Source organism: Lygodium microphyllum, chromosome 9, assembly GCF_053477565.2.
Source record: "Lygodium microphyllum isolate KBCC chromosome 9, Lygodium_microphyllum_v1.1.10, whole genome shotgun sequence".
Taxonomy (NCBI): Eukaryota; Viridiplantae; Streptophyta; class Polypodiopsida; order Schizaeales; family Lygodiaceae; genus Lygodium; species Lygodium microphyllum.
Window position 1 is genome coordinate 123856614 of NC_141143.1, and position 144179 is coordinate 124000792.

At 41.6% G+C, this 144179-nt stretch overlaps 1 protein-coding gene across 2 annotated transcripts; it reads right to left on the minus strand.

Moving 5' to 3' along the window:
* Positions 1-37018: 37018 nt before the first annotated feature.
* On the minus strand, positions 37019-104982 carry LOC148031537 (uncharacterized). Of its 2 annotated transcripts, none has more exons than XM_087685074.1 (9): positions 104715-104982; positions 66236-66348; positions 66059-66130; positions 65766-65801; positions 56102-56147; positions 37768-37855; positions 37594-37651; positions 37400-37472; positions 37019-37306 (listed from the first exon to the last, which is right to left on the minus strand). In XM_087685074.1, exons 1-8 carry the CDS (start codon positions 104806-104808, stop codon positions 37422-37424), a joined length of 558 nt encoding a protein of 185 aa, XP_087541200.1. In that variant the 5' UTR covers positions 104809-104982; the 3' UTR covers positions 37019-37306; positions 37400-37421. The 2 variants fall into 2 exon arrangements, with proteins under 2 accessions (XP_087541200.1, XP_087541201.1); XM_087685075.1 differs by having other exon boundaries at positions 37019-37312.
* Between the last annotated feature and the right edge of the window lie 39197 nt (positions 104983-144179).

A 144179-nucleotide genomic window follows, 5' to 3' on the forward strand; every position in this document is an offset into this window, starting at 1 on the left:
GTAACAGTTGGAGTTGCGACGGGAGTCACTAACGGAGTCATGGGCACGAATAGCAACCCTTTACCAATTTTGATACCACATGTTTTTCTAAAAAATTCTATCTGAATTCAATAGAAATAAGATAAGTCTCTTAAGAAATACTATGATCTTAGAGTATTCACTTGGTAAATTATTAAAACATCTTATAGGCTAGAAACTGTTAGGAAAACTACGAAATTCTAGAACTCAAGAGAAATCATGAGGAATTTTTTCAAGATGAATTTATTAAGAATGAAACCCTGAAGAAATTAGTCAAGGATATAGTTTTAATATAGAAGTTTTGATAGAAGATTTTAAAGACCGGAAATATCTCCAAGTTGAAGAAACTAACTTAAGGCTAAGGAACTTGGATTACAAGAATGTCATCATAAACCTTAAACTGAGAAGTTAGAGGCCCCAAATCTAGATGCCCTAGTTAAATTCCAAGGGAAAGGGCTCACTGCATGAATTTCAAGGGTTAATTGCTATGAGGTTAATTATCATTGAAAGTTGCATGATTGTTTGAAGTCATAATAGCTTGAAGACATCAATCTTCTTTATGATTTTCTAGATTAGATCCTAATTGAATTAAGTATTGGAACATATAACAATTGAGAAGCCCTGTACCTCCCCCAAGGATAGGTGTTGAATCCCCATACCAAGAGGGGATGTTTTTTTTACCTCTGCGAAAGCATGGACCGACTCCGATGGTGAGAGGTCTCCCAGCAGGGATCACATTAAGTAGGAGGTGGTTAGGGCGCCAAGGGGGCTCTAGCTAGTAAATCCTTTCTGCACCTACTAGGAACTACTTGGACCCTTGTATGGCCCAAGTTCTACTTGGGACACCTAAAAACCCTAGCTATAGGTGGATTTGATCTTGGTGATGTGCAGATGCACCGGATGAGACAACACGTGAAATTGTATTTTTTCTCCTATATGGACAGGAGAACACACATTATGGAACATAATCAATGAATTTATTTTATTATGATTGTATGTCTGTGAGTAAATTACGCAACGAACAACTCTGCATAAAAGGATTACTTAATTAATGAAGTTGTTTTTATATGTTTTCTTTCACATAATGTGGTAGGTAATTAGATAACTAAGAACTTCCATAGAGGGAAGTAGGTGGATGGATTCCCAAAAAATCCAATCATATGGCAAGGTGGTCTCGGTTAGTTGAGAGGTTTCCCAAAAAACAAATGCTAGGAAGAAACTCTAAGAAGGGCCGATTCGCTGACTTACCTAGGGTTTGGTCTTAGAATCGAACTATAAATTATCTTAGGGGAAAGGTACGGCGTGTGCTAGAGCACTGTGAGGGATTTCATAAATCCTTAGTCTGCTACTGGAAAGAAGCATAGTACTCCATGAGCCAAGGGTAATGGCAGTCGCTCCTTTTGGATAAGAAGCCTCTCGAAGGACACCTCTAAATGTGAGCTAGTTGTTGACAGATGACTGTTAGGTCAATTAGGAACCTTCGGGTCGGTCCTTCGTGGGTAATGGTAGGGTGCTTCCCCTGCGAGGTAGACCTAGGGTTAACTAGCTGGACAAAATTCGGACAAAATTCGATCATTCTGGTCAGAGTACGGATGGACATGGTTGGAAGGTAAACTCTGGGCAACTACTAAAATGTTATTCATCACGTAATCAAGGCGGGTATGTTACAGTGCACCACTTGTATTTAGCTCCAAAAAAATTTTAAAAATGGATTTAGGGATAGAATTTTTATAGTTGCATTTATATGTGTGGTTAAACTATAGAAAGTCAAGGATCTTATAGACAAATCTATAGATATGATATATGTGAAGATAAATGAACTCATAAATGCATACAATAATTTTTTTTAAATGAATCACAATATGCATCTATTATTTCACCTATATCCTTGTTTCCTTATAGTGCACACTTATATACTATCTCCCACCTAGGTTTCTCAATATCCAAACTCTTCAATCCCTCTTATCCTAATTCACTCCTATCCCAAGAATGTAGTCTATAGCAAACTGTAAACTGTCGAGCTAAAGAGCTCTCACTAAAACTTTGATTCCACTATCGTAATTTAGATGGTTATGGAATGAAGCTCTCATAGCCTCTCATAACTCAAACTTCCACTATTGTGATTAAATAACTATTAATTTGAATATTGAAGCAATATCATCTAGTCCTTCAACTCAAACAATTCCATAGCTTTGAATGCAAAGCTAGCAAAGCAAGGACAGTACCCCAAAACCTAATGTATATGAAAGCTATGAGGCATGAGTTAGATAAGATCTTGAAAGCATGGTCTATTAATGAGATGGAGCACATTGATTGGGTATTATGCATACTTTGCTCTATTGACTAGATAGATCACAAGTATTAGAACCTTGATTGAGGTGTACATTGATACATCAAAGGTAGCAATAAAGAAAATTTTTGTAGCCTTTTGTAATATGTGAAGTTAAACGAAAATAAGCCATTAATATATATAAGCTATCAAACGGAAATTACAAAAGAAATCTCTCAAGTAGCTTAGCTATTGTTTGTGCTAGAGCTAGAGTACATAAACTTTAGCATGACCAATGACCAATTTCCTCCATGCGGCCAAGGAATCCATTGGGAAATATTTATTTTGTGCATCTACCAAGTTCTAAAACTAGTGAAAAGAAGAACATCTAAATTCTTGCCTACTCTTGAGTTTGACCAATGGCTTCCCTATGAGAAAATTTGAGCTAATGAAGGGGTTATTAGCATTAATAGTGCAGGATGTGGGCCATACCTTCCTCAACTTTCTTGACACATAATTAATCCAATTAGCTTTGTTGCTAGATAACCAAATTGCTTGCTAATTTTTATAGATTTTGTAAAGGTGAGTCCTAGGTTTCATCCCATCTTTGGAGCCATTTTCTCCAACAAGCCATAGAGAATGCTAGGTTCTCAACATGTGGTGAAAACCCCTCTTTGAAAGCATCCCTTTTGATAGCCAAATGGTGAACTATAGGGAGTTGTCACCTTTCAAGCCAAGGTTACCTAACCCACAAGCACTCCTTAAGAATGGATCTCCAATTTTGAAGTAGTCCTTAGGCTCTTTAAATCAAAGATCTTTAACTAGCCTTGGCCAACAAAACATCTTCACTATGGGTAAGGGTTGCATAGCTAATAGCCCAAAGTAGATACCTCATTGATCTAATGCAACATTAAAATAGCCCAAGGCTACCCATCAAACAAACATAACAGTAAGGAGGAATCCAATTGACGTGCTCTAGCACGTGTTTCCTCCAACCCCAAATTGCCATCTAATTTGGTAGAGGTTGTTTTTCCCCATGCTACTACATGCCACTACTGATTACCCCCAAAAAATACCATAAGAAGAAATGAATCATTTTATCAATTTAATTCCATGAAGACACTAAGAAGGGGACCACAACTTCTACATATAGGGCATAGCTTGATATCACTACCTAGCCACCACCAATCTTTCAGCCAACTCATAAGCAAAGGAGACCCATTTCAATGTCCTAGCCTCAACTTTTTATAGCAGCTGCTCAAAGTTTTGCTTCGATGAGACCGTGAATCCTAAGGGGCAACCCAAATAGTGAAAGACCTAGCCAAACCTATTTATTCTAAATCTATAATCTAGTAGCCATTGAGGCGGATCTCCCCAACTCAAGTAGAGTAGTTTCATATTTTCCTTGCTAACCATTGAGCATAGCACAAAGGCAGACTCATCATAAGTTGACATGAGGGAGTCTATTGAATTTTTTTCCACCATAAAAGATCATAGTTATCTGTGAAAAATTTTGCGAAGAAAGCTTGGCCATTAGGCAACTTGATAGCTCTAATGGCTTGTTGCCTTATCAACTTATCAAAACTCCATAGTGAAGGTTTTATTACCAATGAGAATAACAAGGGAGTAATTAGGCGCCCTTGTCTAAAGATGTAAAGACTTTGAAGCCCTCAAAAAGGACACCATGCGAGGTGCACAGAACACTCTAGCAAGGAAAGCGCAAGGAGTAATGTAATTCATTTTACAAAAGAGCACAAGGATCCCTCTTGTGTAAATTGTAAATGTAGAAGTGCAAGAGCAAAAGAACCGTGAAAAGAAGGAAGACATGAGGAAAAAAGACTTTGGCTAAAATGGCTGGTTATGTAAAAAAGGGGATGGGTGCCCAAAGGGATGAGGGCATGTATAAAAGTCTAAAAGTGAATGGAGAAGCTCATTTTTTGTGTGTGGCTAAAGTGGCTATCTTCTTCTCTTCTCCATATTTGTGCTTGTGCTTGTGTTTGAGAGAGGGAGTGTGAGAGTATGAGAGAGTGAGTGAGTGAGGGTGAGGGACCACGGAGGAGAAGCTCTCTATCTTCTCCTCTCTTCTTCTCATCTCTTCTCTTTTCTTATCTTGCGTGTGCGGCTATGGAGGATGGAGCTTGGAGGTGGAGGATTGAGCTTGCTTGAGCTTGCATCTCGCATTGTGGAGCTACCGAGTACTTGAGGGAGGAGGCTACTCAATCAGGCATCAAGGTAAGCTCACTACACTCGTAGGATCGAGAGTGCGTACGATTATGTGAGAGGTAGCCATAGCATTCGACTTGAAACTCTTGAAGCAATAAACAGTCCATGGGCCATGGCGGTCGAGCAAAGGCTCCCACATTTTGGTTCCCTTGCCAAGACCAATGGATTCAAGCTTTGAGTGCTTGCATGCTTCGAATCGAGCATTGAAGTAGGGTTTTTCCTGAATCGGTGGTGCTTCCAATAGGTAGGAAGAGAGGGAGTTGAAGAGGTGCTCGATCTCCTTTGCAAGTAAGTTTTTCTAGTTTTTTGGATTTAGGGAATTATATTGGAGTAGTGTGAGTTGTTACTTGCAATTTGAATGCATTTAGGTAAGAAAAAATTAGAAAAACAAAGAAATACACAATAGGGTATTTACTGTAATAGCAGGCCCAAAACAGGGAAAAAATAGGGAAAAGAGAGCTTCAATGCATAAGAGAGAAGAAGGGGGAGTGGAAGACTAAATAAGCAAGGGTTTGAAAGGCCAAGAGGGCAAAGAGAGACCTCATTTGTGTGCATTCAATTGAGAGCTTGAGAGAGAGAGAGCGCGCTATAGAGAGCTTGAGAGAGAGAGAGTGCGCGCTATAGGGAAGGAGCACAAATTCATGTATCAATCCACATTCTCGCATTCCTGAGTCCTCCAGGTATGTTTTGTATGTTGTTTGAGGCTTGTTAATCAGTGTCAATACTCTAGTTGTAATCATTCGTAGGGTGCGAGTTGGGTTTTTTAGGACTTTTCATCATTCAACAACTCGCCATCACACTCGAATGGTGACCTCAGACTTCAGACGGCCAGGAGCCTTAAGTAGACTCAGACGTTTGAGTCACTAGTGTCCACTCGGACAATGCGGCCTTGAATGGCCACATTTTGACAAGACCACTTAGCCTTGGATGGTCAATTATGGGCCTCAAACAACCACCCTTTGGACACTCAAACACTCGGTCACTCAAGCCCACATGGCCACGTGTCATTTGAACAATAGGACTTGGCCATTTGGCCCACTCGGCCTCAAATAGTCCAAGTCTGGGACTCAGACCTCTAGAACTCGAACCTTTGTAATTTGGACCACTTGGGCCGAATGTAAAATTAGGCAAAATTGACATCCACAGACCCTAACAAACCTAGGCCCAATCTCGACAAACCTCCAAAAGCCTTATAGACAAGTTGAACGGCTTCCAAATGTGAGAAATAGAAGAAACAATGACCTAACAACCCATAAGCAATTGCTAGCTAACCGGTTAGCTTTTCGCCCCCGCTTAGTGTCCCAAATTGACCCACATACCCTTAACCAAAATGGGAGATGTAGTAGAGACCCTAATTAGCCCTTAAGAGCAACCAACAATTGCGCTTAGAGCCATGTTTGGTTGAATTCACACCTCACACTATTTTAACACTGGAAGTGCATTTGAAAGCTAAAAGCTTAATTTTGCACAGCGCACAAAAAAGAGCACCATGCACACATAAGCTAAGGGCTGTTTGCAATAAGAAGGAACACACCAAGACGTAATAAACGAATCGAACCCACTAATAGGGGATGACCCTCAGACTTAGATAGATGACTAAGAACCCCGACTAGTAGGACCAAAGAGAGAGTCAAGACATTGAAAGCTCAAGAGCATAGACTAACCGACATCATTGTAGACAAATTGTTGCTAGACTTAATCAGCCTAATTGACAACCTAGTTGAGCAAGAAGCCGTTGACATGTCAATATCAAGCTCCAATTGTTACTTGATTGGGGAGATTTTCTAGTCAATATCCAATAGATGGTCAATAATTACAACTTGCAAACTAGAATGGAGCATCATGGTAGGTCAGCTCGGCAAGACCTACAGTGCATGGCAGCATACAACCATGAGCAGTGGGCTAAGAAGTTGCAGCAAGACTATGTGGGAAGTCCAACGCATGCTAGCTTTGGTCAATAGTAATAGGACAGGACCTAACACAGAGAGGGAGAGAGCACTAGAAGCAGACTTGATGCTGAGCGAGCTTCTCATGAAGTGGCTCATAGACAATACGACCTCAGAGCAAAGCGCAGGAGCCCTAGCAACTTTGCAAGGTTAGGAATCAACCAGAACTCCAAGGGAGATGTGGAAGAATGTAATAACTTCAATGATCTCAAGGATCTCTTCATCAAGAGGTTCTCTGAAGGTGGGTATTCCAACAACCTCATAGTACAATTGATGAACATTAAGGAAAAGGACAAGGAGGACATTAGGGATTATGTTACCCACATGCAAAGTCTCTTTAAGAGAATCCCATCTAACAAATGACCCAACAAAAGAGCAGTCTAAACAGTGTTTTATAAACGAAACTTACAACGAGAAACTCTAGAAGGCCTTAGCAAGCAACTCGAGCTTGCAGAGAGATATACTAGCTAGAGTCTTTGAAGAGGCCATATGAGTGGATGACCAACTCAAGGAGAGAATTTCCAGGAGCTCAATGCTAATTTTGGACCCTCAGAGAAGGCCATGACACCTAGTGAATGGGCAGTCCCAAGAGCCCAAGACAAAGGAAAAAGTGTTGACTAGAGCTAAGAGCTAGCAAAGATGAAGTTGGAGCTAGCTAGGCTACAAGAGATGGTGAGGAGACCTACGCCTCCATATGTCCAATGCATACATTGCGGCAAAAGCCACCTTCTAGCAGAATGTTAAGACCCTCGGTTTTGACCTTGCACCAATTGTGGTAGTTTCGGCCATGATGTTATGCAGTGCTGCAAACTACAAGGAAATTTCCATACAACCAGCCATACTTAGGAAATAGGCCACCAAAATTCTTTGGAAGGGGAGCCCTGTTGGCTCTCCCAACACCTAACAATACGAAACGAGTCATCCCTACAATGGAGATTAATCCCAAAGGCATACCCAAGATACCTAGACCTTTCATAACCCACCCATCGAGTGATACCCCCAGTCCACTACGTGGAGGAGCCGAATGATGAGGAAGCATACGTAAAGCCTTACATCTCTTATGATGAAGAGGGTAGTCCTATTCTCATGGACTATCGACTTGTGCCGATGATGGCGTTAGGCAGAGGTAGGGGTAGAGGCTTAGGAGGGCAGACCCAAGAGCCGATTGCATGTTGGACTTGTGGTCACCCGCATATTTCTTTGTGATATCTCAAGAGGAAGTAAGCCAATCAAGAGAAGGCCGATCTTAGATGCCCAGAGAGTGGAATCACCCACCTATTTGCTGATTGCTCTAGATGGAAACCACACTCTAGTTTGGCAATTGTGCTATTAGTACCATAGGGGTTGTTCAAAGTTGAAACACTTGATGGAGAGGCTATGTCTATCTCGTTGCATGTTATGACCCGAGCACAAAGCAGGCCAGCATATCACTGCATGGGCCCAGTAACCTTGATGTAGCCTCAATTGGAAAAAGAAGCCATAGACAAAGGAGGAAGAAAACTAAAGCAAAGGTCATGCTTAAGACAAGACAATGGCACGACTCTAATCGCTAGGAAAGAGGTCACAGATGCAGAAGCAGAAATATAAGCTCCAAAGATTATGAAAAAGGGGAGTGTCAAGGTCCCCAACCCAAAGCGCCAACTTGAAGCCATAGATAAGGTTAAGCAATGGGTGAGAAAAGCCCAAGAGCACTAGAAGGATGCTGATCCCATCCTAGAAGATGAAATTGATGAGCTCTCTAGTGTGAGCACGCCGGTTTCACCTAGGCAACTGAAGTCAAGAGATGCATCTGCACCTTAAGTAGTACCACATAGACAACACTTGAGTCCCATGGGCTAGCAAACTAGCCAAGGCCATTGGCCAAGAAACACAGAATTAGGAGGGAAGCAAGCTACTGACAACCGTCTTATGAAACTAGTGACAACCCCTGTGACTTTATGCGTAGGAGACCTACTTAGGTAGCTCCCAACGTTGTGGCAAAAGTTGAAGCAATGGATGGAAGGATCAATAGAGCAAGAGGCAGCTAACCTACATGACCATGACGCAATGACTCAGATACCTAGGTTGATGCTACACTCAATGACCAAGACCTTACACATTAATGCCTTCTAGGAGGGCATAGAAATGCACGCAGTCTTGCCAATCTTAGCAGGCTTGGGGTAACCCGCCTGTCTAGGTTCAATGTCACAATGGCCAATGGGACAAAAGTTAGGCCATTCGGAGTGTTGAAGAAATGACTGTTGAAGATTGCAAGGGTCCAATTCTCAGTTAACTTCATCATCATGAAGAAAGTCGACTATGACATCTTGATGGACTGACCCTGGATGCGGAATGCATGAGTTATAGAAGACTGGGGCAACAATCTAATATTTTTGAGCAACCAAATGAAAGTAGTGAGAGTAGAGATGGACACCTAGAAGACAATGCCAATCAACCTAAATGTCATCTCCATTATGTTGAAGGGTGATGCTCAAGCTAGGAAGTCTTATGGGCTGCTAATGAAATATATCCCTAGCCCTGAGGATGAGTGAGATTGGATGCATGTGCTAGCCACCATTGATTTGCCATTCTTAGACAAGGAGGAGGAATACGAGCAAGCTATCAACTTAGCTGGTGAGCCCATGAAGGAGCCCTCAATACCATTATGCATGATGACCAGAAGCTCTTATAGATGGCCCACCCCTGCCATGTTCCATGTCTTAATAAACAAGCCAGAGCTCCACGTGACCTTGGAGACCTTGATGAACAAGCTAGTTGACAACCCATCAGTTAACCTTAAACCCCTCAAAGATCTCATGGAAAAACCTAAGTGGAAGTGGACCAACGTACACGATCTAAACCTGATGTACAATTGGGCCTTATTCGCAAACGAGAAAGAAGGAAGGCATGGAAACCTAGGAGATGACGAGCAATCTGAGGAGGACAATTCGAATGAAGAGTATGAAGACTGTTATTCCCTTAGTGAAGAGAGCAAATGAGAAATTGACACAATAGAGTATGACACTGTTGACAGATATATGATCGCAAATACAAGCAATGCCGCGGAAGGGAGATACCTTTAAAATCGAGAGAGGAATCATGTGAATGGAATGCGATCACACGTGGTTGAAACACTTAGGGGAAATTGATCATGAATGAGCAGGGCTCACCCAACTAAGTGCCACACCAATTTTTAGAACAGAATTGCCTTTAGAGCTATGACAACCAGGAGAAACTCCCTCTTCTAGCAAAGACAACAAGTTCAATTCTGAGTCAAAAGTAAGCTCAAATAGTATTCTTGAAATAATCCAACCACCTGAGACCAAATGCACTAAGGGGGACCTGCCAATCCACCTAAGATGCAGAAGTCTTAGGGAGGAGAGAAAGAGGCAACCTAAGGATTCAAAAGTTGAAGAGCAGAAAAAACCACAAGATCTATCAAAGCGATTCACGAAGTTCAAGAAGGGCGATAGGGTAGTGATCTTGCTGGGTGCCAAGAGGCAAGGACAAGCGAACAAACCCGTAGAAGGGCCTACCAAAGTCAAGGAGGTAGATTTGGCGGCTAGGGAAGGGGAGAAGCCCTGACCTGTCTTCATAGCTGACGACTTGATCAAGCAAGAAGAAATAAATCTCATTGCACCCCTACAAGAGTACATAGATATATTCACTTGGACCCTTGATGAGCTGAAGGGAGTAGATCAGAGTGTGGTGACTCATAATATCCCCATGACACCAAATGAATGCTGATTAAGCAACGGCCCTATTTGATGACTCCTAAGCATGTTCACACAATCAAGAAGGAGATATACAAGCTAGGGATTGGGTTTCGCCCATCGTAATCATCCTGAAGAAGAACGGGAAAATCAGAGTGTGTAGCAATTATAAGAAAGTCAATGCTGCTACGAAGAGAGACAACTATCCACCACTACCATACACGAAGCATATGCTAGAGAGACTGGCTGGCAAAGAAGCCTACAGTTTCCTAGACAGCTTCTCAGGTTACAATCAGGTGCAAGTGCATCCAGATGACAAGCATAAGACCACATTTGCTATCAAGTGGGGCGTCTTTGCCTACATAGTCATGCCCTTTGGGCTGACAAATGTACCAACCACATTTCAATGGCTCATTTTCTATCTTCAAGGACATGCTTAGGTGAGAGCTAGAAGTATTCATTGGTGATACGTGCATTCACTCAAGTTGGAGGGAACACTTAGAAAAAATCTGTATAGTCTTTGAATGATGTAGATTGTATCGTCTCTCATTGAATCCCCTTAAGTGCTAGTTTTGGGTAAAACATGGATGCATCTTGGGGCACGTGGTGTCCAAGAATGGCAGTCTTCGACTTCTTAAAAGTCAACATTTTTGTTGACCTTCTACCACCAACCAATTACAAGGGAGGTTAGTGCTTCCTAGGACATACATGGTACTATCGGAAATTTTTGTTGAACTATGCACTAATTGCTAGACCACTCTACAAACTGCTAATAGTATTCGAATGGACCGAGGAATGCCAACACGCATATGAAGAGTTGAAGAAGGCTCTGGCACCTATGCCAATCCTAAGAGCCCCAGACTAGACCATAATCTTCCACATACATATTGATGCCTCGAAGTTTGCCATGGGAGCTGTTTTGTGCCAACTTGGTAAACACAACCTAGACCATCTAGTGAGCTTTGCTAGTAGACAACTCACGGACACTGAGATGAACTATTCCACCACTAAGAGGGAAGGTCTGGCCATGGTGTTTGTTGTGAAGAAATTCTGGCATTATCTTTTAGCTATGCCTTCACTTTCTTCGTAGACCATTAGGATCTACTGTGTCTTGTAAAAAAACCTTATGCTACTATGGACGCATAGCCAAATGGCTGCTACTTTTGCTAGAATTCAACTTCTCGGTGGTTGTACGTAAAGGGAAGCAACACTACATGGCCAATCAATCAAAGTGACTTTGATACTTTAGAGCTTATTTTGATCATATACCATGAAAAGTAAGTAGTTTTGGTATTTTGTCTAATTTCAATAGAGTTTATTTTCCTACATCATTGGCCAATGATTTTTTTTTTGTTCTCATTGAAGCTTGATTGCAATAGACCACATTGTTGATGAGCAGTGTTTTTAAATCAATACTTTGAAAAAAATCCATGAAATGGTTAAGATTAAAGTTAAATAATATAAGGTCCCTTGATCATTTGAATTTTTATTTGTTGTGAGTACTCTAAATTGTGTTACTTTTAATATAGAGGTGCAAAAAGGTTTATTGGAGTGCTATAAAAATGCCACATATGCCTTCTGATCTACTTGCACTACAAGTTATGGTAAGGTTTTAATTAAAATATTTCAAGATAGTTTATCCCATAAGCTATCATAAACAGGTTGTATAATTTTACTTTGTGTTGTTGGTTGTAGATCCCTCATCAAGATGATAGTTGTTCTTGTGGGGCTAGAGGGTATTTTTAAATGTTAGAAGATTGATCATATTTTTTATTTATCTTAGTGATAATAAAATTATAAAGGCAATGTGAAATATGCTTAACTTTAAGATATAATTTTACTTAAAAGATATTCCATTGTAAAATAGTAGTGAATTAATACTCTTAATTTTCAAATATATGGCAGTTTTCCAAGGATTGTTACAATAGTGAGCATATTTGGTATGTATGAGCAAAGCTTTTCAAGTACATAATTATCAAATGCATGCAAGAAGACCAAGGAAACAAAGACAATATAGAGAGTGTTAAAGTAAAGAACAAAGCAAGATGTCCACAATTGCATACTCTTCATACCCAAGGCAACCAAAGTATCAAAGAAAGAAAAAGGAGAGTGTTAAAGCAAAGAACAAAGCAAGATGTCCACAATTGCATACTCTTCATACCCAAGGCAACCAAAGTATCAAAGAAAGAAAAAGGAACTCTTAAAAAGAATGTTCCTCCTAAGAAAAGTCCTCACAAAAAGAAAGAGCTTTGGTATATCACCTTATAAGGCCTCATGTACGTAAATCATGAAGAAAGCAAATATAAATTTATTGCAATAGCCAAACTTGTATTAATATTCAAAGTAAAGAGATATTTTCTTTAATATCCTTGAATTGTATACTTTTTTCTCTCCTCTTTGATATATGGAAAAAAGTTAACATAGAAAGTTGAACTGAAAAAGTGAAACCTAATATATATCTAGTATGTATAATTTAATGTAAAAACTTATCCATTTGCTATTAAGTTAGAATACAAATGAATATGACAATTCAACATTTTCATTTCGTAAATTCATCCTCACTCAATGTAGTGTATATGATGATCTAATCTTTAGGATCATTATAATGTCCTCATTGAACTAAACATCAAGACCCACTATAGGATCTTTGTTAAAATCCTCAAGATTCTAGTCCAAAGCAACAGCCTCCTACTCTTCTCTTGTACTCTCTCACGCCTTATCCATGCTTTTCTCTTGCATGACAAATATCGTAGAGGGTGTGGGAGCCTACAGAGTGTGCCTTGGATCGTGGGATGCATGAGATTATTCTTCATGTATGGAGATTTGACTTGCATGTTCACTACAATCAAATGTGGATTGAAGTGCAAGAGACTATGTGAGAGGTAGCCATCAATGTATTAACATTGAACACATAGTGCCCAATATTTTGGTACCATTGCCAAGATCAAGAACACATGACTGCGATGTCACTTTCATGATTCATGGTTGTGGAATAGGAGAGGATACTCATGTTAACTCTAAAATGCGTCCAATTAGTTAGACTTATATTCTCACTCTCAAATACATATTTAGGTTTCAAGATTGAGATTGTGGATTCATGGGTTATGATTTGAATTTTAATAGTAGGATGGTAGTTTGACAATTTTTCTATTTTGAGTTTGTAAGGGATCACCGTAGTTCATAAATGATCACCTTAGACTTAGATGGATGTAAGAAACCACCCCACATATGTTAAGCCTTAAGAGTCTTAGGTTGCTCTTTTATTTGTTGTTGCTTTTTTAGTTGTTGTGGGTATTTTATTAATAAGAAAGAAAATAATCAAGAAAAGTAGCATGTTGCTTTTACCAACCCTTCTTCCTAAGGTTTTCTTTTCCTAACGATTGTGTCTGCTACTTGTGATGAATTTCATCATCATCATTACACCATGAAAAACAAAAGAAGGCCGCTTACTACCTATTTTAAGAAACCATCATCATTGTTACTATCTCCTATCAATGAAAGCAAGTTGTTTGCTGCTTGCTTAAGGTGGCATCATCTTCATCAGTATCTCGTCAATGCAAAATGACCTGTAGAGCAGAGTAGCATGGCAACCTATCTTGGTCATTGCCCATCATCACAATTGATTAATGTGGCAATGCCCTTATCTTAAACACTTTGGTCTCAATTAAATCCTAGGCTTGTGCAATCTGTCTTGGGACCCTCCTCGACCCCCACAATGACTCTCATGCTACTTGGAAGGGAGGGAGTGCACTAAAGGGTGAGAGGTAGAGGAAATGTTGTCTGCACATGGTACATTTTAATGTTTGCACATGGATTAATTCTCTTGGAAAGCCTTCTGTCTCTATGTGCACCGCCATGTTGAAGATAGATGCATGTACCTTCATCCCGCCTTGTGCAACGCATTAAATGATTATGCATTGATAGGAATGAATTTCTGACTAATCTCTTTTTTTCTTTAAGGTATTTTGTGTTTTGAAAAAAAGAAAAAGGATCTCTATCTATCTCTATGTACACCCCTTCTCATTATGTGTGCACTAGTGTGTATCATGTGTGCCTACTGCAACTTTATGAGCATTCATTAGCTTCACCCTCTTGCACACTCAATCAACCAATCTAGAAAGGAAGGATCCATAGGATGGCAAAATAGGGAGGAGGGCTTGATGCACCACTGCCACACTTTGGTGCACACGAGTACACATACACCACATTGACACACATTGATGCACATTGTGACACTCATACCACATCCTTGTGTATGCTCACTCTAAAAGCACCATTGGACCACATGTACCCATGATTGCACCACATGCACTCATGATATCATCACACCACCTTGTTGCACACATACAAGCAGATCAATACACATAGATACATATACAGTCACACATATAGATGCACATGTAGGCACATCATCACATGTACATACCAAGATCTCCTACTCCCTCGCACAATCGACACCCTACCTACTAGGAAGGGGGGATCACAAGGTAGTAAGAGAGATAGGAGATTCTTGGGTCACACCTATGGGACACACACATACACCTATGTGACACACTTACTCACACTGTGCATTCATTAACACATGCACCGTGCATCGATAACCACACAGTGCTTCTATAGACACATACCACACAACCATCCCCTCATGAATGCATGCTCTATGCATGTGTAGACAACCACACATACTTTCAACCACACACATGCACACAAAGAGTCCTTGTCCATCTCCATAATCAACATCTTCCTACTGGGAAGGGGGGATTAGAGGGAAGTGTGAGAAGTAGAAGGTGACTTGGTGAAGCATGCACATGCATCCACCTACACACAATGTATATCTACTTATATGCACTCGGTACACCCACAATGCACACCCACACACCAACATAACACATGTGCATAAGCACACAAATGATAATCCCTTTGCACACTCAATCCACTTATGCACAAACCATGGGTCCACAAATAACACATGGTGCACTCATCCACATACACATCGTGCATCTAAAATACATTCATTGAACATTCAATGGCATACACTCAATGTGCACCCACCTAGACACAATCCTTCCAGTATGCATAGTACATCCACCTCACATACTTACTCATCTTACATAGTAAAGAACTATATACATGCATGCTCACATTCCACCTTCAAACACATACAAGGAGTGTGTAAAGACATAGTGCACATGAGTGGGGTGCAACCTCTTACACACAGTCTTTCCTTCTCGAGCTCATGGCTCCCATCCTGGGGGAAGGAGTGAAAACAAACAAGAGGGGAGAGAGGTGAAGATACAAAGGGCACACACATATACAAAAGCAATAGAGACTTAAGCACACAGATAGAGTTGAAATCTTCTTCTTCTTCTTTCTTCTTCTTCCACACAAAAGAACTAAGTATATAGCATAATAAAATACTAATATGAATGTACCACAACATATGTACATGATTACTAAGAATGAACGTGCTAAGAAAGAAGAGGTGGCACAATAAGCATGCCATAACCAAGGATGAACTACATGGGTGTAGTCCATCTGTAAAATCACTAGCATATCCTCATGTTGGTCACCTAACACACTAGTTAATAATATCATGCCACATTACCAAGGCATGTAGTGGATGCTAGCTCATGTAGATCTTGGCATCTCAATACTCCCCCTCGATCTCAACATGAGCTCATAAACTCCAAGCATAGTCATGAAGCATTGACGTTTTCCAATTCCCAAGGCCTTGGAGAAAGTGTCCATGGCTTGATCCTCTGTGATGGCATTAACCAAGTCAATATGACCTACTAGAACTCACTCTCGAGTGAAATGGTAATGGGCCTCTATCTATTTGGCTCACATATGATACACTAGATTCCTAGCCAATTGAATGCTATTAAGGTTATCACAGTAGATGAAAACCTTATTATCCACCTATATTCCCAAATCATCAAGTAGCTTGCACAACCAAAGCTACTTCATATGCTACAATTGCAGCACCTCTATACTCTACCTCTATATTAGACAAGAAAACTATTGGTTATTTCTTGCTGCTCTAAGTAATAGTAGCACTCCCAATGAAAAACATAAAATCATTGGTAGACCTCCTATCTAAAATACTACTAGCCCAATTTGCATCTATTTAATCATAAAACTCCATTGGTACACCTACACTATAGAATAAGGCATAGTCTAATGTAGACTTAACGTAGTGTAATGTGCGCCACATTGCATTCAAATGTGGATTTTGTGGAAGCTACATAAACTAACTCTCTAAACCAACCATGTAGCTTAGGTCTAGCCTAATGATCGTCAAATAGATAAGGCTACCCACAATCTTTCGATACATAGTGATATCCTCAATCAAGCCACCCTCATGTGCATTAAGCTTAGCATTAACATCCAAAGGTATAGAAATGGCTTGCAATCAATCATACTATATTTCTTCAGCATATCCAGCACATACTATCTTTGTGATAACCATATACCCTCTAGAGTCTTAATTATCTCTATCTCGAGGAAGTAGTGCAACTCTCCAAAATCTTTCATCTCAAATTTAGCCTTGAGAAGACCCTTCACATTGTCAATCTTTGTCTCAATATTATTGGTAATAATCAAATCTTTGTCTCAATATCACCCACAATAATCAAATCATCAATATATATATTAATTACCATAATAACAACATCACTCTCATATATATAGAGTGAGTGATCAGCCTGTGCTCTAAAAAACCAATGCTAACAAGGAATTCTACAATCCTATCATGCCATGGCCTAGGTGCTTGCTTCAACCCATACAAGGCTTTACTAAGCCTGCATATATAATATGGATGATTCGCATTCACATAACCAAGTGGTTATTGCACTTAAACTTTCTCTTGCAACTCCTCCTACAAGAAGGCATTCTTAATATTCATTTGATGCATGATCTAATCTTTTGATACAACCACTACTATGAAAACCCTTATAGTGGCCATTTTAGCCACTAGAGCAAAGGTCTTCTCATAATCAATACCATGAGTTTGCTCATAACCTTTGGCAACCAACCATGCCTTATAGTTCTCTAGCTACAAGTAAGGGCACTAACTTCCATGTGTTATTATCCATAAGTGCAGCCATTTCTTCATCCATAGTACAATCCTAATACTTATTACCCACCACAACATCCTCAAAATAGGTGGGTTCCACAACCTATACAACCTTAGCCATGTATGCATAATGATGAGCTACATAGTTATCATATATCAATCACTGCATTGGCTTTCTCACTCTACTAGACCTACATGGACCTTGAAAACTACCAAGTGCTTTAGCATTCTCCTATGCCTTTAGCACACCAAGTGTTTTAATTTTTGGAATCCCAAACTTCTCATCCAAGCTTTGCTCATAGCCATTTGAATCAACATCAACATCTTTTAACATTTTCTTGACATATGTGATGTACTTGGTGGAGTAACCTATGACCTCAATGTGCCACTCCAAGGTCTATCAACAGAACCATGTGTAGAAGACTCTTATAGCCCACTCAATGTCTGTGACTGCTGCTGACTTGTTTTTTGTATAGTCACACTCTCACTCATGCTCATCAATGCCAACTATATTCGGCACATTATAAAAGTGGATTTTAAAGCCAGGAAGGGAAAAACTCAAAATTTGAAAAACCATGGGGGGCGGGGGAGCGCTTTTTTTAATGCCTCCTCCATCTCCCCAAAAATGATAGATTCAAACCTATCATGATTCTCTTCTCCCTTTTGGACATTGGCTATATCAGTTTTTCACTTTTCAATGCTCCAATCTGCACAAGAAATGATGTAATATTCAGCAAGATAAAAAAGTTATATTTCTCTCTCCTCCTCTCTTACAACAAATGTGGTTTATATGGTATAAGAGAATAAGGGGGAATGGGTGTTGGTTCATGACGGAATGTAAGGGATAGATCAAGAAAGCGCCAACGAAGCATCAATGGCTGTAAATGAGCATCAGGGGGCTTCTCATTCTCAAAATACGATGAATGCATATGCAATTTTATGAGTAAGTGGGCTTTCTCTTAGTTTTATGATGTATACTACTTTTCTATGGTTAAAATTGGTTTTTAGTATTTGTAAATGATTCATTCTATCAGAAATATCAACATGAACACCAAGTCTTAATGTTTATACACTTTATTCAAAACATGCAAAGTGCAATTTTATGCTAAATCATCGATTTTATGAGAGGGCTGCAATGCAGTATCACGGCTTAGAAGCCGGTACCATAACCATAATTGATTTATTTTATGCAACCTTTCGAAAGGAATTTGCCCCCTTGAGAGAGGTGGACAATATTGGCTACGTGTGCTAAATGTGACATATCAAGAGCCCCATGAAAATGTCCGAGCACATGCTAAGAACATGAAAGAGGTATTTCACAAATTGCAACCCTCTATCTCTATCCTACTTGTTGCCCAACTATAATATTTCTTGCATGGATTGGACTTCAATATCCAAGTGTAGTTAAGTAGTGTCCCTCTAACAGGTATAGATATTGTTCACACTACGTTCCAAAAACGAAGCCCCTCTTTGACATCATTGATGATGTCATTGAAAACACTAAAAGAAAGTGTTCTCTCATTAAACCCCCCCCCCTCGCCCAACATCATCAAAAACAGTAAAAGCAAGCGTTCTCTCTTTACCCCTCCCAATTACTATATAAACAGGGATAGAGTGTCATGTCAAAATAACAACCCATGCAAAAGTCTCTTTGTTGTTGACGCAACGAAGCTCTGCTGCAATCAGTCGAGCCTCTCTCTATCCACACCTACGTGGAAGCGCTACTCAAATCCATCAAGCTTCTTCCATGGCTCCCAAGAGACGTCGAGATGATGAGGGAGTTCATGCTCAGAGAGCTCCCCAACTCGAGGAAGTAGTTGCCGCCATTGAGGGAACTCAACACAAAGCTAAAGCACAAGTGGAAGTCACCCATGAATCCATTCGACCCAAAGGACCGATTATTCCACAACAAATCGAGGTTGCAATCATACCCCGTAATCATGATGGACGGCCGAAAGGAGATAATCAGGTTTAGTACATAAGAAAAGGATTACTTTTAAGCCATTAACTCTACAGCTTCCTAATTTTTCTATTTTATGTTATTGCTTTTTTGCATCTTACGATAAAATGAGGGATAATTTAGTAATGTTAGAAAAGCCCATAGGATAAGTCTGTTACATAGATTACGATTAGTTAGAACGTACTTAAACTTACAAAAACATGTTAGTATTATCGATTGCTTTTTGGGAAAGAACACAAGAATTAATGAGAGGGATAGATTCTATGCATCGCATACATTGACAAGTGTGTTAAAAATGTTTTATGGTTATGTTTACTTTTGGATTGTGAATGATGAATAATACAATGCTCCCTAACACTCTGCGGACTGTTGAAAAACTCACCTCTGCGGGGTGGGGGTCCAATGCTCTAGGGAGTTAGGTATTTTTGGTTTTTGATCACTCGACCACCTGAGAGGGCAAAGGGCCGAGTGATAAGTGCCCCTGCTATGTAGGACGACCTCGAAGAAGGTGATAATGTGTCTACATACACTGAAAGATTTTGGCAAAGACTTTTGGTATTGTGCATCCTTGAGGAAGTTCCCGAGAGCACGTTGCAATGAAAATACAAAATAAAAGATTCGTCAAGGGTAACAAACATTTAGTCAATGCATTAATGAATCGACGATAGTACCCCACATATGAAACAAAATAGTGAACTTTCCCAGGGTAAGTGGGTGGGCTTAGGGCCATAATAACAACCACCTTTTTGGGGTTGATGGCAATACTAGCTGCACTCACAATATGGCCCAATAGCAAACTATAAGGCATCCTAAATACACACTTCCAAGGATTCAATGCTATGCAATACTCACGACATCGCTCAAAGTATGCACATAGAACAATCAACTGTCTATGACACGTCATGGTAGCTATCCCCAAATCATCTATGAAAATATTTAGCTCTTCAAGGAGGTACCCTTTATTTTAGAGGAATGTCATGATTCAACATGTGGAGGCCATTTTGTTAGATGGCTCACCACCCAAAAAGCTTTACATACTGGTTATTGATGGCCGACGGTTTTCCAATATGCTTTTTCATATGCTAGGTTTTGTGATGTCTATTAGAGACATGATGTTAGGGAAAATCATAAGCAGTCACTTAATCCTATTGTTGCGACTTTGCCCTTTGAGAAGTGGGGCATCGATTTTGTTGAACTTGTGCATCCTTCGTCTACTACATGGAAGTGTTATATCATTGTGGTGACAAACTACTTTACAAAATGGTCTGAAGCTCAAGCTACAATGAAGAACAACGCCAAGGAAACAACTAGTTTTATTATGGAACAAATAGTCTACCATTTTGGTCCACCTAAAGAACTGGTGTCCAACAGTGGGATACACTTTCTAAATAAGGTCATAGAATCCTTGATTGAATCTCTGAAAATTAAACATAATAAAACCACTCCATATAATCTCCAAGCAAATGGACAAGTGGAGAGTACCAACAAGCATCTTGTTGGGATTTTATCCAAGACTGTATCTAAGGGTAAGTGCAAATTGGACAAGAAACTTCATGTGGCTATCTAGGCTTATAATACTACATTCAAGACAGTAACAAGAAATACCCCATTTAAGTTGGTATATGGGGAAGAGTGTGTGTTGTCCTTGGAAATTGAGTTATCCACTGTGATGTTTGTGTTGAACCATTCTTTGGGTGAAGAGGAAGCATTGCAAGAAAGGTCAACCTCCCTAGCACATCTTGATGAGATTCAATTGTAATCTTTGTTACAAAAAGAGGTAGGAAAGAAGAGGATGAAACCACTTGATGACCTTTGTGCTAAAAGATATAAATTTGTGAAGGGTCAGTTGATCCTATATTATGATGCACGTCATGAGTTATTTTCTGGCAAGTTAGAGCCCAAATCAAATGACCCTTATAAGATCATAGGGGATAGATTTTAAAATTAAAGTAAACTTTAATAAGTTGAAGCCCCATTATGTGTAGGGAGGGCTAACATTGGACTTGGTACCTTTGCAAGTTTTCCAAGATCCAACTTAAACTTACAATAGATACCAAAGCAATTGGATGGGCAAAATCATTCCTTATCTTGAACATCCGTATTTAGAGCAGTGTTACCACCAAAGTCGAGTGATCTGATGAACTAAGGGTTATCATATTATTGAGTGGCAAGATGGATCTTTCATGTGGGATATTAAGGTCTACTACCATCATTGTCATAGGGTTATTATTAGCATCCCTATTGAGTTTAGTGAGAAAGGAGAGATTGTACCTATCATAATCCTCTCTCTCGACTCAACTTTGACTACCATATGTACAAGTAGACTGATCGGTATGGCATGGCCTGTCAATGAAGAATATGTCTATACTTTGTATTTTAACAGAGCTTCATGATGGCCCACTAAAGCATGCGAGTGTCAATATGGTTATTAAGACCCCTGACGTAGAGTCTTTATGAAAATGGGAATTTATTTAGACATTGCTTTTGCTATTAACATGGCAGAATACAAGGCCTTAATCATGGGGTTGAATATAGCCCCATGTGGTGGTATGCACTGTTTATTTTGGTGAAAGGCGACCCGGAGCTAGTGATCAACCAATTGAATGAACCTATAGTGTGATTGATCCCATTTTGTGGATGTATCATCGTGCAACCCCTTGGATATACTTCAGATTTTTGAGATAGTGACTTGTCAGCTAATTCATTGGCAGAAGATTATGCCTCTGATCTTATTAGCCCAAGACTACTGTGGGGACTGCTTTTTGTTGACATGTCTTGTTATGGGGCGGCCACCAATGGTTAGTATGGGTGATGAGCTAGGTAGCGATTGACCATCTACCTATTCATTCATGAGCGCATAGGATTGTTCAATGGCATACTCACCATACACTCCTTGCTATTTATGTAGGGGTCTAGCTAATAATTTAATGCATTTAGTGTAGGGTCTAAGCAGGTCATCCCTTATTTGTGCTTCAATAGAGTTTATGTGGGGACCAAGGGTTTTCTTTCAAGAGTAGGTTACTAAATGGGGTGCTATACAGTTATGTTTCATAAGGCAAGAGTGCCATTTCTTTTGGCATGAAATGCTTTATTTCTTTAGGCCAAGAGACCCACTCTTTTAATAGTGAAATGCTATATTTCATTAAGCAAAGAGGGCCATGTGTCTATTTGGTGTGGGTGCGTTTGATGGTTTTTTGTTTTAATGTTGCACCAGACATGTCTAAAGAAGTGTGCAGAAGCTTCTTGTGGCCAAGTCAAGGTATTATTCTTCCTTTTTAAACTTTTTACCCCTTAATTTGAATGTATATGTATTTGTAGGGAATTTTCTTCTTTTGGGAACCGGCAAGTCAAGGCATGAAGTCCCAGTGTTTGGTTTGGTATATTTGGGGGAGGTCTGAGTAGTTGTCTACCTCCTGCAAAGGCATTGTCAAGCATTTAAAGATCTAGTCTGAGGCAACCTTTAGTGACCATGTCTTCCTAGCCCACTAGACAGCTATTTTATGAATCCCTATTAGTTGTTGTGAGGAAACTACAGAAGCCTGACAAATAATCGAAAGAGAAGAAACAATTAATGTATCTGAAAAAACCTATAAAATAAGAGAGTGTGTAAAAAGGGTTCCAACCCCTAAAATAAACAAATTAGGAAAGAAAAATTCTAAAAGTAGATGATCATTTCCTTGTGTGGTAGGCTCCTGGGGATGAGTCAAACCTGATGCGGTATCCTCCTAGGGGTGACATTTAGCTGAAAAAAAATAAGGGAGGTTGGACCGATGTGATGTTCTCCTTGGGTAGACCAATGTGATGTTCTCCTTAGATCACAATATGCTCATCTCCCTCCTTTTTACACACTCGAGTATTAAGTCCTGAAGTATTAAAAAGTGAAATATAAAAAATATCTAAAAATAAAAGTCCAGAACTATAGGACTCCTCGCCTAGTAGAAGTTCCTAGTCCAGTTGTCCTAGGTTAGGTAGGCAATTCAAACCATCACTTAGGATGACTCCTTTGATAGTTCCTTTTAGTTGACCTATGTTAGAGCAGTTGGTTAGCGACTAGCTCTGGATCTCTATCAGATTATGATTGGCCTATCCCCCTTGTGGATCTTCATATCTTGATTTTGTCAGGGGATAGGGTGTAAGCCATGTTTGTGTTTTGATGTGAATGTTTATTTGTAGCATCTTGATGCTCTTTTTTGTTTCTATTTGTGCAAATTAGTTTGTGGATTTGACAGGGTTGAGTCACTCTATCATGTGGTCGCAATGAGAGCAGATTTTTAAGCCAAGATTTAAGTGCAAAAAGACCCTAAGACCCATAAAAATACATTTTTAGTGCAAAATGAAACGGCTGCAGATTAAGCAGTTGGAGTTTCTCTAGATGCATTTCGACACCACACATCAGGAATCCAATGCACACGTTCATCAATCGGAGTTTGTTTGACCCTCCATTTAATAACTGCAATGTTTGGCCTTATGAAGTATCTATCGGATCCTGAAGCCAGAAAGCATGTGATGGAAGCTAGGGTGATAGATTTTGATGCCAGAAAATTGTTCATCTAGTGACCACAATTTTGAGATCGTTTATCCCTCCAACCAAACCAAAACCACTTATGCATAAGTGTGAATAGTCAAATTTGAATTGGATAAGTTATAGGTTAGTGGTTAAGCTTGAATTAGAAGGGAAAAACTCAAGAATTGAAATGCCAATGGGGGGGGAGAGGGGGCGTATGTTTTTCGATACCTCCTCTATTCCCCCCAAAAATGGAAAATTCGAACCTATCATGATTCTCTTCTCCCTCTTAGGCATTGGTTGCATCAAATTTTCACTCTTCAATGCTCCAATCTGCACGAAAAATGATGTAGTATTCAGTAAGATTAAAAATTAGTATTTTTCTCTCCTCTTTCTCTCTTGCCACAAATGTGGTTCATATGGGCTGAGAGAATGAGGGAATTTGGGTTCCACTTCATGATGGACTGCGAGGGATAGATCGAGGAAGTGGCAAGGAAGTGTCAACGGCTATAAATGAGCATTAGCAGGCTTCTTGTTCTCAAAATATGATGAATGTATATGCAGTTTTATAAGTAAGTGGGCTTTCTCTTGGTTTTATGATGCATATTGGTTTCCTATGGTCGAAATTGGTTTTTAGTGTTTGTAAATGGTTCATTCTATCAGAAATATCAACATAAACAACAAGTCTTAATCATTTATATACTTTATTCAAAACACATAAAATTTCATGTGTTCTCATTGATTGTAAGTTTGAATTTCTCAATTTTTCTATCTTGGAGCTACCATACCTTGTGTTTTTCTCTCCCAACCCTTTATCTACATCAAGGTACCATGTCTTCAACTCGCCAACTTGATTTGTAGATTGCAAGATTGATGTTGTACCATGAATTTGGTGCCTTCCCCTACCTCTTGGGCTACTACCTCCTTGTATGCTTTGGATTTGTTATGACCTACTGGTTTTCCATCTCCTCAACCTTGTCTTTTGGGATGGACTAATCCTTTGAATTTGGAACTTTTTTTTCCTAATACTTAACACACGTGTCTTTGTGATCGCTTTACAAAGGTTCTCATTTATTGGTTTTCATGCTACATAAGTAGCCCTATTTAATCATTGTTTCATTACATATCTTTGTTGTCTACTTGTGTGTTCTTGAACTATGTGAGAATTATTGAAATCTTGTCATTTTTGGCTATCTAATCTCAAGTGCCTCAAGTATATCTATATCTATTTCTCCATCTTTTTCTTGCATATCATCATTTCTATTATGGCATCTCTATTTTATGGCCTTGTGATTCTCTCATCATGACCTAACATTGTTTCTTTGAGGCTTGCTCTTTGAGCTGAGAGTATGCTTATGTGGTGCTCCTTATCTCTACATTCTTCATCTTAGATAACATTTCAAATTTCATGGATCTGATCCATCTCTCTAGTATCTCTAGAGGCTTCCTCAAAGGATGGTGGTTTCTATCATCCTTGGTCATTAAGATTCCATGGTGTCTTTGGTGACATTGGTGACAAATCTCCCTATGCTCCATAAATAAGTTGGTGTCATGTTTTCTAAGTATCCAAGGGTAGTTCTATTTGAAGGGTGGAAGAATGGTTTTTATGTCAAACATTGACTCCTTGGTTTGAGTTGGATGTGGATTCCTTGTTAATATTTTCTATCATGGAATTCCCATGGCACACGATGATACCTACATCTCTTGCATCATATGCCTAGGCAATCCAACTATTGTGCCTTTCGGTGCCATTACGAGTGGTAAACTTCCATGGTCCCCCTATGTCAACACTTGTGCTCTAACGAGCATCCTAGCTTATGGGGATATTTTTGTCCTATAGTAGGAAATTGGTACTCCACATAAGTTATTTGGCCACAAAGGGAATGTGAGAGTAAAGGTCGAGCATGCTTATGCCCTAACATATATCTATGACAAACTCGACATTGCAAGTGGTGTTCTAGAGGCATCACTTTTTCCTCATAGCTAACAAATCATGAAGTTGGTGTGCTTTTAGGTCTATGATGGGAGATATGACAACAAGTTGGCTTTCCTCTAGAGTTGGTTGTCACGTGGGGGACCCCTTTGATAGGATGGTTGAAGACTAGGCATCCATGGTTGGGATGTGCTTTGCTACACTACATGGTTGAAAATGGTCTTAACCAACCCAAATTTCATGTCCCTACCAAAAAGGATCTATTCGTTGTCAAATAGATGGACCTATGCATAACTACTCTAGTAATTTCCTAGATCTTTGAAAACTCTTCATTTAAATTTTCTCTATCACCCAAAGTGACCCTATTCCAAAACTAACATTGCTATGGAAATCAATCGACTTCCAACATTTCTGACTCTTTCTAGAATCTAAAAAGATACTTTGTGGACTCTTTAGCTTTGCGGTAGAGTGGACATAGTGGCAAGATACCCATATTTGTTGTACTTCTCCATAGTGTCAAGTTGAGTCTAAAGGAAAGGGTGGATCTCTAGAATTCCTTTAGCCTCTTCTTCTAGGTTTTGAGTATGCTTCTCCGATTCCTTTCGCTAGCTCTTCTGCACATTCATAATCCATGTGTTGCCATAGTTGTAAAAATCGTTTCTTTTTTTTAGGGTATTAGCAAGTTCTCATTTATTTGAAATCCATCATTCGAATGCATCCTTATGATCCTTATGGTGGGATATATTGGGCCACCACTATAGCCTAAAGACGCTATGCTTCATATTCTATTAAGTCATGTCAATTCTTTAAATATTCTTAGTTTTGTAGTGTCATGCCTCTTGGGCACCAAACGTCCTCTCACTTTTGGATGCCTTTCATCGCCATAGATTTTGACAAGCTAGGTTTTATAATGGTCAAGCATATATTTTCTTGGCTAGCAACAGATTGCCACCAAAGCTACTAACCCAAGGACCCATCTACCCTCCCCCTTTTGTCTCTAGCCCACTCAAATGTCAATGTGATAGTCTCCTATGATTGAATAATCCTTTGAGAAATTGCAATTTGATTTTAATCCTAACATCTCTTTAAAAAATAACATCAATACTTGGTCAGTCCCCTCCAGGAAGCTTAGCCACCATGATTCAGCTTTGCATCCTCACAAACCGTGGTTGATTAGATAACAATATTTTAAACAATTGAAACAAGAGGGCAACTACCTTCACCTTTAGTGACTCCACCCTAGCACCACCTCTCTTCTAAGGATGAGTTAGTTGGTCCCAAGATATAGCAATCCACCCTTTAACTACCTTGAAGGACCAGTAAAAGTTCTTAAATAAATCCTCTTATTTACCCCAAAACAATTTGGAAAAGGGCATAATCATGGCATTGAAGGTGATCAAAGGTGTTAGAATGCGTTTGATTACTATAATCCTACTTGCCAAACCTAGTGCTAGATCACTCTTCTCACGAATCTTCTTGCTAATCTGCACCATGAACTAGTTAAATAATTGTGATAGAGTATTTCCCATGCCAATTGAGCAACCAAGTATCTCAATACTTGTCCTTGCTTAGCTACTTTGAAACCCCATCCCTATAGAGACCTTAAGTCATCCTCCCAATCTAGTAGCAAAATCTCCATTTTGTCCTTACTAATGACCAAACCAAACAATGTAGCAAATTCATCCTAGATAGACAGCAATTTTTCTTCCAACTTGATGATATTTGAATTATAGTTTGTAAATGTTTGGGTGGTAAAGACATTGTCATCTAGTAAGGAGATACCTTTGATGACTCCATTTTGAACATTGAATTCAATATGGTCCAATAATGGTTGTGTGACTAGAGCAAAATAGCAAAGGAGACAATAGGCAACCTTGTCTTATTGATCTTGTAAGCTCAATGCTTCAAAGAAATAGACATTGAACATACAATAGAAAAAGTATCGGAAAACAAAGAGGACACCATATTGCGAAATACACCCCCGATTTGCACCATTGCATTAATTGAATGATGAATTGCCAGCTTATGTGATTGTATGCTTTATTTAAGTCCATATTGATCAGGAAGTAGGCTCCTCCTGAATCCATGGCATGATTAATAACTATGAGGATGTTTAGGATAGTGTCATATGTTTCCCTTGATTGAACAAAGCCATACCAGTGTTCACCTAAGATATAGGGAATGAATTGATATGCAACCATGTGGACTTCAACACTATTTTATAAAGAACATTCATCATAGTTAATGGCATGTAGTGCCCCCATTCTACTCCTCTACTCACACTTAGGAATAATCTTGATCAAACCTTGATGCTGACTTTGGGGCATAGTACTTGACATGTGAATCAAGCTAGCCATGGCATATATTTGAGCCATAGACATCTTATAATTTTAACATGACCTTGGATTGAATGCCATCAGATCTAGTTCTTTGCCTTTATTCAATACAACTAGTGCATATTTGACTTCATCTTTGCTAAAAGGTTTGTTCAATAATAATGCTACTTCCTTAGTCTTTTTTGGACCCAAAATTTTATAATAATCTCTTGTCATTTCCTTCAACTAGAACTAGTTTTGTACCTATTATGGACGACAAGTGGTCCACAAAGACTTTGGATATTTCATCCTCTTCTCTTCCTCTACTTTGTCTTCGGACATGTGAAGAAACCTTGATGAGAAGATTCTCCTAGTACTACATCCCTAGCCCTCAATTGTACCTTAATAGTTGAAACTCAATCAACTTGTTGCATTCTAATGTAACCTTCTGCATCTTATAGGAAACGATGAAGATAAGGGTCTCTAATATTTCAAGTAATACACTCGGTCACATATTCCCTAAAACTAAGAACGGTGTCGAGGTTTGTTCTAGCCACAACAACTAGCCTCTAACCATGCTCTTTGCAAACGTTGGTGATTGTTGCAATGTAGCAAGTTCACCTTTCAGTAGGCTCACTAGAGATCTTTGCAGTTTCTTTCTAGATAGACTTCTTGTGTTTCACAAAACTTTGGTCATACAAAAATGAAGCTTTAAACATAAAGCGAGGAGGGCCTTTGAAATTCCTCCTCACATATTTAGTATTGCATGTCAATTGATTTACTTATCTAAATTAGTGTACTAAGGGTCTACCTGTAAAATCATGTCATAAGGTGAAAAACATAAAAGAGAACTCGCAAAGATAAAAGAGAGAACTTCAATGTTGCAACATGTGCCAACCATGACACAAGCATAGACATTGACAACTTACAACTATGAATTTTTGTAGATATGCATTTGTACATCACAAAACGCTTTTGATATTTGGCTCACACATAAGTTTAAGTTAATGGAAATTTGACCAAAAATGTACTTTCTTGATCATTTTACTAGTTTGACCTCTTGAATTAAGATTATATGTTGGGCAACACATGCTCAACATATTTGTGACGTTTGGATACACTCCTATTATTTCATGAACTTCAACCATGTTATCGATGACTATCTCTCACATTGTCTCTTGCACACCAATGCAATTATTCATTTGTAGTGAGTGGCATGGCCTTCCTTCTATTCTATTCATTCTCGTCCTTTTTATACACTTTTTTAGAGTTAGGGTTTCTCCATTCCTCTTGGGCATCCAGCATATCTTTTGGACCAAAAGTCTGATCATCTCTCATTGTATGCTTTTTCTATGGTAAGAATAGAATAGAACTTTTGTAGTCTTACCATGGGAGCCCATTCCAACATTTCAAATTTCACGGGATCAAACCAAACCCAATCTACATGGCAAAGTAATACAATTGACCTAACCTCTTGGCAATTTAAATTTGCAACTACTTCATGCATATTGTGTTGTGGATAATTATTCAAAAACTAGGCTCCTTCTTCGTGCTTTGCTTGCACATTGCACATTGCTTCTTGCAAAAAACATTACCCCCTTCCTAGATGAGTGCGAGTCCCATGGCACTCACCATCATATGTAGCATGCTCTTTCTTGCACCAAAGACATGGATGTTAGGGACAACTTTGTGTCACCTTGGAGGAATCCTTGTGGAGTTGCTAATGAAGAATACCTTCAGTGCTAGGTCAGTTGTGGTTTGTGTGATGGTAGTTGACATGGCTACTAAAGTTGTCGATATTCTTGGGATTCTCCTAGTGAATTTCGATGGTGATCATTCTCCTGGTAAGCTTCAATGGTGAGACAAATGACAAAAGTATTAGGCTAAAGGTCAGTGAAGAGCTGATGGTGCACTAATCTTCAATACCTAAATTTGGAAAACATCTCATGTGGTCTCTCCCTAAAAACAATGCTAGTCTTCTTATTGTGCACAAGACATTTTTTGTTGGTTTGGGAGACAAGTCGAACTCCAAGCAAGCTTAGTGTTGTCTTACACTTGAGGACCCAACCGTGTATAGGTTGTGGTGTTGTAGATGTTACGTGAGTGGATGTGCATACGTAGATATTACTTAGTTAGAAGATAGCCATCCTGGTTCCTCATAGCAATGTAGACAATGAAGCATGGAGTGCAATTAGATGGGGAAAATTTTCGATGCTAGGAAAAAGTGCACTTGAAAGGATTCTTGAGATACCTTCATTGTCTTGGACAAGGCATTGTATCATAACTGAGTAACTTGATATTTCAATCTTTCAATAAGCTGCTATAGCTACTTGTAGTGGTTGAAGAGAGTTGTGTCCTTTCCCAATGGCTTTCTAGCTTACTTTGTTGTTGATTATGATGGCACTCAGATGGAATATGGAAAGAAATGTGCAAGAGGCTCTGGGTGACAAGTCTAACAACAAGTGAGATGGACTGCCTAGGTGTGCCTTGCCCTTGATGTTCCCTAAGCAATTTGTGGGGGAATGTACAAGGGACTAGGGGATTAGGGATGCAACCAGCCAATCAAGGTCGCTAGATGTACCTAATTCGAGACCCCCTAGATGTAGTGCTATGATTATGTGTGGATTTTTGTTTCTTCTTTTTTTCCTCTCTTTTTTCCTTTTCTTTCTCTCTTTTTTTAAAAAACACATAATAATGACATACAATGAGGCTTTTAACCTTTCAAAAGAGATATGACAATATTAGAATTTGGGAGCTTAGAATGCTCAATATTGTAGGGATGATCATTCCATAAGCCTCAATGCTAAAAGACTTGGTGTTGATGAAGAGGTACACTTGAATTTGATGGCCTTCTCGCATACCCGTGGAGTGTGTTAAGAGTTCTTCATATCCTTGTCTTCATCCTTCTTGTGTTCTCAAGTGCTTATGTTGTGGACAAGCTGCTTCTCCATTGTTGTTGCCTTGAGCATCACCTTTGTCACGCACTTGATAAAAATTGAGAAGAGTACATGCAGTAGAATTCAACGAAATTGTCTTTTTGAAAAATTATCTAATTATTCGGACGTGTTTTGGAGCTAGCACGAGTGTCCCCTTCTATTTCACATCCATGAAGAATGCAAGCGACTTTGCAGTCAATGCGTCCTATTATTTCATGAGCTTCAACCATGTTTTCTATGACTACCTCTCATATAGTCTCTCGTACACCAATACAACTATTCATTTGTAGTAAGTGGCATAGCCTTCCTTCAATCTCATGTAGGATGTGCTTTGTACACTCCACGACCCAAGTGAGTACTCCTTCGTCCCTTAACCCTCTATGGCCTCCACATGCAAAAGAGAAAGCATGGGTATGGCAAGAGAGAGTGTTTGGAGAGAATAATAGAAAAGCTTCACTCTCTTGGTCCCTTACCATCACTCTCTTGCTCTCAATCTCTCACTCTCAATGTTACACTCACACACACACACACACAAAATGCACGTACATGAATAGCTTGTTCTATTTATTCTCATCCTTTTTATACATTGGCCATAAAAACTTTTTATGGCCAATGCACTTATCATGCCAAAATGTGGAATAGAGCACAAAGAAGCACAATCCATTTTCTTAACACTACTCTTTGCATGGTCTAGGTGCGATATGTCTAGATAAAATTATTGTTCATGATCATGTATGTGAAACAAAAGTGTAATGATTTTTCGAAGGATCACATGTGAATTAAGAATAAGTAAATTATAAAAACATATTCACGTTACATTAACAATTATGGAATTGGAAATGGAAGTACATAATATTAATGTATAATCATTAGTTGGATCAACCTTTAATTAATGATATCCTTAATATGTATTATTCTCTTTTAGAAAGCTTGTGCTCTAGCCATTTGTTTGCCCTTATAGAAACTACTTACAAAATACCTAAATTGAGCTAATCGCCAAAGTATTGATTTCACTTGATTTCACTTCTATACTACATATATAAAAGTCCATTGTTTGGAAGTGAGACTTCGATCTCCATAAGCATTTGGATCCACCAACGACAGCTTTCTTGAAACTCTACAAAGTGGAGATAGTTTCTCTAAAAATGAACAACTGCGACTACTTTCCCTATTGTTGCAAACGTGGCAACAAATGACAGGAGGAGCTCGCAAACAACACCTTCCTTTCTCCTCATGAAATAGACCCTTTCCTCCTCTCTCCTTGCTATCACTGATGTCACATCATTATTGGTGCTTTCGAGTGACCTTATAGCTAAGCTAAACCTGTCACTTATGCACAGGTCAATCAACTTATGTGTGGCATAGCTCTTATGAGTTTTGGGAATGCAATTTATGGTGCAAATTAAATGAGCTTTATCAAATTAAGTCATGTGTGCCAATGGGGTTGTGGCGTAGTGGTTTGGGTGTGGGTAAAGTTATGGGGGGGTGTGATTCAAACCCTGTGCACCACATCCCAAAGGCACAATAAAGTTATGGGGGTGTGTGGCTAAAGTTATGGGGGTGTGTGAGTTCAAACCCTGCGCACCACATCCCAAAGGCACAATAAAAAATATCTATTCGCTTCAAAATTAAGGCACATCTATACTATTAGTTAAGGAGAGATGGGGTATTAGTTAAGGAGAGATGGGGGGCGGGTGCCATGTGGCAGCCCCCCACCTCCCCCACAAAAAAGAAAGAGAACGCAGGGGCGGGTGCCACGCGTCCAGCCCCCCCCCCCCCAAAAAATCGCGCCCGCCTAGACTCCGCGCCTAGTGTGAACTGATGCGGCTTTTAGTAATCATCGGTAATTAAGCATCTTAACATGGATTTACTGCCACTAATCGGGACACCACGTGGAAGAGCCTCGCCAACTCCCCTGTGGCGGTAGGCAGAGGGCAGCTATGGAGGTGTGCAGAGGGTTCTGAGACGAACTGCGGATGGAATGGATGTGGTGCGGGTGAAGAATCCAATGTGCGACAAAAGGAAGGGGAGAACTCTTCAAAGAATCAAGTTCAACCCAGTACCACGAACGCCGCAGGTGCTCAGAAGTAGAAAGTTGACAGTGGTCCCTCTGTTCAAGCGGCTAAAGCAGCCCCGGCATCCACCTCTCAGGGTAAGCAGACAGGTAAAGCTATGTCTAAATCTCTTGCTAGTAACACTGACACGAGCTGTGACAAGAAAAATATTAAATATTAAGACGCGGCAAGGCGACGTCCAGAAGCAGGGTGAGTAAGAAGCTTGCCATGAAAGTCCCTCTGTTCAAGCGGCTAAAGCAACCCCGGCATCCACCTCTCAGGGTAAGCAGACAGGTTAAGCTATGTCTAAATCTCTTGCTAGTAACACTGACACGAGCTGTGACAAGAAAAATATTAAGACGCGGCAAGGCAACGTCCAGAAGCAGGGTGAGTAAGAAGCTTGCCATGAAGCCATAACTGGAGAAGAATGCGTATGCATGTCTGGTGGGAGGTTAGCGACATTGAGCTCTATGAATCAGAGATTTATCTAGGAAGCTGTACAAAGGCTTTTGTAGTGATGAGCGCAGGGTGCAACGCGCTAGGTTGGTGAGGGGATTCAGGCCTACTGCCTTAGGCCCAGGAGAGACTAGTCCAGGGTGCAATGAACAGGTAGCTCTATTGGGATATGATTGTCTTATTGAAGCGCATGTGCATAGCAAAGGGGGCACCATAACACAGGCGACACAAGATTGGGCGGATGGAAGCGGCCATGCCACTGTTGTAAATTTGAAATGGGATGGCGAGGAAATCACAGTAGCCTCCATATATGCCCCAAACACATCCGGCGATAGCGCAGGATTGTGGCATTCTCTTGGTCAGAAGATTAAAAGGTATCCTACCATTTTGGCTGCTGGGTATTGGAATATAACCCTGAAGCCTGGTGACATATCTTATGCGAGCGATCATATGATGCACTCGAGCAGGAGGCATGGGTTGCACTTGCTCTACATTTCCTACTTAAAGGATGTTGTTTACTTGGTGGATCACAACTATGCCCCGTATACATGGCACTAAAGGCATATGCCAGAGCCACATGGCGCACAGTAAAGCTAAAGGCAATCGATTGTGAGCGGGGCATGGTAACAGCATCTACACCATTGCTGATGTTAATTCTGAGCACTACCCTGTTTCGTTCTGTTGCAGTGTGGTGTGCACAAGGCAAAGCAATCATGGCCCTCCTCCATTCCAATTGAATGTCTCCTTTCTGGGTGGAACAGCCTATGGTAAGCAGTGGAAAGCATCTGGTTGAAATCCTCTTCTTAGGAATTCGATCTTGCAGATAACAGGCAAAAATGCATGTTTAAAGTAATAAGGTTCTCCAAAGGCTATGGGTGAAACAAAGCAAATATAAGGAGTAGAGAACTAGCAGCTAGCTTTCAAGGAGATGGTGTTATGCTACCTTGCTTGTTGGCCTTGTAATGCAATATAATCAGGCTACTAAATGATGTAAGAATAATTCCTAATACATAAGGAGCACCAGAGGGCACCAACAGCCAAAGTGCAGTTGGTTGGTTGGTTGATGCTGATGCCCCAACCAAGATTATCAGTGCTAAAGACACGATAGTCTAGTTAGTATCACTGATTGTGATGGAAAAGTATTTACTGAAGACAAAAGAACTACTTCAGTATATTACAAGCCGCGGATCCAACTGAGAAGGGTTGGCCACTGGATATATCATTCACAATAGATGAACTGCAGTTTGTTACCTTTCAGTATGAAGAAAAGAAAGCTCCAAATGCAGATGGGATGTCAATATAATTTTTTGTAACATTCTGGAGCATACTTGCCAATGGCTTGTGTAGGTTGCTAAATTGGTTTAAATCCAAAGCTGCCATAGCTCCGAAGATTAATAAAGGCCTGATAAAATATATTCCAAAGATGCAAACAAACTAGGCTAGGAGATTGGAGACCCTTAACTATGCTTAATAAGGCCTACAAAATAATGGCCAAAGCATTAGCTTGGAGAATTAAGTTTGTACTCCTACACTTTTGCATTCACAACACCATGGGTTTGTGGCTGAGAGGAATATCCAAGATCCTATCTTCATTTTGGTGCTTGATTACGCAATGCAATCCAATAAGAATTGCATCCTCATTAACGTGGATGTTGATAAAGGTTATGATCTTCCGAACCTAGGAGCACTGGATTGGAAGTTGTAGGTGTAGATTCATTGGGAATTTAACTTCATTGCTAAGAATCTCAAGTGGCTACATGCAGTATTTGGGAAGAAAAGAGATATCTAGCCCACACAATCAAGCTGGGCAACCCTCTTTTTGATTTGGTTTCTTTGGCAAACATAGATTGAAGCAAGTGAGGAGCAAGAAAAGTTTTGAAGCAAATGACATGGCAATGGTTAGATTGCAGAACCTGTGGAGGAAATGCTTTCCTAATATCTCCAATATGTGAAAGCACATTTCATCAAGTTTGGAAAATGACTCCTACGAGTTGCTTGAATTTATTGTTAGTATTACTTCAAAAGGTGCCTATTGAAACCAAGATGAGTTTCTACAAGTGTAATCCCATGTGCACCTCTTGTGGGAAGAGAAGCCTTGAAGAAATTCTTCACCTATTTTGGAACTGCTCTCATGGTAGAGGCATATGGAGAAAATACGAGTCTTAAAGCTTGCCTTCACTCTATCATCTGCTATAAGCAAGCACTACTAGATACTACCTTGAAAACGTGGTCCATAGTTGACCATAGTTGTGATTAAAAAACATATTGGAAATTAGGAATGAGAGGGTTCATGGGCTCCTGATTTTGTGCTGATGATATTATCAATGTCAACTATCATGTGATACATCTCAAGTCGTGGGAACCTATATCATGCATCTTTTATACATGCTGAGATGAATTATACCATTCTAAAAGAAATAAGAAACTTGCAAGGAAATAAACATCCAACCAGGAAAGACATCACACTTTTCCCATTTTTCATAGGTAAAGGGTAGCACCATCCTTTATCATTTGTATTCACAAATTTCAAAACTAAGGATTTTATATTTACGGTTTTAGGATATCCGAGGGTTAAGCGGCAATGTTCTCCTTTAAGATCTCATATCATTTCTGCTGGGTTCATGCAACTCTATTTACCTGACAAACTCTGCAAATCGACATTTTAATATACTCTAAAAGACGCGCTCTTGCATAGTAATGCACCATAATTTGTTCTTATTAAAGGTTGAAATACATATTATCGTGATTTCTCACTTTTTATAGCAATCGAAGGCAGTGTTTGCTTCAATGTTTGGTTGTGCAAAAGCAATTTATTGACTTCACTAGTTGACCAAACTGTCATATCAAGCAAAGCCACACTTTAGACGAGGATTATATTAGTAGCTTTTTGCAATTATATTAAACTCTCTCAAGATTACATGAGGGTTCTTATAACATCCCTTATGTCATCTTGACTTCCATCTGCTGGAGTACTTTCAATTCATGCATATATAGTTCTACGTCCATTGGAATGCTGCGATGTTTTTAATGTTCTATCTAATATAGCAAGCTATATCATAATTTTAAATGCTTGTCATTAAAAATCACATTATGGGAAATAAAAATGAGAGCTCGCACCAGTTGCCACTTTTATGTCATTTGAGATAAAGCTTCAGCATGCTACTTCTTAGTGTGATATAGTGATGAAATGCCCGTCAATTGAGATGCTTCTTGGAACCAATAAAATGAGACCTTAGGATGCAGGTAGGTATCTAGAACCACCGTCTACCACCGCAAGAATGGCAGCAGTTTTCTTGTGTGGCTTTATCTTCATTAAAATTACTGCAATCTGCTGACAAGCGAAGCCTGGAATTCCTGGCACTTCTGAACTGTATTGAATGCCTCTTACAGACCTGAATGCCTGTGAAGGAATGAATGCTTGCTACAAACAAAATATAAAATTAGATTTGCACTTCAAAACTACTCCCAGTGCCTGAATGCCCTGAATTGCAAAGGAACTTCACATACAACAGCACAAACAACTGTGCCCTACCTTTATGAGCAATTAAAATGCTGTGGCAACTAATGATGGGAGAGAAATGCAGTACACCTCGAGACAACATTCACTTTTCATGACATTCAGTACGCATCACCAGTATGATGAGAAGCATATTTAAAATTGAAATGGAATTCCCTCTTGCAAGTTTAGTTTCGGATCATGTAAGTCTGGTCACAGCACACAATGTGCAAAGGTGGCCCATCACTACGTTCAGTGGCTTGGTCCTCAAAAACAAACAGCCAAGTGATGTTCTGAACTTAAAAGTCTGCCCAACCATACAGCACCAATTCAACTGAACCAGGCTACAAACTATGCTTGTTTGCACAGCTAAATGTGAGAATATTGCATGCACTTTGATCTGCATGTCAAAATTACGCAGTCCTTGACCTGCACCTTAAATTCAAATGCCAATGATCATATATACGATAAAGAAGTGGAAGAACAATGTGAGAAAGTGAGGTAAAAAGTAAAATTACTTACAGTTGTTAGCAAGACAAATGCACTAGTCCTTTGATGTGATGACCAACAATCCCAATGCACCTATCAACAAATACTGCCAGCCAATAACTCTATTTAGCAAATGGCCTGCTCCTCATTTGGATTATGTGCATGCATAGAGCAAAAGGTCTAACCTCCACCTGGGACCAATTGAAAGCCAAAGGAAAACCGCTCACCTTAATAAATGGCTTCTCTGTCATGATTATAGTCACCCACCCAACGTAAGGCAAGAATCTGCAGCAGCCAAAACCATTCATCTCTTCACAAAATGCAGATTCATAAGTTTGCCATTCTTGTTGACATGTTGCAAAAACACCACCACTCAATAGCCAAAATACAGATTACTTTACCCAACAGCTCGACCCATGATATGTTGACGATTTAGCCACATCTGACCCTTAGCATAAAGAAGCCTGTCATCACCAAAATTGTTGTCCCCTGTATATTACCCCAGAAAATTTTACTCAGAACAGAGTATTAAACCTGGCAACTGCTGATCTAGACAAGTCCCAAAACCAAAATCAGTCACTAGCAGCATCCAATACTCATTCAAGCTGAGACCAGGGTAGCCTATTCCTTCAGCTCTCAACTCTAACATAATCAAAAGTCCAAGCACTTATGCCACATCCCCATTCTGTTGTTGCACACAGTATATGATTAGATGTTACCTCTCTAAGTTAAGACTTTTGCACTCCACCTACAATACTGAAAGTACCAAACACCCACCCCCCCCCCCCCCCCTTTCTCTTTCTTTCCTGCACTCAGGAAAAAAAAAACACTGCTCCTACAATGGGAATAAGACCTAAATGCATTTGTGTATTCCACACGATTCGACACTGCCTATCTAACATAAGAGCTTCCAATTCCACCTGCCCACCAGGGGGATGTTGGCAGGTTATGTTTAGTACTCTTCTGAAGAGGAGGTCGACACCAAAGCAAGAGCAGCATTGAAGATTAGGATGTAGGATAGTGTGGTAGAGCATCCAGGGTGGTGTTACAGACTCGATAATACAAGTCCCATGTGGAGTGGACCATTTGTATGGCAATGTGGGATCAAAACTTGAATTTGTGCAATCAGCACAAGATATGGCGTGTGCATCACTATGAACTCTCAGAAAGTCACATGAACTTCAATCTCAAGGAGGCACAATCACAAAGTTCGTTAACAGTATTCTCTCTATCATACTTCTGATGTAGCCATGAAAAGAAATCATATGTTTACCTCACTGCATCCACACTAGCCAGCAACTTATATTTTTTATATTACTACCACCGGATGCAAGTATCTAGGTCATCAAAAAAATCACCAGCTGCTGCAAGTTCAGAGAATCCACCAATAAAGATTGAAAATGCTCCAATCCAGCCCTGAGGCTGACACACGACGCACTCCATATTCCCAAAACAGCTTACAAGCATTTTAGCCCAGCCTACATGCCATCAGAAAGCACTCAACAAACAAATGAACCAACCAGCTGTCCTATACATTTTGAAAACTGATCACACAGCACTTGATAACAAATGACAGAGGAATCTATCAAACACTATCACACCTGAAGAGAACCAAGGGAGGAGGGGAGGTGAGGAACACTTCTAGATCTGCTACAGATTCAAACAAGGGAACAAAACTAAGGAAGGAGGGGAGGTGAAGGCAAGAGGGACTTCTCAAACTAGGTGAGGTTCTGTTGGTAGATACTTTATGCCATGATGATAAGAAAATAGTGCACTACATTTGATTTTAAGAGGCCATACAATTGCTTATCATAGAGAAGCATCACTATGGATACCCTTGAATCTATGACTAACATCAGGAGCAATTACAAGCTATGGTGAGACCTCATCTATCACTGGATGACGAGATGGCCATAATCAAGCGGACATAGATAGTCCACATGGAGGCAAGAGCAACACAATGGATTGTTGACCTAAAAATGCATTAGCTTTACTTAAACAGCCCCAAACATGCTTAATAAATTAAGTAACCTTGTTTATTTAAAAGAAATGTGTTCCTAGAGAGTTTCCGTATCCCATAAGCACAAACCCACTTGGGAGGGCCCAAACTTTCTATAAATAGGTATCCTGTCCTCCATTCAAGGAAATATCTCGTTTTTGCAGGTTTCAGGTGTTTTCAACTTGCAGCCCACACCCCTAACGCAGAGGACATCGCAATCTCAGCTGTCCCTTGCTGTCATCTACAGTCTGGCCCCTGTTTTCAGCCTTCCGCCCACAGTTTGCAGCTGTTTACAACAAAGCAACTGTTGCTGATCACTCTCCAGCTGCCACTTGCTCAATGTTCTCTCTCCTCCTTGCTGTCGCAGCAGATTTTCTCTCCTCTGCCTGCGTTCAGCTGATTTTCTCTCTCCACAGCCTGTGTTTGTTGTTTACAGCCTGCGTTTGCTGTTTTTCTCTCTCTACAGCCTGCATTTACTGCACACTCTCTCTAGACTGCCGCCTACTTCAGGTCCAGACATACACAAGCTGCGTTTACTGTTGTTTGACATCTGGAGACTGCCCCATTGCGATTCGGGATCTGTTCGAAGTACGGTACACTCTCCAGCTCATTATCCCTACCCTGATTCTTGAGATACAAGAGTTCAAGGTTCAATACTCGTTCACTGGATAGTGTGTTTGCTGCATGAGCATTGTATATTCAGCAGTCATATCACTACATTTATTTTCTGTGTTCATTGTCTCTGAGTTACCCTAACCCTAACTGTGTTCTTTTATCAATTTGTGCTTTGTCGTACGGTTTCTGTTTGTGTTTCTGTGTTAGGGTATTTCTTTACATGGTATCAAAGCAAGATTCTTTGAGGGAAACCTAGGCCTTGATCTAAAAGCTCTCCGTAGACGCAAGAACAGTAGGTTCAGATGACTTCAAACACAACAACACTAGTTCAGTCTCCAGAAACATCTATGCCGAGAACCGAGCAAGAGTGGGAAGATCAGCTTGCTCCACAAAGTTCTGACATGGTGGAAGACACTTTTAACCACAAGGAAGAAACAAAGTTATGTAAGTTGTCCAATGAAGAATATCACATGATCATGGCTTACAGACAAAAGAAGATTGAGGAGCTCGACCAAAGGATTTCCCTTCAAGAAAAGCTACTCAATGAAGGTATACATGATTTTCTCTCTTCAGATTTTGCACATAAGTCTAATGATGTTGCAGGGCCGTCGAGACCTCCATCAGAGATGGGCCCCCCTGTTGGAGAAAGAGATCCGGAGTATATTCCATTCTTTCATCCTCTTCCGTCTACTCCGATGCAAGATACTTTAGATTCGTCTTTTGTTTCTTCGTCTTTTACCTCTTCTATTTTGCAATATATTGGTAGAAATGAGAAAGAAAAAGTGCAAACTGTTGACTACGAAAAAAATTCTCTTGAGGACCAATTCTTGTATGTTAACACACGTCGTGGGGATTATAAGAAAAAGTCAGGTACTTCTTCTTATACCCTTCTTTCTTTCAATTTACTTCTCGAAATCAGAATGAATTTGGTGTTCCTATCCCTTCATTACATGGGGCATCGTCATCATCATCTTTTCATTTTCAATCATTAAATGGGAAAAATGAACAAAATGCATCTTCACCTTTCACTCCACAAATTCAAAACCCACCCATCCCACCATTTTCTTCCGATGCTTCTCCACTTCCATTCACATTCCCATTTCAAACACCTCATATTGCACCACACATTACACTGGGGGTTTATGGAAACATAGACACACCTTTTAGGACCTCATCCTTGCCTCAACCGGATAGTGTTCCACCTTCTTCTCACACACTTTCGGAATCATTGCAGCCTAGGTATCCCTCCTAGCCTCTCCCGAGTGTAGATCAGTTGGTACCACAGTTTGCCTCCATGGCCTTACCTAATGGACCTTCTGGTCATCTAGTTGTGCCCCAACCGAGAACTTTGGACGGGCTTCTGTGTTGTCCCAGTGTCTAGACCCATCTACACCGGCACCTTATGGAAACATTCATGTTCCAATGCCTCCACCTCAATCAACACTCATTGGCCATTCACAGCCCATTTCTATCTACCCACCTCTTCCTCCTCCTTATCAGACCCCTCCACCACCACCACCATCTTATTCCACCAATCCATCTTACCCCACTTTTCCGACACCTCATAGTTCTACCTCATCTTCAACCAAGCATGCATTCAATGACAAGACTCGTTTTAACATGTCAAACTTTACCACTTGCTCGAACTTGATGAGATATATCATTCACTCACAAAACCTATGGGATCTTGTGCAGGGGTTGAAATCCCAACCCAAACCCGCACTTGTTCCATATAAGGTCTTCCGCTCATGGAAGATTAGGAATGCCTCCGCTATTATCGAGCTGATGCAAGGCTTATTACCTGAGTTTCATTCTCAACTTCAGCATTTTGACTTAGTGTCAAAGTGATGGGCACACTTGATTGTCCGCTATGCGGCTCGAGATAGGGCCCATCGTATCAACCTCGACCATGAGCTTCAAAATTTCAAAATCTCTGACTGGGATGACTTCAAAGTCGAGTTGGCTAAGTATCGGCGTCTTCTTGCTGAATTCTCCACTGGGACTCCCAAGTGCTTTGACGATCAGGTCATACTGTTTTTAAACAAACTCCCCGAGAAATACTTCAATTTTGTGGAAGATATAGTTTCAAAGCCTACCGTGCCTACTTTCTATGAATTTGAGTGTCAGTTGTTGCATTATGCACGGTTGTTTCATATGAAAAATCCCTCGGAGAGGGGGCTCTTGTTGCTCATTCTCAAAAGGGGCAACAAGGGAAGGACAAACAAAATCAAACTTCCAATCAAAATAAAAAACAAAATCAATCCGAAGAATCACAAGGAAACTCCCAGTCACAACTCAAACCAAGGTGGAAAAATGTACCTAAAAAGAATAGGTATTGTCAACATTGTCAAAAGACTAGCCATTTTGACAACTAGTGTCGATCAAAGGCAAGAGGCACAGCATCAAAACCTAAGTCTTAGACCCCATCCCCTCGGTCGGCCAATAGGGAAGGTAGGATGATGACAAGGGGCACTTTAAAGCTCAGATTCACACTGCCACCGGTCAGCCATCTCAGTCAACAGTGTTCTCAACTCCAAAGGACTTGTCTGACTCGTCTGCAGTGGCCCACATCATCTCCGTAGAGACATCAGATGCGACTCTCGTCCATATTTGTGATTTGCCTCTTAACGAGGTTTCCGCAAAGGACCACTCATCACAATCAAGCACTTCAGCTCCTTTTAGATTGTGGACAGTGGAGCTACACATCACATGACTCCTATAGAGGACATCTTCCGTACCCAAGCCCCTACAGACGGGCGGGTCCGCGTAGGAAACAACTCCTCGGTCAAGATCCAAGCTCAAGGTTACGTCACTTTAACCACTGACAAGGGTCCAGATTTGGCTTTACTAGACAATGTATATCATGTTTCTCAGTTTGGAGTAAACCTGTTATCTGTTCAACAACTTTTCCGGTTGGGGCAAACACTTTTCTTTACAGCAACCACAGTCGAGATCCTTGACTCTCAAACTAATTTAGTGATTGCTCGCGCTAAGGCACAGCCTAATGGCCTATACCACATGACACACTTTCTGATCAAGCCAAGAGCCGAGGGCTCTGTGTTCCATAGCTTCCAAGCATTTACTACATCTTGGGAGCCTACGAACAATGAGTGTCTTTGGCATTTTCGCTTAGGGCATCTTGGTTATGACTCTCTTTATGAGTTGTCATGTCGTGAGCTAGTTGAGGGCCTTCCCCACCTGAAGCTATCTCGTGATGTCTATAAAGCCTGTCAGCTCGAGAAGCAGCACCGTACCCCTTTCTCTTAACAGTCCACACATCGTGCTAAGTTGCCTCTTAGATTAATTCATGTTGATCTTTGTGGATCGACATCCACTACCATCTTAAACGGCACGATGTACTTCTTTTTTATAGTGAATGACCATTCTAGATACATGTGGATGTACTTCCTCAAGCATAAGTCAGATGCTTTCACATATTTTTCTACTTGGGTGCTGCTAGTTCATAACCAGATTGGACATCGTGTTGGTTGCATGATGAGTGATAGTGGTGGTGAGTTTATCTCCCACAATTTTTCCGAGTTTCTACAACAGCATGGCATCTCTCGCCAACTCCCTCTCTCAAAATGAAGTTGTAGAGCGTAGGAACCGGATAGTCATGGAAATGGCACGCTCTATGTTGTTCGCAACAGAGCTCCCTGAGCACCTTTGAGTCGAGGCTGTTAACACTACGGTATACATCCTCAATCGTCGATGCCCGACTGCAACTCTTTCTCAGAAGACCCCATATGAGGCATTCTTTGGCTCTCTGTCTGTTATTTCCCACTTTAGAGTCTTTGGGTGTTGTACCTACACACACGCGCGCCTGATGATAAGATAGGAAAGCTCACTTCTCAAGCTAATCTCCTTATTTTTGTCGGATATTTCTCTAAAGAGAAAGCTTATCATTTGTTCGATCCTCGAATAAATAAGGTGATCGTTCGGAAGGACGTCATTTTTTATGAGAGGGATATCGTGAAGTCCTCTGTATCAGATTCCAATAAGATTCCTCCTTCCATATCATCGAAGATCGTGCCTACTGAGCCTAATCTACTTCCCGCTCCTGTCATTCCTACAGATTCTTCAGTTCCTCAGCCCCCCTCTGCGAGACCCCTTACCTCACTAGTACCAGTAGACCATGCACCTCACTGGTACCAGTAGACCATGCAAGATTCGAGAATCTTACCACTGGATTCCACTCCGGAGGGACCTAGAAGATCTGCCAGGTTTGCTCCTTAAGCATCATTTGCGTCGCTATTTACATCTGATTACATAGCGCATTCTAAACCGAATACATGGCAGGAGGCTCTTCAACACCCTCAATGGCGAGAGGCCATGGAGAAGGAGCTAGAAAGTATTGACCGAAATGAGACTTGGACATTGGCAGATCGTCCAAGCCACAAGAAAGTCATCGAGACAATGTGGATTTTTAGGACCAAGCTAAAAGTTAATGGGACTTTAAACAAGTACAAGGCTCGCCTTGTAGTGCAAGGGTTTCGACAAAAGCATGGCATTGATTATGAAGAGACCTTTGACCCTGTTGGGATGTAAAGGTCCTTTAATCATCTCTGTATATTGTATATATGTATTATTATGTTGTACATGTGAATACACCCTTACACGCCCTAAGTATAAATACATTTTATTCTATGTACTAACACATTGTGGATACACCCAAAATCAGCTCGTACTCTCTCTGTCACTCTCACTCTCACTCACCTACAAACTTACCCTACTGCAAATCTTCATGCTTCCGCTAGCCACACACTCAACAACTAGTATTAGAGCTTCGATGAAGGTGGTTGTGCTCCTCGGAGTCCGTGCGAGACATCTCCAGTGCTTTGCTTGCGCGAAATCATCAGGTCATCACTTTAGTTGTTTGCTCAAGTTAGATCACCACTGATTTCAGGCACGTGTGTGAGCTGCATTGTCAGTCGATAGTCCAGAAACCTAAATCTGCACATGCAACAGTAGATTCTATCACGTTTTGTGTAGGCGAGGTCGTTTTTGACCTGGCAGACAAGTGACAGGTTGTTTTGAACCAAGCGACAGCAGGCGACAGATTTTCAAATCGACGACTCGTGATGACTAACACGCGACTGGCTAGCAACAGGTTCTATGGCATCACGGGGCAATTTTCTAAAAGGCGATAGATCAAGACAGCAAGCGGTTGGTCGACGGGAGCAGATTCGTCACTTTCCAAGCATTTTTCATCTTTTTTTTTTTTAATTTTCTTGCAAGAGTTGCTCTTACAAGGGTTCGCGCATGGAAGCACAATTTTCATATTTGTGCAAATTTGAGCCTGGAAATTTGGGGCTTTTCCCAAATTTGATGCTGTTTACGCTTGACAGTGACATTTGTGTTAGAAATTGCAGACATTGTGCATGTTGACCTCAGTTAAATTGGGGATTTTGCCAAATTTGTTGGAATTTTGCTCATCTAAGTAAAATTTCTTGTCATTGGACCTGAAAATTTTGGGGCTTTTCATGTATTGATGAAATTTTGCTCAACTGGGTCAAATTGGCTGACATTTACACACTATTGGACCTAGAGACTTGGGATTTTGTGCAGATTTTGGAAAATTCCTGCAATATTTGCCGCGTGGTGGCTGGTTTATGTAAAAACAGCATAGGTTTATTGTTGGTTGGGCAAGAACGGCAATGTATTTGCTGGTTTAGTTTGTGCTCTTGCAGTTCAGTGCATTTACACTTGTGTTTGTGATAAAAATGGCTGCAACTTCTTCCAGTTCTAACATTAAGAGTTTGATGGAAATCAAACGGTTTGATGGTCAGGGTTTTGACCTTTGGAAAGACCATATGCAAGGCATATTGTTCTTAAAGGATTGTGAGGATTCTTTGCAGAAAGATAAGCCCGCACAAATGTCTAATGCAGATTGGGCCAAAGTCAACAAAAAGGTTGTGGCTTATATAAAAATGGGTGTCACTGATGACATTTTGACAAACATTAAGGGCTTAGATACTAGTCATGCAATATGGGAGAAGTTGAAAACTACCTATGAGATCACCACACTTGTTAATCAGGTACATTTAATGCGCAAGTTGGTGAATATGCGGCTGGATGAGTCCAAGCCTACACAGCTGAGCACTTGAGTGCTTTTACTAGTATTTTAAATCAGCTCGAGGATGCTAATTTGGATTTTGATGATAAGATGAGGGCGATCTTTCTGATCATGACACTGCCTCATTCTTGGGAGACCTCAATAGTTTCTCTCAGTAGTAACCCCAATCTCTCATATGATGGTGTGAGGGGTTCAATCTTGAATGAAGAAATTAGACGTAAGTCTAGTGGAGAAGGCAGCAACTCAGCTTACAATGTTAGAGGCAGGGCTGAAAAGAAAAAATATAAATGCTGGACAGAGAAGTAAAAGCAAGAGCAAAGGAAAGGAAAAGAGTGATGTTACTTGCTATCAATGTGGTCGGAAGGGCCACAAAAAGCCTAATTGTAGGTAATACAAGAAGGAACAAGAGAGAAAGAAAAATGCACGAGACAAAGAGAAGAAAAAGGATAAGACAGGTGCATCTGAGGCAGCCACATGCAAGGAAAAGGCCAATGTGGCCTCCAATGTAGTCATAGAGGAGCAATCGGATGCAGAGGGCTGATGTACTATGTGCAGTAGATTATGATGCCCTTGTATGTCACATGCACAATATGCAAATTACCAAGGCTGATGTGATTGATGCACTTTTGTTAGTTGATGATGGTGTCACTCAAACTTGGATTGTATACTCTAGTGTCTCTTTCCATGTAACTCCTTGCTTGGAGTGTTTTGCTATGTTCAATGCATGCAGTTATGGAAAAGTATATCTTGGAAATAACCATGTTTGCAACATAGATGGAATAGGCACTGTACACTTGTCTTTGGATAATGGGCAAGAGCTTGTGCTGAAAGATGTTAAATATGTGCTTGGCATCAAGAAGAGTTTACTATTTGTTGGACAGCTTGACTTGCATGGTTACACTACACTGTTTGGTGGTGGTTTGTGGAAATTGAAGAAGGGTTCCATGCCGATTGCAAAAGGAACCAAGAAAAGCACTTTGTATTGTCTGCATTGTAAAGCTTTGAATGGCAAGTTTCTTGTAGTTGCTGAAATTGGCTATCATTTGGAGTTGTGGCACAAGAGTTAGGCCATATGAGCCAGAAAGGACTTGATGTCCTTACCTCTTTGAAGAGGGTTGATGGAAAAGACTCTAAACTTGATTTTTGTAACGACTGTCAGTTTGGAAAGCAAATGAAAATTTCCTTTTACTCTGGTGTCTCCCGTAAGTCCAATGTCTTGGACTTAGTGCATTCTCATGTATATTATATGCCTCTGAAATCATTGGGTGGTGTTGCATATTTTGTCTCTTATTGATGACTATTCCAGGAAGATTTGGGTTTATCTATTGAAAAAGAAAAGTGAAGTGTTAGTTGTTTTTAAAACTTTTCACACATTTGTGACCACTCAGACAGGTAGAAAGCTGAAATGTCTGAGAATTGATAATGGGGATAAATTCACATCTACTAAGTCTTAAGTCTTTTTGTGACTTGCATGGAATCAAGGGGGAGCCTACAGATCCTTATAGCCCTTCTTCAAATGGTGTGGCTGAAAGATACAATAGGACTTATGTGAGAGAGTGTTGTGCATACTGTCCACTGCTAATCTCCCTCATGAATTTTGGGGAGAGGCCTTTAAAACCGCACTTCACATTAGCAACCGCTCTCCAAACAAGTCCTTAAATAATGGCATCCCTGAGGAGGTTTGGTCTAGCAAATTGGCCTCATATGACCATTTACAGATATTCGGTTGTGATACTTTTGTGCATGTTAGAGATGAGCTGAGGAGTAAACTTGACTTGAAATCCACCAAAGGCATTTTCATGGGCTATGGTGACGAGGGTGAATTTGGCTATAGAATGTGGTTACCACAGTCCAAGAAAATTGTTCACAATCGTAATGCTGTGTTTAATGAGGCAAAGTTGCTGAAAAGTACTTTAGCCTTTGATGAAGACATGAAAAAGGAAAAATTTCAGAATCTGCAGCCATCTATTACTTCAAATGATGAGTCTCATGATGTTGTACTTGAAACCGATCTATGACTCACATAAAGCAGTAGTCCCTTCAATTAATACTTGGTTTTTTCACATACACACACAAAAAGAGACCTCACTCCCTCGCTCAATACCAAATTGGCCCTGAAGTCCAGCGCCCCTTTCAAAATTTCTCTTTTAATTAAAAGATAAAAATTTACAAAAATGAAATGTTCCAAAGTACAAAACCTATGAAAACAGTTGGCTTTCATCTTTACTGAGCAAATTTCAGCTGCATGAGGACAGGACAGCATATTCAGAACAACGTCCCAAGTAGGAAAACACTTTCTGTGACCATAACTCAATAATTCAAGTGCAGAATTGCAGTCTGCAAAACTCTGTATTTACTGTTTTTACTGTCTAACATATCCAGAACAACATCCCAAGTAGGAAAACACTTTCTATGACCATAACTCAATAATTCAAGTGCAAAATTGCAGTCTGCAAAACTCTCTATTTACTGTTTTTACCTGTTTCTTGACCTGTTCTCAGCCTTATTCCATTCCATATCTATTCCATACCAGTTGGACTACAAACCCTTTGATCCTAGCATCGTTTCAGCAGTAAAACAGTCCCACAAACAGCACTAAATCAGAGCTGAAAACCCTGTTCCCGTGTGGTATAGTCATCACTTTCTTTAGTTCTTACATTGGAGAAGCAATCAGCTGCTCCTGAACCTGGACAGTGAGGCTCTTGCCTCAGCAGAAGTGCAAAGAAAACACAAAACTGTACATTTGATGGTGCATTTGATGGAATCAGCCCATCATGCACAGCATCTCCTCTGAGAATAGAGAGAGAGTTCACCAGAGGGGGCAAGCTCTACCTCCATACATGAGTCAAAGACAAAGAAGTACTCTCCATAGCAGATGTACTTGCAGCAATCTGCCCTCAGCCCCTCAAAACTTCACCCTCAAATCTGCCCCTCTTGCCTATTACATTTCTTTTTTTAATACTCTCTCTCTCTATAGGGAATTTATACCCAATTTGTGACACATGGCATATATATAACAATTTTCCCATTTAAACCTTCCAATCTAAAATTCTCCATGATCGGTGCAAAATTTGACCCAGCACAGACTAGAGAATTAATCCTCGTGCAAAAATGAAGATAATGACGTGAACAAATTCTAGGGTCCAAAAATAATAACTCCCTAAATTTTAGGGATGGTGACCCTTGCATTCCTCAAGTTGTTCTGAGCAACTTGTATCATTGCAACCACATCAAAAAGTGTAATGTGGCTCAATTACGGTGACTTTTATTCCGTGAGCATTCTCACATGTGCATCATCTGTCTTGGCCAGGCTCATTGTCATGCACCATCTCCAGTGGCTAAGCATACAATCCCAAACCACTAGCATCCTATTCTTCAGTGCCCATTCAACATGGAACTGGTCCCAAGGCTCAGACAAACCATTAGTTCAATTTATCCCAATGGCTGCCTCTTCTGGCCATGCAAAGATCCCAGCGTAATCCAAGAGAACTCTGGGGATAAAAAGCAACATCAACTAAAGAAAAGAAAAATAAAATATTTATATAAGTAAATAAGGAAAGCAATTGCAAAAAGTATCACTACCTGGTAACACTACCACAGGCTAAAACTGATGATCAACCAATTATTTTTGAGCCAGATGATGATGGACAGCAAATAGAAGCACAAGGAGGTCATGGACAGCAAGACAGACTTGCTGATTATGAAAATGCAAGTGCTGGAAATGAAAATGAAGGTGCTGTACAGCATTAACAGCATGCTGAAAATGGCTTACAACAACAAATAAATGCTGAGAATAACACGTCTCCACATGTAGACCCAATTTCTAAGAATGTAGATCATTGGGTACGCAAGTCTACAAACTTAAGAAGGCAGCCACATAGGTATGACCCCTCTTTGCACTATGTGATGCTTACAAATGAAGGTGAGCCTCTTACATATAAAGAGGCCAAAGTCATGCAAATTCAGCAATAAGTGGGAGCTCGCTATGCAGAAAGAGATTAAATCTTTGTATGCTAATGATACTTGGGATCTTGTGTCGTTGCCCAAAGGAATAAAGCCTCTTCCAAACAAATGGGTTTACAAAGTAAAGACAATTGATGGGAAACCCAAGTACAAGGTAAGATTGGTTGCCAAAGGGTATGCACAGAAGGAAGGGATTGACTTCCAAGAGGTCTTCTCACCTGTTGTGAAGATGACCACTCTACGTGTGCTTTTTGCTCTCACTGCTGTATTGGATTTAGAGTTGTACCAAATGGATGTGAAAACAACTTTTTTCCATAGTGACATTGATGAGGAGATCTACATGAAATAGCCGGAGGGCTTTGTAGTTCCTGGAAAAGAGTAGTTGGTGTGTAAACTAAAACGCAGCTTGTATGGGCTGAAGTAAGCACCATGGCAATGGTACAAAAAGTTTGACACTTTTATGCTCTCTCATGGGTTTACACGCAGCCATACAGATCATTTTTTGTACATGAAAAAGGATACAAATGGCAACCCCATCATACTTGTTTTGTATGTGGATGATATGTTGCTAGCTGGGAAAAGAAAGACTAGCTTAGATGCTCTCAAAGATCAGCTGAAATTAGCTTTCTCCACGAAAGATTTGGGGAATGCAGAGCATATATTGGGCATGAGGATTCTCAAGGATAGAAAGCAGAAATTGTTGTTCTTATCTCAAGAGAAGTACATTGAAAAGGTACTGGACAGATTTAACATGGCTGAAGCTAAGCCTCTTGGGGTGCCCTTACCTCAATATCTTAAGCTTAGTAAAGCCAACAGCCCAAAAGATGACATGGAAGCCAATGCTATGAAGGGAGTCCCTTATGCATCAGCTTGTGGCTCTCTTATGTATACTATGGTTGCTACTCGTCGAGACATAGCCATGCAATGGGAGTTATCAACAAGTTTATGCCAAAACCTGGCAAACCACATTGGGAGGCTATCAAGTGTATTCTTAGATATCTAAAGGTACACAAAGAACGTGCATTTGCTATAGGTAGGGTGCACTTAGTCTGTGGGGTTATTGTGATCAAACATGATAGGTGACTTGGACACTCACAAGTCCACTAGCGGGTATGTCTTTATAGGTGCTAGCGGGGCTATCTCTTGGTGCTCCACGTTGCAAAACAGCGTAGCATTCAATCCTACTGAAGTTGAATATATATCAGCTACTGAAGCTTCTAAGGAAGCTATATGGCTAAGCACACTTGCAAAAGATCTTGGTATGTCCATGAGTACTCCAGTGTTGGGATGTGATAGCCAGAAAGCTGTGTATTTGGCTAAGAATGCCATGTATCATTCATGCACAAAGCATATAGATATACGATATCACTTTATCAGACAGATTCTGGAAGATGGTCTAATCAAATTGACCGAGATCAAAACACAAGACAACCCTACAAATGTTCTCACTAAAAGTCTAAGCAAGGCTCCGCATGAGCATTGCGTAAGACAAGTGGGAGTTGGTTGAAGGTTCACTTCGGACCTTTAAGTGGAAGGTTGTTGAGATGTAAAGGTCCTTTATTCACCTCCATGTATTGTACACGTGTATTTTTATGTTGTACATGATACACCCTTACGGTCCCGAAGTATAAATACATTTTATTCTTTGTGTACCAACACATTGTGGGTACACCCAAAATCAGCTCGTACTCTTTGTCACTCTCACTCTCACTCACCTACACACTTCCCCTACTGCAAATCTTCACGCTTCCGCTAGCCACGCACTCAACAACCCCTACTGCGCAGTTGACATCTTTCCGATTGCTTCTCGCGCTAGCCACTCACCATGGTTGGCCAATACATTAGATGGATGTCAAGAGTGCTTTCCTGAATTGTTATCTCGAGGAGGAAGTCTATGTGCAGCAGCCACCGAGTTTTCCTTCTGGGAACCTGCAGGATAAGGTATTCTGCTTGCAGAAAGCTCTTTATGGACTGAAGCAAGCGTCGCGGTCTTGCTTCCATAGAATGGATGAATTCTTACAGACTCAAGAATACCATTCTACCCCTTATGACCCGAATTTATATGTTTGATATGCTGCAAAGGGGGTCAGGCTTCAGCTATATCCTGTTGTACATTGATGACTTACTCATCACAGGCTCAAATTTTACTACCATCACAAAAATTAAGACAAAGCTTAGTGCTACCATTGAGATGAGAGATGTCTTGTTTCTTGGAGATAGAGGTAGTACGATCTGGGGGCTGTATTTTTGTGTCACAGCAAAAATACGCACTTCAACTGTTGAAGAATACACTATGGATCAGATACGGCCAGTGGCCACACCTCTTAATCCTACTATCCACTTGTTGTCGAAGGATACCCTAGGTCAACCCTTCGATGCATACACCTATCGGTCTATTATAGGGAAACTTCTTTGGTTGATTCATACTAGGCCAGATTTAGCTTACTCAGTTAGCATACTCAGTCAATATTTCACAGCACCTAGAATGTCACATTGGATTGCATGTCTTCGTGTATTGCGTTATTTATGGTGTACTTATTCTTATGGCTTGACATATGATTCTAGTTTATGTTTACAGGGATACACTGACTCTGATTAGGTAGGAGATCCTGACACCTGACATTCTCATGGCGGCTACCTCTTTATCTTGGGCACAGCTCCCATTTCCTCGTCTAGCCATAACAAGAGACGCTGGCGGCTTCCACAACCAAGGCTGAGTTCAGGGCTCTCTTCAATGACACCACCGAGGCCATCTACCTGAGAAGTTTACTGGCAACGCTTCATTTTCCTTGCAACTCTCTCACAATTCTCTATTGTGACAACCAGAGTACCATTGCTCTTGCGGGCAATCTGATCATCACACCACAGACAGGCATGTGGGAGTCCACTTCCACTTTTCCAAGGAGCAGGTTGAGCTAGGCACTATCCACCTAGAGTTTGTGCCTTCATCAGATAATTTTACAGACATCTTAACCAAAGTGGTCAACCAGCCGGTTCTTCAATACCTACTACCGATGATTGACTTGGGTACACCCTCCCCTACTTCTTCAAATTGACGGGAAGAGGGTCTTTCCCTCTTGCTTTCCCTTCCAATTTGAGAGAGAGCGGCTTCTTCTCTTGATAGTGACAGTGATTATGCATACAGTTTTTAGACATTCATTTATTCTTTTATATTGTATTATGGACATTTGTAACTCCATCCACATTGTCAGGATGATATGATAAAAGGGCGCCTGGGATAGTGAACAATTCCCCTGCAAGAACACTGTCCAAGTTGCACCGTTGCATAGCATTTTGCGTGAGCATAACATCTTGCATCTCCCTTTGCATTACCTCATACATTGACATTCTGTTCATGTAAACATGCATCTGTGCGCATTTATCCATTTTCGGTCTTTTAGAGTTGTCGACTCTAGATCCACCATATTCATAGCATTCCACATGGCAACCTCCAAGGAAATTTTCCATAGCTTGCTTGCTTGCTTTGCTTGTCTTGATTGCTTCACTTATTTACTATACCCACACCTTAGTCATTTTTTTTCTTCACCGACACCCAGTTATGGTAGGGATAGTATGCTTGTTTTGTGAAGGTCTTGGGTCTGACCATCCTTTATCACTCTCCCATATTGAGGCATAGATACTCAATAAGACGAAAACTGATTTGCAACCCTCATTTAATGCTAAATCTATCAAATCTAAAAAGTCTTCAAAACAAAAAAAAATCCATAGCTGATCCCATCTGCCTTTGTAGGGCTTGGAAGACCATTGAGCAGCCAACATGCACCCTTTGTCTGATGCCATGTCCTCTCTCGGGTGATCACTTGGGCTCCCTTGGTAAGATAGCCATCGCCTCTGTAGTCTTAGTAGGCCACTGGGCAGCCAACGCGCACCCTTTGTTTGATATTTTGGTTGCTTTGGGGTGGGACGCCTTGGGGTAAAAGAAAAGAAAAAGGGCTTGGTTGGCCTTCATTCTCGTGGTACCGTTGTTGGGCTTGAGAGAGGGTGTTGAGCTAAAAATGCATTAGCTTCACTTAAACAGCCCCAAAACATGCTTAATTAATGAAGTAACCTTGTTTATTTAAAAGAAATGTGTTCCTAGAGAGAGTCTGTGTCCCATAAGCACAAATCCACTTGGGAGGGCCCAAACGTTCTATAAATAGGTATGCTACCCTCCATTCAGGGAAATATCTCGTTTTTGCAGGTTTCAGGTGTTTCAGCTTGTTGCCCACACCCCTTTCGCGGAGGACATCGCAGTCTCAACTGTCCCTTGCTATCATCTACAGTCTGGCGCCTGTTTCCAACTTTCCACCCGCAATTTGCAGCTATTTACAATAGAGCAACTGTTGCTGATCACTTCCAGCTTCCGCCCGCTTAGTTTTCTCTCTCCTCCCTGCTGTCACAGCATATTTTCTCTCTCCTCATCCTGTCGCAGCAGATTTTCTCTCCTCTGCCTGCATTCAGCTGATTCTCTTTCCACACCCTGTGTTTGCTGTTTACAGCCTGCGTTTGCTGTTTTTCTCTCTCTACAGCCTGTGTTTACTGCACACACTCTCTCTAGACTGCCATCTACTTCAGGTCCAGCCATACACAGGCTGTGTTTACTGTTGTTCGACATCCAAAGGTTGCCTTGCTGCAATTCGGGATCTGTTTGGAGTACGACACACTCTAGCTCATTACCCCTGCCCTGATTCTTGAGATACAGGAGTTCGAGGTTCAATATTCATTCACTGCATAGTGTGTTTGCTGCATGAGCATTGTATATTCAGCTATTGTATCACTTCCTTTATTTTCTGTGTTCATTGTCTCTGAGTTATCCTAACCCTAACTGTGTTCTTTTATCAGTCTGTGCTTTGTTGTACGGTTTCTGTTTGTGTTTCTGTGTTAGGGTATTTCTTTACATGGACTACATATTCAAATCCTGAAAGCCAAATCAGCTCATAATTTTTAAATACCCCCCGACACATTGACCAAATCACACACACCTATCCTTTTCCATATCTATTCCCCTTCCCCCACTACCCCACCAGATACATATTTCTAATTCACTGCACCCATGAGTGTGACTACATACACAAGGACACCCTCTGCCACAGGTTTTTTGATATGGATCTAGAGACATCACAAGAGGCATTTATATCACAACTTACTAATCTATTAAACTGCTCTACTACAGCTAACTTCCCAGATATTACTCATCCTACATCCAAAGTAGGGATGATGCCCCACAAGAGTTGGTATCATGGCGAGTGTCGTGAGACTCATGCGTCTCAAATGACAAGAGTGGAGGGAGATCCCGATGTAAACCACAACAATTGGACCTAGGCCATGATCACACTGAGAGATGGCAACAAAAGATCAAACAAAGTAAGAATTGTATCAATAGAGCTATACCAAGTAAACATGAACAAGACACATTCTGCTGCAGACCCAAATTATAAAAATCATCTCAATGAAAAATGAAATCAGCCCGCACATATAACATCAGAAAGAGGCCATGTTCACATCTATAACTATCAAGATTAACCAGGTACAGGCTCTATTTTAATATGCAAGTACGTAACAACACAACACAGCAAACAAATTCATTAGAATAGGGATGTCCAAAGACAATGGCATGCTAATGTTGAACCAAATAAGAATAAAACAAGGGCGCATGTGGTGCGCTGGAGCATTGCCCTGGAGTGGGTTGGGTCCTTTCTTTTTTGGTGCTGGATTTCATCAAGGCCTTTCAAAGTACCACAGAAACGGAGAGGAAAAGAATGCAGAAAAAGTAAAACCCCAAAAGCCCAGCTTGAACAACAACTTACAAACAAGTTAAATGGTCCTCTATCCAAAACTTCAGTTAGTATGAAATAGCTTAACCACAAACCATTGGAGCACCTAAACCATCGCAATAGCAGGCCCTTACAGTCAAGGCTAATAAAAAGGTTGTCTGTTTCAAAGATTTGGAAGTAGAAAATATTAATAAGGCATTTTCATAAAAATATCAACTAGTTTGGTGGTTTTTTCATCAACCTTAACCCAGCCTCAACATGACTCAGAATACATATTCTGATTACTTTATTAAGGAAAAACAGTCTACCTTTAGTCAATACATCCACCTCACCGGTCTCTTCATCTTGATGTACCTGAAATCAAAGCAATGCAACTCATACAGCAAGTAAAGTCATGCTATGGCCAGATATGACACGCAGCTTTTATGCTATTGCCAATGCATTTCACATTTACAGAATGCTATGTGCACCAAAGAAAAGGAAGTGATATCAAGGTGAACTGTCATCGTGACATTGAAGCCAAATAGCCTAAATTACAACGTATAAATACAAGTAAAGACAGACTTCTGCAATCAGTCTGAGGTTTTCTACCATATACTTTCTACTTAAATGAGTTGATTAGTGGAAATATTGCCTGTTGCAATATTTCTACTTTGAAAAGGAAAGACAACGTTCTATCATGATAATAAATGACCTTCATCCATGCATAGCAGTACTCTCCACAATCTTTCAACAACACTTACAACAAAATAGGACGGGAAAAACTAGGGTTTAAAAATGATAGCTGAGAATGCAAGAAGACAACCAGAAGCAGGTGAGAATTGCTGAGTGCATAGGATATGCAAAAACGGGAAAGAATGCAGTCATTTAAACACCTTTGGTGAGGCAAACACAGCTACAGGAGGGAGGCAAATAGCTTGTCGTGGTTTTACCAGCTGTCATGCATGTTTCACATAACACATCACACAGTTTTTCCAAAGTATAAAAAGCCTATAGAGTGAAGGTTGATGATGCAGGCAACACACAGGCCTCAAAACTTATTTGCAAAAATCTTTAATACCACAGATACAAGCTCACTAAGCCTATCACCCATGATGATCACAGCATAAGCCTAAGCATCCATTTCCCTATCATATCATCCTGCATAATCTCCTGGCCCTAGCACCAGCTAGCTAGGTCTAGCATGAGGGACACCTATTCATTGCTATTGCCTTGAAATCTGCACAATCAACAACTCTCCATAACCTCATAGCAACCAACTAGAATTTGATCGTCCCTTCACAAGGGATAACATCAATTCCTGTAAAATGGAAAAAGGATGAAGTCCATCTGCATTGGCCATGAGCCCAATAACGAAGTCACGGCAGCATTGGAGTTGTGTTCACACTAAGAATTGAAAAAGAACTATAAGACTAAAACATTGGGCACTACCCATAGAATTGGCAGATTCTAGCAAAATTGATCATAAGCTGATCCAAAAGTATAGTTTTAGTGCCCAGGTGAAACTCATACTCATCTGCATACATCTCGCAGTGACTAGTACATTGAGTAGTGACCTCATGGCAAACATACGTCAGCATAGTACCTTGGATACATGCTGAATGCATGTGAGATCCACTACATATGAAAGCTGTCCACAACTGGTGGAGTGGAAGTGCTACCTCCCCCTTGAGCATTAGGCAATACTCCGGACTCTTGCTTTGCTGAACTTGACTAAGCCTGAACTGAAGTCTGCTCTAATTGAAAGGCATCTAGGTAAAGCTGCAACAACTAAGGATGGTCAATCAAGTCATCCTCTTCCATCCATTTTGCATCTATTGATGAAACAATGTTGAAGCTTCACCAAGAAGCATATGGGAACTTTACCTCTAACTTTAATTGCCTCGAAACCTGTACTAGATTGTAGGCCTTTCTTCCCCTTAAGCATTGCGATACTTTATACTTTCACACTGTTGCAAATTCCAACTTAACTAATATGCAACATTGCATCTAGTTGACCAACCTCTCATGTGTATCTGACATGTTAGGAACACTAGATGCATTAGGAAACATTCTTGTTTGCATACTTTGCACCATTGCAATGTAATTGCGCATGGGAATTTGCATACTACCAGCCATACCAAGATACATTTTCCCATACATTACATGCATTACTAGTAGCATTTTTTATCATGACCAATGCTATATGAAACATTTGCATGACCAGCATTAATATCATAAGTCCCAAACACAGTCGGCTGCATATATGCATTGCCAAACTTGTCACCTTATGCCCAACATCATGTCAACATTGTTATACATGGGGTTATGCATGTTACCAGCAATACTCGGATACATTGGGCCTTGGACACCATGCATTGGTTACTGTATACGATAAGGAATTGTAACATAGATCCCCATATGCAATTCCAAGCGCACTATAGCATGGAAACTGGTGCCATTACCAAAGTATTATGGCTACCCCATCATTGCATGTATGCCTTGTTGTCCAAAAAGCATTGGATTGGCACTTCCAAGTTGGCCTTGCATATGCATCAATTGCCCCATTGGCATCATTTGCTTATGCTCACTATCCACATTTGGAACATCATGCTATTGTCTTGGCCCTTTCTTTGGTGCATCTTGCTGTCTCGAAGCTCTTGAAGATGATTTCCTCTTCTTGCCTTTGCTGCCCTTCTTTAAGGGTTTCAAAAAGCATATGAATTGAGGATCAATTGTTAATTGCACAAACATTTCAGCTGCTCTCCTTAGCTAATCTTTACGCTGGTCATCAAATTCATCTTCCTTTTGTTGGTCATTAGCTTCAAGAGACCTAGAAGAATCCACATCTTGTCCAATTCCCTCATTCTCAACTTGCTTTCCATGCTTCGTGCCTTGTCCAGGATTAGGCTTCCCTTTTTCCACGACAATGTGTGAATTTTCAGATTGAGAGGCATCATGCTTGCTTGATCCCATCTCACTATGTAAAGACATTCTTCTTATAATGCTCAACTGAATACAATTTCAACACTAGAGCAAAGCTTCTAACCTTCAATTAGATGTCTCAAGCCCACCAAATCAAGGGATTGAGTGGTATCCTAGTGATGAGACCATGAAATCAGCCTTTCTTCTTGGAAAGGGCGGTAATTCCTTGATTAAGCACCACAGCTTTTGCCTTTGATACCCACTGCATCCTCAAGGTCCTTGGCCTGGTACCATGAAATAAGTGCCGTGTGTATTTTGAAATACCCTAACATAGAAACATAAATAACACCGTACGACAAAGCACAAATTGATAGAAGAACACACTTAGGGTTAGGGTAACTCAGAGACAATGAACACAGAGAATGAACGAAATGATATAACTATTGAATATACAATACTCATGCAACAAACACACTATGTAGTGAATGAATATTGTACCTCGAACTCCTGTATCTCAAGGGTCAGAATAGGGAAAAAAAGCTGGAGAGTGTCGTACTCTAAACGGACGTCGAATCGCAGCATGGCAGCCTTCGGATGTTGAACACCAGCAAACGCAGCCAAGAAAGGCTAGATCTGATGCAGATGGCAATGCAAGAGAGAGAAAGACTAAAAACGCAAGTGAGGAGAGAAATACTGAAAACGCAGATGAGGAGAGAGAAAGACTAAAAACATAGGCTGCAAGAGAGAGAAAACAACAAACGCAGGCTGCAGAAGAGAGAAAGACAAAAAACGCAGGAAAAATCAGTAGCAGCAGTCGGCACACTAAAATCAACTTTGAACAGTGTATGGTAGGCTGGAAATAAGCGCCAGACTGTTGTAGACAGCAATGGCCAGGTTGAACCGCAATGTCCTCCATGTCCAAGGTGTAGATAGCAAGTTGAAATACCTGTAATTTGCAAAAACGAGATTAAGGCTGAATCGAGGGCAACATACCTATTTAGAGAAAGTTTGGGCCCTCCCAAGTGGGTTTGTGCTTATAGGATACAAACACTCTCTAGAAACGCATTTTTTTTTAATAAACAAGGTTTCTTCCTTTATTAAGCATGTTTTGGGATTGTTTAAGTGAAGCCAATGCATTTTTAGCTCAACATGTATCACATGTGCTAAACAACCTTGCACATTTGATTAATAACTTAATCAAATGTTATCAATAAGATTAAAGCATCTCAAAATTTCACGTCCTCATGATAGAAGGCTAGTTTCACCATGTCATGCATGCTCTACTATTCTTCCACTTCCTATGGGTGCCTATGTAAAGACATGTCTTGGACCAAAGCTCCATTATGTTGTTCTTAAACTATGTCAACTTCTAATTGTACCTATGCCACCACCGCGATCTCAAACCCTTGGATTTGATGCTACGCATGTCCCTATGCTTGGAGGCTACACTTTTGGCTCCAAACTATTAGCCAATATGAACATCCGCATTTGCAATAGTCACTCTCTTTATTTCATCTCGAGGTGGTTGCATTTTGGTTGCCAACTGTGCTATGACATCATCTATTGCATTAATTGACCCTCAGATGTTATATTTTCATCAGCCTTGGCTTAATCTATTGCATCATGTTTGGTGGTTTTGCTACACTCAGGATATGCTCTTGGAGGACAACATTCTTGGACATACTCCACTTGTTGAGCTCCAATCATCTATATTATATTGACTTATTCATTCATTACTTTCAACTTCTTTTGCTTTTATGTTCTTCTTTGAGTTCACTAAATTTTAGTTGTGTTTGTACACTCGCGTGTTTTCTTTGAGCAAACTCTAGTATGTCTTCACAAGTATAATTCTACCCTAATCTATCCAAAAGGTCCAAGGCATTCAATCATGGTGTCACGATGGATTGCACACGGTCGTGCTAGGGTCACAGGGGTGATGGATATCTTCTTTTGGGTAGCCCAACTGAATGGGTCTTATCTTTAAAAAAACAAGGGGAAAAATTGGAGTGCAGTATCCCTTATAAAGAACAATCATGTGGCAAGGGTATAGATAGTGGTCGGTTCTCTTACCATTACCTACACCGATTATCTTAGTGCTTTGGTAGTTGTGAAGAATCCCATCTTCAATGCATGCACAAAGCTCATTGATGTGCACTATGATCTATCATTATGTATGAGGCTCTCAGCATAGAATATTAGCTTGCTCTATGTGCCTTTATGAGAAAACTTGGAAGATCTACTCACAAAGGCCCTCTCTTGTGAGCGTTAAAAGATTTTCACTAAGTTTTGAACTTTTTGCACTCTCCAAATCAATCCACATATCCTTGTCATGTTCACATTAGCACTCTCATAAGGGATTTGTAGCATATACTATGGTAGTGATGTATGAACAAACCTAGGACTGCTTGGGTTTTTAACCTTCTTATGAAGCTTTTTCCTTTGGGTTTTGACACACTCTACAGTTGCTCATTTTTGGGTTATGTAGTTATCTTTAATACTTTTTATGCTCCAATCATCTTCAATATTAGAGCTGAGATTCTTGTCTTGCTCCGCCGTTACTTGTATTCTCGCTTTGCCCTCTTGCCATTGTCTTGGCACTCTCTAGGTGAAAAGATTATGAGGGGTTAAGATAATTGGACTTGAACCATGGCACTGTTGAACAAAAATTTGTGAGCAACATCCTTTATTTGTATGTGTTTTGTGAGACATATCTGCATGCTTGAACTTTTCTTGCCTATGCAAATTGCCATGACTATCAAGCAAACTCTCAATTGGTTTCTCTACAATAAGCAGCTGCTGTATATCCAGTCAATCATTTGTTTTTAATTTGTTATAAGAGCATTATTGTAAATCCAATATTTTGTGGCATCTTTGAAAACACACATTTCGACATTTTGAAGAATGAAAATCAATACAGCTGCTTTTTGAATCAATGTCATTTGGGCCTAGCTTTGAAACAGTAGGTGAGCACGAATGTGCAAAGCTAAAACTGTAAAGAGAAAGCTAAGGGATTTAGTCTTTATTACCATGTATCTTACATGTATGTGTAAGGCATCACATTCCCACATGCGGATGTGGAACCATCCCACTCAGGAATAAGGAATATTAAATTCAACATGGGAATGTGATAATCATCCTTCACATAAGAAGCCATCCCAGTCAGGAGTAAGGAATATTGGAATGTGAAAACCATTCACCACATCCGATAAACCATGTACAAATATCCATATTGATAAGCCTTTTTACTTCAAGAAGAAAAAGATAAAACAATTTCTGTGAAGGTATTTGGGTGTGGTTTTTGTGAACAGGTTTATGTCAAATCATAGCAAAGCACATTGTGAAGCACTAAAATGCATATTCTAGTAACTTAAGGGCATAGAAAGAAAATGTATTTGCTATGGAAAGGGTACGTTAGATCTGCAAGGGTATTATGATACAGACATGGCAGGTGACTTGGATACTTGCAAGTCTACTAGCCGGTACATATTTACCTTGACTGGTGGGGCAGTTTCTTGGTGTTCTAGATTGCAAAAGATAGTAGCACTTTCTACCACTGAGGCTGAATATATTTCAGCCATTGAAGCTTTATAGCACTGATGTGATAGCACTGATGTATGAACTAAGCATAAACAAAACCTCATAGCACTGATGTATCACATGATAATCATGCAAAGCATACATCAGCTGAACCATATGTAACTTATGCAATTGTACTTCTCATACATCACTTGCAAATGTACACTACATACCATCCATGTATCCCATACATGCCTTGCGTACATACATCACATCTAAATGTATATACCATGTATTCCATACATGCTAGCAACCTTAAACGTATAGTTTCAGAGCCTAGGTGGAAACCATACACATCTGCATGCCCAACTCATAGTGACTAGGACACTGATCATCACTAGGGAAATGGAGGTGCAACCTCCCCCTTGAGCATCAGGCAATACTCTAGACCTTCTATGCTTTGTTGATCCTAAAAGAGCCCAATCAAAAAACGGCTCTAATTGAAACACATCAATAAAGTACAACATTGAGGATTATCTACTAGATTACCCTCCTCCATCCATTTGCATCCTTCCATAGCTGAAACAATATTGAAACTTCACCAAGAAGCACATGGAAACTTTACCTCTAACTTCATTTGCCTCGAAACCTCCACTAGGTTCTAGACCTTTGTCTCTCTCGATCACATAGATCCTTGGAACTTTCACATTGCTGTCAAAAAGGGTACATTGGTTGCATTTTCCTCATGACCAGAACTATACAGAGCATTTGCATGACTAGCATTAATACCATGAGTCCCAAACATATTGAGTTGTATATATACATTGCCAAACTTGCCACTTTGTTATGCCCCAACATCATGCCAATATTGTTATACATTGGGTTATACATATTACCGACTATACAATGGCTGGAAATTTGCAACAACAGCTCTCAGTTCCTCTCATAACCTCCATCATCTTCGAGTCCTCACTTACATGGGCAAGTTTTACCAAGTGACAGCCTTCTAATTGCATTTTTTAGCCATTTTCAGCCTGATTAAATTAATTTTTAAAATATTATTTCTATAAATTAGTTTAACTATTAATTCTTGCTCAAAAAAATAACTATACCAACCAACAATTAAATTGGCTGGGCCAATTTGTCATCCAAGCAATCTTGAGCATTTAATAGCCTTTAAACTAGCATTCATGAATTAATTTATGCAAGTTCCTAATGTCACTGCAGACATTAATGGCTAATAAAATATTCTAAGCCAAACTCTCACTAGGTGCCACCTAGTACCTATCTAGTATAACTTATTACAACATTTGCCTTTGACATCCACTGACATCTTAAGGCCCTTGGCCCATCATTGTGAAATAACTAACCGGCACATCATATGTGCACCTCACATTTGCACATTTGATTAACACATAGGATTCAAGGTATTGTAGCATGGCAAACAAAGGTTTCCCTAGAGTTGGATGTCTTGGGTAAGTAGTAATCAATAATCCACTTGCCCAATGGATTATGATGTTGCAAGGATATGGATACGAAATTTACATCTCTTGCAAGTAAACAAGTGGATGATTGCTCTTCAAAGGGTGTGTTGAGCCCTAGTGGGAAAGACGACCAGGATTTGGTTGTGCCAACCACGAAGGTGTCAATAGGGGGACCAAGTGTGTGCCTTCAAGGTGAGATTCTCTAGCCCATAGCTATAGGCATCTCTTCAGAGCAAACCTCGGCCAATGATGCAAAGGCAGTTCGCCAATTGGGCAATTTCCAATAGGTGGTTCATAGGATCCCTTGTGGCTTCCCGTTGTTGATGTTGATGGATAGAATTCTCATGTTTTGCAGTTTCTGCAAGCACAATAGTTGCTTACTCAATGTGACCAGGCACTATGAAGAAAGCACGTGCCACAAGTAAACCCTAAGTCCGCTTACAAGAAGGCGAAGCAATAATAGGGCTTGCACTGGAGACAATAGAGTGTATGACAAACCTGAACAATGAACTCACTCAAGGATAAAAGAATGAATGATATACAATTATGATACAATGAGAGGCCCAGCCTCTATCTCTCTCGAAGGAAAATGCTTTGTGAAGGGAGTGAAATGCAATCCTCCAAGAAGGGGCATGTCAAGGAAAACACCAGATTGAAGCTAGAAAGCAATGAAGGAAGCAAAACACAGCCCTCCATAGCTACATGATGAAGGAGAATGATCTCTAGGGGCTCCAGTAGCAAGAAACGCAAGTGTATGCTGGAGTGAACCTGTAGCAGCAAAACACAACTGTCTGCTGATGGATAGGGCCTCCAACAAGTAGAACGGCTCCTGTAGCTGATGTGTCTTTGGCTGTAGTGGCATAAACACAAATCCAGGCCTGTGGAGAAGATGGAGACTGCCTAGAAGAATGGAAGACCTGCCAACTACACCAGGGCTCAACCACCTGTGAAAATGGTTGCCAGCATGCAAGAGCCAATAACCAGCCAAACAAGAGGTAACCTGCTGGAAATGAGGTATGTGTAGTCAGTGGAAGATGAAGATGACAGCTGCAATGACGACTCGGAGGGCTTGTAGGAGCAGGCAACACCCTACAGATGGATGAGTAAGCAAAAATGCGGCAGTTGATGAAGATTGGGGCCTCCAGATGCTGGAGACAGGTGGGAAGCAGGTCAACCAAGGGGGGCAGCTGCTGGGCAGCAGCCAATCTGAGATGGCAGTACCGCCAGGAAGCTCCAAAAAGGGCAGCAGTCCTGTTGTGATTGCATCCACCAGGCGCATCCAGGAGGAACAAGCAGCACTCAAAGGAGAGGAAGAGTAGCTGAGAGAATGACTGGTCTGAGTGGTCTTAGAAAGTGATAGTGGGATGCCCACCTTGTATAGGGGATTTCTGGGCACTTGTCCTACTTTGCAAAATAAAATCATTTAATCATAAATAGAGGTTTTTGGGGTGACCGGAGCAAAATTAGGCATGATGCATGATACTAATGCTAGCCTTGAGTGCGGGACAGTGGGAGCATGAGCAAGTGGTTCAAGGAGTGCAGACTCCAGTGATAGTGGCTGCACGAGATCAAGCACAGATTGATCGTGACTGAATGAGATTGTCCTGGACTGGGCAGGACACTCTCAAGATACAGAGTGCACAAGTGTGCTGGATAGTGCACAGCTTGGGCTCACGGAGCCTCTATCTATATGTCTTCTTCTTACCAATGTATACAAAATCTGAGGATTGTTTCCACCTTTGGGTAGTTCTCTTATCTTTATGTTGAGTTGTGCAAACTAGAACCTTGTGTCTTACATCTAATGTGATCCAAGGTTTGACACTACTCAATAAAGTGAAATTCTGACACTATTGACCAAAAATTCCACATCTAATTTATTCCAAAAGCAAGAGTCTTGATAATTTTTAAAAAAAGTGTGTTGGTCTATTTGGGTGTCATACATTAGTCCTTGACTTTGAAGTGTGCCAACCTTTAGCAACTGTTGGAAGAACTGCTTCCAAGAAAAGTAAAAGAGTTTTGGATTTATAAACATTTGACACAACTGAATCCAAAGATCTGAAAGACTCACCTTGATGACTCTATGAACTATTGGTATATCACGGCCCTACAAAAACAAAAACAGTGAGACAATGACTTAAACCTCAATATGACTACTAAAAAACCATTGCCCAACATGTGAGCACTAAAGTAAATGAAGAAGAGCACAAATAAGATCATGCAATCCCTCCTTGCAGAATTGACAGCAATGGTTGTATGTGTAGTTAGCGGGATGCAAAAGGCTCATCATGGATCAAAAACAAGATACACAAAACCAAACTAAAAACGACTGCAAAGTAGAAGTATAAATGAGGAAACCAGTACATCTATCCGGAACACCACAATCTCTCCAGCTCGTACAGGGGAATTCCCCATGTTCAAGAACAAAATATCACCCTGCAATTCACACTCCAAGAAGTTATTACCCTTCAAGTGTGGGTTACACATTTACAATATCTATACATCTACATATAAATTAGAAGGGGTTTATAAGGACTTAACTCTTCTAAAACCCGGTTCCATGCTGCCAGAGAGAACCACCACCACAGGTGACTCACTGCCAGTAAAAAGCATCAAGCCTTTCCATATCATCAAAGCAGAGGCAACTATCATACCTACATTCATCCATTCAAAAATTGTAAATTGCTCCTCTCTTTGAAACCTTTCCATTTTTTTATTAACTTTATTAAATATCAAGCTTGACTTGCAGAAACTATGAAGACAGTCATGTCAAAACAAAAACCTGTTGGCCATAATACATTATGTACATGAAATTGAGATCCCTCACATCATGAGTTAGAGAGTAGGCAGGTTGGGCAAAAGGGGGAAAAAGTGCAAATTTGCAATCAGTATGCCAAACAGCAAACAAACAGGAAAGCATGGAGTATCTTGGGCTGTACAAGACTACTCTCTCTAATCCCTGCATTTGCATGACCCTTTGTTGCACAGGTCATCCTTATCCTATTTTGTTGCTTATCTCTGTCTCTCACTCTGCAGATAAAGAAGAATCCTAAAGTTGTGTAGCCCATAGAATAACAATGCAGATTGTCTGAAGGCATGGTTTGTTGGTCCTTGCCTTGTTAGCAGATTAGTCAGCTCAGGTGTGAGTCTGCGCTGCAAAGGCTACAGCATTTTATGTAGTATTTATCTTGCATTTTTTGGAGTGATGTCTAGGGCTGGGGAGCATTTAAAGCTGGCCGACCAGCATTAAATGTTGGCCGATCGCATTTATTGCTCCCCCCATTTTGCCTATATATTGCTAGGGCTCCTCCTCCTCTATGTACTTCAGCCATCATTTGTGGATTCTTCTGAGGAGAGAGGAGCCGGTGCCAGGGTGCCCACACAGCCAGTGACTCACTGTTGTATGCTGCTGTCTCGTGTTCGATATGGATTCCATTTCCCGGGCATACATCCGAGTTCTCATATGTATTTGTGTTTATTCTTTCTCTTGTCTTGTGTTTCAGCAGTTTATTTCAGCATGTTGTTTATGCTTCCATTGCTGCACCACTTCTGACATGGTATCAAATTTCAGGATTTGTGTTTTATTGTTGATTTCAGGACTGATTTACCCCTCTGCTGCCTTGGCGACTGCTATCAATCTGATTGCGACCAGATTTTGGCTTCCAAATTCTACGTTTTGATCAGCATATGCATCGCTTGATTGTCCAACACCTCCTGCTGCCTGTGTTTTCCTCATCAGGCTGCTGGCGACAGTTCCCTACACCTGTTTAGGCAGTGTGCAGCCTGTGTTTTGCTGTTTACAGCACTCTTTTGGGCTGGGCGACTGGCAAAACAGGCCGTTTTTGCTGTTTCTAGCAGATTTTAACTGATTTTTTGACTTTGTGCAGCAGATTTTGGCTTATTTTAATCAGTTTTTGGGTTATACTGCATGTGAACTCTTGCTTTTTGCAGTCTGTGCTCGTGGTTTGGCTGTGTTCCCTCTCCCAATCCCTTCTTTTCTCTACTACTTTTCTAAATCCTCTCCAGATGGCTCCTCCATGCACATCCACTGATGACAAGCTCCATGGACCTCATTATTACACGTGGAGTGCGGTGATGAAGGCTTGGTTTATTCAAAAGCGGTTATGGTACGTGGTTAACGGAGCTGTGGTACGTCCTCGACAATCTTCTCCTGTTCCATCTACTTTTGATGAAGACAACCATGAGGAGACTGTGCTTGCATGGGATTCGGATGATGCCCGTGCTTATTCGGCATTACTTCGATGTATTTCCAAAGAAGTCCTACCGGCGGTCACCTCCTGTACGACAGCTTCAAATGTATAGTCGAAGTTACAGTTGATGTACAAGGCTCCTTCCACCATGAGGGCCGTTACTCTCTATGGCTCCAGCAGTTGAAGTTTGAATCCAAAGATACGATCCAATCCTTCCTACTTCGTGTTACCAAACTCCATGACCAGCTTCGTACTATGCAGTCTGCCCTATCAAAGGCACATCTTGTTGGTACAGTACTCTACAAGCTTCCTCAGGAGTTTGATGGAGTGGCGAATGCTTTATGGGCGCAGACATCTACGACTCCTGTCAGTTTTCTTGGCATGTCCTCCATGATACTTGAGCATGAGGCTACTTTTCAACTACAAGGGAGGCTTCCGTCACAATATGGAGATTCAAATGAGGCTCTTGCAGCTTCAGAGAGGGGTTCAAAGATGAAGAAGTCGAAGGCCCAATGTTATCACTGTGGCAAGAAAGGTCATTTAAGGAAGGAATGCAAAGAGTTAGCGGCTTCCAAGAAGAAAAAGGAGCAGAAGACGAAGCGAGATGCAGACTCCTCCGACGAGTCATCATCTGCCTCAGATTCTAATTCCGATCCTCCAGCCAAGGCGAAGTCCAAGGTGTGGAAGGGATCCTCTTCTTCGGATCGTGGGAAGGGCTTAGTGGCCCCTTCCTCAGCTGCTTTCTAGTGGTGGTGATACGGACATCCCTCACGACTCTCCAGTGCCAGACAGGGAGTGTGAGAGGGTGGTGAGATGGGACAGCCGTGCCTCATCTATATGTCTATACAGATGCACAGGATCCAGAGAGAGACATCCCTGACGCATCGATTGAAGTCTAGCAGATACAAATCCTGGAGCTAGGATTGACATCCAGGTTCATGATGGACTGGTTACTTGGCAGAGAGCGGGAGGCTTACTCTGGAGTCCACATGAGGGGACACTTTGGCGGTTTTGGCCGAAGGCGATGATTTCATGGTCACATGTTCAGAGACATGTTTGGTAGATTGGTCTTGTATGTCATGCGTAACATAGGTGACATAACACAGAGAGCTGCTATGATTCTTCTCTATTTTCACGTGGTGCTGTTAATTGGACATCGACGTCAAATACTCTCCGAGGCATCTTGGTGGTGGGCTGGCCACTCACTGCTTGGATATCCATGGTTCTTCTAGTGGTTCTATGTTGTATAGTTTATGATTCCCTATCATTGTACTATTGTATTGTATCAGATCACCCCTGATCTGAGAGAGGATGTTAGCAAATTAGTCAACTCAGGTGTGAGTGTGTGCTGCAGATGCTACAACATTTTATGTAGTATTTATCTGGCATTTTTTGGAGTGTTGTCTAGGGCTGGGAAGCATTTAATGCTGGCCGACCAGCATTAAATGTTAGCCGACTGCATTTATTGCTCCCCCCATTTTATGCCTATATATTGCTAGGGCTCCTGCTCCTCTATGTACTTCAGCCATAATTTGTGGATTCTTTTGAGGAGAGAGGAGCCAGTGCCAGGGTGCCTACACAGCCAATGACTCACTGTTGTATGTTGTTGTCTCATGTTCGATATGGATTTCATTTCCCGGGCATAAATCTAAGTTCTCATCTGTATTTGTGTTTATTCTTTCTCTTGTCTTGTGTTTCAGCTGTTTATTTCAGCATGTTGTTTATGCTTCCATTGCCGCACCACTTCTGACATGCCTCCATAATAATTGCCTCCAAATCCTTGATCAGCATTGATAATGTATTCTCTTCCAAGATAGGGTCTTGAGCATCATTGCACTTATTACGGAAACCGTCTTTCTTCACTTTCTGCTGAGGTTTTTTATCATTTGACATTAATGACCACTCCACTAGCTTGTTCATTTTCATGTCACGTGGACCACTACCTTGGTGTGGTGGATTCACATTCTTCATTGACATAGGACCCATCTCTCAAGGCCAAGTTTCAAGCATACCTACAACACTTGGATAGCATCAAAGGCATCTCACAAGATTGAGTACCGACTATCTAGGTGGCAGTTGATTTTCCCTCCACCTCTACCAGTTAGCATTGGATCCCTCTTTGAAGTTTGGGGCCCACCTATGCTACTTGGTCAACACAAAAGCCATCTCTCAAAATCAAATATAAGCACATCCCGAGTACTCAGATGGCTGATTCTCCTTCTAGCCCTACCAGCTAAGAGGTCTCAAGAGCACCCTCTATATCAAGCTACATCAAGCATTATCATATCATCAGGCTCTCAGCACCACAAGTCAACATCAGCTCCTCCTCCTCCATCAGCATCAACATCCATGGGTTAAGAGAGGGTTGCTTTCCCCCCATGGTACATATAAGTTCTGGCATTGTCTTCTTGCCTTCGACATTGACATCCCTTCCTTGTTGTATCTCCCTTTGCATTGCATGCATCATTGCATTTCATTCCATTATTCATTTTTGTAAAAGGGTGCTTGGCCAAGTGAACAATTCCCACATCAAAGCACAAGCAAAAGCGGATGCATGGATCGAGTAAAAGAGATGAACACTAGAGAGAGAGAGAGAGAGAGAGAGTCAACTGCTACTATGGTACATGGCACAGCCAGTTCAACCAGCCACACCTACCCACAATTTGCTCATTTACTTGCCTACTCTTGGAGAGATGGCAACCAGTTGTCATTTGTATCTCTAGAATGGGGTGCTCATCACCCCCCTCTGAGATCGGAATCTCAAAAAATGGCACATCTCTATGGTATACATCCTACATCACTGAATCATACAATTGATTACCCATTGACTAGATATTATAGTCCACAAAAAGGTGTCATCTAATCTTCGAATCCATCTTCCCTTCATCCTTTAGAAAGTGGACATATGCATCATACCCACAAACCCTAAAACATAATATCCCGAGTTTAGTGTCAAAATTGATGTCAAGGATCTATTAAGGACATGTACAACCATCGCTATGGTCTCTACTCAAAGAGCCTAGGGCACCTTTCGATGCTCCAACATAGTCATCACTATCTCCACCACTATCTTGCTCTTTCGCTCCAATCACACCACCTTTTCTCGTCTAGCCATCACATATCCAAAAAGACTCGGCATCAAACTCCACAATAAGTCCTAGTCCACAAATATTGCAGATTGTGTCGAGTTGGAAACCAAGATTGGGTATATAATGGACATCCGATGTAAAGGCACCACCATGCCCATCAAGGATGATCTAAATCTCTCACCACCACCATAAACCGGAACAAAACAATTGTTGCCAATATAGGTCTTTCTTTATATCTAATGCAAGCGATCGATGCCTTCTTTGGATGGAGTCGTGTGGCAAAAAGCACCATTGTCCATAATCCATTGGCAAGTTGTGAGTACTATTAATGCCACATCCAGTAACAAAGATGTCTCTAACACCTTCAAGGTAGAAAAATGCCGATGAAGTTGGAACTACTTTGGAAGGCTCCGAATCCATTTGAAACTCTCCTTTTGTCCTCTTTTTTGTCCTTGTCTGGAAAACCTTCTTCCAATGGCATGTCTTACCACAACTGTGATAGGTGGAGTCTTCCTTCTCCTCATTTTCTTCTTTATATTTGCATTTTGACCCATCAAAGCCTCAGAATTTCCCTTTTGTGGAGTTTGTAGCTTAAAATGGTCATCCTAATCCAACACCATGGGCCATGCCAATAAGGTAACAACCATGTTTTGAAAGAGATTACCTTCCCTACATTAAACATCTCCATCTACAGCTATTGTAGTTTGTTGATGTGATCTTTCATGGATAGAGACTTATCGAGATCCATGGTCCACATCTGTACCTCCATAGACACCTTCATGGACATCATCCTATTATATAGCTGTTCCAAGTGCAATCACATTTGTCCCACACCCATCATATGATTCACATGTGCAATGACTATCAATGTGTAAGAAACAAATATGAACAAATGATGCAAGCACTCAATTTGTCACATTGTACTAGTATTTTCTTCAAATCAACATTGTTCCAATATAGAAAGAGTTTTGGGGGCTTTGACAATAGTCAATCTGTTCCATCACCAACTCCATAAGCTCATAGGACTCCAAGATACTCCATCATCACTTTGTAGTGACGAGTAGGCACGAAGATCGAGACAATAGGTGTTCGTCAGGCACGGAGAGACAGAGAGAGAGAGAGAGAGTAGAATAGAGAGTGTGCACGATTGTAGATACAATGACGAGTATACCACTTTAGGTTTTTAGATAGATATATATGTGTAAGTACAAGTGCTAAGGGTGTGTTCACACCCGAGCACATTTAAAGTCACGAGGGCCTTTATTTCCAACAACCTCCCACCTAAAGGCAATGTGTCTTAAGAAGAAAAAAAAATCAGCTAAGTTTAGGTATGTACAAAGCTGAAATACATATATCTATCCAACTCCCATCATCCGTTGGCAATGAGCAAACCGCTCTGCTGGAAGACCCTTCGTGAGAAGGTCTGCAGGATTATCATCTGTATGCACTTTGACAAGCTCAATGCCCTTGCTATCAAGTACATCTCTAATGAAGTGGTACTTCACCTGTATGTGCTTTGTCTTTCAATGAAAGACAGGATTCCGTGCCAGCATGATAGCACTCTGACTATCACAATGGAGAACAGGTAACTCTGTGATACCAAGCTCTCCCACCAGACGTGAAAGCCATAAAGCCTCCTTGCATGCCTCAGGGCAGCCACATGCTCTGCCTCTGTAGTTGACAATACAACACACTTTTGTAGCCTGGAGATCCAAGAGATTGCTCCTCCTATGAAAGTAAACACATATCCAGAAGTCGACTTCCTGCAATCCGCATAACCAACATAGTCTGCATCCGTAAAGCCAACAACAGATGCCTTCTGCTTTCCAAAGCAGATACACAACTCCTTTGTGCCTTTGAGGTATCTCATAATACCTTTCACTGCATCCCAATGCTTCTTGCCAGGGGTTGCCATGTATCTGCTAACCACTCCCACTGCAAAGGCAATATCAAGACGTGTAGCAACCATAGTATACATCAAACTGCCAATAGCTGAAGCATATGGTACCTTGGCCATTTCAACCTTCTCAGCATCAGATGTAGGACTATCCTCTACACTGAGTTTCACATATGGAGGCAATGGAACCCCAATTGTTTTCCCCCCCTCCATATTGAAACGCTGCAAAACTTTGAAGATATACTCCTGCTGAGATAGATAGAGTAAGCCTTTTGATCTATCTCTGAGTATTCGCATCCAAAGAATGTGATTTGCATCACCAAGATCCTTCATGTCAAAGCTGCCATGAAGACTTTGCTTCAGTGAGTCCAAGGCATGAATATCCTTGCCAACAATCAACATGTCATCTATATACAAGACCAAGATAATCAAACTGTCATCTGCTGCCTTCTTGGTGTACAAGCAGTGATCCACTTGACTTCTATGAAAACCTTAAGACTGCATGAATGTATCAAACTTATGATACCATTCTCTTGGTACTTGTTTCAGCCCATACAAACTCCTTTTGAGTTTACATATCATCTTTTCTTTCCCTTTTTCCACAAACCCTTCAGGTTGATGCATATATATGTCTTTATGCAGATCACTATGTAAAAATGCAATCTTTACATCCATCTATATGAGTTCCATATCTTCAACTGCAACCAAGCCCAAAATGGTTCTCAATGTAGTCATCTTGTCTACAAGAGAGAAAATCTCATCAAAGTCAATTCCTTGCTCCTGCTTATACCCCTTTGCAACCAATCTAGCTTTTTACTTTGTTGAGAAACCAGAAGTCACCTTCATCTTGTCAACCCATTTGCATGGAAGTGTTTTTTGCTCTTTAGGCAACTGCACCAAGTCCCAAGTGCCTTTTTTTGTAAGAGATTCCATTTCTGGCAACATGGCTTTATACCATTTATTGATGTCATGTCTGTCCATTGTTTCCTTGAAGCAAGACGGTTCACCACAGTCTGTTAACATGACATAATCAGCCACATTGTTTGCACCAGGAACAAATCTGTCAGGTTGTCTATAGCTCTAGATGATCTCCTAACCCAATGATCATTGTTTGCTGGCTGATCCTGCAAATTTCAATTTTCAGTATGCTGTCCTGGCATTTCAATCTGCAAATCAGCATTAACAGCCTGCAGTCCTGGCTATTCGTGCACATGTAGTGGCTCATTATCATGGGCAATAGTTGGCTGATCATTTCCAGCATCATTTTCTGCATTTACAGTCATTTACAGCAGGTATTTGCTGCTGTACAGCGGACACATTTTGCTGTCTAAAATGTATTTCTTCCAAAAATACAACCCTACAGACCTCCTCAGTCTTTTCGGGCTATTTATGCATGTGATCTTCCCGAAAGATAACATCATTGCTACATACTACTTTCCTTTTCTCGGGATCCCACAATCTATAACCCATTTCACCCTCGTCACCATATCCTAGGAAAATGCATTTATCGGACTTTGGCTCAAGTTTGCTGCATTTTTCTTTACAAATGTGCACAAAAGCCTCACAGCCAAACACTTTTAGATGAGCATATGAAGGTGGCTTGCCCGACCATGCTTCTTGGGGAACTTTCATTCCTGTTTACCATAAATACAATGATCACAATGCTCAAAATCAGCATAACGAAGACAAGGCAAGTAACCCAACCGAGAAAGAACTTTCATTCTTGTTTGACTCATATGTCTCAACCGGCCATGCCACAAAGGAACGCTTGGCTGCTCAGTCATGGCAACAACATGGTCATGCACACTAGATACATGAAGTGGATACAAAGTATCATTCTTGCAACCTCTGGCAATAACCCTAGATCCCTTACAGATCTTCCATTTTCTATCACCAAAGGTGATATGAAATCCATCATCATCTAGTTGTCCCCTATGCTAATCAAGCTCTTCTTGAGCTAAGATACATGCCGTACATGCTGAAATGTAAAGACAAAGCCATGCTATAACTGTAACTGCACACTGCCAATACCTGCAATCTCACATGCATAGTTGTCTCCGAGATGGACAACACCATGTCGACTCCCTGTATAGTCAGAGAACCACTCACGATGAGGGGTGACATGAAAGGAAGCACCTGAATCGAGAATCCAAGTATGCATGTCATCATCTATATCTGCAAGTAAAGCATCTGCACCAAAGTGTGAAGAGACGAAGAGTACGTCACTCTCACTGTCACTGTCATGAGTAACTACATTCATCTCTTCAATTTTTACACTGCTCTTCTTAGGCTGACTGTTCTTCTTCTCTTCCTTGCTATCATCTATCTTTTTGCCCTTTCCTTTCTCTTTCTTCCATTTGTAGCAGTCATGTTTAAAGTGACCCTTCTTGCCACAATGATGGCATTCAACATCTTTGCCACGTGATTTACTGCATCCCTTGCTATCATATTTGCCTTTCTGCTATGATCTGCCCCTAGTACGCAAAGCATTGGAAGACTTACTGGATGCATTGTTCTACTGATTCATTTCTTCCATGAGTAGAGCACTCTCTACATCAGCATACAAAAGGATTACATTAGAATCGCTCATAGCAGTCCTGAATGTATCCCAACTCTCTAGGTAGAGTGCAAAGCAAGAAAGTAGCCTTAAATTCCTCATCAATCATGAACTTCAAGGCAACCAGCTAGCTGAAAATGGAGTTAAACTCACTCAGGTGAGTAGACATTGATGTACCCTCTTTCATACGCAAATCCATAACCTTTTTCAGCCAATACACTTTGCTTGCAGCACTCTTTTGTACATATAGTTCTTCCAATCTAGTCCATATAGCATATGCAGAATCCAAACCTTCAATGTTAAACAACAAGGCATCAGAAATCGATAGCTCGATGGTTGAGCGCGCAAGCACATTTAACTCATCCCAATTGTCATGTTCCATATCTACGGGCTCTGCCCTTTGTATTTTAATCAGCTTTGCCTGCTTCTTTTGCAACAAGATATTGTAGCGCTGCTTTTGCCAAATTGCAAAGTTATGTATTCCTTCAAGCTTCTTTATGTGCATGAGATTACTGGTGTCATTGCTGCCAACCATTATTTTCAGCCCAAATGTGACCAAAAAATCAGCAAATGCAGGCCCAAACGGTCACCCAAGTGACCAACGTACAAACAAGTACCAACCAGCAATAAATAACCACTTAGAAGCACTGATTTCAGATATGTAATTAAATTTTCAGAAGCACCAAACCATGTGCTACAACATTCCACAAATATTGCATCACATTACATGAGAAATCCCAAAATTTTAGCTGCAATTTCTATTATACATGTACTCACAGGCATAAAATTTGACACGAGCGGTCAAAAGCCCCAAAATTTTTGTTCTCAAAGCATCAAGCACACATCTGCATTTTCTCTGTCATGCATAGAATAGGCCAATTTTGCCAAAATAGAGCAATTTCTGCAAAACCCCCAAATTTTACCAAGTGTTGATGTCCAAATTGTGTGGAATTCAACCTGTATATACCTAAAATGACTAAATGCTGCACAGATTTTGCCCAAACTGCAAAAGCCCCAAATTGCACAAGGTCTAGTGTGCATCAATGTCGAGAAATTGGGTAAATTTCAACCCAATTTGTGCATGTATATGAAAAGCCCCAAATGTCAGGGACAAAATGTCACAAATTTCTGCAATTTCTGAGACAAAAATCACTGTTGCATCTTGCTCGCACCAAATCTGGACAAATCCCCAAATTTTCCAAGTCCTACATGCACTAATTTCAATGAAGTTGAAAGAATTTCACTAAAATGTGAAACGCCCCAAAATTCCCGGGCAAATGTGCACCGATTTTGCAATTTTTGAGTCAAATTGTCCAATTTTGAGTTGAGATCCCTAAATTGGGAAAAGCCCCAAATTTTTGGGCCTAAACCTGCACAAATTTACACATTGTGCTTGCACGCGCGAACACCCGGAGGAGAGGAGGCAAATTCAAAGGAGATTTTGAAGAAAAGATTTTTCCCTTTTTTTTTTGTTTGAAAGATGTGACGGGGTCCGTTGACCCCGTTCGACTGTCCCGCGATGCATTGGACTTGTCCCGCCGACTGTCGGACCTATCCCGCCACGCGTTGGACCTGTCCCGCCGACTGCTGCACACGCTGTTCGCTGCCCGTCGTGACCTGTCCCCTCACTGGAGTCTTACATGGCACCAATTCACGATGCCCGCAGCTGTCGACTGCAGCCTGTTTCGTTTGGTCCTAGTCATCTGTATCATGTCGTCTAGGGTCGCCTGCATCGTGTCTTCAGACATAGTCGCCTGTAGTTCATCAGCTGTTGCAACTGACTGTCAACTGCAACAATCGACTTCCTCCCGCCTGCTTGCCAGGTCAGAAAACGACCTCACGACCTGCACACCTACTTGTTAGCTCCTGCTCGAACTCCGAGTAGTACGAACTCCTTAACCGCAGCTCTGATACCAGTTTGTAGTGACAGGTAGACATGAAGATTGAGACAGTAGGTGTTCGTCAGGCACAGAGAGACAAAGAGAGTGAGAGAGAGCAGAGCGGAGAGTGTGCACGATTGTAGGTACAATGACGAGTGTACCACTTTAGGTTTTTAGATAAATATATATGTGTAAGTACAAGTGCTAAGGGTGTGTTCACATCCGAGCACATTTAAAGGCACAAGGGCCTTTATTTCCAACACACCTTCCAAATGCTGAAGTTGTTCCCGTCAAGCTTTTGATCCTAGAATAGCATAGGTAGAAAAAGGTCCTTACAATAAATAATGGCCCAAAAATCCATGTCTAGGTCACCAAACACCCTTCCCTTTAAATTGGTCACACTTCTTGAGTAGTCCCCCTCTTAACTCCAAAAACACAGCTAGTTAGGACTTCCTCCATCTGATCTTTGAGGTTACAATACTGCCGGAAATCATAAAAATACAAAATCTACTCCAAATACTAAAAACGCTGCCTTTAAAAACTTCTCACTTATTGGCCCAAGTGTTAAGTAATTGCTCAATTAATTGATAGAGAATGAAAGATAATCAAAGAATTAATCAATGCCCAATGATAATCACAAAATGAGAGGGAATATATTAATGACTAGTAGAGGGTACAACACTTAAGGTGATCATAATGAATAAATATCACACTTATGTGCTAGTGATATAAAACATATCTTTTTATAGTAAAAGTTAAAACCTAGCCCTAAATGGCTTAACCATCATATGAAACCCTAACCTAGTCAAATATGTACTAGTGATGTACAAAGTACCTTTTTATAATAAAGCCTAAACCCCCTTTCATGGAATGGGTGGACTGATCTAGGAACAATAACAAAAATCCTGGAAAATAATGTATGTGCACATGGTTGCACGTGTCCATCCTCATAGATATAGCAAACTATGACCATACAATGAATGACAAATCATGTTTTCAAAGACATCACATGTAAAGATAAGCGGAATAGCTCGAAATTCTGATGGAGAAACAGTCTTCATGCTCCAAATCAAGCATAAAACATCTCCAAAATCACTTCCAAGTGATTAGCATTCATGGTATGCATGTACATAAAAAGTGAAAAGATATATCAAAATGTCTTTTGAATAACTAGCCCAATCACGATCCATGAATCCATGTATAAGTGAAGAAACAACCTTAAACAAAAAGTGTCCTTGAGATATGAGAAGACACTCTTCACTACTTGCCAATGGTTCACAAAAGGGTTGTCAATGATGAAGCTTGATTGGGCAACTAAGTACTCTATCAATGATGTTCTTAAGGGTGTCTTCACATACTTGCCAATGGTCCATAAAAGCGATGCCGATGAAGCTTGATTGAGCAATAGAAAATTCTATCAGTAATAAAACTATGTCCCTCTCATTGGTGACAAGGTAGAGAGCCAAAGGTGCATTAAAAACACCAACATAAATGACAGCATGTGGATGCTGGAAATAATATTGTAATGTTGCAACTTGGATAGCATTTATATAAGCACGAGGAAAAACGTGAGACTAACAATACTTTAAACTTGACCAACTTGATCAATTGTCACCATGAATATTAGAAGACAATGCGAGAGAGAGAGAGAGAAGAGAGACGACACAACATTGATAGGGGCATTGGCCCCTACTCCTTTATAGGATTTTATTGAAACAAACCATGGCACCGAGAGCCTGAACCATATACAATCACAATAGGCTAATTTGCTACAATTCTAAAAATTAGGATTTTGAAAGCCTAATTTCTGTATAAACTAAGCAGCAAATTGATTTCCTTCTCTTTTGCTTTGATGTGTTGAAGTTGAGTAGAAATGGCTTCTTGAATGAGTACTAGATAAGCATGTACAAAGCATGTGGTTGAAATTTAAGCGTTATACCTTGTTGGAAATGAAGAGAGAGATCTCCGATATATAGGTGTGGGGCTTGAGTACCTAAAAATGGAAAGTAGTAAGCTACAAATGACAAGTGTTTGTTGAAAATGACGAGTGTAGGGATACTAGTCTCTTTCAAAATGACACATATCCTATTCTAAATGCCACATGTCAATTTTCTAGAGAAAGAAGCTTCTAAACCTTCTTCTCTAAAAATCTCTCAAATGGTTTAAGAATTTGAGAATGCTACTAGAGACCAAATTGTTCTTTGCAAAATTCTGAAGCCTTTGACATGAACAAAATTTCCACTTGAGTAACGTCCAAAAATATAACCTCTTGATTTTCAGGAGGTGCCAAAATTTAGATTCCGAAGAGCTTAATTGTATAGGTTCACAAGTTCATGGTTTGTTTCTTTAATCATAAGCATCTGGTTTTCACTTTTTGAAACCACTCATTATATGGACTTCTAGTCAATGTGACTACTCGAGTGAAAAAGTCTTAGTCATCTAGGCTTTTCAATCAATCAAACTACAAAACTAAACTTTTAATTTCTCTTGGACATCTCATCAACGACAATTCAAGGACATGGCATTTTGACCATTGGCCACGTTTGAATTAAAAAATGAATATTTAACTATATTTTAAAACAATCAAATAATACAAGTCACCTTTCAAGTTATGTAAGCATCAAATTAATTTGAATCGTTGAGCCAACATATCTTGATAATAATTGATATATAGAAAGCCGGTTACAATTAATCCCAATAATACACAAATCATCAATATATGCAATGAGAATCAGCAAATCTGAAATATGTGGCACTGAAGAAATATGTGTCGTAAAAGGATCACTCATTGAAAGAGTATAATCAAGAGAAATTTCAGCATGCTATTGATCACAAGAGTCAAGACAATTAAATCCTGATATAAGAGTGTTGGTCAATAAAATGGACAAAGATACCCATTACCATAAACCACACACCGAGGGCCATCAAAGAGAACATGAAAGCCCGACAAAATGGTTGAGATGGAAAGAAGGTTCTTCTTAATGCCTAGCATATAGACGACATCCTATAACATCATGGAAGTGCTACAAATAGTAGTAACCTTAACATTATCAATGCCTTCAATTGCATAAGAGACATTGTTTGCACATGATTGTGACCCCCCTTAGATACATGAGATATAGATTAGTATAATTCTTTACAAGAGGTAATGTGTTCAAAAGCACCATTGTCGAAATACCAAGTAGAAGCTGCATCAATGAGAGAAAGACAAGCATCATGAATAGAAGGAAATAATGGCATTCAATGAAAAAAGTATATTCCTTACACTTAGTGAGGTTTGTGGTCTCATTGGTGAGAGCAAGGTTGAAGTCCTTTGATGCAATGTGCTTTCAACACTCAATGATGTTGTGTCCCATATTTTGGCAATATTTGCAAATCTTCGATTTGATAGATGTGTTGTTTGAGGGATGGAGGAGAATGGACCAATATGGGAAGGTCTCTTGGAGGAATTGTTTGATGAAGTTTTGAATGACCACCATGGGTATTTGCTGATTTTTTATGAGCGTGCTTATTCTTCGCTTCATTCTCACTTTTTCTCGTTATGTGACAAAATCAACTCAAATACCAATATCTCATCCAACTCCTCAACCTCTGGCTAAATTTTAGCAGATATATCCTTTGATACATCTGACATCACCATGAAAAAACCTCAACAAGCTCACATGAAAAGCATTATGTGTCCACCGATTGCCTCAACCTATTAGCAATATCATTGATCTTCTCCAACACTAGGAAAGGCCCATAATAGTGCATACTCAGCTTTGGATACAATCTCTCTCGCCTTTTATCTTTTTCAGTCTTGCCCTTTCAAAACGCATCAATACATAACCACCCTTTGCAAATTGCAAAGCACGATATAACAATCAGTCTGCCCTCTTTTACTTATCTTGAGACCTTTGAAACTAATATTTAACCTTCTTGTAGGTTGCATCCATGTTCTCCAAATAACGATCAATCTCAAAGTTCTTATCCTTTGTGTCTAAGATAAAGGGGCATTTTCTTGCTACCCTCCACAACTTCAAGTGAAGCCTTGTCATTTGCTTCTTCAGACCAGCATCAACCAACAGATGGAAGGATGAAGAAAATCGCAGCATGGTACCCATGTTTTCAAACCACCTCTTCCAAAAAAGGTAGTCTTCTAAGGGTCTCAATCACTGATGATCAACTCTTGCATACCATGATACTTGAGCACATGCTACCCTTAGTAAATTCTAGTAATTCCAACCATTGGAGGTGGAGATTTTGAAGAATCCCTAATGTAAACCCTTATTTACAATAGGGGTTAGGGTTTTAGCCACCTCGGGAAGTGTGCTCAAATTTGCCAGCCTAGGACTTGAATTTCAACAATTGAGATTGAAGAATTTCAAATGATTCAAGAGGCCAACCAAGAAATTGTGAATTTGGGGCTGAATTTCTCACCCAAGGAGCGCAGCAAATGCCGATTCCTCGAGTAAACCAAGGGGCAAAATGGCTAGAGAAATGAGCCTTGCCAATGGTCCATGGGCTATGCCTATATCTACTCACTTGAGACACTACATACTAAATGTCAAGGCATGTGCTGCAAAGGTAAATAAGATAGCCAACAGCCGGGCTATAAATTTCAACATCATGCATCTCTTCACCATCATGCATAGACAACTTTAAGCTTAGCTCCATAGGAGTAGTGCACATAGGTTTGCAAAATTGCATATTAGACCTATGTAAAACTTATCTACATACTGTGACTATGACATGATGATACCATGCTGATTTTGGGTGAATTGAATCCCCAAATAATACTATAGGCAGCCCATATCTGACATAGCAAATGCATGTTTTAATTTAGCCTTAAAATTTGCAATTTTTCCCTTTGTAGGTCCAATCAACAACATGTCATCTACATAAAGAATGATAATCAGCAAGTCCCCCCCTTCATTCTTAATGTATAGAGTGGGAGCAGTTGGACTATTTTTAAACCCTTAGTTGGCCAAATAAGCATCAATTTTAGAGTACCATGCAACACAAGGAGCCTGTTTGAGACCATAAAGAGCCTTACATAGCTTGCATACCATGTGTTCTTTCCCTTTAACCATAAACCTTGGAGGTTGTGACACAAAAACATTCTCCTGCAAATCCCCATTCAAGAATGTTGTCTTAATGTCCAACTGATGTACTTTCCAACCATAAATTGCAGCCATAGTAATCACACATCTCACCATACTCATACGAGACGTAGGAGCAAAAGTATTGGATGTAAAGGCCCTTACACTACTCCTATGTGTATATTACTTTGCACATGTGAACATACCCTTGCAGGTGAAGTGTACAGTATCCCAAGTATAAATGCATTATTTTATTCTTTGTGTGTACCACACTGATACACACTTATCCGTCAACTCACTCTCATTCACTTTTCACTCAACTGCTGTTGCACCTTGATCGACGCGCATATTCTGATTGCTTCCTCTCGTACTCTTCAAACTAGTATCAAAGCTCGAGAACCGATGCAGGCAGTCCTGACTAGCAGACAATGAAAGCAGTCATTACAATCGTGACCATCGTGACCAATTGCGACACGTTTTTGAGCAAGTGTGAGCTGTTAGACGTAACAAACGGTAGCTACGACAACGTCTGCAACGATCATGGCTAGCTGGCAACATTAGGTGACACGTATGCAGGACCGGCAACGTTTACTGCAAGTGACGAGCAATATGACATACAACAGGTCAACAATTAGGGCTATTTCGTCATTTTTTTGACATTTTTGGACACCTTTAATTTATTTCAAAAGCAAGCTCCTTACTTTACAGCGTATTCGCACGCGCAAGCACAGAATGCAAATCTGTGCGAATTTACACCTAAAAATCTGGGGCTTTTCCCAGATTTGGTGTTGGACATGCATAATAGTGTCTGTTGACCCAAAATTTGCAAACATTGGGTGCACATCCCTTGGAAATTTTGGGGCTATTCATGTAAAAGTAAAATTTCGCTCAGTTGAGTCAATTTCATTGAAATTTGTGCACAATTGAACCCGAAATTTGGAGGTTTTGTAGAATTCCTGAAATTTCTGCAACATTTGCCCGTAGTATTTGATGCTCGGGAGGATGTATTGAAGCAATTGGGGTAAATTCACTGCAAAAATTTTGGGGCTTTTCGCATCAATGATGCATTTTGAGCTGATTTGAGCTTTGACAGCGAAATTTACAGCAGATTCATTGCTAAGTGGGAGCAATTTGAACTTGGGATGTTTCAAATGTTGTAAAAGGGCAACTTCTCTTGGTATATGTATTGTTGAATACTCATTATGCAGTGAAACAGTGGTATATACAGAACTTGGGTTATTGCATTTGGGCATTATCGTGATGTATTACTGAAGTGGGAGCTTTCATTAATGCAAATGTATCAGATTTAGTTCATGTACATGCTGTAATCAGCACTTGGGACTAAAATTACAGCAAAATGTATGCTTCTTAGACACCTTTGGAAAAGTGTGTGTCCTTGCTGTCATATTCAATAATCTTGCTATTGGCTGAAAGTATTCAGCATTTTATTGCAGTCTTTTATTGCTAAAGATGGCTAGCAATGCATCTACATTTGACACAAATAATTTCTTTGAGATTTGTAAATTTGATGGCAATGGCTTTGATCTTGGGAAAGATCGTATGCAAGGTATACTCTTTTTGAAGGATTGTGATGATGCTTTGGCACAACATAAGCCTGTTGCTTTATTAGATGAGGATTGGGCTGAAATGAATAAAAAGGCCATTACTTACATTAAAATGGCTGTCATAGATGATATCTTGGTTGATATCAAGGGACTTCCCACTACCTATGCAGTTTGGGAGAAACTAAAGGCTATCTATGAGAATACAACTCCTATCAATCAAGTACATCTCATGCGAAAGTTAGTCAACTTGAAGCTTGATGAGACTAAGCCTGCCTCATAGCATTTTGAATGCTTTCACTAGTATTTTGAGTCAATTACAAGCATAGTTGTCAGGTACGAAAAGTACGATACGGTACGGTACGATAAAATACGGCACTAAATGGTACCTTCAAATTTTATAAGGTACGGTATGATATTAGTGCGAGAAAAAAAAATTAACTTCATTATTTTAATCTATAGATGATAGAACAGATATTTAAAGTCTAAATAGCAATGCTATTGGAGTATATAAGATGAATACTTGAGGGTAACACGCCAAAACCTCTAGGGCATATGCTGCATACGTAACATACGCTAGAACTTACAAGTACATACATAGGAGAGGATACATCATACATGAATGATCATACAAATAAGAGGCATGTATGCTTGAGAGAGAGAAGGTTCTAAAGACCAACAGTTACTAAACAAACCACCAAAAGTTTTGGTAAAAGATTTATGAATTTTGTTATGGTTTTGTTTAGCATTGCTAAGACTAAAGTAGCACCCCGATGGTACATTCACTAATTTGTGTAGTCTCAGAAGGTACATTAGGCCAAGCTATATTCTGGCCTAGTTTTATTAGCAATGTGTACTAATGGTTTGGGTTGGGTGGTGCAAAATGAGCTGTGAACAAAGATAAAATCAATAGGATTAAGCTACTTGATGATTCTCAAATGGTGCTGAATTTATTTGTTGATGACACTAACATATTGTGAAAAATGATGGGCCATCAATTAGAAACGTTTGGAACTGCTTGAATACCTTATGTATGGCCTTTGGCTCTAGGATAAATCATAACAAAACATGTATGAGGAGTGACAAGTCTAATCAAGCTTCCACCCCCTTTCTTGGTTGATCGATCAAGGCTACAAAATCACCACCACCACCACAACAGTCAACAACCCAAACCACCACCAACAACAACCACCACGCACCAACAAACAAACAAACAAAAAATGCTTGTTTTTTGTACGCATTCGTACAGTACGGTTCGTACTGTACTGTATAGTACGAACCGATTCGTACTACGTACGAGTGCAACTTGTCAGAGTGCAGCGGTGCGGAAGCGTAGGACTGAGAGAGAGAGAACGCAGAGAGAGAAGGGAGAGAAAGAGACAGTGGACAATGAAGATCTGCTGTATAAAGAATGTTGAATACAAAGATATACACGGGCGCAGTGTGCTGGACTGCGTGTCTCCACCTCGACGATGCGACCTGCTGTCCACCTCGAAGTCTGCTGCAGTCTGCACTGTCTGCTGTCTGAAATCTGTGAACAGAGACAGAAAATTGCGCGGCACCGGTCTGTAATCTGCGACAGAGAAGAGTGACCAGACTGCTGGAAAAATCGACTATAAATAGTCGAAAAACTGCCTGAACTGGGGCGCCAGAAAATACCCTGTTGGCTGCATTAAATGCAGCCGACTGACTGTACAGGTCGGACTGCCACGTGGCAGTCCGACTGTGCAGCCCGACTGCTGCACAGCGCTCTGATCTCTAACACCCCCTCTCAGAGCCTGGGCAGGGCAGAAGCCTGAGGGATCTGGAATGTTGCCGAAGTAGAGCCTGAGGAAGCGCCTTCGTAAACAAATCCGCAAGATTGTCCTCCGTCTTGCAATACTCCACAGTGATGGTCTCATCCAGAAGCTTTTCTCGGATGAAGTGGTACTGGATCTCAATGTGCTTCGTCCGGGCATGAAAAACAGGGTTCCTTGCCAAGGCAATGCAACTCTCATTGTCACATCGCAGCAATGTAGGATGAGTCTGGGGGCACCCAAGCTCATCCAACAATCTCCGAAGCCACACAACCTCGCATGTGGTGGAAGACGCGGCCCGATACTCCGCCTCAGTAGACGAAAGGGCTACCGTGGGCTGCTTCTTGCTACTCCATGAAATAACACCTGCACCCAAAGTAAAGCAGTAACCTGTTGTAGACCGTCTGTGGTCCACGTCACCGGCCCAATCCGAGTCGCTCCAACCTGCAAGTACAAGATCTGACCCATCTGTCCCTGCGGGGTAATGAATCCCCAAATCAGACGTCCCCCTTAGATACCGAAGTATCCTCTGAGCAGCCTGCCAATGCACCGTCTTAGGTTCACTCATGAACCCTGCCAAGAGCCCAACAGCAAAACATAGATCAACCCTGGTGTTGAGAAGCCAAATCAAGGACCCTATCAACTGTCGATAGCGGGACGCATCCGCCAAAGGAGAAGCTGAATGGGAAGTGGCCTTCCAGTTCGGATCCATAGGAGTAGAGAGGGCCCGACAATCTTCCATCTCAAAAGACACCAAGAGCTCCTGTACATATCTCTGTTGGGAGAGAAAAATCCCCCTTTGAGACTGATAAATCTCATGGCCTAAAAAGAAATGGAGTAGCCCCAAATCCGTCATCTCGAACGTCCGATGTAAAGCTGACTTTGTCTCCTGGACCTGCTGTGCATCATCACCTGTGACAATCAAATCATCAACATATAATACAAACAGCACACAACCATCTGCGGAAGTGTGAACATACAGCTGCGGATCGGCCTTGGACCGCCGATATCCCAACTGAGACTGGAGGAACGAATCAATCTTCTCGTTCCAAGCTCGCGGGGCCTGCTTGAGGCCATACAGGGCCTTCTTCAACCTGTAGACTTTCCCATCTGAAGAACCAAAGCCAGGAGGCTGCTCAACGTAGATCTCCTCCTTTAAATCACCATTCAGGAAGGCCGACTTCACATCCAACTGATAAACAGGCCATCTCCTATGGCCAGCCAAAGCAAGAACAGCTCTAATGGTTGCCATACGAGCTGTGGGGGCAAAGGTGTCATGACAGTCAATCCCTGGGCGCTGGGCAAAACCCTTAGCAACAAGGTGAGCCTTGTGCTTATCCAAAGTACCATCACAGAGATATTTGGTCTTGAAGACCCACTTGACTCCAATCACCTTCTTCTTCGGGGGGCGTGGCACAAGTGACCAAGTGCCATTCCTCTCAATAGCCTCCAACTCAGCTTCCATAGCTGTCATCCATGGGGCGGACTGTAAAGCCTCCTTCACGAAGGTGGGCTCTCGGTCCTGCATAACACGGGACATCAAACAATAATTGGAGCAAACAAGCTCCGAAGAATGCGCCTGGTGCCTCCGTGACCGCCGCGGACCATCCTGCGGTCCCCACTCCTCAGGAACCCCTTCGATCCCTGAATCACGGAGTGTGTCACGGGCCCAGCGAGGAGGAGGCCGAACCTCCCCTCGTCATTCTCCATCAGCAGAAGACTCTGGAATATCCACCGGTGGTAACTCCTCAGAGGTGTCCGGTGGAACAGTAGACTCTGTGTCAGAAACAGAATCATAATCAAAAGGCACGGGCTCCAGTGGAACTGTAGAAGAAGCCCAACTCTCCCCTGGATCTCTAAGAACGGGATGCTCCTCACCCGTTGAAGAAGCCGGAACCTCCACAAACCGGACATCACGGCTAGTGTACACATCCCGCTTGACAGGATCATACAGTCGGTAGCCTTGGGACTGGGAGCTGTAGCCAATAAATATCTGTTTGCGGGAAGCCGCTTCAAATTTATCACGGTGAGCCTTGGGAATGTGAACATAGGCATCACACCCAAAGACTCGAAAGTAAGAAACATCTGGCTTCGTCCCAAAATAAGCCTCAAATGGAGTCATCCCTTCCACGGCTGAAGTAGGGGATCGATTAAGAATGTGGACTGCAGTAGCCACAGCCTCGGCCCACAGAACCTGAGGGGTCTGTCGGTGCTCCATCATGGTGCGCGCCATCTCGATCACACTGCGGTTCTTCCGTTCTAGAATACCATTTTCTTGAGGAGTATTGGTATTGGCAAACTCCTGGTGAATTCCTCTATCTGCACAAAACCGAGCAAATTCATTAGACACAAATTCACCTCCCTTGTCGGATCGCAAGGTCTTCAACTTCTGGCCTGATCGGTTCTCCTCAAACAGAAGCCAATCCTTGAAGTGCGAGAAAGCTTCTGACTTTAGTGCCAAAAAGTAGGCCCATGTCATCCTGCTGTAGTCATCCACAATCAGCATGAAGTACGAGCTCCCACGCAGGGACTCATTCCTCATAGGGCCACATAGATCCGTAGATACTAGCTCCATCGGTGAAGTAGACCGCCGCGAAGCTGTGTGGAGAATGGCATCCCTATGCTGCTTCCCCCGTATGCAGGAGACACATGGCTGCTGGCTCACCACTATATCCGGCAACCCTCGAACAAGCTGTCCACGTGACGCCCTCCGAAGATAGTCATAGTTCAGGTGACCAAACCGAGCATGCCATAACTCAGACTGTGACTGTGAGGTAAGAAGAAGAGTAGAGAGGGCAGTGGAAGACTTCAGTTTGTAAATGCCGTTCTCCTCATATCCAGATGATAGAACCTTCCTCGATTCACGATCAAGGACTCGCACTGTAGAACTATCAAACTCCACCAAAAGACCAAGGGAGCAAATCTTATGGACTGAAAGGAGATGGTACCCTAATCCTGGTACATGCAAAACCTCTGAGGTATGGGTGCCACCTCGTCCATCCGGAATAAGCTGCATCTTACCCCGACCTGCAACAGAAACTGAAGAGCTGTCTCCAATGAGAACCTGCCCACGCGAAGGTCGCAGCTGGGCAACACCATCTGATGAAGGAGTCATGTGCCGTGAGGCACCACTATCAACAATCCACTCTCGAGCTTGGAGAGCCGTCATCGCAGCATCAGAAGCATTCGGTGAAGCGTCCTCAATGACAACTAGATGTAGAAATGCAGCTGATGAGGGTGCAGCCACTGCTCCAGAATCCTTGGTTTCCTTCTTCTTGGTGTCCTTCGAGTCTTTGTCAGGGCAATCCTTCTTCCAATGGCCAGTCTTTCCACAAATATGACATGTGGAGTCTTTGTCCTTGTCCTTCTCCTTGTCTTTCTTGGACTTGTTATCTCCCTTCTTCTTCTTTTGGTCCTTCCCCTTCTTCTGAGAGGCTTGACCTGTCAACGCCTCCGACTTGGAAGCATTCTGTCCCTTTAACTGTTCCTCTTGGTCCAAGACCATAGGAACCAACTCTTCCCAGCGAAGAGTAGACTCTCGCCCCGAAGCAATAAGGGCAGAGTAAAATGTACCGAATCGTGGCGGCAACTGGGACAATAGTGTGATCGCCATGTCTTCGGAGGAAATCGGCTTCCCCGCATTCTGAACCTGCATCTGTAGCTGCCTTAGCTTGTTAATGTGTTCCCTTAGCAAAGAAGACTTATTGACGGACAAGGTCCGCATCTGTACCTCCAAAGAAACCCTCTTCATCAAGGTCATCCGATTGTACATTTGATCAAGCTCCAGCCATATCTCACGAGCCACCGTCAAGTGCTCGATGTGAGCGATCACGGCTGTAGTGCATGATAGAAAGAGAAAGGATCGAATCCTGGCATTCAGTTTGTCCCAATGAGACTGGGCCCTGGCCAACTCCGCACGAGCATCGGAAGAGAGTTTGGACTCATCTCTTACCGAAGGCCGGTCAATATCCTCCTGTACCAACTCCGCCAAATCATAGGACTCAAGGATGGCCAACATCATAACGCGCCAAATGCGGTAGTTGTCGCCGTCGAGCTTCTGATCTGTAGGAAGAGCCGGTAAGACAGGCACCTTCCGGTCCATACTCGCCTGGAACTCCAAGTCCATCTCTGTAGACATCTTCACCTGCAATGCCTTCTCAAACGCAAAAGCAGCCCCCTCTGACTGAGTAAACTCAGCCTGCTAAGGCTCTTCTGCGTCCCGAAGCTTCTTCACCCGCCGGAGGCGATGAAAAAGCAAAACCTGCACTTTTAGGTTGAAAACTCAAACTTCCTCCGCGCCAAACAGCAGTAAACAGCAGCAAATCCACCACCTGTACTCCTTTCCTGTGCGCCCACACTCGTTTCAGCCTTGTTCCAAGGCGCAGCCCTCCTGTCTGCCCTTAAACGCAAAAAACGCAAATTTGTGTCGCGATGGAAACTCCCCTTCAGGTTGATTCTGCGCTCAGTCAGCCCTCAAACACTGCTCTGATACCATGTCAGAGTGCAGCGGTGCGGAAGCGTAGGACTGAGAGAGAGAGAACGCAGAGAGAGAAGGGAGAGAAAGAGACAGTGGACAATGAAGATCTGCTGTATAAAGAATGCTGAATACAAAGATATACATGGGCACAGTGTGCTGGACTGCGTGTCTCCACCTCAACGATGCGACCTGCTGTCCACCTCGAAGTCTGCTGCAGTCTGCACTGTCTGCTGTCTGAAATCTGTGAACAGAGACAGAAAACTGTGCGGCACCGGTCTGTAATCTGCGACAGAGAAGAGTGACCAGACTGCTGGAAAAATCGACTATAAATAGTCGAAAAACTGCCTGAACTGGGGCGCCAGAAAATACCCTGTCGGCTGCATTAAATGCAGCCGACTGACTGTACAGGTCGGACTGCCACGTGGCAATCCGACTGTGCAGTCCGACTACTGCACAGCGCTCTGATCTCTAACACAACTATGGTTACAAGATGCAAGCTTACCAGCTTTGGATCCTAAATTAAGGGCTATCTTCCTACTCATGACTTTGCCCAATTCATGGAAAGCATTGGTTGTGTCATTGAGCAACAACCCCAACTTGACATTCGATGGTGTGCATGGTTCTATTCTCAATGAAAAGATTAGATGCGAGGCAAGTGGGGAAAACAGTGGATCAGCCTACAATATAAGAGAAAGAACAGAAAAAAGATCAAATGCTGAAAACAAGAACAAAAATCGTAGCAAAAGCAAGGAAAAACAGCAAGACGTCACTTGTTATCAGTGTAGACGCAAAGGGCATAAAAAGCCCAATTGCAGGTACTATAAAAAGAAACAAGAACGCAAGAAGTAAGCTAATACAAAAGGCAAAAAGAATAAAAAAGATGGCAGCTCTACCTCTAAAGAAACAAAAAAAGTAAATGTGGTATCTAATGTTGTTATTGAGGAGATAGACGAAAATAAAGATGCTGATTTGCTAGTTGCATCTTCAAATCCACATGCTACAACAATGGAGGACATGTATATCACTAAAAGGGATGTGATAGATGCTTTGTTGTCAGCTCATGATGGTTTGTCAATCGTGGATTGTTGACAATGATGCTTCATTTCATGTAACTCCAACCTTGGAGTGTTTTTCTTCTTATACAAAAGGTAACCTTGGGAAAGTTTATCTAGGCAACAACCATGTATGTGATATTGAAGGAAATGGTACCATACACCTAGCTCTTGAAAATAGTCAAAAATTGATAATTCATGATGTTAGGTATATACCTAGAATTAAGAAGAGTTTGCTTTCTATTGGATAGCTAGACAACAAGGGTTATTTCACTACTTTTGGTGGTGGAATGTGAAAGATACAAAAAGGGTCTATGCTAGTCACTAGAGATGGTAAAAAGGGAACTCTATATTATCTCTACTGCAAGAAACTTCCTGGAAAGTTTGTTACAATTGCTGAACTGCAGTCGCACATGGAGTTATGGCACAAGCATCTTGGACACATGAGCCAAAAGGGTTTACAGGCACTTTCTTCACTTGAAAGAGTTGATGCGAAAAACTCAAAGCTTGACTTTTGTGATGACTGTGTTTTGGGAAAACATGTAAAGAGTTCATATTCTCATGGAGCCTCTAGAAAGGCATGTATAGTGGATGAATCTCCCGCAATCATTTTGGGGAGAGGCGCTTAAAACCACAGTACATATTTGCAACTAATCTCCACATCGTGCACTTGAAAGTGGCATCCCTCAAGAGATTTGGTCAGGCAAACCTACTTCATATGACCACTTAAGGGTCTTTGGCTGCAAATGCTATGTACATGTACCGTTGATACTAGAACTAAACTTGACATGAAATCCCATAGAGGCATCTTCATGGGTTATGGAGATGAAGGTGAAATGGGCGATAGAGTTTGGGTTCCAAGCATGAAAAATGTGCTACACAGCCGAGATGTGGTATTTAATGAGTCAAAGCTGCTGAAAAATGTCACATCTAGTGACTTAGACAAAAAGAAAGTGAAATTTCAGCATGATCAGCCACTTGAGCAGCCATCAACCACTGAAAATTCAGCTCCATTTGATGCTGGTTATAATAACCAATGTATCATCATTGAGCCAGATGAAAATGGGCAGCAAAGGGATATTGAAAATCAGCCTGGGCAACAAAATCAACATGCTGAAAATGAATTACAGCAACCTGAACATGCCGTTCAACAACCAAATAACGAGGTCATTGACATTCCTTTGGATGTGAATCCATTACCTAATAACACAGATCATTGGGTAAGGTCTACTCATGTCATGAGACCTATACAAAGGTTTAATCCCCCTTTGTAATGCATTTTGCTTACAGACGAAGGTGAGTCTCTTACATATAAAGAGGCATTATCATGTGAGTTAAAGAAAAAGTGGGAGCTAATTATGCAAGAAGAAATGAAGTCATTGTATCATAATGATACTTGGGATTTGATTCCGTTACCCAAAGACAAGAAAGCTATTGGCTCTAACAAATCAAGTGTCTTGATGCCAAACCAAAATACTAAACCAGGCTTGTGGCTAAGGGCTATACACAAAAAGAGGGGATTGACTTTCACAAAGTCTTTTCACCTGATGTTAAAATGACCACTCTTCGAGTATTGTTTGTTATTGTAGCATCTATGGATCTTGAACTTGATCAAATGGATGTTAGAACTGCATTCATGCATGGTGATTTGGAAGAACAACTGCACATCAAGCCGCCAGAAGGCTTTATTCTAAAAGGAAAGGAGCATTTGATGTGTAAGCTTAAGAGAAGCTTGTATGGTTTGAAACAGGCTCCTAGACAGTGGTATAAAAAGTTTAATGCCTGCATGCTCTCACATGCATTTAAAAGAAAGTAATGTAAATCACTGCTTATATATCAAAAAGGCTGATGATGGAAGCCTTATTATACTTGTGCTTTATATGGATGATATGCTTATTGCTGGTAAGCATAAAAGCCAGGTTAATGCATTGAAAAAACAGCTAAATTCAGCCCTTTCCATGAAGGCCTTGGGTGCAGCTAAACAAATTTTGGGCATGCGTAATGAGGAGAGATAGAGAGCAGCAGCTCTTGTTTTTCTCACAAGAAAAGTACATCAGCAAAGTACTTGATCGTTTCTCTACGGCCAACATATCTTAAGCTTAGCAAAGCAGATTACCCAAAAGATGATAAGGCAGCCAGCTCTATGAAGGGTATTCCTTATGCTTTAACTTGTGGTTCACTCATGTATGCTATAGTTGCCACTAGGCCTAACATCGCTAATACAATGGGAGTTATGAACAAGTTTATGTCAAATCTTGGCAAAGCACATTGGGAAGCAATGAAATGCATCTTACGTACCTTAAAGGGCACACAAAGAAAATGTATTTGGATGGAAAGGGTACGTTAGATCTACAAGGGTATTGTGATGCAGACATGGCAAGTGACTTGGATACTCGCAAGTCTACTAGTGGATACATATTTACCTTGACTGGTGGGGCAATTTCTTAGTGCTCTAGATTGCAAAAGATAGTAGCACTTTCTACCATTGAGGCTGAATATATTTCAGCCACTGAAGCTTTGAAAGAAATTGTTTGGCTTAGTCGTTCGGTCAAGGACTTTGGGCTGCCCACCAAAACACCTATACTTGGATGTGATGGCCAGAGTGTTGTATGCCTGGCTAAAAGTGCCATGTTTCATGCATATACCAAACATATTGATGTGTGGTATCATTTTATCAAACAAGTTCTAGATGATGGTATAGTTACACTGATTAAGCGTTACACTGCAGTGACTGAGGTGCAATACCTCCTGGTCGCTGCTCCAAATCACATGTAAAATAGTCCCACAAGTCCTTCCCCACAAAAAGGTTGCGAACCATAAAACTCCACAATGGGTAGTTTAAGCCATCAAGTTTGTCCTCCTGAGTGAGGACACCAAGAATGCTGCTCTGATCATTATTCCCCTGACATGCCATGCTATTAGTAATGGACAAAAATCTGCAACCAAATACTTCAATGCTAAAGTATAAAGTGTATTCCTCAAAGTACCAAAAGTCCCCACGGGATTAAAAAACAAGTACCAAACTATCACACAAATGCCAAAGTGTGCACAACGTCACCCAAATCAACACTCGGTCAAGAAATAGCAACAACGCAATGGTAGACCACATCTGTATCAAAATGCATGTCCACAAAAGTACAAATTACAACAACTTAATGCTGATTTTCACCAAATTTAATTGAATTTCCCCAACAAAAATTGCTCAATTTGAGCATAGCAGCAATCGAATGCTATTGCAATGCTTGTTTCCTACCTTGGAGTGCGTGTTGGGCAAAAGCCCCAAATTTCTTCTTGAAATTTCAAAGAAATTTAAAAAAATTATTATATACAATCCGAATTTTTACAGAATGATGTATGCCAACAATGAATAAAACTGCAATCTACCTCATGATGCATGCTAGAGCCTTTAGGCCAAAAAGTTCCAAATTTCTTGTGCAATGTAGGATTGTCAAATGTCGATTCACACACTGGGAGAGAAACCGAGCAAAATCCCCAATTTCAGGATGCCTCAAGATCCGCGCACGAAGCTTGACACCTTTGATAGGTCGTAGCTTAGCAAGCGGCGCTACCTCGGCAGACCAAGGCAGCAACAACAACTGAAATGCAGGCGGCGATAGCAAGGAGCAAGCAGCAATGAGGAGGAGGTGCAAAGGAAGCGCAAGTGGCAATGATGACTAGGAGCAGGCAATGGCTAGCTAGGCAAAAGAGGCATAGTAGTCACTAGCAACAAGGGGCAGCAAAGGAGACACGCCTAGAGGAGCCACAATTAGTAGAGGTGTTGCTAGGCGTAGCTCAAAAGAGGCGAGGGCTCAAGCAAGGATGCTAGCAGAGCTAGCGATGCACGCTAGATAGAGGCAAAGCTGCCTGGGTGTTGGCTAGTGGCGAACCTCAAGCTAGCGGCAATGTCACAAGGTGCAGAGCTAAGCTAGGGCAGTGCTATTTCAACGCAACATGCGGCTCTTCAAAGCGGAGCAGGCGTCACCTCTGGTTATGCAAACAGGAGCGGTCGGTGGTTCGAGCTAGATAGCCTAAATGGGTAGAGTTGGCAATTGTCTATACAACAACTCAGACTTTAGCATTTGTTCTCTTCCTCACACAAAGCACAAGCAAAAGCCAATGGCGGCAAGACCGTAGGCGAGGTGGCACCACTGGCAATGGTTGTTCAAAACCTATGTGGGGGCTGCTCTAATACCAAATGTGAGAAATTAGAATCAGCTATGGAGGAGGAAAACAAGATAGTGACAATGAGTAAGCTGAAGCAAGAGAGTAGAGTGTACTTACTAAATTGAAACATAGAGCAAAAGTACAACCCCAATTTAGACCAAGTTAACCTAACCAACCTTCCACCAACTAACTAGAGTTAGATTTATTTACTCAAAAGTAGTGTCATTACTTCAAATTCCTAAGACACTAGGTGTACACACCCTATATTGACACTTTAATAAGTGTCCACACCACATGGAATACATTGGGCACTGCCTAGAATTGCCAAATTCTAATAGACAAAGCATCGTTATGGACTTTATCTTTGAGCTTCCTGGAACACCTACAAGAAATGACGGGATATGGACAATTATTTGCATGTTCAATAAGCAAGCCCATTTCATTCCAATGAGGAAGAAAATAAAGGTTGATCATACGGTGTGCTTATTTATGCAATATGTGTTTAAGTATCATGAAATGCCAAAGTCGATCATCGGTGATTGAGACACTCTGCTAACCAATTTATTTTGGAAGGGGCTATTTGAAAATATGGGTACCACACTGAAAATTTCTTCATCCTTCCATCCGCAAACATAGGGTCAATTAGAAGAAAGAAAATTCTATAATGCTTGATCTCTTGAGATGCTATATATCTAAGCTAAGTCATAGTGAGAGAAGTATTTGCCTTTGGGAGAGTTTGCATACAATAATATAATGCATAGTTCTGTTGGCAAAGCTCCATTTGAGGATGTATCTGCTAAGATCCAACCAAAGGTTGAGGAGCTAGATGAGTTTTGGTACCCGAGCAAATTTTGGCACATAAAGAGAGAAAGATCAAAGGTAAAGTTTCCAAAAGATATATTGTGAAGTTTCAAAACTATTCACCAATGGATGCTAAGTGGATGGAGTAGGATGACTTGGCAAACCATCCTCGATTGTTGCAGCTTTACTTTGAGGATGTTCACTTAGAGTTGATCTTTGGATCGAGCTCAATCATATTCAGTAGAGCAAGGTGTTAGCAGATTAGTCAGTTCATGGCTGAGTCTGTGCATGTGGTATAGCAAGCTGGGCACCAAAGATATTTTAAGCATTTTACTTGTCAGTATTTATTGTGATTTGGCCTTATTTACAACCAATCGGCTAGCATTTTATGTTGGCCGACCAGTCATATTTTACGGCATTAATTTGGCCCATATATCCTCAGGCTTCCTCCTCTTCATTCATCCATCACCTAAGAATTCTTGGGGAGAGGAAGCATGTGCCAGTGCCCTCACAGCCGGTGACTCACATTGCTTCTGTATTGTCTCATGTCTTGGTATATGGATTCCATTTCCCGAGCATACATCTCAGTTCTCATTTTTATTGTGTTCTCTCTTTATTTTCTCTTTTGTCTTGTGTTTAGCAATTTATTTCAGCACATGTTTATGCTTCCATTGCTGCACCACTTCTAAGGTGGTATCAGATTTCAAGATCAGTGCTCCTACTGTGTTTTCTTGCTGATTTTAGGAATGTTTTCACCCTTGCTGATCAGGCGACTGCTGCTACAACTAGAGACCTGTTTTACTTGCGTTTTTTGCTGATGTCAACTTCGTACAATCTGCGTGTCTATTTCAACTTGCTTTTTTGGTGCCTCTACACCTCCTCCTAGCTAGGCACTTACATCATCATGCCATTTTTTCTATTTTTGGCAATTTCTAACTGATTTTTTGACCTTTTGCAACAACCTTTGTCTTATTTTGCTCAAATTTTGGGTTATATTGTATGTAAACTCTTGCTTTTTGCAGTCTGTGCTCGTGTTTTGGTTGTGTTCCCTCTCCAAATACCTTCTTTTCTCTACTTCTCTTCTAAATTCTCTATAGATGGCTCCTCCATGCACATCCATTGATGACAAGCTCTATGGACCTGATTATCACACATGGAGTGCAGTGATGAAGGCCACGTTCATCCAGAAGCAGTTATGGTATGTGGTTTGCAAAGCTATTGCACGTCCTTAACGACCTTCTCCTATTCCAGCTGATTTTGATAAAGACAACCATGAGAAAACAATACTTACATGGGATTCAGATGATGCCCATGTTTACTCGGCTTCACTTCAATGTATTTCCAAAGAAGTTCTACCAGCGGTCACCTCCTGCAGGACAACTTCAAACGTATGGTCGAAGTTGCAGCTGATGTACAAGGCTCCTTCCACCATGAGGGCCGTTACTCTCTATGGCTAGCTCCAGCAAAACTGAGGTTTGAAACCAAAGATACGATTCATCATTCATACTTTGACTTACCCAAATCCAGGCCAAGCTTTGGACTATACAATTTACCCTATCAGAGGCACATCTTGTTGGTACAGTACTCTACAAGCTTCCTCTGGGGTTTGATGGAGTGGCGAATGCTTTATGGCACAGACCTCTACGACTCCTGTCAGTTTTCCTCATATGTCCTCGATGTTCCTTGAGCATGAGGCAATTTTGCAACTACAGGGGTGGCTTTCATCACATTATGGAGGTTCAGGTGAGGCTCTTGCAGCTTCAAAGAGGGGTTCGAAGATTAAAAAGTTGAAGGCCCAATGTTACCACTATGGCAAGAAAGGTCATTTAAGGAAGGACTGCAAAGAGTTAGTGGCTTCCAAGAAGAAAAATAAGCAAAAGACAAAGTGGGATGCGGACTCCTCTGACGTGTCATCATCTATCTCAGATTCCAACTCAGATCCTTTAACCAAGGTGAAGTCCAAGGGATGGAAGGGATCCTTTTCTTCAGATCCTGGGAAGGGCTTGGTGGCCCCTTCCTCAGCTGCTTTCTAGTGGTGGTGATGCGGTCATCCCTCACGACTCTCCAATGCCAGAGAGGGAGTGTGAGAGGGTGGTAAGATGGGGCAACCACGCCTCACCTATATTTCTATATAGATGCACAGGATCCAAAGAGGGACATCCCTGACACGTCAACCAAAGTCTGGCAAGTACAAATCCTGGAACTCGGATTGACATCCAAGTTTATGATGGGTTGGTTATTTGATAGAGTGGGTGGCTTTCGTCTCAAGCTCACATGAGGGAACACTTTGGCAGTTTGGCCAAAGGAAGGGAATTCATGGTCATTTATGCACTACAGCATTGGTGACAAGATGGTCACATGCGCTATATCAGAGGCATTGTTGACGAACATGAGAGCTACTATGATTCTTCTCTATTTTCAGGGGCTGGTACAATTGACATCAGCATCAAGTTCTCTCTGAGGCACCTTGGTGATGGCTTGCGCACCCACTACTTGGGTATCCATGGTTCTACTCTGATGGACATTGTTGTTTGTACTATGATGAGACATTATCGTCATATATTGTATTGTGTTAGATCACCCATGATCTGAGAGAGGATGTTAGCAGATTAGTCAGTTCATGGCTAAATCTGTGCATGTGGTACAGCAAGCTAGACACCAGATATATTTTAGGTATTTTACTTGTCAGTATTTATTATGATTTGGCCTTATTTGCAGCCAGTCGGCCAACATTTAATATTGGCCGTTAAATGCTGGCCAACCAATCATATTTTATGGCATTTATTTGGCCTATATATTCTCAAGCTTCCTCCTTTTCATTCATTCATCACCTGACATTTCTTGGGAAGAGAGAGCATATGACAGTGCCCTCATAGCCGGTGACTCATATTACTTCTATATTGTCTCATGTCTTGGTATATGGATTCCATTTGCCGAGCATACATCTAAGTTCTCATCTGTATTGTATTCTCTCTTTCTTTTCTCTTTTTTCTTGTGTTCAGCAATTTATTTCAACACATGTTTATGCTTCCATTGATGCACCACTTCTGACACAGGGGTGCAGAGCATTGCCTGACACTCAAGGGAAAAGTAGCACTTCAACTTCTCCAGTGATAGACAACTCTCGTGTATAGTGGATCTCAAAATGTATTTAGCATGTATCTGGGGCACTTTGCTAACAATATATCAGCCATGAGATATCTATTCACTATACTAGTCACTGCAGTTGCTATGCAGATGGGTATAGTTTTCACTGCAGCTCTAAAACTATACATTTGTATCAATAAGCATTAGTTTGCATCAATCTATGATCATCAAAGATTTATTATTAATTTAGGGCTCGAAAACTAGGTCAACAACTCAATTTCATTGAATCCTTGTGACAAATCTTTGAATTTTCTCTCTATAGCATACTATCACTTTCTCCAACCATTTCCTAGCTTTGCTCCCCAAGTTTTACAGCAATTCAATCTTTGGAGGTGGAGATTTTGATGAATTTTGATCCTCTACTATAAACCTGTTACAATAAAAATTAGGACTTGATAGCCACCTAGGGAAGTATGCTTGATGTAAAGGATTCAAACTTGAATTTTCAAAGCTGAAAAGGCTTGCTAGTCATTTATGATAGCAAGAGGCACTTGGATTAGTGAAGGGGGTTAAAGAATCTCAATTGTACTCCATCCATTTGCAATACAAGTTACAGAAATACCGCAAGGGGTGCCAAGTTTTGGGGCTACCAACATGCTACATAACATCCAAGATTAAGTGGTAACATTTGCATTTTCAGTTTATGTGAATTTTATACTTGCTGTAATTAGTGTTAATTCAGGTTAGTACCACCTTATCCGAGGAGGAAGACAGATTTCAGCCAAACACGGCACAGATTGCACTGATTACAAGTTCACACACAATGAATAGACAACTAATCACTAAAAAGACTGCAGAAACAGGGAAAATCAGGTTGATCAGACATTAAATGCAGACTGATCAGACATTAAATGCAGGCAATCAGCAATTCAATAATGCAGGAAATAAAAACACGGGCAGCTGATGACAAAACACAGGCAGGAGGGGCTGGAAAAAAAAGGCCGTTTTGAAGTAAATAGGTGTCATCCAGCCTGAAAATTTATCGCAGAGACATAGATGATCAGCATCAGCAATCGGCAGACCTGTAACAGCAGAAAACAGCACTCTAGGACCTGACATGGATGGCTAATACCATGTTAGAAGTGGGTGTAGCAATGGAAGCATGGAAGACTATTGTAATAGACTGCACAACACGAGAAAAGAGAAAACAAAAGAACACTACAAAGGGAAAACTCAAATATATGCTCGAGAAATGGAATCCATATACCAAATACAGGACAGTCACATACAACGAGTCACAAGCCATGTGGGCACTAGCACCGGCTCCCTCTCCAACAAGACCTACACTGGATAACTGCAACTAATGAATGACCTGAGGAGGAGGGAGCCTCAAATAAATACACATAAAATAATACCATAAAAAGATTAGGTCAGCCAGCATCATGCATCAATCGGCCAGCAATAAATGGCAAAAACCATCAGAAAAATGACAATAAAAAATACTTAAAATATCTATAGTGCCCAACCCACAACTATACATGCCCAGACCCACTCATGAGCTAACTAAATATCATTAGCCCCTTAATTGGTATTAATTAATTAATGCCAAGTCACTAGTGTCACCACTAACATCTATAGCTAATAAAGTAATCTGGGTATATTTTTGTCACTAGATACCACCTAGGACCTATCAAGTTTAACTTGTTACAACTATTGCCTTTTGCACCAACTCATATCTCAAGGTCCTAGGTCTCACATTGTGAAATTACTAATCTAAAACAAATAAAATGATAGACAAACACAATGTCAAAGCTCCTAATGTCCTCATCTAACTCAAACTAAGGTTCACAGGTAGGACATGACTATACATGACACACAACTGCTAACAGGATCATGTGTACTACTTATGAAAGGCCCTCTATGGCATGAAGCAAACTCTAAGAGCTTGTAGACCACTTCTTTCTTGTGCATGGCTTTTGCCATTCGGATTATGACTGAGGACAAATCTTGGTAAGGGACATTTAATTTTTCCTTGAAACTAACTTTTAATGTCATGGAGGTTAGAGATTTAAATGATTTAATGTCGTAGACTGAGATTTGTGGAAAGTTCAACACTTTAAGATTCAAAGAGGTTAGGAATTTAAATTAAGGTTTAGCAACATTTAATGGTATTCTGATGAAGGCAGGGCCAAAGGGCTATGTAGCTCAAATTTGCATGTGGAGACCCCATTGAAAATGGAAATTTGCCAAATGTCAAGTTTGAATCAATTTTGGCTTGCATGCAAGTGTATCTTTTGTGTGTCAAAATAACACGTATACTCTAATACCATATCAAAATATGACATGCTATGAAAGCAAACCAAAGAGAGAGTAGGATTTGCAAGGGGAAACACTAAGTCTGTATGGCAAACACTAAGAGAAAGGGGAAACTTAGAAAACAAGAAAAAAAAAGATGATGATGATAATGATTAATGATGAATTATTGAATCATGCTAAGCGAATCAAGTTGATACAACGAAGCCAAAGCTCTAAAGATAACTACACTATCCTACCAGAATCAAGCAACAACACCTATAGGGAATTTCCACAGTGAAGGGAGCAAAACGTAGTCCTCTAGCAGTAGGATATTGAAGATGAATGCTAAAGGGTGAAGGAAAGGACAACCAGTTGTAGAGGGAGCGAAATGCAATCCTCAAGAGCTGTCAAAGATCAAGGATATGTTGAAATCTCTCCGAGATGGTAGTTACTATCAAGGCAATTGATGACCAACCAACTAGAGAAGAAAACGCAAGAATATCTAATGAAGATCTCTTCATGTAAGTGGCTGCAAATAGGCGAGCTGTTGAGCAGCCCTTCAAGAGTAACGAAAACACAAAAACGCACATTATCTGATGTAGGGCTAATAAAGAGGGTGTAACCTGCTATAAACACTTGAATCTGATACAAACGAAGCCCAATGATTATGCTAAGAGAGAAGGATGGCACCAAATGACATAGGTTGCAAAACATCAAGTGGAGATGGATGCAGAAGCCACAAACTGTAGTGTCCTCCTCGTAGGGTGTGAACGGCTATGAAGAGGATGGAGAAAGGAGAGAAGCATATGGAAGAGAGTGACAGAGTGTCAGAAGGAATGAATGTGTGGAATAAAGAATGAGAGAAGTCAGTGCCATATTTATAGGCACAAATTGTCTCACGTGGTGCCCCAACTCTCTAGAGTGTCGCCCAGTAAAATCTCTGGAGTGGCGCCCCAACACTAAATAATGATCCAAATAAAGCCTTTTTGGGGCTGTAAATGGAAACCAAAATAGGAATGAAGGAGGGGGAATGTACTAAATGGCTTCGTTTCTCAACACCATGTTGGGCTCTTTGTCTCCCATTTTAGGCCATTTGAGGTGGAGCTGAGGATGGAGAATTGAGTGGTCAACTAAGAGTGAGCAATTGAACCATTAGGGACAACAAAGAGCCCTAACCTACAACACTTTCTAGGGCAGGAACAGCAAGGCGACTGTTGTGCAAGCATTTCTATCGCATAAAACTTAAAGAATTTTCTTTAATTTGTTGTTTGCCTCTTCTCCCTAAACAAATCTGAATTTTCTCAGCCTTAATTTGCTGGTACAGCTTTAAATTTCTACAAAATTTAGGGTTTCTCAGCTATCTTGGGAAGCATGCCTTCAAATCTCAGCTATGCAACAAAGGGCTTTGCAAGAAATTTGAGAGAGCACAACAAATCTGAAGAAGATTGCTCATATACAATCAAAGGGGCTTGCATGCAAGAGAAGAAGAACCAACTTGCACCTAAATGTGCATATAATTAAGGGACAATTTGGGAAAAGTTGTTGTTAGTCACTTTGGGCATCAATTTGAGTATGAAATTGATAAGGCCTAGGATGACAATCGCTTAGTGTTTCACTCACGCACCCTCGTGTGGAAGTGGATCTTCATCTTTGGGAAGACCATTTGCTAAAAATGGCAATACATGAGGTTCACAGCCATTGCCTATTTCAGCAGAGGCAAACCTCAAAATAAATCTAAGTGCTAGGCAAATATATAAGCCTATTCATGGCTTTGGCTTGGAAGAATAAAATGGAGCATCTTCAACAATCAGTCCACCAAGACCCGGATTGCATCATGGCCATGGGCTAATACACACAATTCCACTATGAAAATGCATGGATATGAGGGATGTGAAAGCCTGGTCTCTTGGCCTTTCAACTTTGTTAAGCTGAACTATTGGCATGTAAGCAAACATTCTTCTTGAACTCAAGCACATATTCTTCCTGAAGGATGAGTCATGACCCAATTAGGAAATTTGGGAAATTTTGCACAACTTTAACGTGGGGATCCTATTTGGAAAGAACCAAGAAACCATAAGCAAATATTCTTTCATTCTCAAGAGAATCAAACTCTTGGGAAAACTACTAGATATCAAAGCAATTGTGCAAGTTTGAAAAGCTTGCACATTGTGGGTGAAATTTGAAAAGATTGTCCTCTACTATCTATAGAATCATACATAGAGACCCTGCATTCAGCAACTGAACTCTACTAGTTTGCAAGCTGTTGAGTCAGGGCAGTATAGATATGCAAGTGTGAATGATATGCACATTATAATGCTTCCTTAGGGATCTGGAATACCACACTGCAGTGGTTTGGATCACATGGGAAGATAGTGGTCAGCTTTAATTGCAAAACTACTTCCTTAACCCATGTAAAACAAATAATATACTGCTTCTGGCCGTTCTGGCTGCTCCTACATGCCAGTGGCTAATGAACAGGTTAGGAAACATTTCAAACGTGAGATGTTTCACTCTTAAATTCAAATATTTAATATCGCCTGTAAGTTTCGCATAAAGTTTTGTGTGGAGTAAAAGCTGTGATTTCACTCTTTGCACTAGATGGAAGCAAAGGCGCCCTAAATTCTGAGAACTTATTTCACCAGAAATCAACTGTTTAAATATAAGCTGCCAGATGAAGCTTTGCTTAAATTTTATCCCACAACATAAACATCTGTTTCCACTTTTGCCTTAGGAGTATCCCAAAACATAAGAGTGTACATAGACAGTACAGATCAATATCAAGATGGTGACATTAATGGGGCATGCCTCAATGGGATGACATATTTATCGATCCTTCCATTGCCTTGAGCACAGCAGGCAAGTCATTGATATCAGGATCGCATCAGAAGAACACCAGGAACTTCCCACAACAGAACATTCTGGCAAAAGCTACAATCCCCCTCATCGTGACATCTGGAGCTTGCTCAAACGCAGGAATGAAACAATCTCACACGAAGGACTAGAGTGAGCTCATAAGATTAAGCTGAGATCGACCACAAACATGAATTGACGGTGTGTGTCAAGGCACCTACCAAGGCTGATGACCTGCATCATCACTTGTCTGACTTGTATATTGCGGATGGAGTCCATGGAATCTTTGAAGTATCCTCTTATCATGCTCGCCATGGCGGTGAGAAGCAGGCGAGCCGAACGCAAAGGTTCCTCTCCCTCGCGATCGGGATTCACTCTACCTCGCTGTTTTGATCTTTTATTAGAGCTTATTACCGGCCCGCCGACCTCTTGGGCTTGTTCGGGAAGGCCGACTGTTTTGTGTGTCCTTGTCGGTCCGGTTAAAAGGAAAGGACACACCATGACAAAGCCTCTCATATGAGACTAAGGCATTATCACTAACAATTTACAAATAGAGGACACCTCGCACACATGCAAGTCAATTGACTTGCCCAAGATAAATTCTAAGACGTATAGGGTAAAAGGGCCAGTACTTGAACAAGGACCGACGATAACACAATTTCTTGACCCTAGCGGAGGTCGATTATAAAACACTCGCCACCTATGACAAGAACTTGAACTCGGGGAAGTGGTTACAAGAATGCTCTGTAACATTCGGCTTTGGCAGAAAACAAGGGCTCAATCCCCATTTTATCATTGGCACACATACGTTTCTACTTCGGCTTGCATTTGTCATATATTAGAAGGCCCTATTTTTAACATGGGAATTTATGGAGCAAATATTATTGCATGATTTTTCAATCAAGATGAGCTGAAATCAATTTCTCTAATAGAGATAGACTCGATGCACATCTTTGTAATCTCAAGCCTTCAATTTTTCTTTAAATAGTAAAGATCCATTTGCAAGCTCTTAGTTGTTCAACAATTGGCCTTTTTATCCTAGCTCCAGTTACCACACCTCTAATAAGGCTCCAAAGCTTGGACATCTATTCATTGTGTTTGCCCTAGTCATTCAAAAGGGCAAACTACATGTTGATGGTGCCATCAAACCTAGTAGCTAGTCCTTGACCACAGCCACATAACTCTAAACCATTGCCAAAAAAGGTGAGGAACTAACTCTTCTTTTCTTCCATGAAATGGATATAGAGGGGGAAATGTTGAACAATTTGGCAAAATTATCTCTAGTAGGGAGACTCTAGGTGATTACTCGCCATGACATGATATTAGTGTGTGGTGGAGTGGTTGATCATACTCTTTTGAGTCTATGCTTCCATGTCATTAGTTCAATGTGAGGGTGCCTATCCTTCCATGCTTCCATTGTTTAGGGGTGGATATTGCTTCTCATCAATTAAAAGTCCTTCCATGACTTACAAGTTATCAAAGCCCTACCTTTAGGTGTAGTTGAAAATCTAACGATATTACAATTCAATCTGCAATGAATTGTCAACCAAGAGTCCCTCAAATTAAAGATGATTATAGCTAGCCAATCTTCTTCCTCTCTAGTCAATCCATATTAGAGAGAAATTCAATTACTTTAAGTCCCAACGATCAATCATTGGAGCCCATTATTATTAATGCTCTTATACAAACGAGGATACTCATTGAGTCACACCTACCTCTCTCCAAAGGTAGTCAAACATAACCAAATCAACTCATCTAAGGAGGCATCCCCCTCACTATCTCTAGGACCACTCCAAGTGCATTACTAGAGGTCTTCAAGGCCTAACCACCCTTGAGCTTTAATAGAGGTAATGTTAAGCTAAGAAATGCTAGCCCACCCATGCTAACCATTGAAGTTCCAAAGAAGCACCTTAAAGAGCTTGTTGATCTCTTATCGAGAGATTTTGGAGAAATGGAAACCATATGGCCATAAACTTTGTGGAAGGCATAATGATTGATTCAATAACCACCATCTTCTGGCCAAAGAGATGGGTAGAGAACTTAATTTCTCGAGCTTTTTCCTCATCCTCTCAAGGAGATAATGAATGCACCATTTCACAGTAATCCTGAGCTTGAGTGGACAACCAAGATGCCTAAAAACATCACCAACATTGATTAGCTTGAACACTATCCCATTTAACCAAGGTAAGCCATCTAGGCAACAATTAACCAATAGTAGTTCTATATTGCCACTTACCTTAGAGCTAGATAAGCCAACCAAAACATTGTTGTTGGTTTGCTTGCACAAGATTTGAGTTATCATTGGCAAACATTTGTGACACAAATCTTTGACCATCTAAGAGAGTGAGACTTCTTATGTAGCCATCAGCCACCTTCTTGTGTATAGCTCTCAAGAGAGGCTTTGTTTGCAATAGCAAACAAGAGGGAGGAGCAAGTAGGCAACCCTAATTAATGGAGTCTTTGAGCTCAAAGCTAGAGGTGAGAATGTCATTTATGCATAGACTAGAGGTAACCTTTTTTAAGAGAGTTAACACCCGTAGTCTAGAGTAATATTTTTGAAGAGAATCAACACCATTCATAAAAAAATTAGTACCAAACCCTAGCCACTTAATGATAGTAGCTACAAAATTCCAACTCACATGATCACTAGCTTTCTTAAAGACCATGTTGACTAGTGCAAACTCTCTTTAGATGCAACCATGGCATAATCTATAGCCAATATAGCATCATGAATCCCTATGTTATGAACGATCGTGTATTCTTTGATATGGAGAAGTTTAAGAATCATAAATGTAATCTATTAGGCAAGAGCCTTCACCATGGCCTCATAGGTAAGATTGAGCATCATAAGGGGCCTCAAATGCAATCAGATCTACCTTTGAATACTTTGGGTATTGATTTGACTAGCCCTTCATTCATAGAGGTTTTAGTTTGACTATGGGTTTGACTAGTCCTTCATTCATAGAGGTAGGGATTTTGCCTCGTTCAAAGAAATAATCAATAAAGTTGCACATATCATATCATTACTAGATAGCTTCCAAAATTCAGAAAAATAGCAAGCAAGCCATTAGGGCCCGGGGACTTTTTCTTTATCATGATGTAGATTGCATATTCAATCTCCTTTATATAGAAAATCTTGTCAAAAGAGAGCCTCCACTCCAAAGGGACTCATAATTCCATTGGTTCCAAAAAGGTAGCCAATCTAGAATCATAAGCATTATTAGGATGATCATCTAGCTTGACTACTAAGGCAAAGTGTGCCTTAAAGACTTCAACAATAGATTTATTGCCATCTCCTAGCATACCCAAGAGCCTTCAATAGCGGGCATCCCCTATTACATTGAGTCTACTACTAGGGGCTACTTTCTAGCCATCTTGTATGACAAACACACAATCTAATCTAACTCCCACCATGTCTCATCATGATGCTTGTTGTGCCATGTGAATGCACACATGCAAAGCTCAATCAATCCCAAGGAGATGCCTAGTGTACCATGCTAAGTGGTTTAGGCTACCCAATGCAATTTCTCATCATGGATCATGCATCCCTAACCATGAGATTTATTCCTAGCTTCAATAATCATCGTTAGTCTCCTTTTTCATTCAACATTTTGAAATCTAAATTTGTCCATTTAATTGTGAACTCTTACTAAACCTTTCTAATTATTTTATATAGTTTTAATAGACCAAGAATTATTATTCTCACACATAAGGCTTAGCATTGAGTGCTCCAACATGTAGAATGGTAATTATTACTCTTACGTGTAAGTTTTACCATTGAATGACCTTACATGTAGAGATGATAATTTTTCTTATTCTTCTCCTTTTTCATTCAATGTTTTTTTGCTAAATTTTCTCGTTTTCAATTGCTCACATTTACTTTCTAGTTATTATCTTTTGAGGGACATAATGCTTGTTCATATGATATTCTCTCTCTCTCTCTCTCTCTCTCTCTCTCTCTCTCTCTCTCTCTCTCTCTCTCTCTCTCTCTCTCTCTCTCTCTCTCTCTCTCTCTCTCTCTCTCTCTCTCTCTCTCTCTCTCTCTCACACACATTTGTGAGATAAGAGGCCAAGCATAGATGGGTTGACAATAGACATACAAGTAAAGTAAGCAAAGTAGGTAGTGAAAGGCATCAGCAAAGTAGCAAGGGCCCATTGCTACCACCTGGTAACATCCCCTCTTCCTCTAACCCTAATCTCTCCATTAGATAAAGCTTCCACATTGTCAAATCCCTTCAAGGCCCCACCCCACAACTACAACTCATACCTCCCCTCCTTGAATCCTCCCTTCTATAGACATGTGCCCACAATCGATCGATTTGATCCAGTTGGTGAGTCAGCGAATGCTGCATAGGCAAGACAGGCAGGTGGTAGGTTGGCATTGTGTGCAAGTGAGCGCTATGCCCATGTGGGCTAGAGAGAGAGAGAGATTCGCCATGCATAGGTGATCCATAGACAGTGGTTGATGAGAGGATGATGACCAATTGGTGGATAGGTGAGTAGTGGTGGCTAACTAGTAGATGATGAAAGGGAGCGACGGATCGAAGGTTGGACTTGAGAGCTATGGCGGGAGAGCAAGAGCAAGAAAGGGAGAGACTAGAAATGGGAAGTCCAACAGTCACAATGTGTGTCCGGGCCTTCCTTTATTCAAACTGTCACTAAAAGAATAAAGAATAAAGTGACGGTGACGGGCGCCCACCACCTGCAGTGTGCAGTGGTAGTGACTACCAGTGTAGTAATACATAGGCGGCTAGGTAGAGACGCCCTTACCCCCAACAACCTCCCACTTAAAGGCGAATCTGCCCCAGTCAGGAGTGAAAAGAAAAAGAAAAAAGGCAGTACAACATGTACACATGAACAACAGGATGAGGAAAGACGTCATCTCATTCTATGCCCATCAACCTCCTGAGGAAGGCAAAGCGCTCTGTAGAGAGGCTTTTCATGAGCAGATTTGTAGGGTTCTGGTCAGTCGAGATCTTGACAAGATCAACAGACTTTTCCTCAACGACCCCACATATGGAGTGATACCTCACCTCAATGTGTTTCGTCTTCGCATGGAAAATCGGATTCTTGGCTAACTGAATAGCACTCATAGAATTCGAATGCAGTGTAAGGATAGCATCAATACCAAGGTTAGCAACTAAACGACCCAACCAAGGCCTCCTTGCAAGCCTCAGTGGCTGCAACATACTCGACCTCTGTACTAGAAAGGGCCATGCATTTCTGCACTCTGGACATCCAAGGAACAGCACCTCCATCATAGGTGAATACATAGTCGGAACTACCACGAGTGATCTTCCATGTAGAGTCTCCAAAACATACATGATATCATGTGTCATCAAGCTGTCCAGCTGACATGAGACTACGTGTCAAAGCAAGTACATGACGTACATCCTACATAACAAAAGTGATGCCAGAAGGAAATTGCAGCCTAACATCACCAATGCCCACAATATCAAGAGAGCTGTCATCACCCAAGCGCACAGAACCCGAAACAATACGGTATGAATGAAACCACTCTCGGCAAGGTGTCGCATGAAAGGACACACCTGAGTCCAAGAGCCAACACTGTGCACACATAGAGTGTATCTTTGTCATTTACGAAGCACTAGAAGAGGCTGCTAAGATATAATCATCACCATCAACATTCTCAAGCAGCATAACATTGATCTCTTCAATTTTAACACTGGACTTTGCATGTACTATGCTGCGATCAGAAGACTTATACTGCAATTTGTCTTTCCCCTTATCTTTGCACCTTTCATTGCGCAATTCATGGCATTGTGGCCTAATATGGCCCTTTTTCCCACAATGGTGACAAGTAATATCTGCATTCCTGCCACGGGATTTGCTACGTGACTTCCCACGAGACTTGGATTGAGATTTCTGATAATCCCGTCCACGGCCACTACCACTGCCATGCTTTCCATATCCATCATTCCTGCCTCTAACTGTCATAGCATGAGACACACGAGAGGCATCCAAATTCTTACGGTTAACCTCTTCCTGAAGAAGAGCACTCTCAACATCAGATAATTTCAAGGTTGCAGTAGAGGCACATAATGTAGTGCGGAATACATCCCATGACTCATTAAGAGTACCAAGCAAGAAAAGAGGAGTGACATCATCTACAAAAGTGATGTCTTGCGAAGTCAAGTTCTTGAGTATAGCATGGAGCTGGCTCAAGTGAGCAGACATAGTCACATTCTCCTTCATGCGCAGATCCATAAGCTGCTTCAGCCAATGCATCTGACTCGCTGGACTTTTCTTGTCATAGAGTTGTCATGCACTCTATTCTTCCTCAAAGACATTATAGTGAACCTGTTCTGTGAGAGACAATACAATAGTGGACTTGCATAACTTATCAAGCTCAAGCCATTCCTCATCTGGCATAGTTGCAGGCGGATGCCCGCTTAACCTCAAAGGTTTGATATGTGATTTCTGCACCAATACTTGCCAAATCTGGCTCTTCCAATAAGAGTAAATCGTACCATCAAGCTTAGTGATGTTGAAAATAGTATGATCAGTGGACGAACTCGCCCAAAACTGCTTATTGTTTATTGCAGAAAATGACAAAAAAATCACCAAAATCGAGGAAAAATGGCGAAGAAAGTGGAACCAAAGCTGCTGCCCACCAAGTACTAGTGAAAGCACATCATTTCAAAGTGTTTCAGCATGAAAAATCCATGTCAATCCATACATATATACTTGCTGTAATAAATTTTAGATTTCAGTAAAAGAGAGTTAACAGTGCCAAAATCGGATCCCAAGGCAATCAGATACTGCCAAGACCAAAGCCGGCATCATGCGAGCATAGCATAAGCATATGACGGTCGATAAGCATGAATCCAACACCCAAGTATGTCATAAAAACATATGCCAGTAGGCACACCCCCCAGGCAACAGGGCAAAGTGTTCCTACCACTACCAAAACTTGACACAAGTAGGTGTCAGTTCACAAAGATACAGATCCAAAACTGAGACACAGCTCATAAGCATACAATGAACTAAGACATATGATGTATCATCCCAAAAGGTAAGAAGTCCCAAAGTCTCAAGTGTCTATAACTGCTCAATAGCATGTAACGGTTCAATGCATAAAAGTACCACCTGCTCAATGTCTGATAAGCATTTAAGAATGCTCCCACTGGCACAAAAGTCGTATATACGAGCTCAAGATCTCAAGCCAAGGCAAGACACAATGCCAATGACATAAGTCCAAGACAATACATCAATAGTACATCCCGAACATGTAGGCGGTAGAGCATCCGTATGTAGCATCCATAAGCATGTAAGACATCAAGTACATCCCAAGATACAACTCTGGCAAGCCAATAAATAGCTCAAGTAAGCTTCGAGAATCCAAGGTCAAGCCAAGACCGAGCTCCAGTAGCAATAGGCTCCAAACAATGTAACTAGCATGTAGTAATGGCATAGGCTAAGCATGTCAAGACCGGTCAGACATAAGCAGCATACATGCCACAAGTACATCCAAGACGAAGCATCCAAATGCTTTGCAAAGCGAGCTCAAGCTCAACCAACGATCCCGAATCAAAACCAAGATCTATGTCGAGCCCCAAGTGTCAATACATCACCATATATGCCCGAAACATAGCTCGAAAAGCATAGGCATAAGTATACATGAGTAAAATGACTTCAGCCCAACTGTGTACATTAGTGATTTACTATTCAAAACTGAGAATATCAGCACCAAAATCAGCTCCAAATGGTTGCCAAACAATAGGCATACATTCCCCTAACATCCGAGCATCAAACGTGACCAACCGGGCATCAAATGACAATGCCAAACAAGCTGTAGCATCAAATGTCAGTGTAACACTATCATAAACTGCCTGTGGACTGTTATGACAGTCCCAAAACAATGTTAAATCAGTCCAAATGCTATGCCAACACATCAACCATCAAAACCAAGCATCAAAGCATGTTCATATGCCCGAAATGGAGCCTTTCCAAGTACCAATGGAGGGGGAGAGCTGCTGTTGTGACTGTCAATGCTGAAGACACATATGGGAGGGCTACGTGATTCTGCCAACTGTAAATGCTGGTCCTGGGGCTGCAAAAAATGGTGGCCAAGCTTTGGAGGGGTCTGGTTAAAGCCAAGGAAGGCCTCAAACAAGCTCCAGCAAATCTTGTTCAAAGGCAAGTGAGATATGAAGCAAGGGAGCTTCAATGGTGGCTGCCCTAATCTTGTTTACAGCCTGTGAGACCTAAGAACTGAAGTAAACCCTAAAAAAAATAATCAAATACCTCTGATGTAATGGCCTGAAGGTGCCCAACAATACCGGGAAGGTAATCAGGAAGCTGGGGAGTGACGGGAGCTCGAAGGAGTTGGATATGGTTGTCAGGAAGGAGACCCAATGCAAGTAGGGAGTTGATGGGATGCTGAGAATGCCAACCAAGCTCAAGAGTCGGAAAGCAAAGCTCTGATACCAGTTGAAAGGGAGCAACAGATCGAAGGTTGGACTCGAGAGCTATGGCAGAAGAGCAAAAGCAAGAAAGGGAGAGACTAGAAATGGGAACTCCAATAGTCACAATGTATGACCGGACCTTCCTTTATTCAAACTGTCACTAAAAGAATAAAGAATAAAATGACGATGACGAGTGCCTGCCACCTGCAGTGTGCAGTGGCAGTGACTGTCAGTGTAGTAATACACAGGCGGCTAGGCAGAGGCGCCTTTACCCCCAACAGATGAGAAATAATGGACAAGCAAGAGGCAATAGATTGGGACCAAGGTTGAATATGAGAGAGTGTGTGCGCATGTGTCTCTTCTCACCTACATGTGGCAAAGTTCACAGGTGTTTCTATGGGCAGGTCGTCATGCAAGCGACATAGCGGGTTGTTTCAATAGTGGTGGTAAATCTCTCTCTCTCTCTCTCTCTCTCTCTCTCTCTCTCTCTCTCTCTCTCTCTCTCTCTCTCTCTCTCTCTCTCTCTCTCTCTCTCTCTCTCTCTCTCTCTCATGTTTACAACACAAAAGCATTTGTGCAAGCTCTCTACATTTATAAGATTTCTATTCCACTATCTATTTGATGGGTGTTACACAAACATTATCAAAGTTGTTCCCTGTCTCTTATAAAATATGGTTGATTTCAAATTTGTCAAATATCCAATTATACTACCATAGCACAGGCTGAGATAGAGAATAAGTAAAAAACATTGTCATGAACTGGATCATAACTAATTGTATGAGCAACAAGAATATTTTCATAACAAAAAAAAATTGTCTTAAGAATTAGCATAATCATTTTTTTCCATTGGTTACACTATGACTAATAGTGAAAAAGTTCTTCTACTTCCAAATATGAGGTGGAAGTTTTCTTCAGTGGTGTATAAATATGTTTGCATTTGCATCCATTCCAAACACTCATAGTATAAGTGCTTGCATGCCAAAAAAGCCCTCCCTTCTACAACACAATCCATAAAATCTTAATAATTACATCTTGGATTCTTTGCAATGTGCACATTATAATACTCTTGGATAACACTTAAGTTGGGTATTTCTAGCTTGAAAAGCTCACGTTTCAAGGCTTTCACCACTATGTAGCCCTTCATAGCTGCATCTAGAGGCAATGGTGGTGAATCTATCAACTTCCATGTAGCTTGTGAGACACCTTGTTGATATCTGTGTGAGCCTTCATTAGCATCCACTGGTTGTGCTACCTTATATAAAACAAACCTTCCACTCTCAAATATCTGTGTTTCTTCTACAGTCAAATTTGTGCCACTAGCCATTCACCATACTTGTGGGACTCTAGGTGGTATGTTGAATGGAAGAGCATATGTTTCCATGTGTGGTCCACACTATCATTGCAAAATAACATGAATTGACACTACATTCCATGTTGATTGCTAGCATCTCCTTATGAGTTGGACCACTCCATGATACCCCAAAATGAAGGTGAAAGTGCCCCGTGTATTGTGTTTCTAATTGGTTTCTTACATTTTCCTTATCAAATCCCCAATAAACCTTGACATTAGATACGGATATGAGCTAGAGTTCTCCTTATGACCGAGATGATATCATGCAAGTCAATCTCCACCACTATGATATACCCGCTCTCTTGAGACAATCTCAGCGGCATAATTTAGTGGTCGATTGAGATGATTTTTCTAGGCGACGCCGCTTGATACTCGTTCGAATAATGTGAGGTTTGTGGCCTAGACTCTCTCGAGTCTACTTCACAATAGAAGGTCTTTGCCCATAAGAATTGACTTGAATTTTGGGTTTTTAGTAAACTAAGGTCTCCTATTCAGGTTAACTAGTGTCGATATTTGAACCATTACATTCGCAAGTCAACTCAAACCAAAGGAGATCAATGTTTTTTAGATGAGTGAGAAATGAGGGGGAGCAATACGTGTCCACCCCTATAGCCATAGGATATAGTCTCAACTTTGTTCCCCTAAAATAGCATTTGATTGGGATCTACACTAGACAATTATGTATTCAGTCACTTCATAACTCTAGTGTGTTAAGGAAAACTCTTAGCTCATTGAGTCCACCCTTTCATATGATAGATCTGAGGGAATCTCACCCTTTTTTTTCCTTGGGGATTTATTTTAGTTATCTAATTATCCCAATACATTTATGTTATACACATAAAATTAGCTTTCTTAATTAGTCCTTTAATCATATTGTTCATTTACGTAATTTAAGTCACAACACCCAAACAATAAAAACAATCTTTTGGAAAACAACTTCTTTATTTAATAAAGAATCTTATAGAGTTCATCCTTTGCCGGGGACCTTAAAAAGTCCATCTTGAATCATGCAAGGGTTTGGACGAATCTTAGGAGTTTAAGAGTTTACTAGAGCTAGAGCCCTCTCGGCACCCTCAATTCCTCCTACTACCCAAGGATCTCCCTACACAGTGACCTCTCAACATTGGGGTCAGTTCAGACTCTCTGAGGTGGCAAAACCAATCCCTCTTGGTAAAGGGACCCACAGCTAGCCTTGGGGGAGGTCTATTGCGCTTTCCTTTTATCTTGTTGTAAATTTGGTATATTAGCGTTTTGATCAATTCAATCAAACTTCTTAAGTGCATCAAGTAAACTTATATACACTATTGCAAGCACAAGCAATTCTTTCCCAATAAATATTTCTACACAAATAGGGAGGCAATCAAAGTAATATCTTTAACTTGCAACAATTCTTTCCAACTTGGTTTTATCCCCTTTTTTGGATTTCTCTTGTTTCCCTTTAGATTTTTTTTATGTTGCCTTCTAAGTAGTCTTTCTTAGTTTGATCTTCCCTTCGTTAGTACTAATTTTTCTAATTATTTTAGTCTTTGCTTGCAATCTTCATCAACCTAACCTTGATTGAAGGTTGGTCGATTGGCCTTATTTATGAGTCTTGACTAATTTCTATACTCTTATGTGCAGGAAAATAGTTAAAATTCGTCTTAATTTGTGGAAATCAAGTTGGAACCTTGGAAACTCAATTGTTTTCTTCCGAAGCTACTTAAGTCATCAAGTGAGTATTTTCCTACAAATTTTTAGGCTTCTATTTTCCTTGAAGAAAAATTATATTGTTTCTTTGGTTGCTTCACGATCATGGGATTCATATTTTCCTTTGTCATGTTGACAAAATGAATTAACTTGAACATCCTAGGTTTCAATAACTACTTACACCATTCCATAACTTTCTAATATCTATATTTATGATAATTTTGATTTAATTAATGACATATAAATTTTCTCTATTAAAGATGGTATTTCAATTTGATGAACTTAATGTCTTACTTAGTTTTTTAATTTCACTTTACAAGATATATAAATACCAAGGAAAATATTTCAGTATATTTGCATGATCTATGAATGCCAATAAAAATATTTTTCATTGCTTACATAGCCTATAAATTATAAGAAAAATATTTCTCTAGGTTTACATGATTCATAATTGCCAAAAAAATATTTCTCTATGTTATTACTTGATTTCTAAATTGTTATGGATTTTTCTAATGATTCATCTTAAGTCAAATTTGATTTGTTTATTTATATGAAAATTTTCATCATGCAATCCGTTCTACCTTTCAAACAAATTCTAAATCAATGGTTTCTACTTAGTGAATTTTTTATTTTCTCCTATTTAATTAAAAATAAAATCTTTACCAATTATTGAAAAATATTTTACTTACGTTTCTAGTTTTTATAGTGAATGAATTTAATTTTTGAAAGAATCTAGGATGGAATTGCATGTGATGGTGTATTATCCACATTTGCGATTGCCTTTATAGATCTCGTGCTCCATGCTCTAGAATATCATCTCTTCAGGGCTATCGGGAGTAGGAAGTTTGTGTATGCTAGCCCTAAACTTTGATGGTCTTGATTAGAAGCCTTGAGCAGTTAGGGGGATTCCTTATGAGATGGAAAACTTGCAAATAGAACAAGGATTGTTTCACTAATGTTATAGAAAATGGGGTGAAGTTTCCAAAGGCCGAAGTAGTATGTCCTTACGAGTTGATGATGACGACCCCCTCTTGCTCTTCTTCTTCTTCTCTCTCTCTCTCTCTCTCCTTCATTTGCTCTCTCTTCTTTCCTTCTCCTTCTATCTTTCTCTCTTCCTCTATTCTTCTCCTCCCCTATCTTCTTCTTTTACTCTCTTTCTCTCTATTCTTCTCCTCTTCTCATCTATCTCTTCCTCCATTCTCCTCTTCTCCTCTCCTCGCCTATCTCTTCCTCCATTCTTCTCTTCTCCTCCCCTATCCTCTTTTTTTCTTCCTCTCTTCTCCGGAGTCCTTCTCCTCCCTTCTTCCCTTCTTTCCTACCTCTCTCTCTCTCTCTCTCTCTCTCAATTCATTATCAATAACAACTAATGTGCAAAAATACTAACTAGCCTCACCTTAGTCTTAAGCTAAGGCTTTATAGCCTTAGCTAAGGCTACAATTAGCATTGACATCGCATGATTTAATTGGTTGATCACATGGTTTTGATGATACCTCCAAAGGTTAGGAATTAATGCACAGTGATAATTTTCATGATGAACGTGGTGTGGTCAAGGGAGGTGGTGATTGCGGTGATTTTGAGGAGATGTCTGTGGCAGTTTGTTCGTTGACCAATTCAACAATTCCTTTTCTTTTTGTCTTTTTTTCCCCTAAGGTTATAAAAACCTTGTAAGTCACCCGTCTTTGCATGCAGGTATTATCAAGGCCATGATATTACATCCTCTCCCCTTGAGAGGAATCAAGATGTCCTCATCTCAAGGGAACTTAGGGTTATTGATTCTAACATAAGCAGGGATCATAGAGCTTGTGGGTTAGGACCCACCAATACTTTTGCTATGCTACTCTGTTTACTGCAGCATAGAGGAGCGGGAAATGGAAAAAAGGAAATAGCAAAAGGCACAGGAGAAAAGGAAGAAAAAGGCGCCTTAATCGGTAACCAGACCCTAAAAAAATTAAAAGCACGGGCACAACCCTCAGGAAGTCTTAGAGTCGCCCAAGGAAAGTAAAAGAGTCAAAAGCGCACCATTAAGTGTGAAAGAGCTCCCGAATCCTTGTAAAAGAGCGCCAGGCTCACTCCTGTGCAAATTGTATGCATTAGTTGGGAATATGATAGATTAGAATGGTGGGAAATGAAAAATGGGCCTAGGCTAATGGTCAGCCATGTAAAAAAAGGGGATGACCGCCCATGAAAAGTAGGGCATGTATATAAAGTTCAAAAAGTGAATGAGAAGATCATTCTTGTGTGTGGCCAAAGCTTCTTCTTCTTCTTCTCTTGTTTCTTGCCTTCTTGCTTGTGCTTGAGAGAGGGATTGAGAGAGTGTGAGGGAGTGAGGGAGTGATTGTGTGAGAGTGAGGGATCTTGGAGAAGAAGCTCTCCATCTTCTCTCTTCATCTTCCCCTCCTCTCTTCTCTTCTCTTGTCTCGCGCATGGCTATGGAGGATGAAGCTCTTGGGAGAGGGATTGAGGTTGCTTGAGCTTGCCTCAAGGATCGTGGAGTTACCAGTGTGCAAGAAAGAGGAGGGTACTCGATCGAGCATCAAGGTAAGCTCACTACACCCGTAAGGTAGGCATTGCACGTCGGCTATGTGAGAGGTATCCATGGCTGCTCGGTTCGAAACACTTGAGCAATAAGTGGTCCGTAGGTCTCGGGGTAGAGCTTGTAGCTCCCCTTTATTTTGGTTTCGTTGCCGGGACAGACGGAATCGAGCCTTGAGTGCCGCGTGCATCAAATCGAGCATAGAAGTAGGGTTTGCAGCCCGAACCGGTGCTCGAGATAGCTAGGAGATTTAGGAGGTTTTAATCCGTGAAACAAGTAAGTGTTTTGGTTTGTTGGAAGCATTAGTGTAGGACTACCATTTTGCATCTCTGTTTTGCATTTTGGCTGCACTAGATTAAGGTTAGATTAGGTTAAGAAAAGAGAAAACAGAAGGTCTTGGCTGCTGCTGGAAACAGGGAAACAGGGGACCAGAGTCAACGATTTTGGGTGCCATCGATTTGTGCTACTCCAGGTGAGTCTGGTGCTTCTTAGTAGTGCCCTAATCATATCTGGAAAGTCTCTTGTGATTGTGTGTAGCAGGCGTCAAGTGGGATTGACACGCGTCGAAATCGCACCTACCGCCAGACGCAGTCAAACCAGGTCTCAGTGGTCCGATTCCCAGAATCGGACCACCCGAGTCCTGGAGTCGGACCGTCCGACTACTAGAGTCGGACCAGCCCTGTCCGATTGCAAGAATCGGACCGTCCGACTACTAGAGTCGGACCAGCCCTGTCCGATTGCAAGAATCGAACCGTCTAACTACTAGAGTCCGACTCTGGGAATTGGACCATCCTGCCAGAAGGAAAAATAAGGATCTTTAGTTGACCCTGCCACAGACTTGACCCCCAGGACACAACCTTGAACACCCCCAAGACCCAGTTTGACCATTAGAACCTCAGAGACCAATCGAACTTAGAGCAGAATAGAAAACGCAGCACAAACCTTCAGAATGACCATAGAATAGCCGGGAACAGAGCTTAGAACTCAAATCAGGCTAAGAATATGGAGAGAAACAGAGTGGAGTTCGCATTAAACGCTTTCTGCATCAGCACTTCACTCTTGTGTTCCACTAAGTTTGCACTGCAAGAAAAGAGAAAAGGCTGTTTTTGCACCAAGCACCATAAAAGCACTAAGCATAACGTGTGAATAAGGATTGCGGCTGCTTTCAAATAACAAGGAACACATTAGGATATCTAATAACATTAAGGAACCCACTAGTAGGAGAAGACCCCAAGACTTAGACAAGTCCCTGAGTGCCCTACTAGTAGGACCTGGAGAAGACACGAAGACACGGAAAGCAACAATATAGAGAATTGGACGCTGCCAGAGCTCCTTGGATTATTGACAACCTCGTGGAGCTGGAAGCAGAAACAATGTCGGGATCAAGAGGCGAACAAGGAGAGGACCAATTAGACTTAGGAGAATTTCTAACCTCAGTCCAGGAACTAATCCACAACTGCGATCTACTCACTAGGACTGTGATCCAGGGCAGACCTGTAGAGGAAGTGGTAGCAAACCTAGAAGAAGAGAGAAGAGCAATCAAGAGAGTGCTAGAAGGCATAATTGCCTACAACCATGAGCAAAGGGCTAGAAGGCTGCAGCAAGACGTAGGTATGTACGAGGCTAGACGAGTGCTAGACCTAGCTGGAGTGGCCAAATCTAGACCGAATGTAGAGAGGGAATGGGCAACAGAGGCTGACATGACATTGAGCGAACTGGTAGCAAAGCGACTCTTGGACAATACGTCTGTTGAACAGAGCGCTACTGCCCTAGCCACCGTGCTACTATCGGGATTGAGAGTCATGCAAGGGGCTAAAGGGCAGGCTAGAATCCCCATCGTAGCAAAATAACTAGCTAGATACGAACCTAACAGTGACCCGTACAGCTTCATGGAGCAGTTCGAGCAAGTATGTGAGGCAAATGGTCTTACTGATCCTGCGCAGCGAGCTCAAGCTTTCGGCCTGTGCTTAGGCGATAAGGGGAGGACCTGGTTTTCTAGTCTAGATGATGCAGAACGTACGAACTTTGTTCGCCTTAAGGGCCTTTTCATCAAGAGGTTTTCGGAGGTAGGGTATTCGGATAACCTCATCGTTAGGTTGATGAATATCAGTCAAAGGGAGAACGAAGACGTTAGGGATTATGTCATTCAGGTGTGTAGCCTCTACAAGAGAATCCCTGCCAATGAGCGACCTACCGAGAGGGCAGTGTCTACAATGTCCATGAACGGGATTCGGAGTGAGGAGTTCTACAAGGCTTTGGCCAGTAACTCCACCTTGCAACGAGACGTGCTAGCTAGAGTTTTCGAGGAGGCACTATGTGTAGATGATCAACTCAGGGAACGTAGCATGAGGACTACCAACCGAGAGAGTGCAAGCCAGAGGGATCCTGAGAGATCAACTACTTCGGGGGCAAAAGCAACTGTTAGTGTGCAGGATAAGGGAAAGAGTGTAGACCACGACCACGGGATGGCAGAAATGAGAATGGAGATTGCACGGTTGCAAGAGCTGGTAAGGAAGCCTGTGAGATCGCATGTACAATGTATATATTGTGGCGGCAATCACCTCCCAGTTGAGTGCCAAGATCCTAGATCTCGGCCGTGCTCAAGTTGCTGTAGATTCGGGCATGATGCAGTGCATTACAGAATGCTGAGGAGATTCCCATACGCGCAGTAGTACAACCCTCCATACTTAGGTAATAGGCCACCCAATTTCTTTGGGAGGGGAGCCAAGTTAGCTCTCCCAGCACCGACTGACTCAAGACCTATCGCACCTAGGCTGGAGATAAACCCAACTGGTATACCTAGACCACCACGGCCTTTTGTAACCCACCCAAACCTGATGGACTATCGGCCGGTGCCGGTGATGGCTTTAGGAAGAGGAAGAGGCAGAGGCTTTGGAGGGCCAAGCCAAGATCCAATCACATGTTGGACTATCGGCCGGTGCCGGTGATGGCTTTAGGAAGAGGAAGAGGCAGAGGCTTTGGAGGGCCAAGCCAAGATCCAATCACATGTTGGACTTGCGGCCACCCAAGCCACATTTCATCACGCTGCCCAGAATGAGAACAAGCTAACAAGGACAAAGCGGATCTCTGATGCACAGAGTGTGGAATTACACATTTGTTTCCTAACTGTCCTAGGCGGAATCACACCTTTGATAGTGAGGAAACACCCATCCCACTACATGTTATGATGCGAGCTCAAACAAAACAGGTAGGCATCTCTTTGCTAGGGCCAAGTAACCTTGACGCAACCTCAATAGGAAAGAAAAGCCGGAGGAGACGGAAAAAGAGAACCGATGCAAAGATAACTCTTAAAACCGAGGAAGCGACTACGTTAGTAACGGGAAAGAGGGTCACAGACGCAGAAGCAGAGACCTCAGCTCCTAAGACAACCGAGCTAGGGAGTGCCAAGGTAGGGGAATATCCCCATCCCAAACAGTAGCTCGAGGGTATAGCTAAGGTCAAGGAGTGGGTCAAGGACGCCTAAAAGCACCTCAAGGATGCTGAACCCATATTAGAAGATCCTATAGACGATTTCTCCAGCGTGAGCACACCAATCTCACCTTCAAAACCACAAGTTGCGAGCATACCTGCACCACTGGGGGCAACTCAGTAGCAAGGCCAAGGGGAAACTTGCCAGGGTAGACAGAAGGCATGGCCTAGAAATGCTAGCCTCAGGGGAAAACAAGAGCCCAGTAGCCTCCTCACAACCTTGTTGTCTACTCAAGTAACTCTAAGCTTGGAAGACCTGCTTAGGCAGAATCATTCCTTATGGCAGGAGTTAAAAGACTTGATAGAGGGACACACAGGACTTGCAGGTGTGCTGATCCGCAAGATCATGATGCGGTTACACAGATCCAAAGTCTAACTCTACACTCAACTCCTAAGTCTTTGCACATCAATGCTTTTTGGGAAGGCACTGAAATGCATGCAGTTTTACCCATCCTAGCCTTAGGAGATATGACGCAAAAAGGAATTGTAGACACAGGTGCAGGTGTTAGTGTACTAAGCCATGCAGTCTTAGAGGCATGGGAAAACCCTCTTGTAGAGACTGCCAGGTTTAACGCCATGTTAGCAAATGGAATGAAGGTAAGACCATTCGGGGTTTTAAAGAATTGGCCAGTAAAGATTGCCGGTGTGCAGTTTTCCGTAAACTTCATTGTCATGAAGGGAGTGGATTACGACATACTATTAGGCCGACCTTGGATGAGGAATGCGCGTGTCATTGAGGACTGGGGCAATGGTTTGATTTTCCTAGGGAACAGAACTAGTGCAGTAAGGGTAGAGATGGACACTTGGAAGACGACCCCTGTTGATCTAGATGCCATCTTAGCTATGCTGAAAGGCGATACTCAAATGACCAAACCCTATGGATCACTCACTAAATATATTCATTGCCCTGAGGATGAGAGGGATTGGATGCACGTTTTGGCAACCATTGACCTACCATTCTCGGATGAGGAAGAACTATATCGGCAAGCTGCTAAAGTCACAACCATGCCAATTGAGGAGCCAATTGTGCCACTCTGCATGATGGCAGGAAGCTCACTCAACCCAGGCAAACCAGTCTCGTTCCATATCCCCAAGAACAAACTAGAGCTTCAAGAAATCGTAGAGTATCTGACCAATAAACTAGAAGGCAACTTGGCTGCTAACTTAAAACCTCTACATGATCTATTAGCTAAGCCAAAATGAAAATGGACCAAGGTCCAAGACCTGAATTTGTTATATAACTAGGCTTTAGTTACTGATGACAAGGAGACTGGAGAGGAAAGCTTAGGTGATGATGAGCAGTCAGAAGGACATGACTTTGATGACGAGGAGTATGAGGACTGTCGCTCTACGGGAGAGGAGAGTGAAGAAGAGATAGATACAATAGAGTACGACACGGAAGGAAAAGCGATAGAACAAATCAGGGCAGACTCGAGGCCTAGGAGAGGAAGGACCAGTTAGAACAAAAAAGGAGTCTTGCGAATGGAGTGTGATAGATCCTGGCTAGAACACATAGGAGCCGTGGATTACGAGCAAGCCAGAGTGGCACGACCATGGGTAATCCCAGTGCTCAAGACGGATGCACCTACTGAACTACGACCCCCTGGGGAAACACATTTCTAAAGTGAGGGATGCGAGTTTAACTCAGAGTTAGAAGTCAGCACTGAGAGTGATCCCAAGATACCACAACCTTCTAAAGTCAAATGCACCAAGGGAGACTTGCCAGTCCACCTAAGGCGCAGGAGGCTAGGAAGCAAGCAAAGGACTCAGAAGCAGAAAGGCAAAAGAAACTGCAGGATCTACCCAAACGGTTTACAAAATTTAAAAAGGGTGACAGAGTGGTGATTCTGCTAGGTGCGAAAAGACAAGGCCAAACTACTGAACCAATCGAGGGACCCGCCAAAGTCAAGGAAGTTAACTTGGCTGGGAAAGGTGAAAAGCCAAGACCTGTATTCATTGCAGATGACTTGACGGAGGATGAGGAGACCAAACTTGTTGCACTCTTGCAAGAGTACATTGACGTATTTGCCTGGACATTGGATGAACTTAAGGGAGTCGACCCTAGGGTTGTGACTCATAATATCCCAATGGTCCCTGATGCAGTGCCAACGAAACAACGACCTTACCCCATGAATCCCAAACATGCCCATGTAGTAAAAGAGGAGATTCATAAATTCATGAGGGCAGGATTCATATATGAGATCGAGCACACGGACTGGGTATCACCTATCATGATTGTCATGAAGAAAAATGGAAAAATCCGAGTGTGCGTGAACTACAAGAAAGTGAATGCCGCTACAAATAGGGATAATTATCCTTTACCTTACACCGAGCACATACTTGAGAGGGTAGCAGGTAAAGAAGCCTATAGTTTTCTAGATGGTTTCTCGGGATATAATCAAGTGCAAGTGCGCCCCGACGACAGGCACAAGACTGCCTTTTGCCACGGAATGGGGTGTATTCGCCTACATTGTCATGTCTTTTGGGCTAATGAACGCACCTGTGACTTTTCAATGCTTAATGTGCACTATCTTTAAGAACATGCTTAGGCGCGAACTGGAAGTGTTTGTAGATGAATTATGCGTACACTCTAGTTGGGCCGAACACTTAGAGAAATTGAGAGCTGTCTTTGAAAGGTGTAGGTTGTACCACCTCTCGTTGAACCCCTTAAAGTGCCAGTTCTGGGTGAAACACAGATGCATCTGAGGGCACGTAGTGTCAAGGAACGGCATTGCCACTAACTTTTCTAAAGTCAGAGTCATTGTTGACTTACCGCCACCCGATAACTACAAGGGAGTTCAATGCTTCTTAGGACACACTGGATATTATCGACACTTTGTACTAAATTATGCACTAATTGCTAGACCATTGTACAAGCTGTTGATAGTGTTCGAGTGGACTGAGGAATGCCAAAGCACATATGAGCAGTTGAAAAAGGCTCTTACTACTGCACAAATCTTACGAGTCCCAGACTGGAACATAACATTTCATGTACACATAGATGCCTCTAAGTTCGCTATTGGAGCTGTGCTATGCTAGCCTAGTGAACATAACTTAGATTACCCGGTGAGTTTTGCCAGCAAGCAGCTCACAAAGACCGAGATGAACTATTCCACGACAGAAAGGGAGGGGTTGGCCATGGTATTTGCGGTAAAGAAATTTAGGCATCACCTATTGGCCACTCCCTTTGTCTTCTTTGTTGACCATCAAGCCTTGCTATATCTTGTGAACAAGCCTTGTGCTACGGGACACATAGCTAGATGGTTACTCCTTCTATTGGAGTTTGACTTCTTTGTGGTTGTACGCAAAGGAAAGCAGCATTACATGGCTGACCACATGTCCCGCATAACCACAGGAGAAGCCGTTGGACAAGGTATACCTGACGATTTACCGGATGCTCATCTCTTTAACCTATCTAGCGAGACAGAATTGTTTAAAGCTGATCTGACGCCGTATTGGGCCGATGACATAATGCAAGTGCTAGAGAGCGGACTACCTAAGAGACCCATTGAGAAGGCCAGAATGAGAAGACTTATCCTGAAAATTCAGCCATACCAACTGATAGCCGGCCAACTCTACAGGTTGGGACAAGACGGTTTATTGGGTAGATGCGTATGTGAGCACGAGATGCACGATTCATTGAAAGAAGCACATGGCGGAATCGCTGGAGAACACTTTAGTGGGGACACAACAGCCCAAAAGGTGCTACAATCCCAACTATGGTGGCCCACCCTTTTCCGCAATGCAGCTAAATTCGTAAAGCACTGCGATGAGTGCCAAAGGACCAAAGTGCCTGTGTAGAAAGACAAGATGGAGTTGACCCCTGTCATAGCTCGACAACCCTTTGAAAAATGGGGCATCGATTTTATTGGACCTATCAGTCCTGCGGCACAATATTCCCAAGCTCACTACATCATAGTGGCAATCGATTATCTAACGAAGTGGGCAGAGGTACGAGCCACGAGGAAGAATGATGCTAGAACCACTGCAAAATTCTTGTGGGAGTAGGTCATTTCACGGTTTGGCTGTCCAATTGAACTTGTAAGCGACCAAGGCACGCACTTCATTAATGAGGTGATTTCCCACCTGCTCTCTACCTTCCTAATAATTCATCGGAAGTCCTCTCCCTATTACCCTCAGGCTAATGGCCAAGCCGAATCCACGAATAAAATCTTAGTCAACGTGCTTACAAAGGTAGTGTCTACTTCAAGAAGTGACTGGGACAATAAGCTAATGGCGACCTTGTGGGCCTATCGCACTGCTTATAAAACGGCTATAGGACAGACGCCTTTTAGGCTGACGTACGGAACTGAAGCCATTTTACCCTTAGAATTCTTCATCCCTAGCTTAAGGATAGCAGTCCAGGAGCATTGGGAGGGAAGAGAGGCTTGGACCAATCGCTTAGTGGAGTTAGAGCGCCTAACGGAGACCCGACTCCTCGTCACTCACTCTCTGATTTGTGAGAAGGCTCGACGAAAGATGTGGTTTGACAAGCATGTCAAACATCAAAACTTTGAACAAGGGGACCTTGTTCTGCTATACTCTGTAAAAGGACATAAACAGAAGATGAAGTTTCGGGGGCTAGGGCATTTCAGAGTACGCATGATTGGTAGAATAGGGAATGTTGAGTTAGAGACACTTGAAGGCGAAGGAATACGCTATTTTAATGGCAGCCGCATAAAGAAGTACTATCCTCCTTCCCATTCATTACATGAGCCACCCATGCTAGAACCCCCAATGAACGTCTGTATGGCTACTATAATCGACCTTACAGATCAAGACGAAGAAGCAGTGGCATCAGCGTATCTACGAATCACAGTCACAACATGAGCGACATATTCTTTCGACGCCTTGATTGATGAAGGTGTCGACTACAATATCTTGATGTATAACCATTGGACATGCATTGGTCAACCGAAACTACAGCCCACTAATGCCAAACTCACCCCGTTTGGGGCTAATGCTTATTCACTCCTAGGGAAGTGCAAGGTAGTTGTTTCTATTGAGTCTGAAAGTTTACCAGCTTTCTTCCATGTGTTGCCTGACACTAAAGGAGCAGGTAATATGTCACTATTAGGTCATACTTTCAAGAAACAAACGAACTATAATGTGGATTACAACCTAAACCGCATTCATCTTGCTATAGGCAATGTGTGTATAGTGACAACTTTCAGCAAGGGCTGTCCTGACTCCTCCACCATTACGAAGCCACCGGTAGAAACCCCTACGACCACGCTTCAGCCCAAGTCTAAACAGAAGAAAACTAAGGCCTCATGCCAAGCTCTCGACCCTAGGCCCAAACCCACCAAGAGTGCTCACAAGGCCAAGGAGTCCAAGCTTATATGGGTGCCAAAACGGCAAAGACCACATCCGGGTAGACCACCCAAACGTGATTCTAAATGCCAAAATAATCAGCCATCAGGGCCTAAGAGGCAGTCTAGACGCTATCGACATAGACACACAACCATGCCACGATGGATCCCCAAAGATCTCTTGCGAGCACAAGGATACTACGAGGGCAACCCCTGGATTTGGGTGCCTAAAAATGGCAAGTTTAAAAGCTCATCTACAAGCAATCTCACCCCAGTGAGGGAGGCTTGCACACATGGTGCCCAGGGCATAGTCAGCAAACCATTGCCCGCTGTGGCTAGTAAGCCCCAGCTCATCTATCGACCAAAGCAAATGCCACAAGCCTTAGACTTACCTAATCCAGAGAACTTAAATACCCCCATGACTGCTCACTCAGAACCCAGCACAACTCCCATGCCCCCAGAGCTTCCTACAGCATCTCAAAGTGCTTCGGAGTGCAAAGCCACACCTGTGATACCAATGATGGAGTCACCACTATCCAGTCGATTTGCACCATTCCCACTAGCAGGTCTTAAACCTTCCTACGCGGTACAACCTTTCCTTTCCTTGGCTAAAGACCTCGCCGCGACTTCTGGGATGACTTAGTAACCTGCATCAAGATGTTGGACAAAACTTTCACTACATTCGCTAGAAGTTATGAGAGGCTAGACCTAGGTCTTCTTGACAAAATACTTGCTTTGGATATTCATGCATTACCATGCACTTGGGAAGAATACGAACTTATGACCAGTAAATTCCCCAAAATTGCTGCTGAACTGATAGCAAACGACAAAATCTCAAAGGAGCAAGCTGCCCTTAGAAGACTAATCACTTCATATCGTAAGCCTCCTCATTCTGTTCTCCTGAGCACGAGTTGCAAGAGCTCACACAGATGGCAAGCTCGCCTTCCACGTTCTTATTGCAGTGGTTTGCTCTGAGAATCCAATGGGAGAAAAAAGGTTGCTGGATAATGACCAATGCTGAGTAACACAGGGCAGTTAAAACCATTGAATATGACCCTACTTATGTGGCACCTATCTTGTTTAGGGTTTTGGCCATCACCCGCAACCAGCATTTAGACGACCATGTGCTCGCTCACCCTTACATTGACGAATTCCTTACGGAAGAGGAATTACATGTTGCAAGCCGCCTTAATACTGGAGATCTCTTTCACGATGTCTTGACCTACATCTCCCAAGTCTCCATCCAACCATCTGCTCTTGATTGTCATGCCCAACTCGAATACAATCCAAGCTTCTATGATTTGTTATTGGCTAAGTAAGTCAATCCACGAAAAACAACACTTGCCTCGCACTTCCTGTGCTAATCCTATAATTGAGTTTCAATGGAAGATACTGCAAAGGGAAAACAATAGCAATTGCTGTTGTGAGCCTATCCCTAAAATTCAAGCCTCTAAGCAAGTATACCAATTTTTGACACATACATTTTTCTCTCAAAATTGAGTTTTGTTAGAAATAAGCTGATTTTTAAGCATTAATGTTGGCGGGGTGTTGACAGGTAACCACCATGGCAGGACAAGACAAAGGGGGCAAACTCCCATTTTCTGAAAAAGAGATGACCAAGTTCGGCATCAGCGTCGAGACACGAGGATTCAGTCAATTCACCTTCAAGCACACGCTGAACCTGGATGAGGCCATCTTGGAGGAACCTGTAGTCAAAGAATCGGTGGACAGATGCCGCCTCCACAAGTATGTGGAAAAGGTGGGGCAGGCCGTGGATTACGGCATGCGTGTTGAATTTCTGAGGAACTTTGACAAGGGCAGGAACTGTGGCACTGTCACAGTGAGGACAGGGGAGCAGGAAAGAAGAGTTGAAGTGCCCCTCAATGCGGCAATCGTAGAGAAGGCCTTGGGGCTTGTACCCAAGAAAGAGAGGCGGCCGAGCAGGGATGTTTATGCCATGCTGGGGGTAAAGAAAGAAGAGGTGCACATAGTGGATGGAATTAGCTTGGCTGACATCCCGGATCCAACAGTGAAGGTGCAAGCGAAGATGATCCACACACTCTTCTCGGGCCAAAGGTACAACGCATTGATGAACAGGATCGGGGTCCCATTGTTAGAAAGCATTGTAGTAGGAGTCCCTAAGGAGGTAGACTGGAATGGGTTCTTGCAGAAAACCATTCAAAGCTCAGCTGCCCTTCTCACTCCAACGGAAGCACCAGCAGGAGGAGAATCCCCTGCCTCAACAGCACACTCCACAAGGAAGAAACCTGCCTCAAAGGTGGCCACAATTAGATATGGTGGTGTTTTGACAGCCATCATAAATGAAGCAATGAAGGATATTGGAGTCATGGAAGAGCAAGCTGCACATCAAAGCCCACTGCATCAATCCCACCTCACCACGAAGGAGAAGAATCAAGTGAAAGAACAATAAGTGACAAGGGAGAACAGGAGGTGCCGCCTACACAAGCAAGCAAACCAGAAGGACAAAAGAAAGGGGACAGGAGACAGAAGGAAAGGAAAGAGGAATTAAGCAAAGAAGAACGAGATGAAATCAAGAGGGCTCAAAGAGAGTCTAGGAGGGCTGAGGAAGAAAGAAGGAGGAAAGAGGAGGAAGAGCTTGCAAAGATAAGAGAAGAATCAAAGAAGGCAGAAGAGGACAGGAAAAGAAGGGCGGAAGAAGAAGCTGAAGAGTAGAGACTGAAGGAGCTGGCCGAGTTGGCAGAGGCTACGCGAAGATCTGTGGAAGAGACCCACGGGGGTGGAGAGCTCGAACCTGTGAGCCCCTGTCATAAAGCCGAAGCTAGTTCAAGTGTGGAAGCAGCTCCAGTGGCTGTAGGCAAGGGCAAGTCCCTACTACATCCACTTCCTTTCTCTTTTGTGCCTGCAACGAGTGAAACCACGACTACAACCACCACACAACCCACACCTCCCCTCGACACGGCACCACTAATGAACATGATGCAAATGCTAGTGAGCAAAGTGGCCGAGATCATGCCAGAAACCGGATTGAAAAGGCCCATTGCCGCCGCAGATGTATAGTCACGGCAAGACCTTAAAAGACACAGGCTAGAGGCATCAACCACCACACCCCATACTCCCATGCCTGTCAACACTGACTATGATGCATATGTGGCTGAGCTACTGGCACAATTAGACAAGGTGAAGGAAGAGAAGAAAGTGGCCTTGATGGAGCTAGAAAAAGAAAAAGAAATGTCAGCTGCCCTTAGGCTAGAAGTCTCAAGGTAGGGAGCCAACCGACAAAGAGAAATGAAGGCCCTGCAAGACCAGCTAGTAGTAAAAGCAAAGGAAGCCCAGGACAACGAAAGCCGCCTTAGAAAAAGGCTGAAAGACGAAGAGCATAATCTGGTGGTAGAGCAAAGGAGTCTAAAGCTGCTACTGCAGCAATACAATGATCTACAGCAAAAGGTCGCTCAAGTGGAAACGTTAAGACAGGAGGTTTAGGAAGGCGAAGCCAGTACACCACAAGAACATACCATGGAGCTCCGTTTGTGGCAAGAGCTAGAAGAACAAAACATATTAATAAGTGAAATCGAGTTTTTAAAGAGTGAAGGGCCAGGAGTCTCAGCAGTAGAAGCAAAACGGCTACAAGATGAAGCGCAAAGATTACAAGATGCGTTGGAGATCTCCCAGGAAGATGTAGAGGCCCTCATGGCCATGGTTTTCAATAAAAAAAGGCTATTCCTTGCTGAGATCCAAGGCCAAGAGTAGCTGGTGTAGGAAAAATCAGAAGTATCGGTCGAGGCGCAATAAAGGCTCAGCATTTTAGATCAAGCCAAAGGGATTGCTGAAGAGCAGCTGGCTCAGAAGTTAAGAGAAAGGAACCAGTTGTGGTTTTTAACAAATGAGCAGCAACAGGTAGTGAGCACCCTGGTGAGCCAACTGGAGGAAGAGAGAAAAAGGATGGAAGAAAGAGCTATGGATTGGGAAAGAAATAATTTTGATAGGGTGAGAGACTTGACCGAACGCTTGGCAGTGGCAGAATGCGAAAAGGTGCTTGCAGAAGCCACGGTTGAAGCTGCCGAAATAACTACTAAAACACAGCAGCAGGCCTTCCTCAACACGGTACTCCATGTCACACAAGTTGAGGGCGATGATCCAGTGGAAAAGATGAAAAGAAAGTTGGAGCTAACCACCCGAGCTCTAAGATATGGTCTTCAAGAACGGGAGCTCCCAACGAGTACAGGGATCACTAAGGAGCAACAATTCCACTACTTACGCTATACGGGCCTTTCCACTGCTGAGCTCAAGGAACTAGGATTTGAGGAGCATGAACAGCCACCACCACCACCGCCAGTCATCCCATCTGTGGTTGAGCGACATGTCGAAGAGGGTCCGAATTTCGAGCAAAGTGATGAAGAAGAGCAACAAAGAATGCCGAGTCAACCCGATCTCCCCAGGAAGAACCTGCAGATGCCCATCTGCCTGAGCGTATAGTTGCAGCAAGGAGGAGAAGACAAGAATTAGCTGAGGAGGCCCAATGCCAAGCACGCACAATTCCAAGACAACTTCATGAAGAGCCCATGCCATTGAGAGGTGATGCACATCCTGTAGACTCGCCCCAGGAGTTGGTCATCTGGTGTCAAAGCAAGAGTTCCAGAAAAGGCCGTTTGAGCTCTCATTTGCTTTCCCACGCTCTCTGGACCGGGCCCTGCCTTTAGGAGTCTTAGCCAAGATCAAGGATCTGGCTAATAAACTTGCAAACAGGTGGATTGAAGAGTGGAGCCTGATAATAACTAGGTGGCGACAAGAACTACAGGATTACTGGGAAGATAAGGTCAATCTGGTTCCCAAAACCATCCAAGGCTACGAGGCACAGCCGAAATGGCAGAGGAGGATTTGGGACACCAATTTTGATGCATGGACCACCTTTTGCAGTTCACTCCCCAAAGAGCGCAATGATCCTATCTACATGCCCTACCCCCGTAGGCATGGAGTGGACTATGATAGAGATTTGCATGGGGATTACGACTTCCCAAAAATATATAATGTAAATGCTAGGAGCCCTGAGGAATGCTTAGTGTTTAGGTTAGAAGATATACTTCCTTCTATAAATCGTTTCCTTGCAGACTTCTCTTCCTGTCCAGATCTAGCGTTTTTGACCACTTGTAATTAACTCCGACTTATCAAATTCTTGCTACTCCAAAAACCCACAGTGGAGAAAGCCCATCTCCCCCCACTCTTCTTTGATATCAACCTAGGAATAGATAGTAGAGCTATGACTAGGTTAATGATTTGGGCTACTCTTCTTCCTTCCTTCTGTCTAGAGCTCTTAGAAAATATGAGTGACACCCGCTTCACAAGGTGTAGTCACCCTTTCTTATCAACCACTCCTCTAAGAGCTAAGGCCGATATTAAAGAATACCTACAAAGTCGCACATTCTTATCTCAATGCCTGCGACCACCCCGTGATTAAATGGGTGTGATATGCCTTGACAATTGTACTCCCTGTCTCATTCTCAAAAAAAAAAAAAAAGAAAAGAAAAGAAAAGAAAGCAAAGAGAGAAAAAGCCACAAGGAAACAAAGACAAGGTGACTGGAGAGAAAGACAAGAGCAAAAAATAGCAAAGCTGAAAGATGAATCTACTACTAAGTAAGTTAACAAGGAGAACACTTCACATGTGCTTGCAGTCTCCCTTCATTGTTATTGTGCACCACACTCATTGCATCTAGGGTTCTCCCTAGCCCCTTCCCCACTTCACACTTAGGGCACATCAAGGGCAGGACTTTCAGACTTGTCACCCTAAGTTTTGCACTGCACCTCCAACGACGCACAAACTGGGTCCTCAAGTGTGGGACATTACCAAGGGCTTGCCCAAGGTTAGACCCATCTCCCAGTTCCACTGGCACGGGCACCATGCACTACACAATGAGACAGACACACCCCCTAGGAAGTGCACAACTTTTCTTGCAGGTTATGTTTGTGTTTCAAGAACTGGCTGCTTGGCTGAAGAAGATCATCCACTACATCCTCCAATGTCAAGGAATTTTTCCATGAGTCGGACATGACTCAATTACTGCAACTTTAGGAGCTTCGCTGCGAAGGTTTAAATGGCTCAACAGATTTCATGTTGCCAATCATCCGCCTACTGATGGGCTGCCATGACTAAACCAAATCAAGCAGAGGGAAAACCCAGTGATGGATCTGCCATTGGCTTAGATTTTGGAACCTCATCTTCCAAAGATGCATGCCTACCGCCTCAAGATCTATGGATCGCTTATTGATTCCACAAGCCTGAAGATTTTCAATGCAAGGTTCAAGATCTTCAGCTTAGCATTGAATATCTTGAAATCAAACCTGAAGATCTTGAAATCAAAGCTAAAGATCTTCAAATCGAAGACAAGGATCCTCAGGATAACAAGATCTTCAAAACAAAGACAAAGATCTTCCATGCGAAGACAAAGCAAACCTTTGTCAAGACAGAGTTCAGGGGGGTTTCTCCAGGATAAATCCCTCCAACACCATTCTCCTAAGGGATTGCTTATTGATCAAGCATTTCTGTTGACCAAAGGATAACCGGCTACCTATTTTCCACCAACCAATTGGAACCTCTATCAGCCTTGCAGAATGGGAGCCACAACTGTGTGTGAAATCCCGAGCATTTTCATGAAGTCTAAAGCACGCCAGAATCTCTCCTGGTCATCGTCATCAAACTCCATCACCTCTCATTCACAAGCATCAGTGTCATCTACCCACCAGTTCCACCTAGCAATAGCATCATCTATCCCACTACTTCCCACCATAGTGCCATGGGACTGGCACTTGGCTAGGAGGGGGGTAATGTTTACCGCAGCACAGAGGAGCGGGAAATGGAAAAAAGGAAATAGCAAAAGGCGCAGGACAAAAGGAAGAAAAAGGTGCCTTAACCAGTAACTAGACCTTGAAAAAATTAAAAGCACAGGCACGACCCTCAGGAAGTCTTAGAGTCGTCCAAGGAAAGTAAAAGAGTAAAAACCGCACCATTAAGTGTGAAAGAGCTCCCGAATCCTTGTAAAAGAGCACTAGGCTCACTCCTGTGCAAATTCTATACATTAGTTGGAAATAGGATAGATTAGAATGGTGGGAAATGAGAAATGGGACTAGGCTAATGGCCGGCCATGTAAAAAAGGAGATGACCGCCCATGAAAAGTAGGGCATGTATATAAAGTTCAAAGAATGAATGAGAAGATCATTTTTGTGTGTGGCCAAAGCTTCTTCTTCTTCTTCTCTTGTTTCTTACCTTCTTCCTTGTGCTTGAGAGAGGGATTGAGAGAGTGTGAGGGAGTAATTGTGTGAGAGTGAGGGATCTTGGAGAAGAAGCTCTCCATCTTCTCTCTTCATCTTCCCCTCCTCTCTTCTCTTCTCTTGTCTCGCACGTGGCTATGGAGGATGAATCTCATGGGAGAGGGATTGAGGTTGCTTGAGCTTGCCTCAAGGATCGTGGAGCTACCGGTGTGCAAGAAAGAGAAGGGTACTCAATCGAGCATCAAGGTAAGCTCACTACACCCGTAAGGTAGGCATTGCATGTCGGCTATGTGAGAGGTAGCCATGGCCGCTCGGTTCGAAACACTTGAGCAATAAGTGGTCCGTAGGTCTCGGGGTAGAGCTTGTAGCTCCCCTTCATACTCGCACTATATACATCACTAAAAGTTTAAGATTATAAGGACAAGGCAGACTAGCCATTTTAGGATAGTTTTTATTACAAGTGTAGGGCTTATTACATCTCATGAAGCACTTTCTAAGATTTCTAGTTACCTTCAAGATTTTAGCGGGCTCTAGTCCTTCATTATGAAACAAACTGGGAATATTGTTTACATAGGGTATCTTTGTCCATCCAAGTGGCATCTTATTCAAGATAGTCTTTTCGTTGGATGAGATATTCCCTAGTGGTTCTACTTTGAAGGGTACGTTCTTTTACATTAAGTATTTGTTAGGCTGAAGCTCAAGGACTCCTTGGCTTGGCATTACAACTTGTTGATCATCAAGAACATAATCAGGATTTCATCCATAACTTTTTAGAAGGCTAATATGAAATACATTGTGAACATTCAAGTATTCAGGAAGTTGTAGCTTATAAGTATCGAGTCCCAGACACTTGAGAATCTTATATGGCCCACAATATCTTAGGCTTAGCTTCTTAAATTTCCCCAAAGATAAAGAACTCTTCTTAGGATAGACACAAATAAAAACATGTCCTTGAAGGGAGTGAACCCTGAAGTGGAAGCATGGAGTGGAAGTAAGAGCTAGAGGGAAAGGAGCAAGAGCAAGAGAGAGAGACACACACACAATGTGAAAACTCCAACAGTCACAATGTGTAATTGGTCTTCTCTTCATTCAAATGTCACTGAAATAATAAAGAATGAAGTGGCAATGATGGGCGTCTACCACATGTAATGTATAGCTGTGCAGGTATGTAGGTACTATTAATGGAACTAATATACGGGCGGCTAAGCACATGTGCCTTTATCCCTAACAACCTCCCACGAATGTGTCTCTAATGAGGAGAGAAAAATAAAAAAGTGACAAAGTACCAATGTATATAAGTACAACAAGATGAGAAAAGACATCATCTCATCCAATGCCTATCAACTTCCTAAGGAATGCAAAGCGCTCTAATGAGAGACTTTTAGTCAGTAGATTTGCAAGATTTTGGTCAGTTGAGATATTGACAAGCTCAATGGACTTGTCCTCAATGACCTCTTGTATAAAGTGGTAACACACCTTAGTGTGCTTCATCTTTGCATGGAAGACCCAACTGAATAGCACTTATAGAATCCAAATGCAATGTAGGGATCACATTAGTAATGCCAAGGTCTACGACCTAACGAGAGAGCCTCCTTGCAAGCCTCAGTGGGGCTCTAACATACTCTGCCTCTATAGTAGAAAGGGCTGTGCACTTTTGTACCCTAGGAATCCAAAAAATAGCACCTCTAGGAAAGGTGAAGACATAGCTAGAGGTGGACTTCCTACTATCTGCATGTCCTACATAATCAAAGTCAGTGTATCCCACGACTCTTGTATCTTAGCCACCATAACATATGCATATAGTTGCTATGCCCTTTAGGTACCTCATAATACCCTTGACCGCATCCCAATGTCATCTGTTAGGTGTAGCCATATAGTGGCCACAACCCCCACTACAAATGCTATGTCAGGACAATTGGCTATTATGGTATACATCCAACTATCCACTACAGATGCATAAGGGATCTTGGTCATCTTGGCCTTCTGCTCATCAGATTGCAAACAATTGGCCTTACTAACCTTTACATGAGAAGGTAAAGGACATCCAATAGGCTTAATATCTTGCAGATGAAATTGCTTAAGGACCTTCTAGATGTACTCCTTCTGGGACAAATAGAGGAGCCCCTTGGAGCGATCACATGAAATGCACATCCAAGAATATGTGAGCCCTGTCCCACGTCCTTCATCTCAAAGCTCTTCTTGAGATGACCTTTTAAGGCATCCAACCTATCACGAGTACTCCTAGCAATCAACATATCATTCACATAAAGGATCAAAATCATAAGGCTACTATCACGAGCCTTCTTTGTGTATAAACATGGATTCATATCACTACGGGAATATCCCTATGGGAATATCCCCCTATGAATGTATTAAGGCATCAAACTTGTGGTACCATTCCCTAAGTGCCTCCTTAAGGCCATAAAGCCTCTTCTTCAATTTGCACACTAGGTAGTCCCTGCTAGGTTCTACAAAGTCCTTACGTTGCTCCATGTAAATCTCATCGTACAAGTCCCCATGAAGAAAAGCCGTCTTGACATCCATCTAATAAAGATCCAAGTCCAACTGAGCAACCAAAGCTAGTACCAAGAGTAGGGTAGTCATCTTCACAACATGAGAAAAGACTTTATCAAAGTTCATACCATGTTTCTACTTGAAGCCCTTAGCAACCAATCTGGCCTTGTATGCCAGCTTGGGGCATCCAAGGGTACTTTTCAACTTGTAGACCCACTTGCATGGCAAAGCATGTTTATATTAGACAAAGGAACCAAATCCCATGTATGATTTTTTCAAAGGGAGTTATACTCTGATTGCATAGCCCTCTCCCAAAAGTAATTATCACCTCTGTGCATAGCCTCATCATAGGTAAGAGGCTCACCTATATTTGTCACCATAACATAATCCATAGAGGGCTCAAATCATGCAGGTTGTCGTTTATCTCTAGTAGATAGACTATGGGTCTTGTGTACCTCAATGACATGCTCTGGCTACTTATGCATTTTTTCTTTATGGAAGACAATATCATGGCTACAATATACCCTTCCAAGCTTGTGAATCCCATAAGTGATAGCCCATCTCACCTACATCTCTATAACCAAGAAAGATGCTTTTCCTAGGCTTAGGATCTAGCTTATTGCACTTGTCCTTGGGTACATGGCAAAAAGCCTCACAACCAAAGATATGCAAATGAGCATATGAGGGAGGTTTTCTAGACTATACCTCCTCTGTAACTTGATAGTTAAGAGTAGTACATGGAGACCAATTTATCAAGTGTACAATTGTAGTAACTGCCTCGGCACAAAAATGTTGTGGTAAGCCTACTTGGCTAAGCATACTATGAACTCACTCTTGAATTATCCTATTCATGTGCTTCACTATACCATTCTGGTGTGGGGCATACGGGGCAATCAATTGACACTTAATACCCCTCTCATGACAAAAGTACTCAAAGGATTTAGAGTCATACTCACCCCCATTATCTAACTATATTTTAGCCTATACCCATATTGATTCTCAACCAAAGCAAGCCAACACTGAAATGTAGCCAAAGACGTCCAATTTTTGCTTAATAGGATATGTCCAAACCTCATGTGTATAGTCATCAATGAAGGTAATGAAATATTTTATGCCACCTAACGACTGCAGGGCATGGGACCATATACATCCTATTGAAATGCACAGATCTAGAGCATGTCTATGGCGGATGGAACACAAAGAGAATGTTCATGATGACAGACTGAAGAGACCAACTGCTACTCAAGTGAATTAGGTTCCAAGATGGAAGCTTGGACTCATAGACACAATCTTGAGTATGTCACTGACTATGATTGAAAGGACAAAGTACAGTTGTATTCCATCATTGAATGATAAGAAGGTACATTACTTTATAGGCTCATAATGGTTCCCTTTTTCTCCACTATGCTTATGGGATTCAAGCATCCTGTATTTCAAGCATCCTTTCTAGTAAGCTATTTGAGTCTTGCCCTATTGCCCCATACAAAGAGGTTGTCACATGGGTGTGATTGCATATTTCTCAACACCCCTCCTCAATCACAGAAAGCACTAAGTGTTCAGAGGCTGTCATGAGTAGAACCTTGCTAAATGTGGGTATGCCACAAACATGGTAAACACCAGAGGTTGTTGCAAAATGCTAAGTGTGGGTACCAAAAAATATGGCTAACATCCAGGGGCTGTTATAAGGCCTCACTAAGTGTGTAGAGGCTATTTATGCATAGGCTACATGAGGGGTTTTACAAGGTGCTCTTCCTATCATTGCAAAGCAGAATTCGCCAAGTGTTGGATTGTTCACCCACTAATAGGGAATGTGAGTTGGGTTTAAACCGTCATGAGACATGTTAGTTTTACCCTACTAATGAGCGATGCCGCAATAGTAATTCAACTTAATACGAGAGGAACTGTTACAATAAAAATTTCTAGTGAAAAATGGAGACAAGGACCAACGGGTCCTTGTGGTTTTCTTCATCAAATATGTCATGGTAGGCATAATAGATCTTCTTTTCTTTGTTTTCTTCTTTGATGTAGTCCACTTTGCTTTCTTTGATGCTTTTTTTAATCTTCATGGTCTTCTTTTTCTTGGTCTTTCTCTTTCTGGTATATCTGGTCTTCTTCTTCATTATGATCTTCATGGTATTCTTCTTTATTGTCTTTGCTTGGATTAGTCTTTATGTCCATGTTCCCCTCAAGTAAAGAGGTCATAATCTTTAGTTTTTGGATAATGACCAAGGTAGCTGGAATGTAATCTTCAAATAAGATCATTGTCTGCACTTTAGAACAAGTAAGTCTATCCATTGAGTTTCATTTTGATATCGAAGTCTCATGTAGTAGGAACAATCCAAATTAATACATTTGAGGTGGTTAGAGCACCTACTGAAAACACACAACACCATCAAAGCAATCATAAATACTTGTAACATATTCTATCCTAGTGATGGCGATTGTTCTTTTGCCCCATACCAAACATAGAAGACGTAGAAACACATGGGGGAAGCTCAAAGGCAACATATCCTTGTAACACCTTAGAAGCTCAAGAACCTTTTGAGAGTCTTTAACATTGCATAACAGCATGCAACCTGCTATTTAAAGGCATACTCTTTATCCAATTATAAATTTGAGGAAGACTTAGTTTTTGGACCCAGAACCTAAAGCTGTTCTATGTAGTATAGATGAGCAGCATGAGTCATATTACTCTTCATGAGAAGCATCCATTTAAAATTCTTCATGCTTAGCATTCTGTGATAGGAAATCAACTTCAATTGATTGAGAATAACCAGTAACGCACATGATCTTGAATGTGCTTAAAAACAAAAGTGCCAAAAAGCACTAGGTTAGTATCAAGAGATACTAGTTGTAAAGAACTAGATGTCAAGCTTGATGATGATTCTTTGATGCTTGTCTTGTAACTTGAGTCCCCTCCTTGCTAGTTCGATGCCTAAATGTTTGCTGGAAATTGAGGTTAGAGTGGTAGGAACTCCAGTAGGTGAAATTGAAGTGTTTTATGAGCATAAAGAAACTTGGCTATGGCTACCCTTTAGGGTTTCAGGATAGGGGCCTAATTTTTCACTCATTGCTCACAGAGGTAGCCATTTTGAAAACCCTCTAAGTGGGAGAGAGCTTAGGTGTAGACCTTCCAAAGCACTATGGTCTCGGCAGAAATCACACTGCATGGAGAGAGAAAGGCTGTATAGATAGAATCATGCGCAAATTTGGCAGCGTCTTCAATTTTGCACAACGCTGACTAGTTGGGAGGCCAATGTCCCACTGTAATGTCTTAGGCAAGAGTGTAGGGAGTTCAAGAATGTTTCCCTAGAAGAGACATTGGAGAGATATGGCCTCTATGTGGAGATACAACTCCTCCAAGTTAGGTAGGTGTTGATGTCCACAGACACAATTATGGTAGTGACTCTGAGCAGAGGCAATGTTGAAGCTATAGTTACCTAATGCCAATGATTGAGGTGCGAGGGAGGAGCTTTGGAAGTAGAGAAACACTTATCCAGAAGGAAGTTCAGAGAGATTTGAAAGGTGAGAAGGATCAAAGCTTGCTTGGAAGAGATATGGTGGGAGAGCAAGAGTAAGAAAGAGAGAGAGAGACCAAATGGAACTCCAACAGTCACAATGTGTGACTGGGCCTTCCTTTATTCAAGCTATCACTAAAAGAATAAAGAATAAATGTGGTGACGAGTGCTCGCCACTTGCAGTGTGTAGTGGCGGGTACTATCAGTGTAGTAATACACAGATGGCTAGGGGAAGGCGACTTTACCCCCAACAACCTCCCACTTAAAGGCGAATTTGCCCCAGTGGAGGAGTGAAAAGAAAAAGAAAAGATAGTATAATATACACATGTACAATAGGAGAAGGAAAAATATCATCTCATCCAATGCCTATCAATCTCCTGAGAAAGACAAAGCACTTAGTAGTGAGACTTTTCGTGAGCATCATCTGCAGGATTTTGGTTAGTGGAGATCTTAACAAGGTCAATAGACTTGTCCTTCACGACCCCACGTATAAAGTAATACCTCACCTCATGTGTTTCGTCTTCGCATGGAAGCTCGGATTATTGGCTAGCTGAATAGCACTCATAGAATCCAAATGCAGTGTATGTATAGCATCAATCCCAAGGTCATGAACCAAACGGCCCAACCATATGGCCTCCTTGCAAGCCTCAGTGGCTGCAATATACTTTGCCTCAGTGGTAGAGAGAGCCATACACTTTTGACCCTGGACATCTAAGAGACAACACCTCTAGCGTAGGTGAATACATAGCCAGAAGTGGACTTTCTACTATCTGCACGTCATGCATAATCAAAGTCTGTGTACCCCACAACTCCTATATCTTGGCTGCCATAGTAAATACACATATTTGTTGTGCCTTTCAGGTATCTCATGATACCCTTCACAACATCCCAATGCTTCTTGCTAGGTGTAGCCATATACGTGTCACAACACCAATTGCAAAGGCAATATTTGGATGAGTGGCTATCATGGCATACATCAAATTGCCCACCACGGCTAATGCATAAGGGATCTTGGTCATCTCAGCCCTCTGCTCATCTGTCTGCGGACAATCGACCTGTGAGACCTTCACATAAGAAGGTAATGGAGAGCCAATAGGCTTCATATCCTCCATGCGGAAATGCTCAAGGACTTTATGAATGTATTCCATTTGTGAGAGGTAGAGCAGTCCTTGATGCTTGTCACACTTGATGCACATACCAAGAATGTGAGAGGACTATCCCAAATCCTTCATCTCAAAGCTCTTCTTTAGCTGAGATTTAAGAGCATCCAACTCATCATGAGCTTTCCTTGCTATCCGCATATCATCCACATAAAGTACCAAAATAAGCAATGAGTCATCACGGGCTTTCTTTGTGTAAAGATATAGATCCATAGCACTCCTATTGTAGCCCTGTGATTGTATAAAGGTATCAAGCTTATGATACCACTCCCTAGTTGCTTGCTTTAAGCCATAAAAACTTTTCTTCAACTTGCATACTAGGTGCTCCGTGCCAAGTTCTACAAATCCCTTAGGCTACTCCATGCAAATCTCATCATGCGAATCCCTATACAAGAATGAAATCTTAACATCCATCTGATACATGTCCAAGTCAAGCTGCGTGACTAAGGCCAAAACCAAGTGTAGGGTGGTCATCTTGACCACAGGAGAAAAGACTTCATGAAAGCCAACTCCATGCTCCTGTTTAAAACCATTAGCAATAAGTCTTGCCTTATAAGCTGGCTTGGGGTTTCCAGGGGTACTTTTCAACTTGTACACCCATTTGCACAGCAAAGCCTTCTTGCCCTTAAGCAATGCAACCAAATCCCAAGTCATGTTCTTATGGAGGGATTCCATCTTAGATTGCATAGCCCTCTCCTAGGAGTGATTGTCACCCATGCGCATAGCCTAATCATAGGTGAGAGGCTCTCTTGTATCTGTAACCAAGACATAATGCATCGAGGGCTCAAATTTATCAGGCGGACGTCTATGTCTAGTAGACCATCTCATTGCAGGCTCTGCTACATGTCTAGCATCTTGTCCAACACCCTGGCCATGTGTACCAACTGTTGTTGTAGGCTATCCAACTAGCTATGTAGGAGCACGTGGCTCCTCATGGAATATAACCCTGCGTATCTCTACCACCTTCTTAGGCTACCCATCTCGCCTACATCTCCATAGCCAAGGAAAATGTATTTGACACTCTTAGGATCCAACTTAGTCCACTTGTCCTTGGGCACATGGCAGAATGCCTCACATCCAAAAACACATAGGTGTGTATAAGATGGAGGTTTCCCAATCCATATCTCCTCTACAACCTGGAAATCCAAACCATTGGAAGGTGATCTATTTATGATATGCATAGTTGTACTAGCTACCTCAGCTCAAAAGCTCTCTGGTAGGCTTGCATGGCTAAGCATACTACGTGCACGCTCCTGGATGGTTCTATTCACCTGCTCAGCCAAACCATTCTGGGCCCCTCTCATCACATAGCTGCTCAAAGGCAGTGACACATATTCTCCCCCATTGTTAGTCCGAAGGCATTTCAACCTATGCCCAGTTTGGTTCTCAACCAATGCAAGCCATCACAGTCCAAAGGCATTTCAAATCGAAGGCATTTCAGTCTGAAGGCATTTCAACTTATGCCCAGTTTGGTTCTCAACCAATGCAAGCCATCTCTGAAACACAGATAAGATATTTGACTTAAGCTTAATGGGGTAAGCCCAAACTTTACGTGAAAATTTGTCAATGAACATCACAAAATACTTTGCACCACCCATAGACCAATAGGGAATGGGCCCACAAAGCCCACGACATCCGAATGTACCAATGCCAGGGGCTCACTCATGCGTGTCCTACTAGACTTCTTATGCATATTCCTAGTCTGTCTGCCATAAAGACAATGCTCACATGAATCAAAACATGCATAGTCAAGGGGCGGTAAGTACTGCAAACCAGAAATAATTTTCATTCCCTTCAAGGACATATGGCCAAAATGGGCATGCTAAAGAGAAACATGTGGGATGGAACTAACTGACAAAACATGGTCAACAGAGGACCCATCAACTACAAGAGGATAGAGGTTGCCAGCTTTGGCACCTATAGCAAGCACAAGTCTGCCACGGGTGATCTTCCAGGCATAATCCCCAAATGAAACATGAAATCCAGCATCATCAAGCTGTCTTGCAGACATAAGACTACGTGTAAGTGTAGGTACATGACGTACATCCTGTAATAGAAAAGTACTGCCAGTAGAGAATTGCAACCGTACATCCCCAATGCCAACAATAACAATTGACTTGTCATCACCCAAGCGAATTGAACTAGAGACAGTGCGGTAGGAATGGAACCACTCACGGCATGGTGTAACATGAAATGAAGCACCAGAATCCAAAAGCTAGCATTGTGCATACATAGAGTGAACCTTGGTCAATGGCATAGCATCACAAGAACTAGCTACAAGTATGTACTCCCCATCGGAGTCTTCAATTTGCATGATATTTATCTCCTCAATTTTCACACTGGATTTCACAGGCATAATGCTGCAATCATAGGACTTTTCATGTACTTTGTCTTTCCCCTTCTCTTTGTGCTTCTCATTGTGCAACTCATGACACTGTGGGCATACATGAC

Excerpts from the sequence above, each read along its gene's own strand:
- LOC148031537 (XM_087685074.1), bottom strand. The coding sequence starts at position 104,808 with ATGGCGAGCATGATAAGAGGATACTTCAAAGATTCCATGGACTCCATC. Across the intron at positions 66,349-104,714 it reads GATGCAGGTCATCAGCCTTG|GTATGATAGTTGCCTCTGCT; the intron begins GTAGGTGCCTTG and ends GGATGAATGTAG. Across the intron at positions 56,148-65,765 it reads TAGTTCATAGAGTCATCAAG|GTACATCAAGATGAAGAGAC; the intron begins GTGAGTCTTTCA and ends CTTTGATTTCAG.